A 144179-nucleotide genomic window follows, 5' to 3' on the forward strand; every position below is an offset into this window, starting at 1 on the left:
TGTTGATAGGGCATTACATCGGAGTTCCAGGGAACGTACAACACGAAGGCATTGGGTGCTGGGGTCCGAAGTACATACGGGCATCGCTTGTTTTGTCGTTCTTTGCTTTACTGCACTGCGTGGATACTGCATTAAAAAACAATTTTTTTTTTGAAGGTCTGTGGCAACCCTGCGTCAAGCAAGTCTGTTGGTGCTATTTTTCCAACAGCATTTGCTCACTTCCTGTTTCTGCGTCACATTTTGGCAATTCTCGCAATATTTCAAACTTGTTCACTATTATTACATTTGAACTGCTGCAATCTCATGATAACACTTGAATGGATGAAGAGTTGCTTCTCATGCACGAGCAAAGAAAGTGGTTTCTTGAGATGGACTCTACTCCCAGTGAAGACGCTGTGAAGACTGTCGAAATGACAACAAAGGATTGACAACCTCATACGCTTCGGTGATAAAGCAGCAGACCCCAAATTTGAAAGAAGTTCTACTGTGGGTAAAAGGTGTCAAACAGGATCGCATGCTACAGAGGAATCGTCTGTGAAAGGAAGAGTCGATCGGTGTGGCAAACTTCGCAGCTGTCGTATTTTCAGAAACGGGCACAGCCACCCCAGCCTTTAGCCACCAGCACCCCGAGCAGGCAGAAGCCAGCAACACCTAGGCAAGACCCTCCACTTAGGACTCCCTGAAAGGTCAGAGGATGCCTCGCATTTTTTAACAATAACATATATTTTTTAATATTTATTTTTGATAGAGTGCAAGCAGTGGGGGGGGGGGCGGTGGCAGAGGAAGGGAGACAGAGGGTCCAATGGGGGCTCTGCACTGACAGCAGGGAGCCTAATATGGGGCTCGAACTCAGGAACCTAGAGATCATGAGCTGAGCCAAAGTGGTACGCTCAACTGACTGAGCCACCCAGGTGTCCCACAATAAAATATTTTTTGATCAAACAGTTTTTGCAGACACAGTGCTGCTGCACCCTTAATAGACTACAGTATAGTGTCGTGTGGTTTAGGGGGACATATCCAATCCCTAACGGGAGGGGCACAGTTCACAGAGAAAAGGAATTCTCCTCTCTCCTTATTCCTGCTTCTGAGATTTTCTGTCCAAATATTTTGGCTGTCCTCTTGGGACCTCAGTCCCTTAAGGGTTTTAGGATTTTGGAAATCAAGGTAAAGACCTTCCTTCCATCCTGCTTCCTTGTCCTACAGCATCCTTTCCCTGAGGTGCTGGACAAACAACTTAGTCACGTGAACCCAAGCAAGAGCAAAAGGAAAACGACAACAACAACAACAACAACAACAATCGGTCAATATCTCAAAGATGCTGTTTGCTACGTAGGTGAGCATCCTTCTTCCCGGGGGAGTGGAGAGGAGCTAGTGGGAAAGGATTCAGGGCTCCGGGACTCCAGCTGTGTCCTCCTTGGAGATAAAAGTTGACCACCAGCAGTTCTTTCCCTTAGCAAGTAAGGAGAGAGGGATAAACTTTTTGAAAAACACGTTTATTTTAAAATTTTACATCATCTTTGGATAATTCATGATCGGATCAGGCACGGTGCAGACAGTTCTGAGATCGAGGTCTCCAGACCAACGTGAACAGTTTCTGCGACTGAAGAGCCAGGGGACCTCATGATATAGGATGGAGCGATGGCTACTGACGAAGACACGACCCCCTCAAGACGGGGACTTTCCAAACGCAGCGTGCAGTCACCATTTCTAAATTATCTGTCGCAAACATTAAACATCTCACCAGACCAACAATAATACCCCTATCTTATCTGCAGTTTACTAGTTTCCATAGACAACACAGAATTAAATTAATTTGATCCCTTAGATGAATAATAACAATTAAAGCTAGCATCTACCCAGTGTAGTCTCATTGTCCACACCAACACCTACCTCCTGCTGATGGAATGCCACCTGCCTCTCACTGTGATTCAGAGATTGCAGCAAGCACGTCAAATCAGAACATAAAGCAATGTTTTATGGGCCCGGGCCTGGGGGCCCGGAGAGGGGAAAGACTCCCCACACAGCAAGAAGCGGCCCAAGTGCGCTGCCTATCCCCAAGCAGAGAGGTCAGAACTGCAAGCAGGGAGGAAGAGGAGGAGGAGGGGGGAGGAGGAGAAGGAGGCGGGGGAGGGGGATGGGGGGGGACACCCTCTGCACGTTCCACTGCCTCAGATGGTTTCCTGGGCACTCCAGGCAGGTGTCCCAATAGGAGAGTTAATTCCCTGATGATAGGACCCCCTCTCCGGCCTCCCTCAAAGCAAGGTCTTGCCCAGGTGTGAGCACACAGCAGGTCCTTAGAAAAGGAAGGAAGGAAGGAAGGGAGGGAGGGAGGAAGGAAGCCACCATGCGCAGGGAACCTGCTAGGACAGAACCAGGATAGGTGTTTCATGTAACCCTTATAACAGCCCTGTGAGGTAGGCTCATCACCCCCCCATTTTAAAGACGTGGAAACAGAGTCTCGGAGAGAATTCACCAATGGTGGCATGGCTGGTAAACGGGACGGGGGGAGCATCAATTTGAAAACCCGGGGCTTCTTCCTCTGGGTTCCTTCTACTCTTCTATAAACCAAGGGTTTGGCAGCAAGTGAGCCAGCTCCAGCTCCCAGACAGCTGTTCTAGAGCTCGAGCTTGAGGGGCCGTTGAGCACATAAGGCCAGGAGTCCAAACGCCTGGGTCTAGGAACCCTGGCTCTACAGCATTACTTTGTAACCCTGAGCGAGCGCTCTGCCTTCTCCACAGGGCAGGGCTGGCCTAGCCCAGTATGCTTCTCCACCAGGGAACGGGGTAGCACAACTACCCAGGAAGCCTGTTGGCAGACCAGGGTGCGAGGGCCTCTGTCTGGAGACTCTGATGCTGCACCGTTGCTGGAGGGCCAGAGGGCATGGCCGTCTGATATACCTTGTGAGAATCGGTTGTGATCTCTAAGGTTCTGACTTCTGAGAGCAACTTTAAATGCTAGGGAACCACATCCCCACTCCCTGAGAGACGTCCCGCAAAAGGCCCGGGAAGGTCAAAGAAATCATCAGATCGGGATACTGTTGTAAAGCAGAAAATGTTGAAAAATAATTTGAGAGAGAGAGAGAAAAAAAAAAAAACCCACTGCTTTAAAGGGGAAAACAAGAGGGCAGTCAGCAGTGGGCGCGCGGTGTGCAAATCCCACCGCAGGGTAGGGTCAGGCCAGGCTGAGCATGGACAAATCAGGTTTTTGGCATCTGGCTTGCCTGGTGTCTGCCAGGGGGCTGCACTCCCTGCCTCAGACGGGTTGGGGGGGGGGGGGGGGTCCTCAAAAAAATCATCTGAGCCCCTAAGTTCAGGCAGACCTTAGAGAATAAATGTGGGCAATAAAGGCAGAAAGGAAAACGCAACTCAAATGAGTCAAGCGTCTGCTTGGCCTGTTTCTCCTCTTCCTCTAAAATCTCCACAGCCCAGCTCAGAGAAGCCCTCTCCGACCAGCAGACAGAGCAAGTGTGTGACCCCTCCCGAGCTCGCAAGCAGCTGGAGGATGGAGCCTGTGCCCTTCTGTGCCTCTCATCGCCCTGTGGAGAGGATGTGCGTTCGGCAAGACCCTTTGCCCACAAGCACCCAGGTTAAGGACCCGCCAAACCAGCTAGAGCGACAGGAATGCCACCTCTCCCGAGGGCATGGAGCTTGGCAGCAGCTTTGTTCTAGAGGAATCGAGGATGTGTCCTACACTCCCTACCACCTACTGGTCCCCAGAGCCACCTTATTTATACCGGGGCAAATCATCATTTAGGAGAATTTCTTTAAAACACGAAATCAGTATCTAGGAGCAGATTTCAAGCAACAGAGAGTGCTGGTTTGTGAGAATAACGCCACTCCCGTGGGGAAAACAGCCCAGCTTTGGCAGCCCTGGGGAGAAAGGTGGATCCCGCATTTGCCTGTGTGTGGGAAGAATGCTAGGTGTGTGTGCACATGTGTGTGGCAGGAGTCTTTGGGGGTCACACACACACCTCTGCAGCTATGGGGCAGGCTGGACCTGGATGCTTGCTCTTGGGACTCCTGCAGCCCGAGGCTCTTGCTGACAGAAGGCCCACGGTGCAGGCTGTGATTGTTCGGGAATGTGATCCACCCACGCTCGGTGGAGAAGGGTGAGGGGACCTGACCAGGAAGCCCACGCTCAGCAGCGAATTCTCCGGAAGCCAGGCAGCGTAGCTTTCCCAAGCAGGTAAATGTCCTCATCTGTGCCCTGGTTGAGGTGTTTCACCAGATTCTTCTCAAAGAGTAGGGGGTGGTAGGCGCCCATCGTGCAGGCGCTGTCAAAGAACTTCTGGTAGTAGTAACACACGTCAGTCTTGCGCTTGGACGGGAGGAACTCATAAATATCCACCTGGTCACACAGCGTCATCATGATGATGATGCCTGCAAAGGGGAGCGGAGGTAAGTCCTGCCCAGCGACCCACCCCAGCATCCTGAGCTCGTGCGCCATGAGCCGGGCAGCTCAGGGACCCAAATCTGGGGAGATGTCTATCCGGGGTTTCTGTTTATTGCTGTGATTCCCAACCTGAGCTCTGCCAGTAGGCCAATCCCGCAAGCTGTTCCTCGGGATGTTGTGTCCTGTGTGCCTTTGTATCCCTGGCACCTAGGTCAGAGGCTGGTACGTGACAGGTCCCCCCCCCAAGCACTAGAGGACTGAAGCGCTCCACCGGTCACCGACTTATCGGGGCGAATGAGCTATATGCAGAGAGGACAAGAGGACTGAGGTGACGGGACCATCACATGTAGATAGTACTTTCTAGCACTTTTACATCCCACAGGAGCCTGGTGGATGGTGCTGATTGGGAGAAGTTGCTTCTTACAGTGCTTAGGGAGACGGACCTTCCCCTGGGCCGGGAGGAGGGCAGTGGGAACAGGAGCACACACGGTCTGTATCGCTGGGCTCTGCTCCTTTGGGCAGGAGATGCAGCCAAAGCGGTGTGGCCAGGCCGGTGCTCCCAGAACACTGTGCCAACAAGAGGCTGGAGACTCCTGCTACCACCCTCCTGTCCCCACCTGGCTCAGGCATCGCCTGCAGGACACGTCCCTCACCATCTGCCCCAAGGGGTGATCCGCCCACTCCTCCTACCACACAGGCTGTTGCCAGGATACAATAAGTTGGTGGCTCTCAGACCCCTCTGTCAGCCATAAGTATGGGGAGCGTTTGCGATGAAGCAGTTCTCACTGATAGCAAAACTGTAAACTGCTTAGCAGCAACTTTGTTCCAGAGGAATCAGCTATGGGGAAAGCCCTCTCTTGCTACCTCTGGTCTAATGCGGGGAAAAAAGACAGCTCTGCAACAAACTGATGAAGGCACAACGGAAGTGCTTCTAGAAATTACGGGAGGAAGCACTTCCTATGGGAGAGGTCTTCCACAAACTTCCTGAAAGCACAGGTGTGGGGCCTGGCAGGGGCCACTAAGGATGGGCACGAAGGGGGATTGGTGGTACAGGGGACCGCGTGGGCAAAGGCAGGGCAGTGGTGACGGGAAAGTGCTTTTCCAACCATTCCTGTTCCAAAGGGCTCCTGGAAGAGCCCCAAATGCACACATCTAAACGTTGAAGAAAAAAGTATGAAGAAGGTGTGATACTGAAATGGCCCCCATCCCTTTCTATAAGGAGTGCCTCTGACATTCAACACTGACTTGTTCATTAACTTAGGGTACAGTTTCCACAGGGCTATCCTATGCCAGACCCAGAAGAATGCATCAAACTCAGTCCCCACCCTGAAGTGGTTTGCATTCCAGAAGGAGAGCAGGCAAATCATGCAATGGGGGGTGGCAGGGGCCAGCCATCCAACCATCCATCCATCTTTCTGTCCATCCATCCCCAGGGAAAGGGGTCCCCTGCGGGGGCTCAGAGGAGAGTTTCCCTTCCATGCATCCGAGAAGAAAGTATGAAGCCAGCATTCAGGACCGTCTGGACTCAGACCTCAGCCCACCCTCACCAGCTCCCTCAGCTCCATTCATGACGCCTAAACCAATAAAGCTGCACAGCTCATTCCTCTATCAGGAACATAACTGGGGCACTCACTGGATTAAACAAATTTTTGAAATCCAGAATAAAGTATTACTGAGTCTTGATTTTTCCTCGGATGCCAATATGGCTCAGCAGAACATTATTAGTGATCCTGTTTTTATTTAAAATGTTTGATATTTCACTCAGCACCAAATCTTGCATTCGTTGTGGTTTTGAAGAGAGTCTGTATTGATGTTATTTGTTACTGAAATTTTTTGGTGCTCCCTTAAACTGTACACCTGAGGCAAGTGTCTTCCTCGCCTCATCTTCCAAATCCCAGCCCTGCTCTTCTGCTTTCCTGCCCAGCCCCCACCACCAAATCTGCCCCTTGCCCAGGCCTGGGCTGACGCCACCCCTCCACAAAGCTCCCTCCTGGCACAACCGGGCAGCTGCTCCCTCCTGGCCTTGGACGCCTGACTGAACTCCACCACCAAAGACCCTAATGGAGAAGGATTCTATCTTCCGATCTCTGGATCTTAGCTAGAACTTGGCACAGTATACAAATACAACAAAAACCTAGCAGTTGTTTGGTGAGCAAAGAAACGAATGAACGAATGAGGTCCCAGAAGAGCGCTAACCGCTTCTAGAAACAAACACGAGAGGTCTTTCCCCAGATGCGGACTCACCAAGCATCCCAGAGGATGGGGGGTTGGGCTGAATCTCCTCCGGAGAGACTTCTTGAATGATGTCCCACAGCTCCCAAGGCATCTGGGGCCTGAGGATGTAAAAGGGCTGATCGGGATGAAGCTTGCGATAACTCTTGTAGTTCTCAAAGAAGCTGTAGTCAGGGCTCTGGTACCACTGAAAGAGAAGGAAATGGTCTTCTCAAGGAGAGGGATGTGCCTCGGCTCGGAGCAGATTCCAGACTCCTCCACATCACAGCACTCACTTGATAGCACAGGGGACCCAGCACATAGCCTATGCTCACAGGGGATTCTGAGCCTGGTGACCCTGGAACAGCCTCAGACTTCAGGATCATAATCTCTGGGAAAGCTTCCAGAGCTCAAAGGGGCCCTTGGCACCGTCTAACCCCACCTCTAAGGGGGCGAAAACTGGGGCACAGCTTGCCACATCTGGGGGTTCAAAGTCCCTGTCCTGACCCTGGCCAACTTCTGCTTTCAGGGAGATCAGTGCCAAACTGCGGGGGCTGAGGTGGTGAGGGTACCAGGGGTCACCAGAGCCTGTCGGCTACTGCCGGGTCTGACTCCAGAATCAAGTGTCCCCAGAGGGTCCCCAAGCACCCCGTCCTTCTGCCCTAAAGCCATTCTCCTGTGGCACTGAAGCCACATCAGGGAGAGGCCAACCGACGTGCAGGACAAACAGCGAGAGCGCCAATCTGGAGAGGCTGAGGAGCCAGCAGGCCCGAGACTTCTGTCGCCTTTCTGAAAGAGTGCCCCCTGCTTAGTAAACCAAGCCCTGGGACAGGCGACTTCCCCTCTCCACAGTCCAGTCTCCTCACCTGCAAAAGGGAAATAACCACGCTTCTACCTACTTCCCTGTGTTGTTACGAGAGTGAAATGAAGAATTCTGGAGACCGGAAGTAGGTCAAGCATGGTGATTCTGTCATAGGAGTAAGAGTAACCATTGTCTATTCCTGCTGATCTGCATCAGAAATAACTGAATTAGGGGCGCCTGGGTGGCTCAGTCAGTTGGGCATCCGACTTCGGCTCAGCTCAGAGCCTGCCTGCTTCGGATTCTGTGTCTCCCTCTCTCTCTGCCCCTCCCCTGCTCATGCTCTGTCTCTCTCTGTCTCAAAAATAAATAAAAAACATTAAAAAAATTAAAAATTTTTTGAATTAGATGAACACAACCCCACTCCAGTGAGAAATTCGGGCCCTGTTACTCCTGATCCATACCATAATTAAGAGATGAAAACACGGCACCATGGGGCAGGGCGCGGAGGGCACTGGTATAGGACGGGAATACTTCCGCGCTGCTATTCCGGATGAAGTGTGTTGTCCTCAAACTGAAAGAGCCAGTCCTCAGGGATGGCCCAGATGACTCTCAAACCCAGGAACTCAGGGACATCTACAGGCAAACAGAAGACTCATCCCTACCTCCCATGGATACCCACTTACCTTTGGGATATCTGAATGGTAAACAGATGGGTCCCACACAATTAGGATTCCCTCGTTGTACAAACTGTCTTTGAGGAAGCGCCCTTCAGTGGTGACCAACTGCAAGAAGAAGCAGCAAACTGTCACCTGGATGTCAACATGTAAACATTCTGCTTGTGGTAGTAACTGACAGGTCACAAGTACCACCTGAGGCCCCAGGGCCCGTGAGGCTTCTAAGTTTCGGTGCAGCACTTAAATTTCAATGCCATATGAGATCAGCTGTCAACACTCACCCTAAAAGGCACATGTTGCCCAGGTGGAAACTGAGACGAACAAATGGCGGAAATCAAATCAAGAATTGTTTGACAATAAAAGCCAGAATCACAATAATCCCTCCCCACCTCGACCACTCACCATCACGAGGGGGAGACCTAATCAGTGTCACTGCAATGTCTCAAGAGCAACTATGTGAAGTTGGGTGGTCTGTGTACAACCCAGGGAACACCAACTTGTCATTGGCCTCGGAGGTCATTCAGCCATCTCGTCGCCCCCAAACCTCCCCCAAAGGTAGGAAGGCCCTGGAAGCCTGAAGAATATAACCCCACTTCCTCAGCATATCTTTGAGACAAGAAATATTAGTGGTGGGGATTATGTAGTTGCACTGGGTGTCAAGGAGTCCCCAGACAGTCACAGGGGGCCAGGGTGAGTATGGCCATGAGGTGAGTGAGTGGTTAAGGGACAAATAATAGCAGGCCAAGCCAGGGAAGGGGGGTGTAGGGAGAGGGAAGGTGTCCCAGACAGAAAAAGCAATGTGTGCAAATCCCCAAATGTGAGATTATGTGAAAGAGACTGCTGGGCATCACCCAATATTCATCCCTTCTTTCTTCCTTGGAAACAAACATTTCTGCTTGCCTCAATACAGGGCTATCTAAAATAAAGACTACCTGAAATAAAAATGTCCCAGCTTCTCTTACAGCTAAGCATGGCCACGTGATAAAATTCTGGCCGAGGGTGTGGGAGCAAGTGTGACTTGCAGAAGTGTCCTTAGAGGCAAAGTCATGCCTTTCCTTGTTCATTCCTCTTTCCTGCTGGCCCAAAGTAGATGTGATGGCTGGAGCTTCAGCAGTCATCTTGGACTGTGGAGTTGAAGCCCCAGGACTGAAGGGCAAATACACAAGGTAGCAGGAGCCTGGGTTCCTGACACACTGGAACATCATAACGGCCCTGAAATGTCTACCCTTGGACTTCTTTTACATGAGACAGAAATACATTTTTATCTTGTTAACCTAGTGTTGAGGGGTGGGAAGAGTGTTCCTGGCACTTATAAACAAACTTAGTTCTACTTAGTACAGTGAGGAGCTTGTCTGGGAATTGCAGGTTGTCCAGTGCAGCTAGGATACAAAGGGAGAGCTGGAAGGTACTAGAAAAACGTAAGCAGGGACCATGCCAGGGAACTTAGGGTTTCTTCAGTAGATTATGGGACCCGTGAAGTCTTTTAAGTGAGAAGGATCTCAACAGACTAGTGTCCTGGAGTCTCTAGAGTTTCAGAGAAAGGAGACCAGGCAGAAGCTGCTGCTGAGGCCTAAGAAATGATGGAGAAGGAATGACGACAAAGAGTTACAACTGTCAGCTATAGACCTGCAGACTCGTTGGGTGTTGAAAGTGAAGGAAAGGGGGCTAAGGGTGACTTCCAGACCTCGGGTCATTTCCTAAAATGGTAACATGGAAAGAAAAGCAATGGGCATGTGCCACTGGGGGCGAGGCAGGGATGTGAAGTTCAAGGATGAGACAACTGGCCTTGAGTTCCACAGCTGAGGACCACAGGAACTAGGAACTGAACCCACATCTTCTGACTTAAGGGCGGTCCTCGGTCTGTGAGGAACATTGTTAAGTCCCGGCACAGATATTCAGTGCTGTGGTCCAAAGGCAGAGCAGGTGTCCCAACAAGCTGGTGGCAGGAAGGCCCAGGGAGCAGCGGCCAACCTCCCGCTGTTTTATACTTGTCTTCAGAATTCTACTGCTTCACTCCCTATTCCCATCCTTCTCCACCTCAAAGCAGCAGGTATATTGAGAGCATAAGTCTTTTCCTGAGCCATGCTTCTTTCTATGCAGAGTACTGACACCAGGTGATGTATGGGTACTCAGGAGGATTAGAGAGAACTGGAATTTTTAAGATGTCTCCAGCCCCTCTCCAGTAATCTTCTTAGTACACAAAGCAGGATGCAGGTGGAGCCAAGTTCTGGCACCCTAAGACTTTGCCACCATCTGTGGCTTCACTGTCCTCAGAAATCCCAAGCGAGCTGCTCAAAAGTCTTCTCCTTTACGATAAAGGAGAACAACAACGATAGCAGCAGATGCCCTTTAATGATGTTTACTACAAGCCAGGTACTTTCCATACAGTATCTCAGTTCATCTTCGCAAGAACCCCTGGAGGTAATTATTAATATGCTCATTTTATAAATAAGGAAATAGACACAGAGATGCTAAGAAACTCACCCAAGCCATCTTGCTAGTAAGCAAGGGGTCTGAACTAGAGCCCTTTTGTCTGGCTCCAGAGCCCATACTTCTGACCTACATACTGCACTGCCTCCCACAAAGAGGGCAGGGGTGGGTCACCCATGGGTCTTGGGAGGAGATGTCAAAGAAAGCATTTGATGAGGGACATAGACATGTCAATGGGAACGTTGCTTCTTGTGTGAGTTGTAGCAAGTCACAGCGGGAAGATCCTCGAGGGACGAGATCCAAATCTGTCATTTTCAGAGGAGTAAACTGAGTTCCGTAGAGAAAACAGACTTGTCCAAGGCTACCAAGTGAGCTTGGGACAGAGCCAGAACCAGAGTCTAGAGGCTGGCTCCTCCCCGAGTGTCTGTTTTTCCCCCACAAGGCTATATTCATAAACCACGAGGCCCTTAAATAAGTGAGCACACCAACAGGGGCCGGGCCACCCTCAGTTCTCACCACACATGGTGGGGAAATGGCCATTCACCCAAGCCACTTGATGAGGCAAATGACAAAGCAGGACAGTAAGTGCTAGTTTATCCAGAGGAGGAACAGAAAGTGAACACAGCCAGGACCTGTGTGGGGAGAGGGAAGAAACTAGCAAAGCACTCCTCAACCTTACATGGACCGGGCTCTGTACTTACCACATTAATTCTGCTGTGAGATTTAAAGATGTCCTCAAAGACAAGAGAGCCTCAAAACTGCTTGGGCAAGTGGGGCAATGCTTCATGTCTAATCCACTCTGTGGTCTTAGGAGGGCAGCTGCCCCTCTCCAGGCTAAGGTAGCTTATTTATAGGACATTATCACCCTGTAAGGCCCTGCATGACCAGCCATGCCTGGACAGCATCTCAATCTGTCATGTTTTCATTTGCAGCAGAAGGCACACGGGAGAGAATCAAAGTGTTTCCAAATGCTCCTGTACTTAACCTCATGCAGAGTCTGACCTGAGTTCAAGGGATCCCAGGAGCCTCATGATGAGGAAAATAAGTCACTGCCATAGCAACGGAGCCCCAAGGAACACCTGCCAGGAAAAGGTTACACCAGGGAGATGGAAACCTGTTTAAAATACTCTCTCCAGTCACAGAGTAAGAAATGGTCACTGCGGAAAGTTAGAAAAGACAAGAATATACACATATATCTATATATGGAAGAATAAAATAATAACCCCAATCATTGCATTCTGCAGATCTTACCTGAATGGTTTTTATTCTTCCCAAATCTTTCTTCCCTCAGTTATGGACTGAACTTTGTATGTTGAAACCCTGACCCCCAACTGGACTATATTGGAGATAGGGCCTTCAGGGCAGTAATTAAGGTTAAATGAGGTCACAAGGATAGATCCCTAATCTGAGAAGATTGATATTCTTACAAGAAAAGGAAAAGATGCCAAAGATCTCTTTCTCTCCACATGCACACAGGGGAAAGACCACATGAAGACATAGAGAGACGGTGGCCATCCACAGACCAGGAAGAGAGCCTTTATCAGAAACCAACCTTGATGGCACCTTGATCTTGTAGCTCTGGCCTCCAGAATTGTGAAAAAACAAATCTCCGTAGTTTAAGCCACCCTACCTGGTGGCTTGTTACCTGGTACTTTGTTATGGCAGGCCTAGGAAACTAATATACTGTGTGTGTGTGTGTGTGTGTGTGTGTGTGTGTGTGTGTGTACTGATATCTTAACTACAGAGTCTAGACTTAGTCATTTTGTTAAACTCACACAGCAATTAAAGTCAATGTCTTCTTATTTATCCCTCACAGTATTTCCCAGCCCCAAACAGAGTATGAAAAGGAAGCTCTTAGGTTCCATAACTAGCCCAAGATCACACAGCCAGGAACGGATGGAGCTTGGATGCAAATCAAGGCCTGTCTGATCTTTTCCCACTGCACTAGACAACCTTCATTCAAAATAATAAGGGATAACAAAAGAAAGAGTGTGTTCTAGCTGATTTGCGAATTTGCCAGAGTCACAAAGGGGGTTAGTGCTATAGGGAGACAAACAAAGGGTGGTCAGCGTCTTGAGTAGATATGAGAAATGAAGTCTTGACCATGGTAAACTGGACCTGGACAGGAGGTGCCCAGGGCACCTCAAATGGAAAGCCACCAAGTCAGAGGGGCCTGAATTCTACCAGGCATCCCAGGAAGTCATCAAAAGAACCATAAGTATGGGGCGCCTGGGTGGCTCAGTCAGTTAAGTGGCCAAATCTTGATTTCAGCTCAGGTCATGATCTCAGGGTCATGAGACTGAGCTTCAAGTCGGGCTCTGCATTGGGTGTGGAGCCTGCGTAAGAGTCTCTCTCTCTCCCTCTGTCCCTCTTCCCTGCTCGCTCTGTCTCTAAGGAAAAAAAAAAGCCCCTTTCTGGAAGGGTAGATGACAACCACTTCCTGCCTTTTATAAGTGGGGTATGAGGGGATCATTTATTTTTTGTCCTTTGCCTATGGGGTATCTGGCCAGTCACGCAAGAAAATTGATCTGGCTCTCGCTGCACTGCCCCAAAAGTAGGAGCTTGGGCAAAGATGGATCAATGCATTCATTATGTACTATGAAGTATTTAAATAAGAAATCTGTCTCTAATCCAGAACACCGTGTATGCATATATTCAGGATAAAACGAATAATGATCAAACATTTAAAATGCAACAGATAAGTCTAGAATGAACTGGAATATCTTGTTATGCCAGAAGATACAGAGTGATAAGAAAAATGATAAGAGCATGTATGTCATGGGGAAACAAGAGCTAGCTTGAAGGAACTCCCACTGGCCAAATCTGAAACCATGTGAATGCCAAAGTAATTCGGAACACTGATGAATTACAAACCATTGAAAAAAAAATACGGAATCCATGAGTTCTTACCAATAAAACATAGAGAAAGAAAGGAGAGGCGGGAGGGAGGAAATAAATGGGAGGAGGAGAAGTGAGGGTTACACTTACAGTAGAATTCTGAGTGCCAACCCAGTGATGCGGGGCAGGGAGAGCTATAGTTAGAAAGTACCATTTTGCAACCATCACAGTAAAGACTGGTTCAGGCAAAAGTGAGTCATGAATGCGAAATATAGGAGGAAATTTTGATGAGGAGCGAGACAGTGGCACAATATTCAAGTGTTCATCCACAGACCATAAAGGAAAAAGAATAAATGTTATGTGTATGTGTATCCCGATCCTGGACTGGCTCTTGTACTAAAAGAAAAAAAAAATGCCATAAAAGACATTATTAGGTCAATTAGGAAACAGATCTGTCTGGAATGCAGACAGATTAAAGTATGTTACCAGTGTAAATGTATGAAGTTCATAACTGTACTTTGGTTGAGTAAGACAATATTCTCATTCTTAGGAAATACAGACTGAAGTGTGTATTAACTTAGTCTGCTCAGGCTACTATAACAAAATACCAGAAACTGGATGCCTTGAACAGCAGACATTTATTTCTCACAGTTCTGGAGGATGGGTAGCCCAAGACTGAGGTACCAGCACATTTGGTTTCGCAGTGAGAACCCACCTTGTGGCTTGCAAATGGCTGCTTTTCTCCGTGTCCTCACCTGGTGGAATGAAAGTGAGCTCTGGTCTCTCTCTCTCTCTCTCTCTCTCTCTCTCTCTCTCTCTCTTTCTCTCCCTCCCTCCCTCTCTTTGTTCTTATAAGGCCACTAATCCCATCATAGAGACCCTACCCTCAAGACTTCATCTACATCCAGTCATCTCCCAAAAGCCCCACTGCCAAACACCATTGCACTGGAAGTCAGGGCTTCGACAGATGAATTCAGGAGAGACACATTCAGTTCATAACATTCTGTCCCTGGATCCTCCAAAATCACATCCTTCCAACATGCAAAATACATTAATTCCACCCAACATCACCGGATGCCTCAACTCACTCCAACATCAACTCTAAAAGTCTAAAGTCCTACGTCTCATGTAAATATCTAAATCACGTAAGGGTGAGGTAGTTCATCCTGAAGCAAAACTCTTTTCCAGCTGTGAACCCATGAAACCAGAAAAGTTATGTCCTTCCAAAATACAATGGTGGGACGGCATAGGATGGACATTCCCATTCCCAAAGGGGGAAATCCGAAGGAAGGAAGAAAGAGGTAACAGGTCCCAAGGAAGGCCAAAACCTAGCAAAGTAAATACCACTAGATGCAGAGGTTTGAGAAGAATCATCTTTGGGGCTGGGCCTGGGTGGTTCAGTGGGTTAAGTGTCCAAATCTTGGTTTCAGCTCAGGTCATGATCTCACAGTTCATGGGTTTGAGTCCCGCATTGGGCTCTGTGCTCACAGTGCAGAGCCTGCTTGGGATTCTGTCTCCCCCACTCTCTCTGCCCCTCCCTGCTCTCTCTCTCAAAAATAATTAAATAAACATTTTAAAAAATCCTCTTTGGTTCAATGTCATGCCTCATGGACCCACTGGGGCCAGTCAGGAGTCATACCCCCAAGGCTCTGAGTAGCTGTCATCTGGCCTAATAAAACCACAGCAATGCCCCCCTCCCACCTTTGAAACCAAGGACGCAGCCCTGATGATTTCTGAATCACATTTGGGATCATGCTTTTCCTGCTGTAAGGCACAATGACAGTTTGCAGCCAAAGAGCTCTGTGGTCTGGTCCTGTAGTATCTAAGAAGCCCAGGAGCCTTCCTTCACTTCGTCCTGTATCCGTTTCCTTCAGCTCAAGCTGGCAGTGTTTCTGCTGAGGTGGCTGATTAGCTCTGTGGTTCACACCCTTGCTGATCTCTTTATCAAGTGGTCTTGGGCCACCCCTTAGTTTCCTCTTCAGAACAAGCTTTCTCATTTTTTTGCAGTATAGATAAGCCAAGAATTTTCAAATCTTTAAGCTCTGTTTCCTTTTTGCTAAACAATTCCTTTTTAAATTCATTTTTGTCTACTCCTATCTCACTGAAAGCAGTCAGGAGAAACCAAGCTACTCCTTCAACATTTTGCTTAGAAATCACCTTAGATAAATATCCAACTTCTTTGCTCAAAAGTTCTACCTTCCACAAAACATTAGTACTCAGTCAAAATCTCTGCCACTTTATAATAAGGATCACTTTTTCTCCACTGTTCAATAACATGTTCCTCATTTCCACCTGAGATCTCACCAGAATGGCCTTTAATCATCCATATAACCTGCCAGCATTCTGTTCACGATTATTTCCATATTCTCTAGAAAGATAGAAGCTATCTCTCCAGCTCCCATCTTTTTTTAACTTTTAATGTTTATTTTTGAGAGAGAGAGAGAGAGCGCGCACATGTGCACAAGCAGGGGAGGGGCAGAGAGCGAAGGAGACAGAGGATCCGAAGCAGGCTCTTCACTGACGGCAGTGAGCCTCATGTGAGTCTCAAACTCAGGAACCATGAGATCAGAACCTGAGCCACAATCAGATGCTCAACCAGCTGAGCCACCCAGGCACCCTGGCTCTCCTCTTTTCGAGTCCTCACCAGAATGTCCCTTAGCATCTTTAGTTCAAGCATGCCCTCCAAATCTCCTCCAGCTTCTGTCAATTGCCCAGTTCTAAAGCCACTACACATTGTTAGGTTTTCTTATAGCTGCACCCCACTTCTCAGTACCAACAAATCTTAGCTCAGGCTGCTATGACACAATACCATAGACTGGATGGCTTAAGCGACAGGCATTTACTTCTCATGGTTCTAGAGGCTGGGGAAGTCCAAGGTCAAGGCGCCAGCAGATTTGGTTCCTGGTAGAGCTGCCCATCCTGGCTTGTAGACAGCCACCTTCCTCACATGGCAGATATATCACGGGGACCCACACTCAAGACCTCATCGAAATATATTTATCTCTGAAAGACCCCATCCCAAACACAATCACATTGAAGGTTAGAGCTTCAACAAATGAGTTGATATAGTGGGGGGGAGGGGTATAAACTTTCTGTCCTCAGGAATTAATGTCTACAATATATACAACTTACTCTCAAATGAAAACCTATTCTGAAGAATGAAAAGAGCAGATGATATAGCAATGGGGTAAAATGAAAAAGTAATAGGGTCCGGATAAAGGCTATACAGGCAATCTTGGTTTTGGTCATATTATTGCAACTTTGCTGAAAGTTTCAAGTATTTGCAAATACAAAGCTCAAAAAAATTTTTTTAAAGAATTTGGAGAAGTTTGGAGGCAGTCCACTGAAGGAGCAGAAGGTTCTCTGGACTATACTCAACAAATATTTATTGCACACCGACTACATAATGGGCACTGGTCCAGGCATTTGGGTTTAAGAGTGAACCAAACAGACAAACGCGCCTCCTCTTGGAGCCCATACGCCATGGTGGGAGAGCCAGGCAATAAATGAGATGGATAACCAGGATGATGGTAGAGATAGGCGTGGACTGGGAAGGCACCAGCAGGGAGCCAGGGAAGAGCCTGACCCAGCTGTGACGAGGCCTTCGTTCATCCTGCACGGGTCTGCCATTACCCTATGTGGGTTGTGCGGACCACCTTTTCTTCCTGGGCCTCGGTCATCCTGTTTGGAAAATGAAATGACCCCACAAGATCGTGGGCTCCACAAGCACAGGGAACATGTCTGTCTCTGTTTTACTGCTGTTGCGGGCTGCTGAATTCCAGCTCCCTTCACAGAGGCTGGCACGGAGCAGGTAATCAATGAGAATTTGTGGCATGAATTCGTGGCTAGTTGATCTCCAAAGTCCTTTTACGCCCTGTGAATTCCAATACAAAGGATGTCCTATCACATCAGACATCACACCGGATTCTGTAGACATTAAAAGGATAATGAGGGAATATTATGAACAACTTTAGGCCAATAAATTCAATAACTCAGAAGAAACGAACAAATGCCTTGAAAGACACAAACTACCAAAGCTCAGTCAAGAAGGAACAAGTAACACGATTAGCCCTAAGTCTATTAAAGAAATTGAATTTGTAGCTAAAAAAAACTTCCCACATGGTAAATTATAGGTCCAGATGGCTTTATTGGCAAAACCTACCAAAATTCAAGAAGAAAAAAAAAAAAAAAGAAAAAGAAGAATACTAGTTCTACACAAACTCTTCCAGAAAATTGGCAAATGAACCTTGATCCAAATCCCACCTCTAACGTTTCCTTTCTGCTCTCCCCTGAGCAACTCACTGAGACTCTTCGAGCCTTGGTGTCCCCACTGAAATGGCCTCACTGAAATGGTGCTCATACCAACCTGGGCCTGAAACAAGTATTGAACAACTGGCACAGGCTATGGTCTCAGGATAAGCCCCTGTATGTGATCAGAGAACGTCCCAGTTGAAATCCAATCAGCACACATTCTGGCCATGCACGCGATGTAGGCTTTCTCTCCCCAGCCTGGAAGAACTTCGTAGGCAAACCTACCATAGCCTTAAACTAAAATATTTACAGGATGGGGGTTTACGTCTTCACTAATCATCTGGAAGAGGTGCCTAAGAAGAGGGCAGCCTCCCAGATCCAAGAGACTTTGCAGGGCTCCTCCGTGCTCTCTCTTCTCGATCACTGCCGCCTACCAGTCTGGAGATCATACCTATTCTCTCCGAGGTCATACTCTCCAGCCCCAAAGTGCCCAGCATGGCCTGGAAATCCTGCTCTGTTCCTCTAGCTGGCCCCTTCCTCTGCTCTCCTCTTTGCTTTCTTTGCTTAAACTTCCTCTACAGAAATCCCTCTTCCCCTCAGCCTCCCTACAAAAAGCCTCCTTTTCTTTACATCCTCCTTTGCAGAGAAAAAAGAAGCCCTTTCATCCTTCCACTATAAACCACCTCCAGCTACACTTTTCCTAGGCTTCCCTTCTGACTCCGTCCCATGGGGCTTGATCCTCAACTGGGCTTTGGATCAACTCCCTCCTCCCCATGATTTACTTATTATCGCCTCTTTTTACTATATTCACTTCCTCCCTCTATTAACTGGTTTCTCCTCACTGACTTAAAACTTTTTTTTTATTGTGGTAAAATACAACATAAAATGATCCATTTTAACCATTTTTAAGCGTACAGCACAGTGACATGAAGTCAATTCATGCTGTTACACAACCGTTGCCACCCTCCATCTACACAACTTCCTCATCTTCCCAAACTGAAACTCTACACCCATTAAACAATAATTCCTCCTCCCCACCCCAGGATCCAGAAACCACCGTTCTACTTCCTGTCTCTATGAATTTGACTCCTCTAGGAACCTCATGTAAGCGTAACCACGTAGCACGTGCCCTCTTGTGACTCCCTTCCCACTGTCTTTTAAACGTACTCCATTCTCTCCAATCTAAAGAATGAGAAGAACAGAAACTGGTCCTGGAGCCTTCGACCCTCTACAGCTATCGTCCTACTTTGCTTCTGCCCTTCAGAGCCAGCCTTCGTGAAAGAACTGTCCACATTTGCCTTTCCCACTCACCCTTGACCCTATGCTCCAATGTGGTTTCTGGCTTCACCACTCTCCCCGACAGCTGCTGTTGAAGGTGCTGGGTGGCCTCGCTTTTGCCAATGAGAGAAGAGTGTTTTTCAATCTTTACCTCTGTTGGCCTCAGCAGAGACAGTGCTGATGACCTCCTCTTTCTATTTTTGTTACCCAAAGCCCTGCGTAGAACTTCTGCCTACACCCTGTCCCTCATGCTCTCATCCGGCCCCGCTGTTTCATCGCCTCACGGATAAAGATGACTCGCAAATTCCCACGTCGGGCCCAGAGCCCTCCACTGAACTCCAGCCCCCTCTGTACAGCTGCCTGCTTGACATCTCTTCACAGGTATCTACCAGGCAGCTCCGATCAACCCTATCCAGAGCCATGGTTTCTATCCTACCCTCCTCTCTGACCCTAGCCCTCACAACCCAAAACGTCTTCAAGTTACTTACAATCCCTGTGACTTCCGGCCGGCCAGCCACACAAGCCCGGTACCACCTGCTGCCCCTCTCCCTTCACCCCTCACTAACACCTGTGGACCACAGATGCCAAATAGCTCTTGAACCTGTTCTCTTCCCACCCTCCCCCTCATTTCTACTCTGCGGCAACTACCGGCATTTCATTAACTGTGGCGAACTGTGCCTCCTAACTGTGCCTCTCTCCACGCGCTGCAGGGCCTCTGCTCAGACGGATGCCGGCGATGTTTGCCAAGCGCAAGTCTGGTCATGCCGCCGAGGATACTCCTGACCACAGCGCCTTGGCTCGGAGCACCCTTACGTTTGTTCAGCCTCAGCGCTCACCACACCCCCATGCGCATTACTCCCTCCCCGGGCCCTCGCCTTCCCCTGTCCCCTTCCACACATGGCCTTACCCAGGCTGTTGCCTCTTCGTGAGAGGCCCCAGCCCTTCTCATCCTCTATGCCTACACAGCTGTGTCACCCCCTCGCAACTCCTGATATCCCTGATCAGGGAAAATTTCCCTCTGTGGGCCCTGGTAGCACTTTGATCCTGTCCTCTGCAGTTCTCTGTTGCAACTTTCTATGTCCCTGCATGACGATTGTATCTGTAGGCAGCACATGAAAGGGCCCACTGTATCCCCCAAGCCCATCTCAGTGTCTGCCCACGTAAACGTAAGAGTGGCCATCATCCATCGATGTATGTGCCGGGTACGAGGTGCTCGGCATGGTGTTCTGGCTTATTCTCCATAACGACCTTGTGCTGTGAGGAAGGTACTATTATCCTCCCCTCTCCACAGAGGAACAGACGGAGGAGGCTTAAGTAACTTCCACAAGATCATTTAGCCACTACGAAGCAGAGCGGGTTTCAACCCTAGGTGGCTCTACATACCGCCTCCTACCTTCCACTCAGTACTGCCCATAGTTGTGAAAGGGGATGATGGGAGGGAGAGAAGGAAGCAGAATAAACATCTCTCCTGGATATTCAGGAACCATCTTACATAGAAGTACAGGTTAAGCCTTAGCACTTCCTGAGGTGCCCTCCAGCTCCAGGATTTCTTGGACTGGGTTACAAGAAGGAAAAGGAGAAAGAAGGAAAATCTCATCCCAACTCCTCTGCCTGATTTCCTAGATTTGGCAGGGTCCAAGCAGCCAGGAAGTTCTAGCCTCATCTGCCTCTACAGGGCAACACAAATCCATACCCCACCCCCACGATAGCCAGATCTGTCTGAATGTCTCCTTCATTTCCTATCGGCATCTCTGTCCTGCCAAAACCACTTTTTAGAATGCCTCCCTATCACTATTTCTCCAAATCCTGCCCATCTTTCAAAGTCTAGCTCTGATGCCACGTGCTTCAGGAAGCCCCTTGCTGACCATTCTATCTTTTTTTTTAATCTGCCCTCTCATAGTTTATAACAAAAGTAGACTCGAACCCAAAGTATACGGTTAAATAATAAATAGGAACTGAAAGCACTTAGAGTCTACTGAGGATAGAACAGTGACAGAAAGTGACATCATCATCAAGGGATTTGAGTAAGAATGGAAAACAAGATGGCACCCACTTGCAAAGAAGTTCAGTTCATCAATCCTAGTTCCCTCATGAAAAGGTTCCTAGGAGTGTGGGCCTCAAATGGAAAGTGGGCCATGTAGGAGGCAGCTTCTGCCCACTGGGGAGTTCCTCAAGGGCAGGCAGTGAAGAGATCACTGTCTGAGAAAAACAGAAGTGGAGCCCTGGCAGAGGAGTGGAGAAATGCAGGCCTCCTGCAACACTGCAGAAAGGGCATGATGATCACCCCAGAATGCATTCCATGCCCACGGAGTCCCAGGCAACGGACAGAGTCTAAACACTGACGTAAAACAGCCAAAGTCTGTGTGTTTACTCAGAGAACAGACAACACTGACGGTCATGAGTGAGGTGAATGGGTGTCCAGACGTCTCATGCTAGTTTTGATACTCATGTCTTCCAGTTTTTGGGGTTTTTTTGAAACCACTAATTAAAATCTATTAACAGAACTCTGTGGCAAGAGTATGCTCCAGTTTCTATTCGTTTTGAGAAATAAGCATATGCTACCTGGAAATACTTCAGGAAGCCAATTATCTAGGGGAATTCATGAGGTAATACATGAATTCTAACGCCATATAACACATAATCATGTGGTGATGGTGTCTTTCAATATTTGCAGACTATTTTACAGCTTATGAAGCATGTCCACATTCTTGCTTCACTTACTTTTCACAGCAGCCCTCACTGTCTGATATTCTCTGCTATGTTGTCCCTCATGCAATACTCCGGACATAACCTGGCAGCTACGGGGACTGCATAACTCTGTTTTCTCCGGGCACTGGACAACTCCGTTAATACAAGCTAATGCCCCGGGAGCTTTTTCATGAACACATCACCAGGTTGGATCTTGGGATCACTGTCTTCTCCTTCTCCAGTGAGGAATCCAGGACTCAGGAAGGTCATGGGACTTAATTCATTTGGCATCTTGGATGTGCTCCTAGCAGATGGGTTCTACGTTAGAGCCCATCCTGTGGTCCTTCCCTCACTCCAGAGCTGCACAGAAGAAATTTTACCTGAGAATTCATCAGGCGAATAGTGGTTTTCGTGCCCACATCTTGTTGGAAATTGGCTGTGGGCGCCCCATTAAATCTCAGGACTGCGTCATGATCATCTATAAACCACAAGGAAACAGAAAAGAGGTGATGAGCACCAGCAACATGAAGAAACAGAGAATGGTCTGGAGGGAGAGAGGGCAGGAGGAAGGGGAGGGGTGAGAGAATAACACTTCCCAATCTTTATCCCATCAGGACACACAGGGGGAAAGGGTCACATGCGTACGGGGCAATCAGGTACCGTTTGCAGACAGAGAGGACCACCTGCCCGCCCGGCCACGGAGAAAGCTAAGGAGGCTCATACTGTGGCATCCCTGAAATCCACTCAATGGTTCCAGTGTGCCCGGGCGCAACAGAAAAGTGAACGGGGCCAGTGTGCTACCGAAAGTGCAATCACTGTTCCAGCTACCAAAGGAGCAAACCAAATAATCTTTTGGTATTACCAGTAGGTCATACTTCTCAATCCCTGTCAGAAAAACAAAGACTCTACCGTAGGCTCAGGGTAACCCACGCGTGCAAAGTCCCCGTAGCACTCTGAAAAGCTTGCAGTGCTCAGGGAATTGGAAGCATTTATTATGGCACCCAAGACACCTCCCTAAGTGTTCCATTAGGAACCTGAGGCCCAAAGAAGGGTCACAAACCCGGGTGGTGGCAGAGACGGAACAGCAGGTCGTAGATCTAAACTGAACCCCACATTTTCTACTTAAAAAGAAAACCTCTTGGGGTACCTGGGTGGCTCAGTCGGTTGAGCATCCAACCCTTAGTTTCGACTCAGGTCATGATCTCACGGTTCATGAGAGCGAGCCTCGTGTCTGAGATCGAGCTCTGTGTCATCGGGCTCTGTGCTCACAGCACAGAACCTGTTTGGGATTCTCTCTCTCCCTCTCTCTGCCCCTCCCCCATGCTCGCACATGCACTTGCTGTCTCTCTCTCTCTCAAAATAAACAAATAAACTTTAAAAATACTAAAATAAATGAAAAAAAAAAAGCCTCTTTGTCAGAAGCAATGTCTTAAATCCAGGCAAGATCAAACAGGCCATGTTTTTAAAAATCCATTCACTCCCTGTCTCTAGTTCCCCGTCCTTGTAGCTGTTTCAGCAGAGCTTGAAAGACCTGGAGAAGTTTCTCTACGTGGCACTGACCAATCTCATGGAGGAGAGAACTAACGACGTTTAAGATCTATCCCAACCCTGAGCCAACCTCCTATGAGCTCATCCCATTTTACTTGATCAAGCAAGTTTGGGGTTCACCCGTAAAATCTGCACAGGGTTTGGAGGTCAGCCCAATTCTCTGCTGTTGTATTTCCCTCCTTGTGGGAAATTTATTTGGGGTGGTTCGTCATCCACAGAGGTGGCATCAAAAGGTGGAGGGGGGCGGGACAATACAAGACGATCCGAAAAAAGAATACCCATAGAGTTAAGGGATGAAATCCTCCCTCTTTATTTCAATTCTAATCTAGGTCTTAAGCCTCAGGAGTCTAGACATCTCAGCCACAAAAACAACCTGATCTTAATCCTAGGACAAATTTTATCAAAATGGGCTCGGAAGTTACATGACGTGTCCATAGTCCGCACTTTATCAGCTTACAGGGCAGGCATACTGAACTGCAAATAGGGCAGAAGGCGTATCTTTACACAACTCAGATTGCAACACATTTGGCAGAACTGGTCACTGGCTTCAAAAGTGACCGGCGGTAATCACACCAGAAACGTAGATGCATCAGGAACTTGACTTAGTCAGCTCCCCCATTTCACAGGCGAGCAAACGACTAATCTGAGCACCCCAGTACCAAAAAAATGACAAACTCAGATGGAGTAACTGAGAATTGAATAAAAGGACTATTTCCAAAGTTGTAGGTAGAATTTACTTTTTTTTTTTTTTTAAGTTTCGTTATTTATTTTTGAGAGAGACAGAGACAGCACGAGTGGGAGAGGAGCAGAGAAAGAGAGGGAGACTGAGAATTCTGAGCAGGCTCCGTGCTGTCCGCACAGAGTCCGACAGGGGGCTCGAACTCACCAACCCATGAGATCATGACCGGAGCCCAAACCAAGAGTCAGATGCTTAACTGACTGAGCCACCCAGGCACCCGGCAGGTAGAAGTTAAAGAAATCAACAAGGAATGGGTGAAACCCCAGGGATGGCCACAGTGGGAGCCATTCCTACCCTTGCACCTAACGTGGCAAGCAGAGCAGAGGCCCTGAACTGAAGAAGGCCACCTGTCGGGACTGGTGGCTGTTAGGGGAATACAGCTACTGCTAATGTCTAGGCAGTGAGAAGGGAATCGATTCCTCAACCTCTCTCTCCTCCTTGCCTCTGATTTCTCGGCCTGAGGGTAAAGAGAGAGAGCAGGGCTCAGAGACAGAGAGGGCTGCTTGAAAGGAGCTGAACTTTTAGTCGGGGAGAGAAGCACCCTGTGGTTATTCTGCACGGAAAGAGCTGGGGGCAGGAGGCGGGGGGGACAGGCACTCCGACTTCACTCTCTCCCTTCTCAGTTTTACAGCAGCACTTGTATTGTCCAGTCCCAAATAAAAGCCAGAGGAGAAGGAAGCCCAGCTGACACGGTCCCAAATGTAAATTCCCAGGGCACAGAGTCAGACAGGAAAAGGAAGAGAGTGGGTCTGGAGGGCTAAATGGAGAACACCCAGCACCAGAGGCTTAGGATACATCCTTGGTATTGACCATCAGGAAACATGTTTTTGTTCATTCAACAAATACTGATTAAGCACCTATTTCTGTCGGGCACAGTTCTAGGTGGTAGAGACAATGGCCATGAGCAAGAAAGATAATAAGGTCCTTGCCCTTAGACCTTAGATCTTGTAATCTACTGCAAGGAGGAAACCAATAAATGAGCCCAGCAACCTCTACTCAAGATAATTACAGACTGTGATTAATACTATGGCACAGATAAAGTGAGCTGTGTAACAGGGGCCCTGAAGGGATCTCCTTTGTATGGAGTGATGATTTGGGACGTGCTGCTGCCATCCAAAGGGAGGCCAGGCACAAGAAGGGTTTAGGGAAGTATATTTCAGCCAGAGGGTGCAGTACTGTGGGGACCCTAAGGAGAGTAAGGAGACGAGTGAGGTGAGAGAAAGAAAAGATGTGTTAAAGAAGCTGGCAGGAACCCGGCCACACAGGCTGTGGAGGCCACAGGTATGAAGTCTGGATTTTATTCTAAGGAAGAAAAAAAAAAATCAATCAAAGAAGAAAACTTTAAAACAGGCCACTAAATTGGGCTCATAAAGAAAGAGGACAGCATCCTCGTTTGCCAAAACAGTGCTTTGCTAGTGAAGGCAAAGAAGTTCTGAAATCAAATAGGCCTCCGGGAAGTCGCCAGGAAAAATCCACAGCTACTGGGAGCCCAGCAAATGAGCCCTGCAAGGGAAGGCTGCAGAAAACAGGGGCCACCACTTCTGTTTAACTTAGAATGAGAGAGAGGGACACAAATTAGAAAATGAAGAAATAAATGCACCACCATATGCTCAGGATATAACTGCATGCCAAGAATATTCAACAGAATCAGCTCATTAGTAAATTCATCAATACACCAAAATCTACCGCCTCCAGGTATAGTAACTCTAAATAGCTGGAAATAATAATGAAAGAAATTTTATCATAGTTTAGACCAACCTCTTTGTGTATTTTCAAATGAGCTTAATAAATCATGTAAGCATATTTGGAAAGCTGAATTCTGGTTCTGGTCAGGAAAACTAGATATAATACACATCAGGGCGAGGAAATTATGGCCTGAAGGCCAAAACTGGCCCATTCTCTGTTTTGCAAATAAAGTTTTATTGGAACATAATGAGGTTCATTCATTTACTACTGTCTAGTTTGCTTTTCCACTACAACCGCAGAGTTGAGTAGCTGTGAGAGACACTCTATGGCCTCAAAACCAAAAATATTTGCTGCCCAGCCCTTCATGGGAAATGTCTGCCGATCCCTGATACAAACAATCATACCTTCTGAGCTACACAATCCAGGGATGTCTTCTCAGTCCTCATTCTGCACAAGAACTCCATCTGCCCAGAATCTGCCCAAACTCCACTCCCCTTGCCTTGCATATGACACACACCCAGTTCTCCCTGTTCCTTCTCACTGGCCTTCTGAATGTCTCCGCCTTCCCTGTTCTTTCTCCACCTCTTAATGTTTATTTATTTTTGAGAGCGAGAGAGACAGAGTGTGAGCAAGCGAGAGAGACAGAATGTGAGCAGGGGACGGGCAGAGAGAGAGGGAGACACAGAATCTGAAACAGGCTCCAGGCTCTGAGCTGTCAGCACAGAGCCCGACGCAGGGCTCGAACTCACAAACCACGAGATCATGACCTGAGCTGAAGTCGGACGCTCAACCGACTGAGCCACCCAGGTGCCCCTCTCCATCTCTTGAATGTATACTTTCTCTAGGTTTTCTCCTCAGCCCTCTCCTGGACTAAACTATCACCTCAGCACAAAGGACTCCTCAATCTGATCTCCCACCCTGACCCTGCCCCGGAATCAAATACCCAATCGCATAGATATCTACCCAGGAAATTGACAAACACATCAGACTCAGCATTTCCAAGACAGCACCTGTCTTCCTCTAGAAGCAGGCTCCCCTGTGATAGGAGACAGCCCGCTCCCAGGCTAGAAACTCTGGCACCTGCTGATCACTCAAGGTCATTTCTAGTTAGACACCAGTTTCTGCCTCTTCTCAAATCAGACCCACCAGCACGATCACTGCTCAGACAATCCTGGCACTTCTCCCCCGGAAGTTCTCAACTAGAATGCCCTTCTCCTATGGGAGAGCAAGTAAGTGAGAATATGAAGGGATTTTTTTTTAAGCTGATAAGGGATTCATCACATCAAAATTTTTATTTTATGTTTTATTTGAGAGAGAGAGAGAGAGAGTGAGTGAGCGGGAGAGGGGCAGAGAGAGAGAATCTCAAGCAGGTTCCATGTTGAGCATGGAGCCCGATGTGGGGCTCAATCCCACGACCCTGGAACCTGAGAGTTGGACACTCAACCGACTGAGCTATCCAGGCACCCCGCTGTCTCTGTTTAAAATATTGCTGTTCTGCAGAAGATCTTGTTAGAAAAGTGAGCTCTGTCACTACCAATAAGCACAACACTATAATGGATATTTAAAAATAATAGAAGCACTGATTCCTACTGTATCTTCAGGTCCTGAGATTCTGTAATTTTACTGATTACATGAGGACTAATTGTCTCTTTTGGCCTCACCTACCTGAATAATTTTCAGCCTTTCTGTTTGAAAACGATTACAGGAGTAGGCATTCTTAACCTGGGGACTGTGGACCAACTTCATGGGATTCATGAATCCCTAAAATCATGTGCAAAATACCTGTGGGTTAGGTGTGTATAAAGTGTGTGTGTGTGTGTGTGTGTGTATTAAATCAGTCTACGTGTTTTTCCAGAGAGAAAGTCCACAGCTTCCAGCCAATTATTCTTAGAGGTCTCTGTGACCCCACAAGGTTAAAAGTCAGAATCTATCAATTTGCTTTTTTAAGAAATCCTTCACAGTTAATAAAGATGGAAAGCCTGTCCATATTTATAAACATGTGTGCAACACAAAGAAATGCAGTTGCTTTAGGCTCCTTAGTTCCCTTATTGTGAGAGAATGTGTTTTCCATCCTTGTGAAATGAATCAGGCTAAAGAAAGCAAAGCACAGGAAGCCTTCCTCTTCTGTCAGGCTCTGGAAGGTCCTGGAGCAGGTGAGGTCATATGTCTCCTTTTTTATTCCCTGCACATAACTGCCAGGAAAAATGGTCTGAAAGGCTCTCAAAGGAAGAAAAGTAGACCCAAATGGGATTCTCTGCAGCAGAAAGAAGTGGTGAGATCACATTTTGTGCTTCCCCAAATAGTCAGTACTTCCTAATAAAAGCTGCCAAGGTGACTGGCCCCACCCCCACTTCTGCTTTTGCCTTTCTGGTTTCTTTGGGGCTGTGTTTTCTAAAAACTCAGTGTGGAGGTTTTTTGTTCATCCATAATGGATCCTTTCCTCCATCCTTTCTTTCTTCCTGATTTTTGCTCTGTAGTGGTCATGCTTAGAATATCCCAGGTGCTAGCTGATGCTCTTTTTCACGTGAAATCATCACTGTCTACCGGGGCAGAATTGCGTTGCGGTTTCAGGGACAGCCCGATACTTCTATGAACTAGAACCGCCATCTGTATTTTTATGCACCGCATACAAGTTTGGAGTGATTTGCACAAACGTTAGAATAACCTTTTTCTATAGACTAGAGTTATAGTTTCAACTGTGTATTTCCCTGGAAAAACTTTGATCTTGAGACGTAACAAAAATTGCACGTTGGACTTCAAATGTTCTGCTTTTTAATAGGGCATCTCCTCTGGGCATTTAGCCTAACAAATGTTTCAAGGAATTCATTCATTCTTTATAAACTTTTTTTTTAAGTTTATTTTTTTATCTTGAGAGAGAGAGCAGGAAGGCTGAGAGGGAAAGAGAGAGAATCCCAGGCAGGCTCAGCACTGTCAGCACCGACCCCGATGTGGGGCTCGATCTCAAGAACTGTGAGATCATGACCTGAGCCAAAATCAAGAGTCAGACGCTTGACTGAGCCACCCGGGCATCCCTCATTCATTCTTTTATTCCTTCACGGATCTATCAACAACACAGAGCAGGAGCTTAGAATACAGAGGGGAAAGAGAGGGGGTAGGCCTTTTGCTGAAGGCCTGGGAGCATCAGGCAGCATGCCTCTCCCATAGCCTTCCCACTCTACCTGGAACCTGTCCAGCTATGTCTCCACTATTGAACATATTGGATGGTTTCAAATGGTTTGCTCTTACACACTGCACCACTAACAGGGGTTTGGGGCAGATAACTTAAGTGACTAGAGGGGAAATATCCACCGCAGTGGGTCCAGAAGACCAAACAAAGTAAAGTTAGTTTCATGGCTCCTTTTGTGTCCCTTGTAAAACTGTTTGCCCGAGGGATTGTGATAATGTGCCGTGTCTCCAGCCTCAAACCAGCCAATGGTGGGCACAGTAATTTTCAAATATTTTTGATACACGTATATGTAAGGTCTCTTAGATTTGTTTGCATTTTCATTTGAAACAATAGCATACTTCTAAAACATTATAACCAACAGGGATAACGCTTACTGTGCACCTGCTGTGTGCCCAGCGTGCCTTGCTTTTTAATCCTCCCAGTAATCCCGTGACGTCGGGACAATTACTGTTCCCATTCAACTGATGAGCTAAGTATTGGGGCTCAGAGATTACACAACTGATAAACAATGCACTGTCACTACAAACCGGGTCCTTTGACTCAAAGGCCTGGACACTCATCCTCTCTGCTCTTGCACCTATAGTGGTCATAGCTTTACAATAAAATTTGGCAGGGGCACCTGGGTGCCTCAGTAGGTTGAGTGTTCGGCTCAGGTCATGATCCCAGGGTTGTGGGATCGAGCCCTGCATTGGGCTCAGCACTGAGCGCGGAGACTGCTTAAGATTTTCTCTCTTTCCCTCAGCCCCTCCCTCCCCTTGCTCATGCTCTCTCTCTAAAGTGAAATTAATCCATTAATTAGTAAAAAAGAGACAAGCAAAGCTGCTCTCGTTGATAAAGATGCTGGCAGCCTGGATCCCCACCCTTTCAGCTGCCCTATGGTACCTCTGACTCCTACACGAAGGCCTAAAAACACTGTCGTGGGCCCACTCTGCCAGTCCACGGAGCCGCACGTGGGCCCTTCCTCTCCAGTCCCACCCACATGCCCAGCTCCACGGGGGCACTGGCTGCTCAGCTCACCTTAACACCCCAGAACCCACCTATTTCTCGGCCGAGCTGGGAGGACTTCAGAGATCCTGCCGATGAGACCACAGCACACGTGCCCCACGGCCCAGCCTTGGTCCTAATGTTCTCCTTGGGCAGGAAGCCTTCCCACTCGGAGGTGTTGAAGGGAAAATCTGTGACCTCTACCATGGAGACGTTCACACGTTCCCGGAGGTGGCAGTGCAGGGCCTCGGCACTCAACTTGACCCCCGGCCCTGGCCCCTTATAGGACACTTTATACTTGTTCATATTCAGGTAATTCCTCCAGATCTTCTGCAGCCTGGGGATGAGGTTTTTGGAAGAGCTGTCCTTGTTCCACACCTGGAAGGAGGCCTCCGGCTTGGCCTTGGCTGGGCCCCGGGGGCTGCTGAGGGCCTGGCTGCCCCTGTGGGGGTCCTGGGTGCTGCTTGAAGTCTCAGCCTGTTTCTCCAGACCTCTCAACACCTGGAAATCCTTGCTTTGCAACTTAAGGGAATCATAGTAAGTCCCTTTCTTCTTCTCCTTCCACACACAGATGATTGCAAACAGCAGAAAGGCCAGCACACAGCAGCTGAACTTTTTCTTCAAGTTGGCGTGAATCATAATGAAAGATGTGCTCAAGGTAGCCACTCTGTTCTGAGCAGGAAATAGGCCTAAAAGAGGTAAGACGAGGCAAAAATTTTGTTTAGGTACACAAACCTTTGTTTAGGTAAACGAAACCTAAAAGTAGTGACAGGCAAGAGGTGGGACGATGAGCCAGGCAGCGGATTCAGGGTGAGGAGACTCACTTCCAACCTTGGTCCACTTCCCACCAGGCCCGCGGCCCACAGCAGCTTGAAGTCTGCATTCGGCCTCGGTTTGGGCTCTGAATGTAGACAAGCAGTCCTCAGACACCCCTTGTTCTTCTCTGAACCATAAACATGTCCTGTATTCTCTGACGACTCCTTCGTACGCCCTAAGTCTTGGTCTTGCATTGTCTTGGCCTAGCTCCCTGACTATACTCTCGAGCTAGGTGAGGTCAGGAACCATATCTTACACATCGTTGGGTTCCTAGGGCCTTGCGTGGTCTGTCAGGTGGAGGCACGCATGCTTGAAAAACTAGCAGAAAGAAGGAAGAGCAGGATAACTGGTCTACATCACAAGAGTCCGAACTCCCTGAAATCCTAAGGGGCCCAGCATCCTTTTTAAGATTGCCAGAAAGAGGGGCGCCTGGGTGGCTCAGTCAGTGAAGTGTCTGACTCCTCATTCGGGCTTAGGTCATGATCTCACAGTTTGTGAGTTCGAGCCCCAGGTCGGGCTCTGCACTGATGGTGCGGAGCCTGCTTGGGATTCTCCCTCTCTTTCTCTTTCTCCCTCTGCCTCTCTCTCTCTCAAAATAAATAAATAAACTTTAAAAACCAATTGCCAGAAAGAGACCTCGGTCCACAGACAGGGGCTGTGACAGACAGACCTGGGTGTGGCGCACCTCTCTAAGGGCTTGGGTGTTGGACTCCTACATGAGAAGACCACCGACGGTTAGCTCACAACATGACATCCAGTTTCGTGGCGTGCCCCGCAAGAGTACTATCCGGTGGCAGGATGCTGACCCCCCTCATGGTAAAGCAGAGGAAATCTTGGTAAGACAGCACACACGTGACCAACTCAGGAGATAAAAACAAAGACGCAGGAAGCACCTACGATGGCATTTCATCTAATTTCACCATAAACCAGGGCCCCTGTGATGCACAACCCTAGCCAGTACCACGTGCACAAGTGTCTAAAGGGAAGGGCGTCTCCTGAGCTGTGCAGAGACGCCCTGACCATCATTAGCCATGAAGGTGTTAGAGTCTCCATATTCATAGGTTAGCAACCCAAAGCTCTGAGAGGTTAAGAGAAGTGCCTAGGGTCACAAAGCTGAGTAAATGGTAGCATCGAAGTTCAAATCCAAGTGCACCGGGGTCCATAATCTGTGTCTCTTTCACTATAAACCTGCACTAAACTGTTGCAAGTTCTGGAATGTGGATTTTATGACACACATAGAGCCTAATATGCCCCCTTACATCTGGGTAAAGACCTACTTGGCTTTCCCGGAATTAATTGTGTAACTAGATGGCAAATGGAAGCACTTTGAACTCAAACAATGATCTGTATCTTTTGGAAAACATTAAATTCTCTCCTAAATAACTGGGTTTATTTACCATAATGAGTCTAAGCAATCACCTCTGGGGTTCTGCTAACCCACTAGAGACCCATAGTTCCTTCCCATGGAACCCACAGCTAAGGATATCTGGCCCAAGACATAGGAGTACTGGACTAGGTATTCACAAAACCTGGCTTCTCTCTCTGTTCTTGATGACTTTGGGCAAGTCACTAAACCTGTCGGCACCTAGGTTTACGTACAGTAATCCCTCTCTCATGCACAGACTACTAGGAGGACCAGAAAAAAATGGTGTTTGAACCAAGTCATTGTAAAGGCGTAGCAAGTGTTCTGAACAGACCAGAGAGCAGCCCCTTGGCTCAGGGCCATGTGGACGCCATGTGCGACAGGGAGAAATGGCAGAGTGGAACACTTGACTTTCAGGTCCTCATCTGAGACTTTTCAATGTAAGTGGCTTCCAGACCGTTCCTGGAACCCATGGGAAGTACCATAGGAACCAGTGGCTCTGGGGAGAATGGGCTCTCGCCTTGGGCTGCAGAAGTTTTGGAAGTGACGAAATGTACAAAGGGAGAAAAATGCAAACCTATGATCATGAAATCGGGGAGGGGCCTTGTTACATGTCAGAAAATTAAGGAATTCAATTTCCTCAGACACTCAGCCCAGCTAATCGCGTGACTACAATAGCTAAAGAACTCAGAAGAAGGGAAAGGAGCATTTAAAAAGTGCCTCCAGTATGGTATGGTAGGCTCTTTAGCTGCAATGACTAATTTATTTCTTTTAATGTTTATTTATTTTTGAGAGAGAGAGAAAGAGAGAGAGAGAGAGAGAGAGAGAGAGAAAGCGGGGGAGGGGCAGAGAGAGAGGGGGACAGAGGATCCGACGTGGGTCCTGCACTGACAGCAGTGAGCCCAATGCAGGGCTCAAACTCAAGAACCTTAAGATCATTACCTGAGCCAAAGTCAGACACTTAACTGATGGAGCCACCCAGGCACCCCTGCAATGTCTAATTTTATCTTTACTATAACACCATGAGATAGATATTCACAGCCCCATTTGAGAAAATGAAAACACTGATGCTTAGCAAAGTTACGGGGCTTCTCCAAAGTCAACCAGTAGTCAGTGCCTGAACCAGGATTCCAACCTAGGTCTATCTGACTCTAAAAGTTTATGGTCTTTGCACTAAAAGACATCTGTGTTGAAAAACAATGAAATGTCAGTGTTGACCAAACTCAGAAATCAGGGTCTCAGAAATCAGAACTCAGAAATCAGGGTCCCTAGAGGGACAACTTAACCCACAGACAATCATAGGAAAAAAACACCTTTGCCATCTGCAATGTCCCAGCCCTGACCAGTGTGCACTGTTTTACCCTCAGGCAGCCCCTTCACAAAAATTAGGCTTATAAGATCCACAATAACCCTGTCAGGTAAGCACAGGAAATCATATTAGCTCCATTTATAATTGAAAGAACTGATGTTATAGGAAGGAAGGGAGGGAGGGAGGGAGGGAGGGAGGGAAAGGGAAGGAAAGCGAAAGGGAAAGGGAAAGGGAAAGGGAAGGGAAGGAGGAAGGAAGGAAGGAAGGAAGGAAGGAAGGAAGGAAGGAAGGAAGAAGGGAGGGAGGGAGGGAAAGGGGAGGGAGGGAAAGGGAAGGGGAAGGTAAAGGGGAAGGGGAAGGGGAGAGAAGAGAAGGGAAGGGAAGGGAAGGAGGAAGGAAGGAAGAAGGAAGGAAGGAAGGAAGGAAGGAAGGAAGGAAGGAAGGAAGGAAGAAGGGAAAGGGAAGGCGAAGGGGAAAGGAGAAGGGGAAGGGGAAGGGAAGGGAAGGGAAGGAGGAAGGAAGGAAGGAAGCAGGGAGGGAGGGAGGGAATGGGAAGGGAAAGGGGAAGGAAGGAAGGAAGGAAGGAAGGAAGGAAGGAAGAAGGAAGGAAGGAAGAAGGAAGGAAGGAAGGAAGGAAGGAAGGAAGGAAGGAAGGAAGGAAGGAAGAAGGGAGGGGAAGGGGAGGAGAGGGGAGGGAAGGAAGAATTTCCAAAGTTGCATGTGTGACTAGAAAGCAGTGCAGTAAGTTGGGACTTAACTCTTCTATGTATGAGTGAAATGAAACAGGAGGTAGGGAGGTAGGACCTGATTCACTATCTAGAAGCTGAGGCTTGGAAGGAGCTGGTGGTCACCTTCTGGCCATCACCTACTGTCCCAAGGTTGAGGGTCTCAAAAAAGAAGACCTCCTCCAAAAAGCCCGGCACAACAGTCCTGCCACTTTAAGACAGCCTCAGCCTTTAGGGTCATGGCCCCAGTGCACTCATCGGAAAGCTTACCTCAGGGCTCCCCAGGTCTCCTAACACCACCCTCTGTTCAGGCTCCAAGTCCAAAAACTGGCTGGAGTTTCTGGTCATGAACACAGAGTATTTCAAGACCCTTTTTCCTCTCTCCTGCTGTTCTGAAGAGACAGGGACTAAAGCAGTTCCATCTAAGCAGCCCAAACTGAAGGAAAGGAGTAGTAAAATTTTCTCCCCTGTTTCTCTGGGGAAACACACCAAGCTTTGGATTTTCCAGACGTCTTAGCCCCTGGGCCTTTGCACTGCCATAGTCTCTCGCTTGTCCACTTGCCTGTCAACCAGACAGAGTTACCTTTCTGCTTCTGCCCTCCCGTGGAACCCCATCGGGTTTATATCAGGTGCTAAGCAATGCTCACTTTTCCTGCTGACCCCCTGCTAGAGGGGAACCCCTCCTGGCTCATTCCTGAAACCCCAGTGTCCCACACAGGACCTGAAACTGACTGGGTACTCAATAAAGGCTTACTGAACTGATGGGACTAAGTCAATAAATCTTTGCTACCCCCCACCAGGCTTCTAGAAGAACAGGAACAACCCACATTATCACCTACAAAGAACAAGCCAGGGGCCTCTGGGTGGCTCAGTTAGTTAAGCAGCCGACTTCTGCTCAGGTCATGATCTCGTGGTTCATGAGTTCGAGCCCCACATTGGGCTCTGTGCTGACAGCTCAGAACCTGGAGCCTGTGTCGGATTCTGTGTCTACCTCTCTCTGCCTCTCCTCTACTCGTTTTCTCTCTCTCTCTTTCTCTCTCTCTCTCTCTCTCTCTCTCTCCCTCCCTCTTTACACACACACACACACACACACACACACACACACACACATAAATAAATAAAACATTAAAAATTATTTTTCAATAATAAATAAAAAGAACAAGCCAACACTAAACCAACAGTAAGAAAACCCCGGTCAAAGTAAGGTTCCTGCCCTGGTTTGCTCATCACTACATGCCCGGTACCAAAGGAAGGACTTGGCACAAAGTAGGTTCTCAAAAAAGGTGGGCTGAATCACAGAATAATTTCAAGTCTCCCACTTCCCATTTATAAAAACAGGCAAACCACCTATTCCCACCACTCACCGAATCGGAACACATAATACATGAGGAAAACAGCGAAGCCGCAGTGAGACATCGAGACCCTGTGACTCCTGGCCCCATATTCTACCACCCCATTTCTTAATTAGCAATGTACCCCTTTGCTGCTCCATAGTCCAAGCTTCCAGGTCTCCTTACCTGCTCCCGGCTAATCCCCCTGGGGCTGCAGGCCCGGCAGGTCCTCAGGAACCAGCACTATTCTCCATAGGAGGAAGGTTGGCTTTATGGGGTCTGGAGGCCAAGGCTCATTTTTCTCAGGATGATCAAAACACATCTGCAAAGGCCAAAAAAGAAAAAGAAGCAAAAAAAAAAAAAAAAAAGAGGAGGTTAAGAGCTGGTTTCCAGGAGGGGCAGGGTTAAAGATTAACAAGGTGGTCAAGCACCTCTGAGAGTCTTTTGACTCAATCCAGGAAGCCCGGAGGGCTCAAAAAAAGAAACACAAAGAGACAAGAGCCCATTACAGGTGCTGAGCTCAGGGTTGGGAATAGCAGAGAAGTCCTGGAAACAGACCTATATTAGATAAGAACATGCTAGAAGGATAAAGCAGGCACCACAGAGCAACCTGGGAAAGAAAAGGATTGTTTAGTCACTGGTGTAGGGGTAAGTAGCAATTTGGGGAGAGAAGATTCAGCTCATCCCTAAATACACTCTAGACAGATTTTTCAAAGTTATTTCTTATCGGGGCACCTGGGTGGCTCAGTCGGTTAAGTGTCAGACTTCAGCTCCGGTCATGATCTTACAGTCTATGAGTTCGAACCCCACATCAGGTTCTGTGCTAACAATTCGGACCCTGGAGCCTGCTTCAGATTCTGTGTCTCCCTCTCTCTCTGCCCCTCCCCTGCTCATGCCCTGTCTCTCTCTGTCTCAAAATAAATAAAAACATTAAAAAATATATTTTTAAGTTATTTCTTATCAAAGAACACTTAGTGATATGTGAAATTTCTATCAGTATAATGCTAACTGGAAAAAATAGGTTGTAAAACTATATATAATATTCTAGTCAAATCCAAAAAATAAAAATTTTAATGTACATGTGAAAGGACTAGAAAAAAACAAAACAACACTGGATGGTAGAATAATGTTTTCAGCTTTTACAATTTTTTGTATGTTCCAAAATTTCTAAAACGTATATGCATTACTCTTAGAGTTGGAACACTATTACAAAAATAAATAAAATTTTAAAAAGCTACAAACAGAATTCGATATTCGAGCGTCTGACTCTTGACTTCAGCTCAGGTCATGATCTCACGGCTCATGAGTTTTTGAGCCCTGCAGCCCCATGTCAGGTTCTGTGCTGACCGTGCAGAGCCTGCTTGGGATTCTCTCTCCCTCTCCCCTCTGCCCCTTCCTCGCTCACTCTCTCTCTCTCTCTCTCTCAAAATAAATATATAAACTTTAAAAAAAAAAAGAAAGGAAATATACATATATAACACAATATTAATTAACTTAAAATATACAAGGTAATACGTAATAATATACAAAATGTATAGATAATTGTGTATGAATTTATGTAGCAACAGGGGGAAAATTCTTCAAACACTGTAACAAAAAAAAAGTGAAACAGAGAATGTTATCTGTGCATCCATCGTTGTGACTAAAAGTTACTCACGTCCAAATATCTAGGAAAAAAATGTACCTGACTGAGACCTGATGAGCAACTGGTGAGCAGAGAGAAGTTCTCATCTTTCAGTCTGACTTCATTACGCTTCTTATGCTACTGGCAAAACTGTTAGGGACAACACTGAAAGTACATTTCAACCTTGTTTATCAACCCCACGCACACTATTGGGCTGGCCTTGAAGCCTGTCCTGGAAGATGCAGCGTTAACAGAACTCAGAGGAAGCCAGAGTGGCCACAACTCCCTCCCTCCCTTGACCCAGGAGGAGACACCCGCCCGCCTTGCTTGCCTGGTGTTCATACCGGCAGGAGGACAGCTGTGGGCGGGCCCTGGGTATGTCACACAGGGCAAAAGCGAGAGGTGCCTTGTGGTGTTCCTTGTCAAAAACTCAGGGGGCTCCTTATCAGATCAAAGAACTGGCGCCCAGGCACTCCTGGTCAAGTCCTAAAATAGCTCTGAGACCTCTTCCTCTTTTCATGTCATGTATGTTTCCTTTGTGGCATAAGACTTTGTAATTACGCATGCGTTCGTATGATTATCTGATTACCAGCTGCCTCCTCTGCTAACAATGTAAACTCCTTAAGTAGGAGCCTTCTCAGACTTCTTCACTACCATCTTCAGTGCCTGGATGAGTGTCTGGCACCTGGGAAGCACTCGATAATTATTTGTTGAATGAGTGAAAGATTACCAGGCCTTCAGAGGTCTATGCTTCCCTCAGGCCACACTGATGGAAAGGTTCTTTCTCTTCTTTCTTGGCACCCTCATGAGGAACACTGAGGGTAGCCCCCTGCCCTCTAGGTGACGCCTCTTGCCTATGAGTGCTGATTCGCTGCCAACCCCCCCCCCCCCCCAAGCTGCTAGACCATGTGACTTGTTTGAATTCAGGGCACAAATAGTTAATGCAAATCTTCCTGTCCCTATCGATTGCACCTGTTCAGAACAACTCGCCCTCCTAGGATGTAACAACCACTCCCTGCCCGATTTCCAAAAACCAAGTAGCTGAAACAAAAGTGGCCCAATTGTTGATGTCCATCTACCATAGGTGAGGAGAGTCTTCCAGAAGTAGTCACTGCTGCTCGTAAGGCTGCAGTGGTGGTGAACCTCAACCAGCTGCAGGAATTAGAATCCTCAATTCTCTGGGTGAGAAACTTTGGCCATCAGCTACCATTTATTTGGTACTAGCCGTGTGCTCAGCATGCAGGGGTTGAGGTTAAGAGCTCTGGGATTACACAGATTGGGGGCAAGAGTCCAAACTCTCTCACCAGTTACGTGACCTCTGGCAAGCTACTCAACCCTCTAAGACTCAGCTTCTTTATCTGTAAAATGGGAGTAATAATAAAAGACCCTATCTCATAGGATTGTTTAAGTAATCAAGTAAGGTGATACGCCCATAGCGATTACGATAGGCTTGTGACAAAGACCATAGGCATCACTTCATTTACTCCTCACCATCCCCTCCGGTGCACCCCATGACTGTCCCAGATTACACATGGGTAAGCTGAAATAGGGAAGAGGAGTAATTTCTCAGAGTAACTCAATTGTGGCATTCCAAATGCCCTGTGCTCTTGCACCCTTTGTTGCCCTGCAAGTAAATTTCCTTCTGATGAAATGTCTTTTCCTCCCCTGTTCACACGGGGCCACACCCACTCAGTCCCCCACCATCCCCTGCACCAGTTTATGTGTCCCTGGACTCTGAAGACTTTCTTGACTCCCCCCACAGAGATCCATACAACTCCACTGTGCCTGTTCTGGCTCTCATCAGACTACGTGACATTTAGCTGTTTGCAGGTCTGTCCCACCCAGACGGAGCATTCCTTTAAGGTGTATTTCGGGCCACCCCACATCTAGCCAGGTTCGGAACCATAAGTGGGACGTGCTCAGTTGTGTCTGAATGAAACAGCGAAGCTAGCTCTGACACCACCCTTCCCCATTCCCCATGCCCTTCAACGATCAGATCCAAACTCATCCTCGCACCCGCCCGTCACCTTCAGTTGTGAGAATCCCCTTTGCAGCACTGTCACTGCAGAAGCTTATTTTGTCTGTTGGATACACAGAGTGAGAGGGAATTTACCACCTCCTGGGGGGCGCATATAGCTTTGTGAACAGCTCTGCCCCTTAGAAGGTCTTAAAATGAAGAGAAATCAGCTCCCCCATAAAAATAAACTAGGGGGTTAAGCTCTGCTTTTTGGAACCACATAGATTCAGAATGAGAACCACGATGACATGTGGCGCCTGTGCTCAGTGCTGAGAACTTCACGTGCACCAGCTCATTTCATCCTCACACAACCCCATGCAGACCTCACCACCTGCTACCAGCATCGGTGAAGTCATTTCGCCTCCACCGGGACACTCTTCTTCACCCCTTGAATATTTTTGCAGCTGGCTCACTGTAATTCTCCCCACGCTGTTTCTGTCCTGACTCGTGGTGATATCAACATCCACCTATAGAACGGTTCTAGTCCCTGGTCTCTCAGTGAATCTCTTCTACTCCAGTGATCGTGCCTTTAGCCACTCACCCCCAAGGTCATATCTCCGATCTTATCATTTTCATAAAAGACTCCACAGTCTTGATTTTCAGGACCACCACCCCCACACACCATTCCTATCTTTGTAGCTTTGTCCAACTAGTTCTGACCTCCAACTGTCTTCTGTGGTTCCTCCTACGACCTTCTCATGGTCTCGCACTTCCTTCACAGCCTCACTTCCCTTCCTTCCCAGATTAAACTCCACAGTCACTCATTAAATTGAGCTCCCCCATCACACAATATTGGATAAACCCCAATCCTGGTTAAAGCCAACTCTCTGTGCCCCTCCACACCTGCGAGCATACAGCTGCATATGTAAAGAAAATCAAAAAACGATACTTAGTGGAGTTTGCCTCAAGTTCATGATCATAAACTGCCTCCTTTATGCTTCCTAGTAATCACATGCTACTTTTCTAGTCAATTCACCTGCCACTCACCTAGAGGACTATGTGACTTCATCCCCATGAAAAGTCCCCTCATCTTCCCCTTTCCTTGGTGAACGTGCTACTTACTCATAGAGAGAAAGGAAGCTACCAGAATCGAATCACCACATGTGCACCTCTGTACCACAGCTATTCACCTTACCTGCATTTATGTCCAAATGATGTCTCGTTACTATGGATGAACTGGCTGCACCCAACACTTGCTGTACCCAACATTTGCTCCACTAGAACTCATATTTATTTTTTAAAATATTTTTTAACGTTGATTCATTTTTGAGAGACAGAGACAGAGTGCAAGGGGTGGGGGAGTGGCGAGAGCAGAGAGAGAGGGTGACACAGAATCCAAAGCAGGCTCCGGGCTCTGAGCCATCAGCATAGAGCCCGATGCGGGGCTCGAACCCACGAACCACGAGATCATGACCTGAGCCAAAGTCAGACACTTAATCAACTGAGCCACCCAGGCGCCCCAATGTGCCACTAGAACTTACATACTCTTCTCTGCTTAAGGATATTCTTCTATAAAATCTCCCCTTTTTCTTCTGCGTCATATGTATCCCTCTCTCAAAGACGATGCTTATCAGCACATAGACATGCTATTGTTTCTCCTATCTTAAACAAACATACAAACCCCTCTTGGTTGATGTGAGGCAACATGAAACACACAGCACCACCTACGAAAAACTCTCATCCAAAATGTTTCACCTGTTATATAATCAAGCCCTTACATGTCATTCCAGTTTTGAGAAAACACGGGCGAAAGAACAAGTTAAATGACACCACAGACAGAAGCCAGAAAGCAGGGCATTCTACAGAACTGAACTAGTTTCATCAACAGGTCAATGGGCATGAAAAACAAACGCCTTAAAAGGCAAAAATGTCATATGCAATATGCAGACTTTGCTTGAATTTTGATTTGAACAAAATACCACCAGGGACAAATGGGGTCCCATTATCAAATGGGGATATCTGAATATAGATCTGGTATTAAATGATATTAAGAAATCATTGTTGGGGTGCCTGGGTGGCTGAGCCAGTTAAGCGTCTGACTTCAGCTCAGGTCGTGATCTCATGGTTCGGTTCATGAGTCTGCACCCTGCATCGGGCTCCCTGCTGTCCGTGCAGAGTCCACCTCAGATCTTCTGTCTCCCTCTCTCTCTGTCCCTTCCCCCCTCATACTCTTACACTGTCTCTCTCAAAAATAAATTAAAAAAATTTTTTTTTAAAAAGAAATCATTGTTAATTCTGTTAGGTATGATTATATATGTGTTTTTTTTAAAACAGTCAGTCCTATGCATGTGAAGTAGAGATGAAATCTACAACACTTCAGCCACAAAACAGATGAAGCAAATATGAAAAACACGTAATGTCATTTTTTCAAGTGTGTTCAAACTAGGCTAGGTCAGAAATAAGAGAGACTTGCAGACTCTTCTTGGACAATATCGTTGGGTGGGAGTGGGCAGAGTTTAAGCTCGAACAAAAAAAAGCACGGGAGACAATTTTTTCTGTTTTGCTGAAGGAATTAGCTGAAAAAGACACATGACTTTCCAACGGTCACACATTTCGCCGTGGCGTACGTTCTACATTATAATCGCCATTTCCCTGTCCCTCCTGCGTAACTTCTTGACCTCATTTCACCTTCCAGCTGCTGCCCTCTTTCCTTCACAGTAAAACTCCTTGAAAGAACGTTGTACAGTCACGGTTTCTAATTTTCCTCTTCCCATCCTCACTTGAACCCACCCCAGCAGGCCTCCGCCATCTCCAGGAAACGGCTCTTGTCTACGTCACCAAAGACCTCCGTGACCTCCATGCTGCTAAGTAAATGGTCAGTGCTCAGTTTGCACTGTTTGGCTCCTCAGGAGTATTTTGCAAAGTTGGTCATTTCCTGCTTCTGGCTTCCAAAACCTACACGCTCTCCTGGTTTTTCTCCACCTTACTGGTCATTCCTCCGTAAATCTCCATTGCTAGTTCCTCCTCATCTCCCCCATCTCTGCACACGGAAGTGCCCCTGTGTTCTGCACTTGGCGTTGGCAACACTCGTTGTCTGCTTGTTGTGAGCACCTTGTGGTCGGGTCTATCCCTCCTCTACCCATTTTGCACTCAATCCATGCTTGCTGACATGCACCAGAATGAGATCAGAAAACAGGTTATGTCAGTGAGTTTCTGTGAAAAGGAAGTCCTTAAGAATTGAAAAAACACCAACAAAACAGCAGGGTCAGGATGGGGGTGTAGAATAAAATATTATACTCACTTGACCATTTCCCTATCACCTATTACCAGTGAGGGGAGGCAGCACTGCCCAGAGCACTGATGGTCAGACTTCGAGCATATCACAATTATCAATAACTGGGGTGCCTGGGTGGCTCAGTCGGTTAAGCGCCCCACTTCAGCTCAGGTCATGATCTCACGCCCCGTGAGTTCGAGCCCCGCATCGGGCTCTGTGCTGACAGCGCAGAGCCTGGAGCCTGCTTCGGATTCTGTGTCTCCCTCTTTCTCTGCCCCTTCCCTGCTCACACTCTATCTCTGTCTCTCTGTTTCTCTGTCACTCAAAAATGAATAAACATTAAAAAAAAAAAAAAGAACTATCAAATTACTTATTGAAATGCAGATTCCTGAATTCTCCCTCAGTCATTCTGATCCAAGTGGTCTGGGATGGGGCTCAGAGATGGGCATTTAGCAAGCACCCGTGTGATTCTGACTTAAGTGGTCCCACCCACACATCATGCTCTGAGAAAAGGGCAGCTGAGGGCACCATGACTCAAAGTGAGATCCGCAGTTAAGGCTAGTCTGAGAACGCTTTCGCAAGATCCGGGATGGATTCTAGGATAGGAATCTAATGTAATCAACTTTTATACTAATTTGAAGAAGTAATTTTATGCCTATTGATTCTAACAATAACTTTAAGAGTATTCCAATAATTCCTCTTCATTGCATTCTAGAAGCTATTGATGTGGGAGAGGTTGGCGGGAAAGAAAAGGATTCTTCACAGATGGTGCGAGAAGCCCTGGCTTGGGAGAAAGGGTTCACGCTCTGTCATCTCAAAAGCCCAGATTCAAATCCTGACCTTTCTACCTGTCAGTTATATGAGGTTAGACCAGTCTAATAAGCCTGTGTCTTCATCTGTAGAGGATGGATAATAATACTTTAAAAATTCACCCCTGCAGGGTTATAGCGACAACTTAATGATAGACTTCATCGCTTTGTTCCAGCTAATAATTGTTGAGCTTTTTCACCACGTGCTGAGTACTCTACACAAGGGCCAAGCTCCTGTAATCCAGCAAGCTCATTTAATTCCTGAAGAACAGTCCCTGAGGCAGGTACCGCTCACAGCAGCTTCCACAGTCCCCAGAGAGGTGGTCCAGGCTGCTGACTCATTCCCAGCCCCTGGCCACCAAGCTCTATTCATGGGAGCCAGCAGAGGTCAAAAACTTAATAGTTGTGTCAAAATATTTCTGACAAGTCACAAATCTGCTCAAGCTAGAAACATGTTAAGCCACAGGAAACCAACTTGCAGTTAGTAAATCTGCGAAGCGAGTGAAAGGAAGCCTCCAGAAAGATTCACAGGGGGGTCTGAGTAGCTGTGCTTTTGCAAGTGTTTACCTGAGGGCCAGAGCAGCTGCGGAGGAGCTCGTGGTGGGGAGGGGGAAATCCTGCCCGGATCAAAGCCCCAGAGATAAAGGGGCTTTCACTCCTGCTTGCCCCAAATGTTCCAGACCCAGGCTGCAAAAAGTGTCTCTTCATGGAGATAAGATCTTTTCCCATCCAGGCAGGCACTAACGGAGAAGGAACACCTGAGTACATTTCCCTGAGGTTTTTCCAAAAGCATGAGAACAGAGCTTTGTGGGTGGGTATCGAGTCCCCACCACAGACAGGTTGCCCTGTGGTTTCTGACCAGAGCCAGTCACCCTGAACGGGTAAGGAGAGCTCTAAACTCAGGATTCATGGAGCCACGGCAAAGGGAAATCACCGGCCTTTTGCTACTGTCTTCAACCTTGCGCCTTTCAACGGTGGATGTATATTTGTAGAAATGTTTGCCTTTCTATTTGACAGGTGCCAGGCTGAAAGGGGGCACATCACACCCCTTCAGCTCCCTCTCCCTATGATGCCCACTGCCCAGGACAAGCAATCAAAGCCCCAGCCCCAGCAGGCATCTTGCCCCATCTTACCACACTGAGAACCACCGTGCACTCCACTCCATCCGAGCTGAGCCAAGGAAGGAGCAAAAGGGCCTATAAGGAGGGTTAAATAAATACTGCACGCCTCCCAAGCGACAGGTCCACCCCTTTTTCCTCCACACTTCAACCCACACCCAACAGAGAAGCAGAGAGAAAAGAAAATGGGCCTACCTCCTCCTCAGGAAATGGAACTGTTTCATCTCCCCTTAATAGTTAAAAAAAAAAAGTAAGTTTATATCACAGAAGTCTCTACACCTACAAAAAGGTATAGGGAGTAACACAATGAACCTGTTTTCAGAACCCAGCTCCAAGGATTACCAACATTTTGCCAACTTCGTGTTATCTCTTTCCCCCTTTTTTTTCTCTGGAGAAATTTAAAGCGAATGCCAGCTCCCCTATCTTCTCCATTGGGGTTCCATAAGAAAATTAAGCCCTGATGTCCTACGTATGACATCCGTTTACGTAATGAGTTAACTTACCTCCCTGGCATCCAGAATGTTATCAGCTATGTGCCATCCTTGGGAGAAGTGGGACCATAGGCCCTCGAATAATTTTCCATGGAGCTTAATTCTCTATAATATAACTCACACTCACACACACACACACACACACACACACACACACACATCCATGCACACACACGCACTGGGTCTGTGAGAGGATATGTGAGGATATATATATAAAACCCCGATACCATTATCACTTAATATCCAATCCACTTTCAAATGTTTCCCAGTTCTCTCAAAAGTGTCTTTGACACTAAATTCCTTAAACGAGGATCCAAACGAGGTGGGCACATTTTGTTTGGATGATCTACCACTCTCAACTCCTTTTAATGTGAAATCGCTCCCCACTCCCGGATTTTTCCTTTTCAGGACATATATTTGTGGAAGAAACTAAGTCATTTGTCCCAGGAATGTGCCTAGAACGGAATCCTGTGGAGGACCTCCTTGCGGTATTGTTTAACTTACTCCTCTTTGTTCTGTGTTTCCTTCCTGTAAACGGAGTGTTGGATTTCAAGGCCTGTTGGGATTCAGTGGTTTCAAGTTGAATGGTTCTCCCAAGTTGTTTATATGTAGGAGGGCCTAAGTCCTGGTTGCCTGGGAGAGTGCAGGGTGAGGGACACGGGGAGAGGCCTGAGCTCCCCCACTTTGCAGAAGTTCCAGAGTTAGTGAGAACATCATACATAAGTGTTTACAGTCTATACTGTGATCCAGCCAGCGACACGGCAATGCAGACACCAGCCAAAAACCCCACACTCCCCAGAATGTGCCTTCCAGTGAGGGGATAAGTGAAGAGTAAAACAAAACAAATACGTATGTCATGTTTTGGAAGTGGATAACCACTGTGCAGAAAGTTAACGCAGGGGAGACGGATAGGGACCCCAGGGTGTATGGGAGAAGGATGGAGTTCAGTGTTCAACTGGATGGTCCAGTGTTCAACTGGATGGTGAGAAAGCCTCACTGAGAACACGGCGCTGGTGCAGACAGACTGGAGGGAGGTGAAAGGAGTGGGTCATGCAGATTTCTGAAGGAAGGGGATTTCAGGTGGACAGAACAGCAAAAATCCCTGGGCAGGGGCAGGCCTGACCTGTTTCAAGAACAACACGGAGGCCAGAAACAGAGCAGAGCGAGAAGGGGAGCAGAAGATGAGGTTGGGAGCGTAGGAGCCAGATCACCTAGGGCCTTAGACAGGTGTAGGATTCCAGCTTACATTCTGAGTAAGACCTGGCCGACCTATGTTTGCAAGGGATCATTTGGGCTGCTGAACTGAGAAGCAAATGTGGTAGGCAGCAGCCTGAAGGAGGTTTAAAAAAAAAAAAGAAGAAGAAGAAGAAGAAGAAGAAGAAGAAGAAGAAGAAGAAGAAGACTTTTCAAGAGTCCACTGTAACAACCCAGGTGCAAACAGCCCATGAACCACTTACTCTTTACTGGGTGCTAGCAATTTAGAGATATAACCAAATGTGATCCTCTTTTAGAAACAAGAAGGAAGTTCTGAGAGAGTTTAAGCCATTTGCTCAAGATGCCATTGTCAGTGGTCAAACTAGATTATTCTAACTGCCCAAACTGCTCTGCTGTCCAACAGATGTCTCTCAGGACCCTTTAAAGAGCTCCTAAGAGCCTGGCTGCTTTACCAGGTCAACTACTGGTGCTGGTCACCATCCTGGGCCCTCTGGTGACACCTCTTTACTCTGCCCTGATCTCCACTCCTTAACCCCTCAGTGTGCAAACCTCACCCTCATCTGTACCTTAGAACCTGAACTTCCTGTCCCTAGAGACCTTGAACCCCCAGAGGGTACTTCAGCCAGCCACAATACCTCCAAGAAGCAGTCCATGTGTCCCGGCTTCCAGAAACTTTCACCACAATGGGCGCCCCCACACCACTTTTGTGTGTGTGTGTGTGTGTGTGTGTGTGAGAGAGAGAGAGAGAGAGAGAGAGAGAGAACGAGTTGGGGAGGGGCAGAGAGAGTGGGAGAAAGGGGATCCAAAGCAAGCTCCGTGCTGAGGGCAGAGAGCCCGATGCGGGGCTCAAACTCACAACCATGAGTTCATGACCTGAGCCGGAGTCGGACGTTCAACCAACTGAGCCACCCAGGCGCCCCGAGGGCTCCCCTTTCTTGCTTTGTGCCAACTGTGCTGCCACTTAATCCTGTAATGACTCCTCTCCCTGCTTCTCATGTCAGGGATGGCTGGCTGCCCCACCAACATCCGGATCCTGCTGCCATTCAGAGTTGTTGAAAGTGGCGGCCCACCCAGGGGTTCCATTTTCCAGCAAGCGCACACGCACACTCATACACACTCTGTCCCGAGGTGGGACAGGTGGCCTACGAAATGGGATCCAAAATAACAGGTGCCTCTGCTAGGCCAAGATGACTAGGCAGTGTAGCTAGCATCACCCTAACCGAGCTTCTTGGTAGAGACCTCCCGCATCCTTATTCCTACTCCTCTGGGAGCATCAGCAGAGTTCTCTGCAGTAGATTCTTCCATCATCCCAGGACTTCCCCGAGCACAGTGGATTAACAGAAGCTCTCCTTAATGTATTAAAAGCCAGAGGTTCCTGAGTCCTCCATACCAAGTACCTTTCCGATTTGTTTCCCCCTGCTGTGATTCCCTGATGTGAAGGACAAAGGCAAAAGAAATGCAGACACAATTAAATTTCCTTATAACCTGCAGCCCACTGACAACTACTTGAGGCAGGCAGAGGATGCTTTCCTCCAGGAACTCCCGACTGTTTTAATGTTAATGCTCTCGTAGAGGCAAAAAACAACCTTAGCTTGACAGTAGCTAGGCCCCCAGGATCCTGTGAGTCTTCTGTAACATAGGAAAATCCTTCTGGAAACTTCCTTGGTTTCTACTGGCCCCCAACTTAAAAGTATATAATCACTTGCTCCTCAAAATCCCACTGCAGCTCTTTCTGCCCAAGGGTCCTATCCCCATGCTTTAATTAAACCACCTTTCTTGCACCAAAAAAAACGTCTCAAGATTTCTTTCTTGACCGTCCGCTCCCGGTCATCAAATCACATCAATCCCCAGGTTTTAAAAGATGCTATCAGCCACACTTAATTAAGAATGTGGGCTCTTACTTGTCAAATGAACAAAGATATTGCTGCCGGTAAGAGGTTCTGTTCAGCATGAGATTGCCATTGTTATCACAATCGGTTGGTAAAATTCCAGCATGATACAAAGAAATGGACGATTTCTTTGCCCTGGACAGGTTTGTTTTGTTTTGTTTTGTTTTGAATAAATGTGCTTCTGCCATCTGGCTTTTTGGAATCCTCCAAGAGTCTCGTGGGCGAGGAATGCTGGTTTGTGTGGCCTGAAACTTACCCCAATAAACTCATGACTTTCTGATCCCAGCTGGCCTCCTGAAAAACAGGTTTTATTGGTTGGCTAGATATGTAGGGTACTTAAAAAAAACTACCCACAACTGCCCTCAACTAGGCAGAATTAAGTCATTCTATGCTTATCTGGAAGAATCTGGCCCCCAAGTGCTTAAAAGTCAGGAGCCCAGCAATATAAAACCAGATTTTTATTGACTGCCAGATCAAACAGATACAGGTCTCTCACCCATCATCTCAGTGCTCAGCAGCTGAAGGCAGGCAGCCATTACATCAGAAAGACACCCTGCTCTGGGACAGAACAGAACTGTCACAGCTGAGCACAGTAACTAGGTGGCCCAGAATTCTCACTGAAGAGCAAAGGGGGACCAGATGGCAACAACACACGAGGGAAAGAGTTCTACTGAAAGACCAAAGATGAAGAATTTTCTCTTAAATCCTGATACCGAGGGTCTGATGACCCACATCTGTCTCTTCGAGCCCCAGTTTAACTGTCTTTAGTGAGAACAACGATGTCTGCTAATGTTGTCTTAAACATGATGGTCACCAGGAACTCCTCGGCTGGAGATCGTGCCAGGGGCTGTTTATTCTTCCCTTCCATTTTGGCTTTACCCAACCAGACAGGAGAATGGCAGGGCCAGAGTTGCTGACATTCCCCGGAGCCCAGAGTCACTGAAGGGAGCTGCTGTTCTTAGAGGCGGCCACCAAGGTGATGAAATGTTTACCTCTCTCACCTTGGCAAATTGATCTCTTTCCTAGGACCAGCCCAAGGCCAACTGGGCCACCATACAAAGAGAAAAGGGAAGAGAATGTAGAGGAACGAGGATTTGATCAAGTCTGTCCTCAGGGTATACCCTACCCCTAGTCCCACAGCCATAAGAGTCAGTGTAGGTGAAAGGAACCACTCAGGTACTACTTTTCCAAATTACCTGGGAATTAACATCACCTAGGATGCATCTAAAAATATGGATGGCAGGGGTGCCTGGGTGGCTCAGTCGGTTGAGCATCCAACTTCAGCTCAGGTCATGATCTCATGGCTCTGAGTTTGAGCCCCACATCAGGGTCTGTGCTGACACACACACAGAGCCTGGAGCCTGCTTTGGATTCAGTGTCTCCCTCCCTCCCTGCCCCTTCTCCGCTCACGCCCTTGCGCATGCGCGGGCGCATGCTCGCTCCCTCTCAAAAATAAATAAACAAAAAAATTAATAAAAATACAGATGTCCAATACTGTCCTCAGTAGATTCTGATCTAATTGGTCTAGACCAAAAGAGGCCTGGAAAATATGAACGTTCACAGGAGGGTGGTCTCAGGCAGAGTGGGAGGAAGCCATGCTAGTTTAGGCTAAGCGTGAAGTCGGGGGATGAGCCAAAACCATGGCCTCAAGCGTGTGCAGTCCCTGCTTAGCAGAGGCTCCTCCACAACCCGAGGAGTCTGCTGTCCCTTTGTGGCCCGGAGTTACTGAGAAGGGGGCGGGGCTTCAGTCCAGGGTTTTAGGAATCTCAGGCCAATCTGTTGTCAATTCTGGGCTCCCCGCCCCAACGGGAAATATGAACAATTCAGGTCTGTCCTGAGGTCAGAGGCGGGGAGTCACGACTACCAGAGAGAGTGCTAATTGCCCTGGCATCAAGGTGTGTGTTTCTTTCACCTTCTCTCCTCCCAGCTGTGAACCTGACTTAGGTCACCAGATCACACAGGTAGCAATGTAGCTAAAGTATAATCTAACGGGCAAAGGAGTGTGCTCCATTCTGGGCAATCATAGACAAGGGCTCACACTCAACTTCTACTCCTCACGAATGGTCATTTTCTCCTAGAGGGGAAGGGCTGGTATTCTGGAGTTTTCTACATTCACTTCCCTCCCCACCACACATACACAGAGACCAGTTTATAGCTGCACCTATTTGGTGCTTAATGGAGCAAGCAGACGGTGGACAGTTTGGATATTTTTCTTTCGGGGCCAGATCCACAAATCTCAGCCCTAATTAATCTCACCCCCATACCTCCCTACTTGGTCATTCCCTCCCTTCGTTTCCGGGATCCAAGGGCATGCCCATAACCAGCCCATCTCCATAGAGGAAGCTTCCCAGACTCTCCAGGCTGGAGCCCTCGCCGTGTAGACTCCTACCACACTCCCGACCTAGGTGAATGCTCTCTTACAGGCATTCCAGGTGCTGGGAGTAAGGGGTGGGTGGGGGGGAGCTGCTAATCTTATTCTCCTTCCAATCAGAGATAGGGCTCTATGGGGATTCTGCTGCTTCGGTACCGCTAAGCACAAGGCGTACAAACAGTACTCAGTATCCCGACCAGGGCTCACCGCCCGGGCTTGTAAATGTGTTGTGTTGAGGGTGGAAGGTGGTTAATTTTTACATAAGAAAATGATTTCAGACTTGAACCAAAATCACCAGTGAACACGAAGCAACTACTGGGCGTGCATCCCTATACAGAGAGAGAGGAAGACAGAGAAGTCACCATGACTGCTGTTGGTGGCTCCCTATGTGCCAGGCACTGTGCTAAACCTGCACGCAGAACCGTTCATTCAGCCCCAACGGCCACCCTCCGAGGTTGGCACGGTTATCTTTTCCATTTCGCAGAGAGGGAAGCTGATTTTTCAAGAAGCGGGAAGGCTTTGACTGATAAATGGCACTGCCAAAACGACAATCCAGGACTGTCTGAATGCAAAGGCCATGCTCTCAGTACCTCTTCACCAGTGACCATCTCCTTGGACCTGTGATTCTCTCAGCCACAGCTGTGCCCGCCTAACCCCAGAAGCAAATGGTTTCAGTTAATAAGGAAACCAGCAGTATTGAGTTCTAAGCCCAGGGCACGCTTAGGATGCTACACACTTTATATGTCGAACTGGATCTTTCAGCAGCCCTGGATGGCTGCTGTTCTCACAGTTGACCTTTGGCATTTACAGGGTCAACATTTGAAATTTTGACTATTAGAGAACAACCCCATGGTCCTAGACATAAAATAGGCTGATTTTGCTCATGAATGAATATGAAGTATGTGCAACAGAAAGTTGGCAGGGGCCAGTCCCTTAGTATGTGAAAGGGCTCATCCCCGGGCCATGACCCAGTGCACAGGGGGCTCTCTGCCCTCCATGCACTAGGAAGTGATGCAGATAACTGCCTGTGAACTACAGATCCCACAGAAATAAGATTGCTAGTCCGTGTTAAGCAAAGTTTATACTCGATGATGAATTTCTGCTAACAGATTTATAAATGCCCACAGCTCTATATTCACGAAATCAATCAGAGACAAAAATCACTTAAATGGTTCAGTTATGCACGGCCGCATGTACGGGGGAGCCTCTGTGCCCTGGTAGCACGTGCACAAGTCCTTATCTTAAAATTCTCAAAGATCAAGGGTACCTGGGTGGCTCAGTCATGAGCCAAGTTAAGCGTCCAACTTCAACTCAGGTCATGATTTCGCAGTTCGTGAGTTCAAGCCCCGCGTCGGGCTCTGTGCTGACAGCTCAGAGCCTGGAGCCTACTTCAGATTCAGTGTCTCCCTCTCTCTCTGCTCCTCCCTTGCTCATACACTGTCTCTCTCTCTCCCTTAAAAATAAATAAATATTAAAAAAAAAAAAAAAAAAGAATTCTCAAAGGTCTCAAGAGAACACTCTCATGAATGTTGAGCCTCCTGATCCAACTTTTTATAGATGAGGAACATGAGGCTTGGGGGAGTCCTGTAACCTGCCTGGGAAAGTCTGGCCCTGAAGCCAGTGAGCTTTCCCCCCTAAAGCCCAATAGCAAGTCAGCAAAAGGTTGTCAAATCCTGCATGCTGACCCAACCAAGGAATGTGACTTAAGAGGATGGAAAAAAAAGCAGCACCATGGAAGGAAGACAGCTGCCCCCTGGGCCGCCACAGTCCCTCCCGCCCCCAACCAGTGCTGGCCTAGGAATGGCTGTGAACTTACCTTGTGACCACATCCATTCGGATCAATCAGTTCAACCAAGATGGAGGTAACTCTGGGCTCAGGCCCGATAACAGTAGGCCCAGAGGTAACGGCCATGCCGCTGCTCTCAAGATGCCCACAGTCTCAAGTACCATGAGAAATCAGACAAGCGCCCAAATACCTAATGCACTATTTACTCTGTCTGTTTCCACACCCCTCCCCAGCCCAGAACGTGAGCGCCTGAACCAGTGAGTTACCTCGATGCTCCCAGAGACAAGGTCAGGGCCTGTGGCTCGGCTTCATGTGCCAAATAAGTGAGCGTTTTCTTCTTGCAAACAAGGTGTTCAAGAATCTTAGCCCAGGAGTAGGAGCCCACATCCAGCCCGGGATCAAAGCCTTCATGGACGGGGAAGACCTGGAGGACAGGAGAGAAACAGCACAGAGGTGGGCAAAGGGCAGGGCACCAGGGCACAGAGAGAGGTTCAGGTCAGCCCAAACAGGGGCCCAAAGCTGAGCAGCGGGAGGTGACACTGAAAGGGAGTCTCGGGCCTCACCCCGTGGCACCATGAGTAGCCTGGGTCTGGCGATGATCGGACACGTAGTGGAGAGCAGATAAAAAGCTTCAGAGGAAAGCAAAGAGCCAGCGGGAACTGTGCAAGGTCAGCAGGAATGGGGGGGTGGCGGGGTGGGTGCCATGGCTCACAACACCCCCTCCACTCCCTGAAGGTAAGCAGCCAACAAACGAGTACCAGCAGCTGCTCCTCCACCATCTACTTCGTGCCACGTGTGGGGCCAAGTAGCTGCCGAATCTTCACCATAACCCCACCATCAGGCAAGTAATTGCTGAACCCATGAACTGAGACTCAGAGAGGTTACAGGACTTGCCTACAATCAACCTACTGTTAAGAGGCACAGCCAGGATCTCAACGCAGATTTGACTCAAGGCCCAGAGGCCAGGAAAACCCTGGGTGCAGCTTCCTGCGTGGGGCAGAACGAGGAGCAAGCCTGAGGCGAGGAAGACGTTCAGACTAGGCCCAGTCTGCAAGGGTGGTGCGAAACTTCACGGGAACCCAGCTTTGCAGCCAGACGAATCCAGACTTGGATCCCCGCTTCATTACTCATCCCTGTGATCCCAGGCAAATGAGATACGAGTACTCAGGGTCTCAGTTTCCTCCTTTGCAAAATGTGTGCAGAACCACCTACGTGACGGGACTGCTGTGAGGGTTAGAAGTAAGGAGCCTGCAGTGCCTGGCATGGGGCAGGTGCTTACGACACAGTGATTGGTAAACTTGGACCTGGCTTAGCTGCTATGGGTGGGGGAAGTCCTCATTTCTGAGAGGAGATGAATTTTCTGGGAGTGTCATGAGTCAATATTTCTCTTTGGCTACGTACAGGACCTTGATGTTCATCTCAACAAAACTAATGTCTGCTGCTTTCGGTGTTAACCCTTTCAGACACTGCTCCCCAGTCAAGAGAATCAGAATTTGGGACCCTCGATGAAGTGAGAGCCCAGGGGATGGTAGAGGGAAGGCTGGACTCCTGGAAAAGTCTGAAACCAGGTCCCAGTCGAGAGGTCCCTAGCTGTCCACCCAAATCACCGTGTGTCCTTGAAAGTCACTTATCCCCTGGAGCCTCTGTTTCCTCACAAGAAAAGTGACACTATTGTCATTTTCAATTTCTCCAAGACAGTGGTGTAACTTCATCACCTCTGCAACGCCATGGAAGTACAGCTCATGGGTAGAGGACCTTCCCATTTCAGAGAGAAAAAAAAGAAACACTGTTGAAGGAACACCTACTTAAGACACTGAAGATTTCTTCTATTCAAGGGTCATTCTTATGAATTGAGGTGACTTGTGTTAGAAGAATCATGTCTCTGTGATTATCAGCATGAAAGCATAAACCTGTTCAATTCCCTCAAGAGCTGGTACCCCCAGAGCCCCTGCAGACGCAGGGGCAGGGGAGGGCTCTCTTCTCACCTCCAAGGAGCGGAGGGAGGGCTCACAGCCTGCACAGGAAAGGCCGGTACACCTAAATTCTCACAAGAAAGCCTACTACTGCCTTTTCTCTGGATTTTCCCTCAATTTAGAGAATAGTCCAAACTCACTCCCCTTCCCAGCCTCACCCTTAGGTCTCTTGCCGCTACTACGTGACCTGAGAAGAAAACAGGAAGTCAGTGAAGTGGTCCCAGGACAAAAAAACAGGGTAGGCAGAGAGCTCTGAGGTCCGGGAACCCAATGTTGATTTCTTTGCTCAGTCAACTGCACCTGTGCTCTGAGCTGCATGTTGTAGGGTTTTCTGGCCTTCTTGCTTGGTGTTGAAATAACCTCAAGGGTACTCACCACCCCCACCTCCCACCAATCAAAAGCAGTAAAAAGAGAAAAAATACTTTGGGTTCTCTCTTGGTCTGTGAACAAACAGGTTATTTAGAGCCACAGCCCTCTTTTAAAAAATATATTTATTTTGAGAGAGAGAGAGAGCATGCACATGCATGGGCACAAGCAGGGGAGGGGCAGAGAGAGAGGGAGAGAAAATCCCAAGCAGGTTCCACACTCAGTGCGGAGCCCAACGCAGGGTTCAATCCCATGAACCGTGAGACCGTGACCTGAGCCAAAATCAAGAGTTGGACGCTCAACCAACTGAGCCACCCGGGCACTCCCTGTCCCTTTTTATATTGAGTAAATTTGGAGTGTATCCTGGACTTTTGAATAATATATTATGAGACGCTGAATCCTGCTAAAATTCTCTGGGGAAAAAAACGTTGATATTTTTCTTTATTTATTTAACAGACAACTAACCCACTTAGGTTCAGATTGAAAGTTCTGTCTCATCTCTTGCGACTGATCGCTTCAATGCCAGTTTGGTTTTCAAAGCCTTCACTGGGCTAATTGGGTCTGCCTGTCACGTAGGCAACTCTGGGTTTATCTGGGACCTGGTTGGTGTCACTGTTATAGTTAAGCTCTCAAAACCTTTGCTGTGCCTCTTTGGGTCTATTCCATGCCCACACACCTTGCAGCATGCCCGTGACTTAGATCAGTCCATGCGCAGAGTGAGTGGGGGCCCTTTTTCCAGTTCTCTCCTCTCAGGGATTTCCTCACACCCTCTGGTGGCTCCATTGCTGGGATCCTCTGGCTGGAAAGATGGGGCTATCCCAGAGTGGTAGCTTCCCACACCGTCATGCAATTCCATGTGACAAAGGCCATGATGGTCATCATCCAAGTTTCGGGTCCAGTATCCTACACCTGCCTCTCAGGGCTCCCATGTTGTTTTTGCATTCTGTCCAGTTTTTTAGTTGTAAACACAGGGAGGTTATAGTTGGATTCCTTCATCTTGGCTGCCTTTTCTTCTCAGCAATTTTTACTTCTTAAAATTCCACTCATATCTCAAAGCTCCATTAAAATACCACTCCCTGGGACACCTAGGTTGCTCAGTTGGTTAAGTGTCTGACTACCTGATTTCAGGTCAGTTCATGATCTCGTGGTCATAAGATCAAGCCCTGTGTCAGGCTCCACACTGAGCAGGGAGTCTGTTTACGATTCTGTCTCTCCTTCTGTCCCTCCTGTGTGCACACACATTCTCTCCCTGTCTCTCTCTCTCTCTCTCTCTCTCTCTCTCACGCACTCTATCTCTCTTAAAAAAAAAAAAAAAAAGGCACTTCCTTCCAAGAAGCCATCCTTCTTCTCCCAGCTAGAAAAACTTTCTTCTTCCTCTGTATTAGGGAAGATTCAGATTTGGCAATATCGAGAGTCAAAGTCAAATCTTTTCATGATTACCTTTGTTCAAAGATCTAGGTTCAAGGACATGGCTGGAATGAAATCAAATGCAACCAAGAAGCATGACGGTGGTTAGGAGAACAGATTTTGCCTAAACCCCAGCTTTGCTAATTGCTGGATGTGTGACTTTAGGTGAGCCGCTTACATCCATGTACCTCAGTTTCCTCATCTATAAAATGGAAATAATAATACTACAGACAATTGTGAAGATGAAACGAGTTAATAGTTATAAAGCGCCTAGAATAATGCCATGTTGTTGGTGTTATGAGATTCACCATTTCTCACAGGTTACCTCAACTTTGCTCTGCAGATGAGGAAACCCTACAGAGGGAAGAAGAAACAACAGACAGAATGAACTCTATCTCCGCCTTTTACTAAGCCCTAAAAGGGACTATAATATTTATTTTGACAAATACTTAAAAGAGTACAATTTGGGTGTCTGTGGGGACCCTCTGAGAAGCCACGTGGCAGATGGAAGGCTAATGGTATAAGGTGGGTTAGATCTGCCTTCCACAACTGGGTCTCCTCTGCGTCTGGCTTTCCTGTTCTAAATCATGACTCTACAGGGTAGACTGGTCTACCTGCACATTGCTCACAGAGTGAACCTCTGTGGAAAGCAAACGGAATTGGGCCCTTTCTCAGTTTACCCTCCAATGCCTTCCTGATACACACATAATAAAATCCAAATTTTTTTAGGCTATTACATCAGAGTTCTTGTGATTTTTTTTCCTGCTGTCATTGCTATCTGTAACCTCATCTTCTGCCACTCCCTCACAGCCCTCACATTCCAGCTGGACGGAGCTAACTAAAGTTCACCCATCCCACCTCATCATTTCCCAAGAGCACCACTGCCCTCGTCCTTGAGCTCAAATACCCCTCCCTGCCCTCCTGTCAAATGTGTAAATGCCTCCTCTCCTACGCCAACTCTTCAAGGACTTCCGAGAGGCTTTCCCAGACTCCCCGGGACCCATTTGGTTTGGCCCTCACTCCCTCCCTTGTTCCCAGAGCTCTCTGCAGTAGACAACCTGGTAGCACTTTCTGGTAGATGGTAATCACTTATTTTACAGGTTCCTCTCTCCTTCACCGCACCGGTGTTTTTCAAAATATGTGTCTTATGTTAGCTGGTCTCCAAATCAATGCAGAGCAACACTACCAGCTTTTTAAAAACAGAATAAACTTGGGGCGCCTGGGTGGCTTGGTCGGTTAAGCGTCCGACTTCGGCTCAGGTCATGATCTCACGGTCCGTGAGTTCGAGCCCCGCGTCGGGCTCTGTGCTGACAGCTCGGAGCCTGGAGCCTGTTTCAGATTCTGTGTCTCCCTCTCTCTCTGCTCCTCCCCTGTTCATGCTCTGTCTCTCTCTGTCTCAAAAATACATCAACGTTAAAAAAAAAATTTTTTTTAATAAAAATAAAAATAAATAAAAACAGAATAAACTCTGTGTGAGGGAGGGGAAAGGAAGGGAGAGAGGGAAAGAGAAAATAAGTTATGTTTCTCTGGAGAACTCTAACACATGGATGCATTCTTAGCCAAAATCCCCAGTGTTATGCTGTAGACATTGACAAGCTAACTCTAAAATTTATAAGGAAATACAAAGGACCTAGAATAGCAAAAGCAACCTTAAAAGAACAAAGTTAAAGGACTTGCATTCACAAACGTGCTATAAAACCTCAGTAATGAAGACAATTTGTTGTTGGTGTTAGTTAGGACAGACAACTAGATCGGGGCGGGGGGGAAACCAAAATCCCTAAAGAGGCCCAGACATACACAGTAACAATTCTTTACAGTGGTACCAATGAAATTCAACGGAGAAAGGAAAGTCTTCTTAGTGAATTATTTTGAAATAGCTAGAGATCCATGCCAGAAAGAAATACGACTTTTGACCTCTACTTCACTTTATCCATACAATTAATTTCAGACGGATCTTAGAGCTGTATGTGAAAGTTGAAACAATAACACTTCTGGAAGTAAATACAGAAGAGTTTCTTCGTGAACTTGGAGCAGACAAAGATGTCTTAGGACACAAAAGGTACTAATCACAAAAGGGAAAAAAAAAACGTTTAAGGAGAAGTTCATCCCATTTCAAGTCCGATTTATGCGAAAGTGGCCCTGATAATCTCAGTTCTTAATGTGAGCAAGACTGAAGATCAAGGCCCAGAAACAACCATCTCAGGACAACTTGTACCCAAGATGTTTCAGGGCCCCACACCAGGGTAACTGCCTCATATTTCACCAACGTGTAGGCCCGGAGTTAAGAAGCGTTTAAGAGAACAAGATAAGGTCTTTGTCACTGGAAGATCAGAGAATTGCTGGGAGATAAGACTCACTCAGAACTTACAGTGCTACTAAACTATGTAATTCTGACCTGCGGTCCAAAATAACTCAGGCAAAGAAGAGAGCAGGTTGGGTTGGAGTGAACACATTGAGGATATGAAACAGAAGGGAAGTGAGAAAGCATCGAAGTGTATCCCCCCTCCCCCATCCCATTTGTATAGATGAGAAAACAGGCCCACTGGCATAGAGAAGGCCACGTCACTGGTTTGCGACAGAGCCAGACTGGAATCCTGATTTCTTGGCTCCCTGTCAAATTTTCCTTCCAACCCTGTCATGCTGCTGACTTTACAGAAGATGTAGGGGATTCGCGTTGGTCCTTAAACATATTTGAGACAATACTTGTGAGGTTCCCAGTATACTGTCCAGCATACAACAGGTGTTTGGCAGAGAACATGACGGTTATGCTAGATTGGACTTCCCAGATGAGCAGCGACAAAGCAGAAGGCCCCAACGCCAGCATTTCTATGGCAAAGCTCATGCCACACCAGGATTATTCCTACACCTGTCCGGCGCCCCATTCTACCAGCTACTACCACTCAAGGAAAGCCACAGAAGTCCACTGTGGCTCTTCCCTAACTCACAAGGCATGAGGATTGAAGAAGGAAACACCCATCCTTTCCGTGATGTGCCCAGAGTTCAGATTTTGCCCAAGAAACAGGAAGGCTCGCAAGTTGGACGTGAACACACCACAGAACTCTCCTCACCTGAAATCCTTGGCTGTGCTGTCCAGGCCCAGTGGTAGGTAATAAGGATACAGGGGTGCCTAAGGCAGGTCTCTGCCTCGGGAGGAAGACAGGTAAGAGAGAATCACAGCCGCCCAGTATGCCACCATGAGGAGGGTCCAGTCAACCAGTCTGGATGGTTCAGGGAGGCGAGCTGGAGGAGACATCTCAAATAGGAAGATGAGAAGGAGTTGGACAGATAGAAGTAGGGGATGGGCGGGCTGTGTTCAACTGTGTCTCCAATCATTTCTTTGCGTTTCCTAAGGAATGTGCCTTATACCTTTCCATTCAGACAAATTTCATCTGTGTCACTGAGCACCATCAAACACTCGATACCTTCCATTCCTTGTGACACCAACTGTAGGGGGAAAGCCGCTAAATTAATGAGCATATGAAGTATCACCCTCTCTCTGCGAAATTATACACTTGCTAACCTTAAAACCAAGATTTCGTTAAAACCCGTTCAAAGCTTCAGGGACACGAGAATGTCGCTTTGCTCCCCCTTTGTTTCAGGATGGCCCCAAACCTACAACGTAGACATAAAAATGCACCATAACAACAAATACGGTCAAAATCTGGGAGTCATTACAACAGAAGTTAGACCAATGCAAGAGGGCTAAGCTCTCCCTTCTGCAGGGTACAGAATAAAAATTAAAACACAGTGCTTTTCTTTTGGCTCCATTTATGCAGGGGCTTTGATGTGTGAGGCTCTGTGCTATATATCACCTCACTAACACCCCCTAACACTTCTGTGAGGCAGGTGCCATATTCCCACTTTACAGATGAGGAGACTCAAGAACAGAAGGGTTAAGTGAATTGTCCAAAGAAGGCATCTAGACTCAAACCCACATTTACAAGCTTCGTTGAGTCCTAATTACGTGCCAGGCCCCGCTTAGTACTTTGCAAGAGTTAATACACTACACCCTCCTGGCAACCTTATAGGGATAATGCCACTGTTCCCATTTTAGATGAAAAACGAGTCAACAAGAGATTAAATAACATGCCCAACACCACACATCTCTCAGACTCCAACGCCTGTGACAGATCCATGTGCAATAGTAGGTATGGAAGGAAACAGGAAGGTCATTCCTCTTCCTCAGGCCACAGCCAGTTCTGGAGGAAGCTCCATTGTGCTTTTGTGCTGCTGTGGGGAACGGAGGCTGAATGTCGGGGAGTGCCGTGTCCAGACTTGGAGGCTGTGGGTATTTGGGCTTGGCCCTCACCATCAGTCTGCAAAGGAAACTATTTAACCAACCCGCCTCGAGGAAGGCGTCCCAACACTGATGGTGGCCTCACCTGTCCCTCAGTGACATCAGTGGTGTTCTAAAAGCGAAGTACAAACAAACACTTGGCATATTTTTACCTTTGTTAATTTAGCAAAACTCTGACTATCACACCCAGTATCACACCTAAATCTGGTGATTTAGGGGCAAGAATGGTGAACTTACATAATCACTTGTTACTGGGAGACTAGAATCGTATGCTGTCCATCTTAAACTTACACCAGGCTGTTATGTCAATTCTATCTCGGTAAAACTGTCAGAGAAAGAAAACCCAGAAGCAACACCTCGAGAAAACAGAAGCAATAATCTCAAACCACCAACACATTTTAAAATGTTTGTCGCCTTCTGGCCTAGAATTCAAAGGCTGGGGTGTTTATTATAAAGAAATAGCTTTAAATTTATAATTATATATTATTTATAAATACAATTATATTTAATTATATTACATTTAAATGTAATTAAATTATGCTTAAACATAATTAACTTATATATGTATAAATCTCAGTGGTCTAATTTTATCATCTAATTATAAAAGATAGAAAAGAGACGTACGCATGAGGCTACAGGCTGGAGCATTAAATATGTCAATTTTGAAACAATCTAAATACCCAGCCATAGAAACAAGCAAGTTATATAGAGGATTCAGTGTTATCCTCTGAGGCCATTAACATACCACATGCACTATAAAGATAGAAAAATGTTTATGGTACAGAAAGAAACAAACTCCATCCACACTAAAATTATAATTATAGTAAAAACCTTTTTTTTTTCCCCGCAAATGGATGATGATTGTACGAGAACACTGTATGATGAACACTATTGTGTCGGAACACCAGGAGTTAAAAAGCGTATCTTTCCTACTACTGCAATGTTTGTGAATGAAACAGACTTAGAACTCGCTCAGTTGCCCACAGGCAGGCACATAGCCCTCCTAATCCCGTTTCCCCTCCATCAGGATATCTTCGTCTTCCAGGAAGGGATAAAACTCAGATGAAACACAGGACCTCCAGCCTTAGCACAGGGAGGTCAAACACATCTAACTTGGCGCTTCACAAGCCGGCCTTGGCCAAGCGCTCTCTGCGTGTTAGAACCTGAATCTTCACACAACTTCTAAAAGGAAAGTATTGTCCGTGTGAGACAGGCTCACCCCATAGTGAAAGGGCTCCCTTAACTTCCACTCTTGCATTTGAAGACAACGGTTCCCCTTTACTAGCCTGTGACCCCTCGGCCACCTCCTTATTAGAAGCAGGTCTAACAATGGTTTGGAAATTACCTACACCTACTCTGCCCCCGGCCCCCCTTGCCCACTGCACACAACACTGTCAACACCAGCAGCAAATCAAACCCTCAGAGGTAATACCACCACATCAGGGCCACTGCTCCTTTCCACCTATTCAATTCCACCATCCTTCCAGGCCCAGATCAAGCCCCAGGAAGAGGAAGGACAGACCTGGGTCACAACCCAGCTCTAACTTTCCAGCTTCACGACCCCCGGCAAGTTATATGACCCCCCAGGGCTCCGTTTCCTCAGCTATTAGGCGGTACTGTAATAAATGCTTCATGTGACTGTGGCAATACATGAAATATGTAAAACACACCTTCGCCCAATACAGGAGTCACTAGCCACATGTGGATATGGAGCCTTAGCAGTGTGGCTAATCCATATGGAGATTGTGTTGCAAATGGAAAATATACACTGGAGTTGGAAAATTTCATATGGAAGAAAAGAACGTAAGAATGTTGGATTCATAACTTTTATGCTGATGACGTGATAAAGTACACACTATTTACATGTGTTGGGCTAAATTAAATATATTAAAGTTAATTTCATCTTTTATTTTTACTTGTTTAATGTGACTATTATAAAATTTAAAATTCCATACGTGGCCCACATTTGCGGCTTGCTTTCTATTTCCACTGAACACGGTCACCGTTCGACGTTCGTCCTTTCTCTGTTTTGCCCTCCCCATTCGCTGGCCGCATAGAAGCTCATGCTCAGTATTGTCTGAAGTCTTTAATCGCATCTGTGGTTCCTTCCAGGTGCGCCCTTTCTCCGTCCCAGGCCCCAGGTTACCAACCTGAGCCAGGTGACAAAAAGTAGAAAGGAAACTAGCTTCTTAGAATCAGGAAACCGAGCTGCCGTCCTGGCTCTACCATTACTAATCAAGTAGCCCCTTAGCATGCCATTTCACTCCCCTGAGCCACGGTTTTGTCACTTACAAAACAGGGTTAATGATATCATGTCCATGGCGTGAGAGAAGGCAGGTGAAGGTGCTTGGTAAACTGTCAAGGACTGCAGAGGTCAGGATTAAGTAGTATAATTTGCACGGCGAGGAGGTGGGGCACTCTTGCCTGCCTCCTCTGAGACACTCTGCCTTCCATTTTGTACCGTTACAACTATTTTCCACGTCTCGTGTCTCTAAAACCAAGTCTCCCCGAGAACACGCCTCCTCCCTCTCACAAGCCCCCAACGAAAGCAGAATGCTACAGGCAGACCCCCTCAAACCACCACACAAACGCAGTGTGTCCTGTGCCCCAGGCATTAGGCTCGGTGATGGGGATGGCTTTGCAGGAAACCTGGCAACACAGCATAGAACACGGTTGTAAGGGAGGAATCAAGTGAGTGTAAGCGCGCCAGGGACCAAGAGTAAGGTGCTCCTCACCTGGGAGAAGCAGAGAAGCGTGGTGGTGGGGAAATGTAGGAAATGGCCAACGGGAAGGACTCATTTTGATATGTGCAGAACAGAAGGGTATAAAAGCATGAATGAGCAAGAAATGCTATACCAGTCCATCGAAAGTAAACATCGGCATTATGATGCCCAATGGGCCGCCTAACAATAAATATGTATCTTATCATGAGAGGCCCCTGATTAAGAGGTCCTTCCTGCGGACGGAGCAATACTGCCTTTCTGCCTTGGCTTCTTCGCGGTCCACTCAGGGATGTGTGCAATACGCTGTTAGGAGCTGAAGTAACACCTGTGGCGACAGCATCAACTTCAGCTTTGTGCACAGAGCCTTATGAAAGCAAAAGCCCCTGTCTGAAAACATCCTGTTCCTATTTTTAGCCAGCATATATCTCCTTACCATCTACACTCTACCGCCTCCGAAGGCCAACAGGCGTGCAAAGCACAAACCTACACCACTACGTGGGTGGCAGGGTGGGCTTCACCACGTCATAATGTTTCTTCCTAGTTCCTGAATAAGACCCAGATTATTTCTAGTACAGCTGAGCTGCAACCTCTACCAAAACCACAATGTTAAAGCAAATACCTAAAGTTTCCGGGTTGAAGATCTGGGGCTGAAATTTCTGAAGCTGAACTTGTCCTTCAGACTGGTGTTCAAATACTTAAAGGAGTAAAGAATCTCAAAAGATCGTATTTTCATTTAAGAACAAAAAGACAAAAGATCAGGAAGTGGGCGATTCTAAGAGGGACAGTTGAGCAATAAAAGTAGATAAGCATCATGCGGAGGTGGCCTCGGTGGCATCAGTGTCCATCCCTGTGGACAGTGGGACCATGAGCCACACCTTACCGATGGCCAGATACAAAATCAGTGCCTGGACCCCAAATCCCCCTCTTTGGGGAAACTACTGATTACAAGAATTTTAAGAATGTTAAGTCCTATCAACCTATTGCAATGTAAGGACTGTATTTAGATCCTGATTTGAATGTTAAAAATGCTTTAAGCATTTACTAAGTAAGCTTTACTCCCGACATGGGGCTCAAACTCGTGATCCTGAGATCAAGAGTCGCATGTTCCACTAACCGGGCCAGCCAGGAGCCCCAAACAAACTGCTTTCAAAATTACATACACACATAGCCACATGCACATATATTAAAATTGGTGATATTTGACTATTAACTCCCTATCTGATGGTATGAAGGAACTGTTCATTATTTAAACATAGTGGTATATTGTGGTTTTATTTTTAAAGGGTCCCTGTCTTGGGACGCCTGGGTGGCTCAGTCGGTTAAGCGGCTGACTTCGGCTCAGGTCACGATCTCGCAGTCCGTGAGTTCGAGCCCCGCGTCGGGCTCTGTGCTGACAGCTCAGAGCCTGGAGCCTGTTTCAGATTCTGTGTCTCCCTCTCTCTCTGCCCCTCCCCTGTTCATGCTCTGTCTCTCTCTGTCTCAAAAATAAATAAATGTTTAAAAAAATAAATAAATAAATAAAAATAAAGGGTCCCCGTCTTTTATTTTTTTAAGGATTTTATAATTGTGTTGGCGGCCACTGCCGCACGGCCTCTAGCTCGCTAAGCTCGGCCGAAGGAGAAGGGGGGTAAGTGAGGAGGCCTCAGTACCATGGCTCATACAAAGCAGGCTGCCCGCGAATCGACGGCGCGGGGCGGGGTAAAGCACCGAGGAAGCAACTGGCTACCAAAAGCTGCTCACGAGAGTGCGCCCTCTACTGGAGGGGTGAAGAAACCTCATCGTTAACAGGCCTGGTACCGCGGCACTGCGCGAAATTAGACAAACTTCCCATCCGCAAACTTCCTTTCCAGCGTCTGGTGTGAGAAATTGCTCAGGACTTCAAAACAGACCTGCGCTTCCAGAGCGTGGCTATCGGTGCTTGGCAGGAGGCAAGCGAGGCCTACCTGGTGGGCCTCATTGGAAACACCAACCTATGTGCTATCCATGCCAAACGTGTAACAATTATGCCAAAAGACGTCCAGCTAGAGTGCCGCATACGTGGAGAATGTGCTTCAGAATCCGCTCTGATGGAAAACATTTCATTCTATTAAAAAAAAAAATTTTTTTTTTCTCTTCTTTCTGTTATTGGTAGTTCTGAACGTCACATATTTTTTTCCCAGGGGGGTCAAAAGGTACCGAAGTATATGATTGCAAACGGAAAAATCGGGGACAGAAATCAGGTATTGGCAGTTTTTCCATTTTCATTTGTGTGTGAATGTTTAATATAAATGCGGGGACATAAAGCATTAATGCAAGTCAAAATGTTTCAGTGAACACGTTTCAGCAGTTCACCTTTATAACAATTATAAATAAATTTGTTAAATTTTTCTGGACAATGCCAGCATTTGGATTTTTTTAAAACAAGTAAACTTCTTATTGACCGCAACAATGGTGTTTGTAGCATTTTAATTATACAGTAGATTCCATCCATTCACTATACTTTTCTAACTGAGTTGTCCTACATGCAAGTACATTTTTAATGTTGTCTGTCTTCTGTGCTGTTCCTGTAAATTTGCTATTAAAACACATTAAACTATAAAAATAAAGAAATAAAGAAATAAAGATTTTAGTTTTTTAAGTAATCTCTGCATGCAATGTGCGGCTTGAACTCACCACCCAAGATTAAGAGTCACATGCTCTACTGACTAAGCTAGCCAGGTACCCCTAAACAGTCCCTGTCTTTTAAACATATACCAAAATATTTATTTATACAGACAAAATGAAAAAATAAAGAGCTGAATTAGAAGTCAGTTAAAATAAGATCTTATTTTGTATGGATATTCACGTGCAGTAAACGAAAGCTAAATGAAAAGTCCTCCTACCTTAAATCACCCATAAAATAGAACACATAGTCTGTTTATACAACCCTGAATGCTCGCACAGAAGTTCATCCAGTGAACCTAACACAGCTGGGTTATCATCCTACCCTGGAGCAAATTACAACTTTTTTCTCTGGGTAACAGAAGAAGTAATTAATTATATTGAGCTTAGTTCCACGTAGCACGAAAAAGACAAACATTGGGATCACACCCTGCACAAAAATGTTCATCCTACATCCTACAAAAAAAACAGAAAGAGAGTGAGGGAAACTCAGATTCATTGCTCCCAACCTGCTCTTGTGCAGGCCTTTGATTAATTTGGCTGAGTGGCTATCAGAACAGTGGACACTATCTCAATTATTCTTCCTTTTTGAATCTCTCCCCTTTTAAAAATGTGCTGAGTGGATACGGTTACATTGACATGCCAGTCTGTATGCTCATGTTGCTTCTAGTGTTAGAGTTGCTATTTAAGAAAAAAGATAACCACATCTGAACCCGTAGAAATTTATGGACAATAAGGAGCATGCAGTGTTCAGGTGACAAAGATAATCCTTGGTAAGGAAGCATCGCCGTGTTTTCCCATATTGCAGCAACACGGCAAGCACAGGACCTAGTGTTCAATTATTATCATTCTCGTGTCAATATCATCATTGTAAGTATCACTGAAGCCTTATTCTGTGCTAGATGCTTCCTATTTTATCTTAAATCTTCCGAATAACTCTGTGGGTTGATTATTTTACAGGTGAGGAAACTGAAGATCAGAGTAAGTGAGTGATTTCCCAAAGGCCATACAGTTAGAGGGGGACATAACCAAGATTCAAGTCCTGCTCCCAAGCCTAGCCCTTTCTAGCACAGTGCTACCCTGCACACACATGAGGCCTGAGCACAGTTACTTAACCAGACCCCTTTATTTTCTAAAACATTCTAAAACATTTCTAAAAGAACAAAAACAAAAACAAAACCCTATTGAGTTGTCAACTGAAAAGCAGAGAAAACCCCACTCTGTGATCCATGGGAGGACTTCTACATGTTTATGGCCCTGTTTAGTCTCACTTCCAGTTTCTTTGGCCGCCATTATGTCTGCCCTTAACATCCATCTGACACACTTAAGAGAACAAGAAATGATTCTTTGGTTTGGAATGATAGAAACTCAGATGATCCCAGGATACCCCGACCCCAAAAAAGAGGTCCCTTACAACATTTTTTTCTTTAAACTTCAAATCCATTGGGTTGTCATGGCAACTTAATAATTGAGTCAGAGTGGCCATTTATGAAAGTGAACTGACAAAGGACACGCTCTGTCCAAAGGCCAGCCAAGCAGTGACTTGGGCACCCCACAGGAAGTTTGACCCTGAAATAGATCCCTTTATGAACTTGCTACTGCAATTCCTCATGCAGGGGATTATCGAGTGCCTGCAAAGGGAGGTGCCCATCCCAGGCTAAGGATTGTGGGGTAAAAGTGAAGTCAGAGTCTCAGCCCATAGGTAGCTCCAGGCATCATGGGGAGTGGGTGTGGGGTAAAACAGCCATCTGCTGTCACAGGAAACTATCCTTTGCCATCTCCAGGAGATTAGAGGAGATGGACAGTTTTGGAGGGATTAGTAAAGGATTTGTCTCACAAGTGCTGACCAGCAGTGGAACCATCTGACAGAGAAAAATAGTGGACTGCATGTTGTGGACAAGGACCATGTCTAATTTGCCTTTGAATACTGAAACTGTTCTCAGGTGCCACAACAGAAATCTGAAGGGCTCAGCTTGAGGAACTAGGTGTCTGCCCTCAGAATCGATTTGGCCATATCAGGGATTGACTGGAGATGAGGGAGATGATAGAATGATACCCACAAGGCCTCTCAAAGGCTGGGAACCACTGATATCCTAAAAGATCATGGGCAGACTACCCTCTGTCCTCAGAAAGGAGGGGAGGTGGCCGGGAATGGAAGCCCCCTCTGGCTTCTGTTGTGAGCAGTGGCCAAACTCGGTGACTCGGGAGAATTCATTTCTGCCCATAAGCTCAATGCCCCCCAACCGTGGAAGCAGTGGAATCATGGAAGCAAAGGCAGCAAGATGAATATGGGTCATCTCAGAAGGCACCAGGGCAGCTCATACACCTTCCCAGTAGGGATGAGGCATTCAGGCAAGTAACCCATGGTTCCAAAGGACCCAGGTCACAAGAACACACGTCTTCAGAGGTGAGACCTGGGGAGGCCAGAGGAGGTAATCCTCGGTCTCTAGCAGGCCACCCAGGGAGGAGTCACAAGTGTTCTTTGACTTAATGTGTGGGAAAAACCAGTGCGTCTGATGTAAAGAACGTATTGAGTATGAGGCGATTTAGTACAGGAACCAAAGTCTCTCTGACCCCAAGTCTGAGTTAGGAGTCCTCCCCTTCTGTCCCACAGCACCCCTCTTAGAGTTTCCATGTCCACCTCCTCTGCTAGGGTGTGACCTTCCAGAACACAGGAACCATTCGAGACCTTTCTGAGGCCCAGGCACCTACCACACCACTAGGTCCAGACCAGATCCTAGGCAATGACTCCTGCATACCCCGAATGCACGCACCGTGAATGAGGTACTATTCCACATTCCACACTCTACCCAAGAGAAAATAAAGGCCTGGCCCAATTGAAAAGCCAAATCAAAGCAAGTCCAGGAGAGGGCAACTGACTAGATCCTACCTGCGTCTCCCATATTATAAACTGTAAGTTTCATTGGAAAGGTCTAAAGTCGCCTGAGAAAAAAAGAGAATTAGTCAGTTACCAACAGGTGCACAGGGTAGAAGCCTGGGGTGGAGGTTCATGCCAACACTGTGCAACCCTGACCAGCTCTTTGTAGATGACCTAAAAGCAGGGGCGGAAAAGGTGGGAAGTCAGGCAACCATGACAGGTAGTGATGGAGAACTCACTGCGTCAAGTACATGAGCCAGCTGGTTCCAGATAAAGCCAGGACCTGGTTTGTATTCTTAATTGGAATTTTTACAGGAAATCAAGAAAGACCGAGCCATGGGAAAGGACAGCAATGGTTTAAGAGAGAGGGACTTGGTTCTTCATTCCAGGTAGCCACTCACAGGGTAGTTAAATACAGTGGTCAATCCTGATGCCTATCAATACATCATCTTAAATGTCAATACCCCTGACTGAACATGAACTATGTATGTATCAGGTGCTGTGCTGGGCAGTTTCTCTCTCTCCAATTATCATAATGACCCTGCAAGGTAAATGCACGTCACCTGCATTTTATAGATGAGCATCTTTACGGGAAGAGCTAAGCCCCTTGCCCAAGGTCACGCGTGCAGGTAGAACAAGGCTAGAATTCAAAGCCAACTCCAAAGCCCATGTTTACAGCACACAGAGGAAAGACTACCCCTACGAGTCAGGGCAGGGAAGGGAAGGCTTCCTGTGAAGAAATAAGGTCAGAGCTGGAAGGATGTGTAGGATGTGGACAGCTGGAACAGTGCTAGAAAGATATCCAGGAGGTCCTGATGGTCCCTGGGATCCTGTGACAGAAGACACTCAAATTCAAGTGCCTTGCAGTTATACCATTTTTCAAAGAGTAAATGCTACCTGATGGGCACTTTAGGATTCTAATTTTTTATTCATCTCCTCCCCACACCTCTTACCGTCCACCTGCTGGTTCTAATTCTACTCTCTAGAGGAAAACACATGTCTCTTCTTTTGCCAAGAGGGCAATCCTTCAGGACTATTACACTCCCCTGAACCTTCTCTTCTTCAGGCTAAAGATTCTCCTTCTTTGAACCATTCCTTCAATGGCATGGCCTCTGAACCCCTAACAGTTCTCCTCACTCAACTCTGGGCCTGCTCTCATTTGTCCACATCACCCTGAATAGAACTAAACAGTTTCCAGATGTGGCCCAACTAGTATGCAACAGGAAACTGACTACACCTCTACAATGCAAATATAAAGAGTTTCTGGGTAGTTTTTAGCAGTCTCGTGTGAGTGACTCTCTCAGTTGAGCGACCACTGAAGTAGAGTTCATTAGCCTTTTTTCCAAGTCCTCCTCTATCTAGTCCCATCCCCAGGTGGCCTGCCTTACTTATGCCACTGGTATTCGGACCTCACATTTCATCCTCCACTTAGCCCGGTGCATTCTTTCTTTCTACACTTAGCCCCTCTCCTAGCCTGTGAAGCTTATACCGAACCTTGACGCTGGCACATACCACATTTGCTAGGACAAATGATAGCTGTGCATCATCCATAAATCAGCAAGTCCTCCCGATGTATTCCTCTAAATCACGGACGGGCACTAGCCTCCCAACACAAAAGCATTCTTCGGTGACAGCCACAGAAACAGTACGTGTGAGCCAATGGAAACACCATCCAGGCCACATTTTCCACAGTGTTCCCGAGAACAGAAACCCCCAGTTATTGAGACAAAGATGCTCAGTGTCTGACACAAGAGTTTTAAGTTACTCTATCATCATAACCGACACGTATTTTGATGCGACATCACATGTCTGCCCTCGAGGGAACACCTGGGATGGTCTTTAAAATATAGGTTATGGGACCATACACAAGTCTCACGGTGCAGACACCACAAAGAGCAACTCAACTAGGGTACAAGGGGCTGGGCTGGACCGCCAACTCGGAAAGAGATTATCTTTCATAAAAAAATATTATGGATAGAGAGAGGCTATGGTGCTTTCCCATATGAGCCCCAAATTGAAAAGTCTCAAGTCATGGAATTCTATGCCTCACGTCCCAGGGTGAGGAGAAGCAATAGGATGGACTTATATAATATATATAATAAATAGTTCCCTTAGTATCATAGTTATCACTTACTAAGTATTGCCACATGCTATGCATTTTACACAGGACATTTCAGTTATTGCCTCATACTCATGGTTTGTAATTATGCCTCTTGAAAATTTAAATTATATTTCTCCCTCCCTTGGGTTTTCCCATTCTCTAGAAGACAATGAAGACCTCCCAACAGCATTTCAACAAAAATATTTACAAGTTTTCTCCAGACCCTGGCAATTCATTTGGCCAACTAACCACCTCTTTCGTAAGTATTTCTCAAGATTTTCCTGAGAATAAGGCACTGGGCTGGGCACTACGGATATTTCTTTTTTTTATGTTTATTTATTTTAGAGAGAGAGAGAGAGACAGAGACAGAGCGTGAGCAGGAGAGAAGCAGAGAGAGAGGGAGACACAGAATCGGAAGCAGGCTCCAAGCTGTCAGCACAGAGCTCGACACGGGGCTTGAACTCACAAGCCATGAAATCATGACCTAAGCCAAAGTTGGACGCTTAACCAACTGAGCCGTCCAGGTGCTCCCAGGCAGCTACATTTCTTACATTGATCTCTCTTTAGCCACAGTCTTCAATTTTCTTTCCCCGGGGCTTGTTCTAGGCTCTCTCCCCTTTGTCGGCTGTGAGCCCTCAGGTAGGTTATGGAAAATACTGATACAATGCCCTTCACCTAAAGAGGACGGATGTAACATGCACGCGGGAGCTAGCTTATCTCCAGGCACATAGGATACTTAATAAATATTAGGGATTTTTCTTTCTTTCATTCTTTCCTATGCAGCCAGCCAATCTGTGTCTTTTCAGAGAAGATGGGAGTAAAAAAGGAGTCCAATGATTCTGTTCTCTCCCAGGACATCTCTGAACTTTATGTCATTTGCCACCACCAGGGAATTAAGCCTGCCTGCTCTGCATACCACATTTAAAAAAAAATGTTTTTAATGTGTATTTACTTGAGAGAGAGAGAGAGAGAGAGAGAGAGAGAATGCAAGTGGGGGAGGGGCAGAGAGAGAGGGAGACAGAATCCAAATCAGGGTCCAGGCTCTGAGCTGTCAGCACAGAGCCCGATGCGGGGCTCAAACCCATGAACCATGAGTTCATGACCTGAGCCGAAGTCAGACACTCAACCTACCGAGACACCCAGGCGCCCCTGCATATCACATTTTTAAAAAGGGGGGGGGAAAAGACTTCAGTTCTGGATATATTTCAAATCATGGTTCTTTTTATATTTTTCCTTTCCCAACACTATTCTTTTTATAAAATCCAAAGAAAGCAAACTGAGATCATTGAAATCCAACTCCCAGAGAGTCGGGGTGAGATGAAGCTGGTTCAATGCCAGGCTCTGACCAACAGTTCAGAGATCTGTCTGCCACCCTTGGCCAACTCTTTTCTTCCTCTGGTTTCCTGGGACTTATCATCAGCTTGGGTCTGGAAGTTTGTGTCCGCCTCCCCCCGGCACTCAAATTCATATGTTGAAATCCTAACCCCCGGAGGTGAAAGTATTGGGACATGATTAGGTCATGAGGGTGGAACCTTCATGAATGGGATTAGTGCTCTTAGAAAAGAGGCCCCACTGCCCATTCAGCTCTATGAGGGTACAGTGAGAAGGCACCAGCTATGAACCAGGAAACGAGGTCTGATTTCAGACTTCCAGCCCCCAGAACCGTGAAAAATAATTTCTCCTGTTTAAGTCACCCGATCTGGTCTTTTGTTATAGCAGCCTGAATGGACGAAGACACCAATCACATCCTTTACATCCATGTGGAACTGTTTACTAACTTGTCACTGAAATGAGTCATCTGAAGATATACCTCTTAAACACATAACCACTGTGCAGTAAAGAAAACCAAAGTATAACCACATACAGCTGCTCAAAGTGCTAAAGAATATATAGCTTAGGGGAGAGAAATGCCACTAACCAACAGTCAGTGGGTCAAAGAGCAATCTCTCTACATTAGACATTCTTGTCGTCTTGTTGTTGCTGCTGATACAATGACTGATCACTAAGGTCCACAGGATTTTATTGGATTCAGTAAATACTAACTGTGGACCCACTATGTGCCAGGCATGGTGCTAGGGGGCTGGACCAGGCAAGGACAAGATGTAATTTGCACTAGGTTCCGTCTGTCAATCTGGATGTTATTACCTTACTGTCAGTCACTTCCCCACTCACTCACCCACCCACACCCAAAAGACGGTTTTTTAATAGCTAAAAACAAATCCTTCAAACAAATCACTTCCTCAAGCCACCGCCTGATCTCTCCTTCCTCATAGCAGAGCTTCTCGAGTCACTTCCCCACTTTCCACTTGTTCCTCAAATAATTGAAGTCAGCCCCCATCATTCCACTGAAATTGCATTTCTAATTGCAAAATCTGAAGAGCCCTCTCCAGTACTTCTTTGTGAGTCCTCCCCAGGTCTCCGTCTTCAAACTCCCTCCTTCTAAAGTCTGACAGGCATACTTTGAGGTTTCCCTCCTCCCTCCCCATTTTAGCCTCCTCTGGGGACCAGCTTCCAGAGCAGCCCAGAAATGCCCACGTCCCCAGGGGTCCAGCCTCAGCAGGACCTCTGTTAACACACAGACAACGCCTGCCTCCGTGTGGCCAGCCACCTCTGGCATCTCCCTCAGACTCTACACCACATCTTTTAAGAAACATTTTTAAACTCAACATCTGTACAGAAACTTTGCACTCCACATTTACTCGTTTTCTTAAGTGCATGAGCCACCACGTGCTCGACAAGAATCTTCGTGCTTAGGATGCAACAGGGAATAAACCAGATGAAGATCACTGCCCTTAAAAAGGGCAGAGTGAAACACAAAAGCCCCACAAATGTAATAAATTATGTAGGATCTTAGAGGATACTAAGTGCTATGGGAAACAGAGCGGAGCGGAATGTGGAAAGGGAAGGATCAGAAGTGCCGGGGTGAGCCAAGTTTCCATTTTAAAAAGGTCAGAGAAGGGCTTATTGGGAAGGGAACATTCGAGCAAAGAAGTACAGGTAGTGAAGAGTGAGCCCCAGCGATATCTCAGGAAGAGCGCGGGCAGGAGTACACAGGTGAGCACTGGCCCGGATGCAAGGCACAAAGGGAAAGGGACAGAGGGAGGGGATCCCAGAGGAACAGAGACAGCCAGGTGGGAGGTGGAAGAGATCAGGTAGCACCTTACAGGTCATGGTGAGGACTCTGGCTGTCGTTCTAACTAAAAGTGAGAGCCACTCCAAGGGTTTGGCAAAAAAGAGCAACTTTGACCTGACTCAGTGTTGCCAGGATAGCTCAGGCTGCAGTGTGTGGGGAGAGGGGTCAAGGGTAAAAGCAAGCAGACCACTGGAGAGATCCGAGTGTGAGAGCAGGAGGCTGCAGTGGAGGTGGTGAGAAGGAATGTATTTCAGGGTGCTTTGAAACTCAAGTTTGATGGATTTGATTTGGGTGTGAGAGAAAGGTCAAGGGCGATTCCAAGGCTTGGGGCCCAAGCAGCTGGAAGACAGGAGACCAGAGGTCAGGAGAAAGGTCCAGGCTGGAGGTATAAATGGGAGGTTCTGGATCCTGTGGTCGAGTTGTTCTAGTGCAGCTGCATGGGTGTTTGCTCGCCAGCAAGAGTTCCTGGGTTTAAGCCGGCCTCTGGCACTGTTCAGCTGCGTGATCTCAAACAAGCTACCCAACTGCTCTGAGCGTGCCTCCTCACCTGTACAGTGGAGAAAACCAAAGTACCTACCGCTTTGGGGTTCATGGGGCGGGGAGGGGGGTTGGAGAAGAGGCAATTCACGTTAACTACCCTGCACGCAGAAATCAGCCTTCAGTGTATGTTAGCAATTGTAACCCTCTCCCTCCCTCTCTGCCTTTCTTACTATCTTGCTAAGCCTGGTATCTTTGACTTTCCCTTCTTTCTTACCCCAAATTCAACGCATTCCACTCCCCAAGTGCTCCTGGATCACTTGTTCGTCCTGGTACCTCACTATCCCCACGACAAGCCAATCAAACTAAATAGGAAACAAAGTTCCATTTCTACTCTCAAAACATGTCTTAAATCTGTCGCCATCTCTCTTTTCTCATTATTTCTCCTCTGAGCTCCCAATAAATGTTACGAACCCTCAACCTCAATGACTGCTCAAAGCAAATTAAAATACAATTTTAATTTGCTTGCATGTCCCTCTTCCCTTAAAACCGCAGGAATTTCAACCACCAAGTAATAATTAGCTCCATAGCCCTGGAGCCTTGTGTTCAGTGCCCAGACCATGATAGGTATCCAATCAACATGTTGACCAAAAGAAAAAACAATTTTATTGGCTACTGTTACCCGCTAGACACTGAAATTAAGACACAATCACCACTACCTCCAACATAAACTACAGTCCCTGCCTTTCAGGAGTTTTGAGAAACAAACTAAGTACACCCGAGGCAGAAAATAAACCAGCTGAATAAATGTAATGAGACCATTATAATGAAAGGGCAAGCTGTATAATATTGACTTGATTTACATAAGGAACGCCAAGAAAAAGATACCATCTGGGCTAGATTAGAAATGAAGACAGATGGGCCGCCTGGGTGGCTCAGTCGGGTGAGCGTCCAACTTCGGCTCAGGTAACAATCTCACAGTTTGTGGGTTCGAGCCCCCCATCCGGCTCTGTGCTGACAGCTCGGAGCCTGAGAGCCTGCTTCAGATTCTGTGTCTTCCTCTCTCTCCACCCCTCCCTCGCTCACACCCTGTCTCTGTCTCTCAAAAAGGAAACAAAGAAAAAAGAAATGAAGACTGAGACTATTATTGGAACGGCTGGCTATAACCAGAAGCCTTCAGGACAGAAAGATGGGAGCAGAGCTTTCAAATAGAAGGTGGGGAAGTGAGACAGGCCACTGGGGCCTTCGCCAGTGGTCAGGGAGAGAAAGGACAATAAAGTGGAGAGCGCCCACTTCTAGACGGAGGCCAAAAAAGCTGCTGCAGGGAAAGATGGCTGATAGGTAGTCAAAAAGGGGAGTGTGACAGAGGACCCTCCATCTTACCATGAGTGTGCGCATAACGTAGAGCCAAAAAGTAAAATCTGTTCAAGGAAAACAGGGCTTGAGCTGGAGAAAGTCCTCAGATTCCTTCACCTCTCCTGGGGGATTTTTATTTCTCTAACACGGCAGATCTATCTACTAGAAGATGCGATCTCCTTGTGTTCGGCACACAGAGGTGGGGGCTCAGACGGTCTCCCTATACAAGTGAATACACACAGGTATCCCGTGGTCCCAAGCCCCAGGTTGATGAAATGACACACAGCTCACGCTCTCTTCTTCTCATTTCATCTTCCCAGCTGTCATCACTCAAGGGCAGTCAGACTCCTGGACCTCAACATCCTTGCCCCAGAGCCCAGCAGTGTGCACACATCTTTCAACATTCTTAGCCGGAATAGAGCCTCCCCGAGAGTCATGAGTGACAGGAAATCTCTCTCTGCTGCAATCACCAAGACATGACTTGAGGAAGGTCATGGTTATCCACATTCATAAACGTTAGGGATGACTTCAAACATGAATACAGGGATCAGCCATCCCTTTGAAGCACTCTGAACAAAGCTTTACGCTCTGTCACCAGTCAGGGTAACCAATCCCTAACTTTCCTCCTCATCGAGAGAAGCAAAACTTCATATTATCCCAATGAGACACAGTAGCGTAGGCATAATAAGTTCTAATGTGTGATTCACACAGACACAGGTCTGAAGTCCAAGTCCGTTGCTTACTAGCTCTGTCACCAAGGGCAACTTAGCTGAATTCCCTGAGCCTCAGTTTATTCATCTGTAAAACAAGGATAGTGTTCCCTATATCACACGGCTGCTGAAAGTATTAAATGAGAAAAGATACATAAAGCACCAACACACAATCGGTGTTCAGAGTGGCAGCTATTATCATGGATCTTAGAAATCAAAGTGTCCAAGGCAGTTATTCAGTAGGCTTCCATCAGTTTTAGCAGGGTCTTAGAGATGCTCTTGGTCTCTAGGAAAGCCGGTGCTGAGTTTTGTCATCAATGCTGCGGTTAAAAACAGGACAGGGGTCAAGCTTTCCTCCAGGCTCTGATGAGACAATGTTCCCTATGGTCTATGATTTATATGCCCCCAAGATGGGCCTTAAGAACTTCAAAACAAAGGCACGACCCAGACATATAGAGAAGAGACAGACATCTGCCCACCATCAGTCCCCAAGGAAAATGAAGTATTCTGTGCCCTCATGGTAGGACCGAGAGTCTGGAGACTCAGCTACAGAGGAAACTGCAGAAGTTTCCCAGGGCCCAAAGCAGGGAGTGATGGCCCAGAGACAGCTTCTCACTTCGGCCTCTGCCATCCCTTCCTTCCTGCGTTCCCTCCCAGAGTTGGGATCCTTCCTGACTTTTGCACAGCTGCTCCACTCCACCTCCGCTGATATATTAGCATGAAGGACTCCTGGTGCGTGCATGCCCAGGGCAGACGCTGAGCGGCCACCGGGTCCTCGAGGAACTGACCAGCCCACCCGACACATGGTGTCACCACCGACCGCTCGATCACAAACAACAGGACCTCTGAAGGCAGCTCATTCCGTGTGCAGATCGTTCTCCGAGTCTAGAGGTTTAGAATGTAGACTCACTGATCCAGAATCTACTTCCCTTAACTTCTGTCTTCAAGAGCTAGCTGTAGGACTAAGGAGCTTTTAAAAGATGAAAATCTTTTCACGGCAAGCTATCCTCTGAGTCAGTTCATGTCACAATACTCACAGCCACCATTTGTAGGGGGCCAACCGTGAGCCACACCTAACAGGCAGGAGAGCACAACACCGTTTCCTAAACTTGCCAGATCCTAATATCATCCTGGGTACCTGTTTCATCCTCTGCTCCCGGAGCCCCACGCTAAGCAAGCCGAATCAACAGCTGACACAGAGCCTGGGAACTGCTCCTTCACCAAGAGCCCCAGGTGGTTCTTAGGATCACGCAGATTGGAGACGGGTGACCTAGTGGACCCAGCTGTGCCACCACTATCGTTGACTCACTACGGGAGCTTGGGCAGCTTGTAGAACCTCTCTGAACCCCAGTTAAGGATCTGTGATTTCAGAATGATAACAGCACGTGCCTGTAGCGTATTCCGAGGAATAAACTAGATGTCTCAGCCCACAGCCTCTCAGCAGTGATGCCATTCCTGGTCCTAATGACCCTATGAAATTGCAACCCTAATGGAGCTTGAGTGCATTACGCTAAGTGAAAGAAGTCGGTCAGAGAAAGACAAATACCATACGACTTCACCCATATGCCCATGAAACAAAACAAATGAACGAGGGAAAAAGAGACAAACCAAGAAACGGGCTCTTTACTGTAGAGAACTGATGGTTACCAGAGGGAGGTGGGTGGGGGGACTGGGTGAAATAGGTGAAGGGTGGGGGGAGCGCCTGGGTGGCTCAGTCGGTTGAGCGTCCGACTTCGGCCCAGGTCATCATCTCGCGGTCCGTGGGTTCGAGCCCCGCATTGGGCTCTGTGCTGACAGCTCGGAGCCTGGAGCCTGTTTCAGATTCTGTGTCTCCCTCTCTCTCTGACCCTTCCCTGTTCATGCTTTGTCTCTCTCTGTCTCAAAAATAAATAAACATTAAAAAAAAATTAAAAAAAAAAGAAATAGGTGAAGGGGATTTAGAGGGGGCACCTGGGTGTCTCAGTCAGTTAAGCAGCCGACTTCAGCTCAGGTCATGATCTCACGGTCTGTGGGTTCGAGCCCCGCGTCGGGCTCTGTGCTGACAGAACCTGGAGCCTGCTTGTGATTCTGTGTCTCCCTCTCTCTCTGCCCCTCCCTTGATTGCTCTCTCTCTCTCTCCCTCTCAAAAATAATAAACACTGAAGGGGATTAAGAGTACACTTGTCATGATGAGCACCAGGTAACGTACGGAATTGTTAATTCACTATATTGTACACACGAAACTAATATAACACTGTTAACGATACCAAAAGTAAATTTTTAAAAAGGGAAAAATAAAAAATTAAATAAATACATAAAAATAGCCACCCTAGTAGTTTTACTCAGTGCTACACAAGTCGCAGTTCAAGTGTCTGAGGGACCAGGATCTGAACTCAGATCTTACTGTCTTTAAAGCCTACGTGCCTACACCCAGCAGTAGGGGGAGGCGGAATTAAACAGGCAGGGGCACAAAAGGACCTGCATATCCAGGTCTGGCTCCAAATTCTTGCCTGGCCCCAGCTCATATTTCAGCCTCAGCAGCGGCCGGCCGGCAGGAGCTCTGGCCAGCAAGATGCCCCCAGTATCACAGTAAGGAAAGAAAAGTTTGCCTCGTACTTCCTGCTGCCCCGGCTTCTACTCCTCTTCTGAGTACCACCCCGTCCCCTTCCTTTTGGGACCACCCAGAATCTGCACTCTTTCTCCAGGTCTGCACCCAGCCTTAAGGAGCTCCCCTCTTGGGAGGCAGGCTGGGTGGAGAGTTTGAGAGGCTGGCCTGGGGACCAGGGCACGCTGTGCCTCACTCTACAATTTCGAAGCTTTTGCAACGTTACTTCACCCCGTGCCACCCCCTCTCGGCTGCAGGGCTCGCCTGCAGTAATGACCTTGGCACAGTACCTGGCTCAATTAATCAATAGCACCACAGACTCAGCCTATCACCTCTCAAGGTCCTTGGACCTTGTACTTAATTAAAGTGGAGTCCACCTATGACTCACACATTAGCAAATAATTCATTCATGAGCCCCCATTCATTTTGTTCAAGTACAGGTGATACAGAAATAAACAGGGTCCAGCCCCTGCCCCTGAGGCCTCGGAGGAAGAGAAAGACCCATAAGATGATGGGTGTAAGCGCATGTAAGGCATTCAGAAATAAAGGCTGGGGTGCCACCAACTCCACTAGAGGAAGTCAGGAATGGTAATGTTCCTCCTGGGCTCTGAAGGATGAATAGGAGTTTACCAGGCAGAAAAAGGCATATCCAGAGAGAATGGTAGTCCAAAGGCTTAGCTATGAAAGAAGGCCCATAGTAGTCACAGAATGGTGAGAAGCTATGAGGGGTGAGGGTATGAGAGCTGCAGTGATGGAAATGGGGTTCAGAATTATCTGCTCCAGACAGAAGTGTTTCTCGTCCCAATTTACCCAAGAAACTGGGACTGGCAGAGGTTTTCTAAGCAAGCAAGTGACATTATTATTTTCTCTAAGCTCAGTGTTGAGTTCCTGACACCAAAAAGGGGCTCTGATGGGGCAGGAGAGGTGAAGAGAAGCCATTTCAGTTGATAGAGGAGAAGGTGCCAGAGACTACCTTTCCTCACCCCTGGTCTGACCTGCAGCCCCACCAACCACCGACCTGGCAGATCCTGAACTTGAGTCAAGTCCCCACCGGAATAAGAAGCTCCAGAAATGGGATATCCGTGTTCACAGAGTGATGGCAAGAGAGGAAGGTGAGAGCCACAGCTGGCACCGGCTGCAGAGGTAACCTACAGGTGAGTCGGGAAAATGTCCTTTTGTGTCTGGTGGCTCACGGCATCCCGAAAGGAGGAGGACAGACCTCGGGTACTTCGCTGTTCTCTCCAAGGCTACTTTCTCATCCATTAAATGGAGATAAACCCCACATCAAAAACTCATTCTAAGGGTCTGTTTGTTTCTAGTGGCTAAGGGTCCATTTGTTTAATCTTGTGGAGGAGGGAGACGTCAGACTAAAAGACCTCAAATATAATGGGGCCCCTGGGGCACATGGGTGGCTCCGTTGGTTGAGCGTCCGACTCTTGATTTCGGCTCAGGCCATGATCCCAGGGTTGTGGGATCAAGCCCTGAGTCGGGTTCCACACAGAGCATGGAGCCTCCTTAAGATTCTTTCTCTCCCTTTCCACCTCCGCTCCCCTTCCCCACTCGTGTGCACTCTCTGTCTCTAAAACAAAGAAAATAAAATTGTCAAATACGATGGGCTCCACTAAAGCACAGGATGGAATCAGCCCCCCCGAGACACACGCTGGGCTGTGGTCGATTCCTAGGAGAGGAATCTGATCAGTCCCTTCCAAGTTGCTTTCTGCCCTGCTGGGCTGTTTGCAGTTTCTGTCAGATCGGATCACATTTCCCACCTGAGCCAGGGGGCCCAGGAGAGCTGTGGGCCTTGCAGCCGGGAGTCTCAGAGGGCTCACATGACAGGCTGGCAGGGCGCAGCTGTTCCTGGCAAGGGCATCAATAATACAGGCCTTTTTCCGCAAACTCTGGCAAACAGTCTAACGTGACAAGTGAAAACATTGTGTCCAAATTCTCACTGGGGCTGAGGGCAGCAGAGGCCAAAATAACTCGCCTTTATCAGGGCTAAATCACCAAGTGAATCAGAGCTCTGCTGGGCTGGGGTGGCAGCCAGAGGAAGCTGCTGGTGATAAGTGCCAAGAAACATAGGGGGAACGGTGGAGGAGGGAGCAGCAGGCAAGGTCCTTGCAGAGAACAAAATGCCTGTATTGCGTGAGTGCCTGTCCACGGAATGTTGCAGAAACCCAGGGGCACCCAGAAAGGAACCCGTGTGACTTGTTGGCTGGGGAGTGAACTGGGCCATGGATTTCATCTCAGCAACAGCCAAAAATCACTGCGACCACCACAGGCAGCCCAGAGACGACTGCAACAGGAGGCCTTACGAAGAGCGGGCCAACCGCCCTTCGTGAGCAGAGGGACTAGTGGGGTAGGGTTCAGCAGGATTTTGTCTCCTTTATGCTGTATCAGCACCAAAAACAGGGCCTGGCATCAGCGCACTCCGTATGAATGACTGAAGAAAGGCGTGGTGTGGACAAAGAACACAGGCTTTGGGCACAGGAGCACCGTCAGTAACCGAAAATTTAAGCAAGCCACTTGTTCTCTCTGAGCCTCGGTCTCCTCATTGGGTAAATGGGATAATGCGCCTGGAAAGATGCCTATAAGAATTAAAATAATGAATGTAAAAGCCCCTAAAATGATGCCTGGTAGGTAGCAGGCACTCAATAAACGGACTTCTCAGAATTAGACCGCAGTCTTCAAATACTTGGAGACCTGCAGTATCAGCTGTTTCCAATCCTTGTGGGGGGGGGGGGCGGGGGGAGATTAGAAGAGATAATAAAAAGAATATAAAACAACAGAAGATGATGAATCAAAGGGAAGTACAGGGAGACCTCTAAGGTCACGCTGCCTGGGTGGCCTTGGTAAGTCAAATTTTCCGTGGGTCTCAGGACTCCCTATGGTTAGATGGGGATTGGGGTTGATCGGTATTCTTCAAACCATGCTCCAGGAACCACAGAGTCCGTGGAGACCCTGAGGGGCTGTCTTGGGGTAAGGAGGTGGGAGACAGTGGGCCCTAACACAGCTTCAGGAAGCTCCCCACTGAAGGCTTCCTTCTGAAGAAACTTCCACACTCTGCCCTGAGTCCTTTAAAAGTCAGTGCTTTGGGGGTTCCTGGGTGGCTCAGTTGGTTAAGCATCCAGCTCTTGGCGTTGGCTCAGGTCATGATCTCACAATTCGTGGGATCGGGGCCCCTCTTCTGGCTCTGTGCTGGCAGTGTGGAGCCTGCTTGAGAGTCTCTCTCTCTCTGCCCCTGCCCACCCTCCCCCGACTCTCTCTCTCTCTCTAAGTGAACTTAAAAAAAAAAAATTAAAAGTCAGTGCTTTGTCCAAAGTCACCAGGGTCCTCCCAAAGACCAGTTCTCTCCAGGAACCTAGTCCAGCACTAGAGGAAGGCGAGGAAGGCACCTGGAGTGCAAAATCTCAGGGGCATGTGAGTCCGGGGTTGGCATCTGAGCATGAGTGCCTCTTTAAATCTTGCACCTGAAGCATCTGGCTTGCCTGGCTACTACCAGACCTAAGTCCCCAGCCCTTCTTCAACTCCCCTGTTCGGCATTGGGCATTTCCCACTCTGGAAATCTCTCACCACTACCTTCCATGGCACTGCCTTCCGTGGTAGCGTTTTGCTTTCTGGCTCCCCTCCTTCCTCCTGGGCAAGAAGAGTGGAATAGAGAACTGGAGGGGAGGAGAGCATGGCAGGCGAGGGGAGGGCACGCTGTGGGGAGGGGCCGGTGAAGCTGGTATTGAACACGCGGAGCGTGAGGGATTGGCCGAAGTGCATGAGGCAGGTCTGGACCCCAGGAGAAGAAGCTGGAACAGGGAGATTTTCTCCCCGCACTTGAGAGAATCTTCTCTCGCATCCACTTCTTCCTGCCTCACCCTACTGGCACAGCTAAAGTCAGGTCCACATCACCTAATATCAGGGCCCTCGCAGTAGCCTCCCAAACCATGCCTGCCTCCCACCTCTCTCCAAGTACAAGACTGTGCTCCACATCCGGCTCCGGACAATTACGCCCCTCCTTAGAGACAAAATGGCGTCTTCCAAGTTTGCTCCACTAGGTCCAAATTCCTCACCCCCACCTCACCCGCAAGCCTCCGAGCCACACCCCACCACATGCAAATGTGCCCCTAAGCTGTAGGTGACCTAAGGCACCACTACTCCCTGAATTCCTCCAAGCCCCCTGCTCTGACTGCTCCTGCGTTCTTCCCCCAGCGCATCCTCACCGCGCACCCTGATCCCACCTATGGAATCTTTGCACTGTGAACAGCACACCCACTCTCCTCTCTTCCCAGATCCTGCATCCAGGCCTGTCAAAGTCTAGAGCCGTATGCAGATGTTGGAGAGTACGCTTCCCTCTCTCTGCTCGGCCAGTATTTTCAGTACGTCACTATTGCACAAGCAAGGCCCTTGCCTTGTCCTCAGCAAAGAGCTACAGGGTGAAAGGAGCACCTTGCTCTGTAACCACCATGAGACCCACACCTGCAGACAGGAGACACTGAACAGTGAAGCTTCAGTGGGAACATTGTGAGCCACAGAGAAACTGCCCTCTCCACAGTTTCTCTCTTTATTCCCCTTTGCACCTAGCCCAGCTGTGGCTCCAGCGGGCACTCCATAAATGCTAATTGAATTCATTAATTAGATCCTCCTGCTGGGAGAACGGAACTAGCCCCAGAATGATTATGGAACATTTCCATAAAAAATAATTTTCTTGGGGCGCCTGCGTGGCTCAGTCGGTTGAGTGTCTGACTTCGGCTCAGGTCATGATCTCACAGTTTGTGAGTTCAAGCCTCACATCAGGCTCTGTGCTGACAGCTCGGAGCCTGGAGCCTGCTTCGGAATCTGTGTCTCCCTCTCTCTCTGCTCCTCCCCTGTTCACACTCTGTCTCTCTCTCAAAAATAAATAAAGATTAAAAAAACATTTAAAAAAATAATTTTCTTGGGGCGCCTGGGTGGCTTAGTCAGTTGGGCATCCGACTTCGGCTCAGGTCATATTCTCATGGCACACGGGTTCGAGCCCTGCATCGGGCTCTGTGCTGACAGCTCAGAGCCTGGAGCCTGCTTCGGATTCTGGGTCTCCCTCGCTCTCTCTCTGCCCCTGCCCCATTTGTGCTCTGTCTCTCGAAAATAAATACACATTAAAAATAATAATAATTTTCTTGCCTTTTCCATGTAAAGATGAATGACCCCTCCAATGATGAACATGTTCTAAAACTGGATGGTTGCACAACTCAGTACATTTACTAGAAGTCATCGAATTTACACTTAAAGGAAGTTAATTTCATGGAACATAAATTACACCTCAGTAAAAGTGTTTTTAAAATATCTGTGTGATGATCAAAACCACTGCGTTCAGATAAGTAATAAGCTGAGTAATGAGCACACTTAAAAACAAACAACAACAAAAACATAACCAGGCCCTCCCTGTAAGGTGTGGCTCTGAGCTCAGCCTTGGCCCCCATGGGCCAGCAGCAGCTGTCAGTGGTTGGGTCCGGGGAACCTCCCAGGACAGTGTGGCTGGTTGGGGTGGGGAGAACACCAGGGCGGCCAGGCATCGGGTCAGCCTACAGTCAGGACAAGTGAACTGATCCTACAGAACATTCCACATGGGCCTCTTCGGTGGATCAAGGCTAAAGAATCAGACCCAGGTCAGAAGCAGCACCCTGAGGAAGTGTCCTCTGGCCTCAGACCGTGGCTCACTTACACGGCACCACTGAACTTCCTCCAGAGCAATTCCACAATCTACGATGTCACGCTCAGTTGTGTTATTATCTAATTAATATCTGTCTCTCTCTGTAGACCCTACGCTACGTGAGGTCAAGGATGTGGCTCTTGTGCTCACAGGGCCTATTACAGAAGCAGGCACATGGTAGAGGGTCATTAAAAAGTTGCTTGAGTGCTAAGTAAGTGAATGGACACTCTTCACTGATGGAATCAGGACAAGGTACACACACACCCACACACACACACACACACCCATTTTCTTTCAGCACAGCCCTGCCATTCAGCTGGATGGTTGGAAAGGGCCCCACAAAGAGGAGAGAGAACCAACGTGCTCTAGGGCAATTCACTACACCTGCCCCCACTGAGCCTCACAACGATCTAGATACTAGATATCGTCAATGCCCTATTGATAGCAGAAACTGGGGTTTTGCAATCAAAACCCAGATCTGTCAGGCCAGAAAGCCCCAGCTCTTTCCCAGTCATCTCTGAGGAGGGAGTGGGGGCAGGCAAGCTCAAGGTTATGACTGCACAGGCAGGTGGTTGAGAGTCTGAGGACCAGTGAGGATGGGTGCTTTCCCCAGGGTCAGGGCCTCCCACATCCTCCCCCGCCAGCGTCTGCCCACAGTGTGTGTGAGCCAGTCCTGAGTGCACAGCAGGCTCGTAGAACAGAATCATGTCTCCACAAGACTGTGGCTCGGAGCCTGAGCCTCACTCACACCTGGACAGCAGCCTATGGCCAGTGCAGGCCTCCAAGAAACTCTCCTTTCTGCCTAGGAAAGCACTTCCCCCGCTATTCCATTTCCCACCGCAGCATCACAAAGTGCTGACGCCCCAGAAACACCCACAGCATGCCCCCCGCCTCCCAAATGCTCCCAAAGGCACGGCCTGAGGCCCACAGTTTCACACAGTAAGGTGTGCATCACACAAGGTGCCGCCCACCCTTACTCCCAGATAGCAGAGCGCGAAGACTAGAAGGACGGACTTGTGCACTGTACGTTCACGAACTATAACTGAAATAAACATTTGAAAACAAGAAGACTTGGGTGTCAGGCCATCTGGGTTCAAGTCCCAACTGAGTCACCACTTACTAGCTATGAGACCTCCCATGCCTTCGTTTCCTCATGTGTCAAATGCGGTATTAACAGCACCAAACTCTTAGGGTTGTTGGGATGAATGAGGTAATGCATAGAAAGCACTTAGTACCTGGTACATAATAAATGCTATAGGATTGTTAGCTACCATTATTATTTTTCCCAGCATAGTAACGCTGCCTGTCCGTCTAGAAGTGAAAGAACAACATCAGGAGATGCTGAGCACAGGGAAGGCCTGAGGCCATGCAAGATTCCCTTGGCATTTCAGACCTCCAAACACTGAGAAAATAGCCATCCTGGCCTAACTCCAGACGCTTCTTTATCTCAGCTGCCAGTAAGTACAGATGTTGGCATACCGGCACCAGGGAGGGACAGGGTGGAGAGAGAGCTTACCCCACAGCACAGTAAAAAAATCAACACTTACAGGCTGTTTGCTCATCTGCGGAAGGGGGCGGAGGGAACCTCCCTGGAAAAATATGCAGCTCTAGAAAATACCACTTTCCTGGAGCCACCCAGAATAATGAAGAAGGATCTCCGATAACTGGCTAACTAGGTCAAAGGACAAAGAAGTCAGGCTTCGGGGCAACTCCAGAAATGTGGGAGGGGGCTTGTCAGCACTAGGTCCTCTTGCTTCTCACAATTAAAGTTTATTTATTTATTTTGAAGGGAGTGGCAGAGAGAGAGAGAGAGAGAGAGAGAGAGAGAGAGAATCCCAAGCAGGCACCATGCTGTCAGCACAAAGCCCAGTAAGGGCTCGATCTCATGAACCATGAGATCATGACCTAGGTGGAAATCAAGAGTCCCAAGCTTAACCGACTGAGCCACCCAGGCGCCCCTCCTTCCTACATTTAAAAAGTATAGCCTGGGGTCTAAATTCACACAGCCAGACCTAAGGAGCAGAAAGGGTAAGAGACATACAACTAGCCATCAGAGAAATGCAAATTAAGACCATAATGAGACACCGTCCCCTATCTATCAGAAGAGCTAAAATAAAAATATGACCCTACCAAACACCAACAAGGAGGTGGAGAAAGTGGATCTCTCCCACACTGCTGGTGGGAATGTTAAATGGTACAGTCACAGTTTGGCAGTTTCTTAAATAAATAAATAAATAAAATACACTTACCATACAACTCAGCAATTGCACTGCTGGGCACTTATCCCAGAAAAACAAAAATTTATGCCTACACGAAAACCTACACAAAATTGTTCACAGCAGCTTTATTTGTAATAGTCAAAAACTGGAAACAACCAAAATGTCCTTCCAAAGGTCGATAGTGAAACTGGTACATCCATACTATGGAATACCAGTCAGAAAAAAAAAAAAAAAAAAAAAAAAAAAGAGCAAATTACTGATACATTCAACTACCTGGATGGGCCTGAAATGTATTATGATGACTGAAAACAAGCCAGTCTCAGAAGTTTGCATACTGTCCATCTCTGTTTACAGAACATTCTCAGAATGACAAAATTATAGAGAGGAAGCACAGAGGGGAGGGGGCCAAGGCAGTGGGACAGTGAAAGGGTGGCATGAGGGAGATCTTTCTGGTGAGAGAACAGCCCATCTCTTGGTCGAAAGAGCGGCTCTGCTAATCCACCCATGCGAGAAAATGACACACATTGTCCCAATCTCACATTCCTGGTTTTGATATCGTGCTATAATCATGTAAGATGAAGCCACTGGAATAAACTAAATGAAGGATGCACTGGACCTCTCTGTACTATCTTTGCAACTCCTAGTGAATCTACAATTGTTTCAAAACAAAACATTAAAAAAAAAAAAAAAAAAAATAGAAGCGCGCAGGCCATAAGCCCCGGCAACTGGGAGTCTAGCCCACATCCTTCTCCAAAATCCCAGTCGTCCAATCAAATTACTTACAATTTTGCATGCAGCATGACATTCAATACGGCCATGCCTTTGCATGTACAAACTTCCACCCAGACTGCCCTCCCTCCACCTAGCTAACTTTTAATTTCCTTTACAAACCAATTCACATACATTCACCTTCTAGAAGCTTCCCTGACTTCCTGTCCTAAGATTGCTCATCTTCCTTTGCACTTCCCTGTACAGACTCAACTGAATTGTAATTATTAGTTTACATGTCATAGTCTCTCACGACATGCAAGCCTGGGAATTGGAAAAGACATTTCCAAACATCTCCAATAAAGGATTTGTTTGTAGAGCGGACAAAGGGCTCGATTCAATCGTAAGAAGACAAAGAAACAAATTCTATTTTTTTTTTAAGTGAACAAAAGATTCTGCACAGACATTGCACCAAAGGAAACAGGCAGATGGCAAATAAGCACACGAAAAGATGATCAGCACCATTGATCTTTAAGGAAATGCGAATAAAATGACAAGATATCACCGCAAACCTAGCAGGATAGCTAAAATTAAAAAGGCTGCCCATACCAAGTGTTGGCAAGGAAATGGAGCACCTTGCCGAAGATAGTACAGCGAGGGTCCAGTGCCTCCTTCATTTAGTTTATTCCAGGTATTCTCAGGTAGTGCTGGGGGGGGGGGGGGCAATGTAAAATGGCACTGCCACTCTAGGGAACAATTTGGCAGCTTCTTAAAAGGTTCAACATACACCCGCCATGTGGCCCAGCCATCGCACTCTTAGGTACTGATGCAAGAAAAAGAATCCAGAGGTCCCCACGACATTTTTTCACAAATGCTTACAGGGGCTTTATTTTAATGGCCCCAAATTGGCAACAACCCAAATGTCTGTTAATGGATAAAAGGATAAACAGACAGTGGTCTTTCCGTACAGCAGGACACTATTCGGCAATAAAGGCATGAACCACTTCCGCACACGACGCGGACGAATGTCAAAATGATTAAGGAGGGCACTGACTGTGATGAGCACCGGGTGGCGTATGGAGGTCAGGAATCACTATATTCTACACCTGAAACTAACATTACACTGTATGTTTACTAACTGGAGTTGAGATAAAAACTTAAAACAAATTAAAACTTAAAAGCGATCATGCTGAGTGTAAGAAGAACACATTCTGTATGATGCTATTTACTTAAAGTTCTAGAAAACGCAGGCGAATCTGCAGTGATAGAATGCAGATTAGGGGCTGCGTGGGGCTGGGAGGCAGGACAGAGAGAGGGGGAAGAGGGAAGGATAAGGTGAAGGAGGAAACTTTGAGTGCTAATGATTATGCTCATTAACTTGACTGTGCAGAGAATTTCATGAGTGTAAACGTGTCAAAACTCATCAAGTTGTGCAGTTTATTTTTTTTTTATTTTTTTTTTATGTTTTATTTATTTTTGAGAGAGAGACAGAGCATGAACGGGGGAGGGTCAGAGAGAGAGGGAGACACAGAATCTGAAACAGGCTCCAGGCTCTGAGCTGTCAGCACAGAGCCCGATGCAGGGCTCGAACTCACGGACTGCGAGATCATGACCTGAGCCGAAGTCGGTCGCCCAACCGACTGAGCCACCCAGGCGCCCCCAAGTTGTGCAGTTTAAATAAGTGCACGTTGTTGTTAGGATTCAATAGAGCTGCAGGGAGAAAATCACAGGTACCATTTAACAGGCATCTGCTTTGTGGGAAGAGCAGGACATAAATAATTATTAATCTTCACTCGTTTTACAGATGAGGAAACTGAGTCAGAAAGGCCAGGTAGTCGTGCAGCTATGGTCAAGCGAGGTTTACACCCAGTTCAAATGGCCTCAAAGCTGGGGCACTTTTCTCTGTATGGTGAGGTGTTCCGACAGTGGGGGAGCTTCCAGCAAGAAGCCAGAAATGATACACCTCGGCCTCAACAAGACCTCTAGGAAGGTTGACAACAGAGGAGGATGAAGAGCTGGCATCACAGAGATGCCAGAGGATCCTTGACATCATTGAGAGGACACCCTCTGCCTTCTGGGTGGCCACTGCCACAAATTCCTCCACTAGCCAAACCCCGCCCATCACAGGTTTGGGGCCAGACAAGCCAAGGCAGGAAATGGGCTGTACCTGCCTCTGGGAACATTCTTCTCTGTGCAGCCAGAGTGGTTTGGTGTGAAAGACCCTGGCCAGACATTCAGCACAGACTCCAGCTCTACCTGTGTCACCGACAAGGCTCTTCCCCTTTCTGGGCCTCCGTTTCCTCAAATGGAAGATGTGAAGGCCCACCGACCAGCTTTCCAAGGACCTCTTTCAGCCCTGACTCGTGTTCTGAGCGCCCTGCTGAAGTGAGTTTTTCCTGCCTCTGGAACTGATCAGGTGCCACAAAGGAAAAAGATTCTTGATTATCTACAGAACTATACACGCCACGCCTCCCTCAACCCCAGCCCCACAAAGACGCCTGTCCCACTCAGCAGTGCCTTCCCAGATCTCCCCCTCTGGCCACTCTGCCTCCTCCCCTCAGCGCTACCCTTCTGCAGGAATCTTCCCAAGACTCTGGCCCACCATTTGCTGCTTTGCTCCGCAGTTAGCAGGGGGAGCACCAAAGACTCAATTTTGGGGGGGTCTGGGAGCCCTGGGACACGCAGACCCTTGAGACAATTTCTCCCTTTAGAATTCTTGGAAATGGTGTATGGCTGTGGGCTAACAGACGTCGGGTACCGTGTCGATGTAGGAGGGCTCCTCCCCTGGTGCCTTGCCATACCAGTGCGCTCAAGGCCCAGCCAGGATCTCCCGACCGAACGGGCCATAAGATGTGGCTAGGCACCCAATCGGCTTTAGGTAACTACCTATGACACTGAAGTAAATCCCTCTTGCCAGAGGAATAATCACTTACCCAAACATGGAGGAAAACCGAGCACATCCACCTCAGTATGTTCGCCTGGCAAAAGCGCATGGAGCCCAGAGGCTGAGAGGGCCTCTGCTTCCAAATGACTCAGAGACCTGGGGCCACCACATGAGTGAGGGGACGAGGCTAAAGAATTCTATGGATGCTCCCAGCTCTGATGCTATCTTGCTGTAGAATGAAGAGTCCTTGGTATCTGAAAGGAACAGTGTGGCCTTTTGTCAAGCCCCAAGCACGCAGCTGCAGCTGCTCACATAGCCTCAGAGATGGAATGATGTACCCCGAGGGAAGGGACCCTGCCTGTTGGAACCTCATCAGCATCATCCAGAAACGCCCTCTCCTGGAGGCGAGCACTTGCTGTGAAAAGCATCCGCTAGAGCTGTGGATTCAAAGCAGGCTGAGTTTACATCTCTGTTGCCTGTGGGCTGTGAAATCTTGGGCAAGTCTCTTTATCTCCACAAGAGACTCCATTTCCACGTCTGCCTCGTGGGAATGAAAAAACCTATTATCCTGTTAGGCCACTGCAGAACTAAATGAGATTCCGCAGACAAGAGTACAAGCACAGTGCCTAGAGCCGTCACGGACCCTTTCCTGCCCTCCCTCGTACACACGGGTAAGCCCCCAGACTAGCATCTGCCCAGGTGGTTTCAGTGGAAAACCAAACCCTGATGAGGAAGGGGACTTAACTCCAAGCACACCAGAGAAGCCCCACATGCACGAAGGCTATGGCAGCAGACGCACGGGAAGGGGTCTGAGAAAGGTGGAGGCAGGGACGGCCCCTGAGACCATCCACCACGTCCCCTTAGCCTTGGCACACAAGGGCTCAGTGATCAGGAGGCCTCCAGAGCCGTGCCCCATCCCACCAGCCTGGTTCCCCGCCTCCCCAGGAGGAGCATGTACCTTCCCATTGGCCACCCACCGCCAGTCACCAGCTGTGCGACCTGGCTTCTTAAACTGAGGGCTTCGGACCAAATGGCCTCTCCAGTCCTTCCCACCTTTCTAATTCTCTGAACTACGATTCTACAAAGTGAACTGGTGCCTAATTGATGCCCCACCTTCTCCCTATCCCCTTCCCCAGAATACACAGGGTGCGGGCAGGGAGTCAGGGAGCCCAAAGGTTCCAGGAAAGTAGAGGGAGAAGGGCAGAGGCTGGGGCTCCATTATGCTAATTTAATTAGCTCTAATCTGCCCACAGCAGGGCCTTGAAGAAAGAGGCTTTTGTTTCAATTTTACATTTGGCAGGAAGTGCTCCTCCTCCTCCTCCTCCCCCCTCATACCCTCCTGTAGAATTTAAGAGTCAAAAGCTCTAATTTCAGTCCTGGCTCTCACATGTAGCCGTGCTGGGCCTTCCTTTTCACACTTCTTTGACCGACTCCTTGATTTTTCCAGGAAGGAAATATGCCCCAGATGTCCATGAGTAAATGGAGAGTTTTTATCTGCCCTTACAAAAGGGTGTCAGTAATTCACAGATTTCCCAAGAAGCGAGAGCCAAGGCGTGGGGAAAGGCCAGCAGACTTCTCTCCACTGAGAAACCAAAGGTTTACCAATCACCTAAGCCCCCTCCCACGGGCAGGGAGCCTCACGACCGCCTCATGGGATGATTAGAACAGAAATCTCATCCGTTCATCCATTCTGCTAATGCTCATTGAGCAGTACTCTCCGCAGGAGAGGAAGGACAAGGAAGATGCACAGGACAGTGACTTGCTTCATGCCTCCCAGCCTGCGGGGGTAGAACGAGCAAGTAACCTGAATCTCCAAAACCAAAAAGCCCTGGTTTATAAAACTGGCTAACTTCGGCAGTGTAAACTTCCCCACCATGGCCAATCTCTAGCTGTCAACAGTTTTTAACAAGCAGTTTGCAAAACTCCTAAATATTTAAAAATCGGCTCTCTGAGAGTGCCCAAACTAGCAGCAAATTCTCCGGGCTCCTAATTAAGGGTTCTTTCGGCCTCACCTCTCTACTTCCGTGCAGGGGGCGGCAACATGCCGTGGGGACTGAAGGACTGAAGGAGTAACCTTAATGAAAATTATCTGAAGGACTGTCAGCAGGGGTAGGATTTCAGGCCTGTTTTATTCTCTTCCATGTCAGTATTTCTCCAGATGTCCTATGAGCACATATTACCTTTACAATCAGAACATATCTAGGTAATTAGTCATTTTTTAGTGAGCTTAGTGGAATGCTTTGTAATAACCTCCTCACATCATTTTGGTCATTCTGTCTCCCTTGGGTGTGAGACAGAAAGAAAGTATCCTAAGAGCTCAAGCTCCCTCGCAGAACAGAGCAGGTGCCCCCTAAGTTAAGTCATTCACGTGAATCCCATGCAGTCTTACCTGGAGGATAAATTCATCCCCTCTGGAGTTCAAATTTCACCAGCAACTGAGAAAAACACAACTCCCCGTTAAGATTCCAAAAGCCCTCCTTGGAAAAATCAAAGCCTCTATAGCCACCAAGTGACCTTGCTCCGCAACGGGCTAAGGTAGAAGCAGGTGGTTTATACTAGAAACAACTGCTCCTTCTCCCTTGAGCTTTAGAGGGAGAGGTTTCCAGCACCTCCAAAGAGGAGACCTCGTTCTGCCCTCTCTGTCCCCAAGCTGGGATTCAAGGGGTCTTACCTCACTGCTGCGACAGAGGCTGGGCACCAGGGCGTGGGCACGCTCAAGGAGGCCAATTCATTTCAGCTGGGGCTCACTGCTTCTCTGTGGGCTGCTGGCCGCAGAGCTCTGCACAATTGGCTCTCCCTCACCTACAGAGGAAACACACACACACACACACACACACGCACACAGGCACACACACACACACACACACACAGAAAAGTTGCCGACAAAGCACCAGAAGCGCATATGTTAACACATGCAGGAGGGCTAGCCCCCTTCCTCCTCCCACTCCTGGCCCTGGTCACTCGTGACACCTCAGAGCCCCTTCCAGAACTACAGCCCCACCTGAAACAGCCAGGTACCTTTCCAGGACCCAAACTCCCCATCTATTCACCCAGACCTACCCCTTCGGGGGCTGTGCAATTTCACTGAGCTCTAGATGAAGCAAAGCAAATTCTACCACAGTCACTTAATCCTGTGCTACTTGCTATTATTAGTAAGAAAAGCAAGAAAAAGAAAAGTACAGTTCTGGCCCCAAGTCTCATGTTTAGATAAGGCTTATGGATACCTGATTTCAATCAACGAACACATCCAACTTGCTCACAGTCTCCCTTTGACCCACAGTATGTTGTTTGGAATGTTACGAATGTGAATTCAATTCCCGATTTATTTCGAGACCATTTTTAACGGAAACTAAATTTTCAGTCCATATATTATTGTAGCTGTCTGGGTGAACAGCATGTTTTTAAAGTAATTGTTTTTTTTCCCAGGATCAAAGAAAGTTATGTTTAATCTAGAAACTTCAGAAAATATAATTAAGTCAACAGAAGGAAAAAAATTACCTATTCCTCTCCACCCAAGATAACTACAGATAACACACTCTTCCTGGTTTTATTTGGTTATCCAGATCTTTCACAAAGCTGCAATAAAGCTAGGCATGACTTGGTTCTGTGTCATCAGCGTTCTCCTGCAGCCCCATTGTAACAGTGATATAACTTGCACCTATGTGGCTATAAATGTTACCCCACCCCCAAAGGCTGGCCATCTCCAATGTTTTTATGGTAATTACAAAGAGTGCTTAAAAGTAAATCTTTGGGGAAATCCAAGGTTATTTCCTTAAAGGCCCGGTCAAAGAGTTTCCAAATGTCTCATCTTGGAATGCTGCCTCCAGGACTTCTGTGCCATATAAGCTGCTCTCAGCCATGGAGAAGGGTGCCCATTCCTCCGCTGCTCCTTCCCCAGGGCCGCCTGGCCCCTCCCTCACCCACATCCTGGCTCACCACGGGTAACACTGGCAGTGGAAATGAGAGTGGAGTGCCAGCCGTGTGGATTCTCACTTTTCATGTTCACATTCAGCTTAGCCCAAATAGAAGATAAGACCTACTGATTAAATGCACTCCCCTAATCAAGCCTGGGGAGGGGGTACCTGAGTGAGAACGGTAAGGAGCAAAAGGTGGGAAACCCCCTGAGGGACAGAGACGAGTGGTAACACACAAGCATGGTGTCCAGGGGGAAGAGACCCTGAGATGCCATGAGAAACAACAGTCATCCCCATGAGACTTCAGACACTGATAGGAAGTTTCATCATCAGATGAAAGTGAAGATGAAATGAGCCATTGAGGGGGTGGAAATGTCAAGGTCCCACAAAGGTTCAGGGCAGAGCAGAGCAAAGGACAAAGGCATCAGCTGACATGGAAAAAGAAAAAGTCACTTGCAGCAGTTGGGCACTTTGCTGCTGTCTGTAATTAATGCTGACAAAACAGCAGGAGCCAAAGTCTCCGTGGGGAGACTGGGTCAGGCTGGGACGAGATCTCTACCTGCAAACCGCAGCTGAGCTGGTGGCCACCTGGGAGCCTGCTGGTAATGAGCCTTCCCCAGGGAACAAAAGCAAGGTGCTCCCAGGGCTGGTGGACTCTGGGGCTGCTGACTCACCTGCCCTCTTCCCAGGAGGGAGGCCCCCCTCCCCATCTCTAGCTAGACTCCCTTACCCTGCCTTTTGCTCCAGGCCAAACCTTCACCGAGACAGGGATAGTTCACCCCATCATCTGTCCAAACAGACTTCCTGGATTTCTGTGGCCCTGTGACCTAGGCAAAGACCCTGAGAAGCCTAGTCTCGTGCCCCTTCCCAGCTGATCAGTACCCCCTGCCTCTCCACCCCATGCACCTGCACCCAAGTCACGGCAATCTGCCGACTGATGAGGGAATGTGGGGCTCCACTAATGCTACTGAAATCTTTTGTCAGATGGCTTGCAGACCTCCAGTACTATTCAAATGCTCAAGTCATTCTGCCAGGTCTTCCTGCTACCCAACCCACACTCACACCTGGGCAGTCTCCGGATGGACACAGGGTAGAACTTTGACTCAAAAGCAACTCACCCATAAGGGTGCTGGACCAATCAGTACTTTCAAAGTTGCAACGGTGACCAAAGACTACAGTCAGCTCATGGTGGATCGCAGGGCTAGAAGAAGTGAATGCCATGCACAAGACCAAGTGATGGGGCTGTGGGGCCCTGCAGAAGGAGAGGAAGCTGGCCCACAAAGAGAGCAGGGCAGAGGCCCAGAGAGAGGCAGACAAGAAACTGTGCAGGTCCAGAGAGAGCAGACGCTTGGTGACGTTCAAGAGACTGCAAAGCTCATCTATACTTCCTACTTTTTCTTCCTATAAGCATCCCCCGAATCCCCTCCATAAACCCCTGAAGAGCTAGGTTTAGATAGGCTCTGGGGTCCCAGCTGACTCCGGCTCACTGAAGTCTTTCAGGGCCATGACTGAGAGCAGAGGGGCTCTCCCAGCATCACCCAGTGCATGGCTTTGTAGTCGGGCTTTGGCCATCCATTGTGGCTACTCAAAGCCTTTTTTTTTCCCCAACTTCCTTCCCAAGTTTACGACTAGGTTTCTGATAGATGAGGCAACTAGATGGGCCAGTCTTAGACTGCAAGTACAACTTGTTCTTAGTAGAAACATGAGAAATAAACAATTACAACAGTAATAACAAGAGCTTTTTCTATTTGAAGCCTTTTCTATTAAGTGGCTCATACTAACTCCTATCACCCTACCAGTGTGATCCATTCAGCTGGCCAGAGTCCCCATGTCCCTCGAGCCACCTGTATACGCCTGTGCTTCCTCACAGTGTTAATACATTGAATTCATGCCCCACTGTAATCTGTGTGTCTTCCGCTCCCTGCTCCCTGCTCAAATCCCACATGAATCACTGGCTTAATATCTAGATTTGGTTTCACTGCTTTTGTCCCTCGGCCTAACCAGCCAAAGTTTGCCTCCAAAACTTCCTCGTGCTAGAGGCCTCTTCTCTGCTCTATCGCTCCCTGCCCTCACTCCTGCCTGCGCTGTTCCCCGACCTTACAGCCCCTAGCACCTCCTCAGCCAAGGCCCTCGGTCAGCCCGGAAGCCTCAGAAGATAATTCTAAGGAAGAAAGCAGAGAAATGAGACGCTGCCTTGGCCTCGCTGACTCCCTTATGCCGCATGCAGGTGTTTCCTTTCAGACGTACAACGTGTGGGCGCTGACCACAGACCATAAACCAGGATTTAGAGAGCCCACCAAGAACCAAAGAAGTTCATAAAATGAGCCAAGAACATACATCTTAAGAATTTCATGGCCCAGCATCCTCCAGGCAAGGATCGTTACTAATGGGCTTGGTTCTGAGTCAGAGAATGGGTCAGCCTGTCCCAGGGGTAAGCCGGGCCCAAGTCCCTGGCTTAAATGCATGATCATCATAAGGCACACAGGAGCCCTGGAGTAAAAGATAACCCTGTGAACCCTCCATCCATTATTCCACATTATCTGGAAGGCGAGCGACCGAGCGACCGTTCCAATTGTTTGGATATGGAAGCTAAATTAGCTAAGAGCTTTGATTGATCCACACACATAAAACTTTCCAGGATCTGGGTCTCGACCCATTTGCTGAGCTCTGCGGTCAGATCAGAAGACACAGCACCCAAAACGCAAGAAGACTTTCTGCTAAAATCAGAAGACTTCCTGGTGTATTTCTGCCTCCTCCTTCCCTCCTGAGCTCTTGTTTCTTCTGGATGGTTCATCTGTGGGGCCCGGACCCGACATTATAGGGCTCCTGTACTAGACCAAGGGTTAACCACAATAGTCCTCTATTTTTTTTTTTTTTTTTACTTAAATGTTTTTAGCAACTGCTACGTGCCAAGCACTTAATATACTAATTTATTCATTTATTCCTCACACAACCCTGAGGCAAGGAGTGTTTTCTCCATTTTATTTTATTTTTTTAATGTTCTTATTTATTTTGGAGAGAGAGAAGGAGAGAGAGACAGAGAGTAAGTGGGGGAGGGGCAGAGAGAGAGGGAGACAGAGAAACCGAAGCAGGCTCCAGGCTCCGAGCTGTCAGCACAGAGCCCGACGCGGGGGCTTGAACCCGTGAGCCACAAAATCATGACCTGAACTGAAGTCGGATGCTCAACTGACGGAGTGCCCCAGATGCCCGTTTTCTCCATTTTCAGAGGAGGAAAAGGGCTGAAGGAACTAGGCCGGGCCCAAAGCTGGTAAGTGACCAAGACAGAATTCCACACGCCGGCCTGCCTCCCCAAGCTCTCTCATCAAAAGCTGAAATTAAACGTGAGTTGAGCACTGAATACACGGGTTCTGACAAGAAAAGAAAATGCGTAAAGAATTCCTTTTCAAAGAATCAGAAAAAGGAAGGTCCTCTGCCACTGCCATGTGCAAAACACCCATTCATTCTTGTTGTTAACACGCCGACAGCAAACAATCCCTCAGTTCTGACCGTGCCTATTTGAGCTGCCGGTGTGGATATACATGGAGACGCTTGAGCCTATTTTAGTGTCAGAGCGATACCCATACATGATTTCAGGCCCTCCCCCAGCCCCCCAGCCCCGTAATCTTTGCCACCCAAACACTATGACTTTCAGCTCTTTTACCTAATTCTAGAGTGAGCTCAGTATATATCTAAATAGCATGCTTATATGGCATTTTCTGTCAATGCTAGATATTATTCATTACTTCCGACTACAAAAAATGAGAATTTAGCTTGCTTTTACCACCATCCCATGTACCTCGTCTACCTCTTCTAATACAGTTATACCATTTTTTATTAAGTCGACACTAGGAGATATATTATCATGGCCAGATAAATGACTGTTCACAACCAGGCTCTGTGGTGTGTTATGATTCATTTCTTTCGTGTACACTCCTCAGCTGTCATTTCTGGAGGCCATTATTGTCTGTTTATTTGTTTAATCTTCTGTGTACCTATCACTAATTCAGTCCTCAACTTTCCAACTTCTTTGTTTTTTTTTTTTCTTGATGCTCTCCCTTCTGGAATCTTCTGTCCTCCTACTCCAACTTGAACCGGTTGCTCTCTGAGCTTAAAGGAAGATTCCATTTCTCCTGTCTTAAATACCTCCTAATCTTGAAGGAACACATCTAGAGTAGCTTCCTCAGAAAGGATGTATGGGAGGTAAAAGAATTGAGTTTTCTCACATCTGAAATGCCATTATTCCTCCCTCACATTTGATTAATAATTTGCCTGACTATAAATGCTCAGTAGGATATAAATCCCTCTCAGAACCTTAAAGGTACAGCTCCATTCATTGCCTTCCAGCTTCTAGTGTTGCCGTAGAATCTATTTCTTATATGTATTCTTATTCTTATTTTTATTCTATTTCTTATTCTTATTTGTAAGATTTCTATTCTTATATGTAATTACTTTGGGATTTTTTTTTTGCTTGTGTCTTCAAGCTTTGCTTCTGGTTTATGTGGGGTTTTTTTTTCCACAATGACGTGCTTTGATGCATGTCTTTTTTCATTCACAGCACTAGGCTCTCAAGCGAGTTTTTTCATCTAGAAGCCTATGTTCCTCAGGTCTCAGAGTTTTCCTTGTATTATTTCTTCCATAACTCTTTCTCTCTGTTGTCTCTATTCTCCTTTTTATGTCCTCCTATTCAGATGTTGAACTTCTCCGAATGATCCTTTCTTACTTTTCATTCCATAGCCCTTTTTAATTTTTTTTTTTTTTTTTTTTTTTTTGGTTTCTAGCCTTTCTCCAAGATCTCTTCAACTTTGTATTCCAAATAGTCTACTGACTCATTGATTTCTGTCATACTTTTAATTTCCAAGAGTTCTTTGTTAGTCTCTGAATATTCCTTTTGTTGCACACCTGTCTTTATGTTATCACTGTGCTATCTTCACGGACACCAGTACTTAACGGTTTTGGTAAAATCTGCTTCTCTTCCTGCTCTGTCTCTATGTCTTGCGAGTTTCTTTTTATGTGGTCGTTGTTCGTCTCTTTTGGTTTCTGTGATTTAGGTTTTGAGCTTTTCTCAATGTCTGGTGATCCTCAGTGGTCTTTTTAAATTTACAAGTGAGACACTAAAGGGACCGGAAGCTCCACTTACATAGACAGAACTCTTACCACCGGAGGGCTGAGAGTAAGAACGCTAAATATCATTATCTATAGGTCTTTTCTCTTGGGCTGTTAAGTTTATGCAGAGAGGTCTTGTGACCAAGGAAAAGGAGGTCTACTCCTAGCTTGCCAGCACTGTGAGAACCAGCAACAACAAAAATGTTGGGGAGGGGTGGTCTCACTCTTCAGTAGGTAGACTTTTATTCATTCCCTCTGTTTCAGGAAGGCATCTCACGCATGCCCGACTCGGCTTGGCCTGCTGTGCCTGATCTTAATTAGGTCTTAAAACTGAGCTTGTTCTTGGAAAGATCCTTAAAAGAAATCTTAGTTACCAGGGAAAGAAAGAAAAAAACAACAACAAACTTGTTTTCCACAGAGTTTCCAAGGCCAGACATTTAGGAAAGCATTAACTATGGTTCACAATCACTTATCAGGAATCTTTGGAGGCCAGATAAGTGTTGGAATTCGGAATGCTTCATATTTTGGAAAAGTGCTGCGTTCCCTAAACTATATACTGCGTAACACCCACAGCAAGGGCAGGGCAGCTCCTCATAATAATGCGGATTCATGTTTCTGCAGCAAAACAAATGAATGCTTATTCTAAGTAGGTTAAATAAAGATTTATGAATAGCCTCACATTAGTCCAGATAGGTTTCGCCACCAAATGGGTTAAACTTGGTTTTCCCAGACGTTTGGATTTGGAAATTGCAGATAAGAGACTGTAGGTGCATTTCCTATGCACCTCCCACACCTCCAGTCACACATGGGGCATTTTCACAGGGATTTTGTCAGGCTGTGGGGCTGCCCTCTTGCAATGAGATATGAAAAAAATGAGGCAAGGTGGAATGTGGGGTGGGGGGAGGCCAGGTTCAACAGGGAGAGCATCTGAGGGCACAGTCACTTAGAAAGCGTGAGTCCCAGTTCTGTGCTAGCAAGCTCTGTTACTTTGAAAATGTTACTTAACCGCTCTGAGCCTCAATTTCCTCATCTATAAATTGTGGGTTATTCCAACTAATTTTGAAGTGGTGTTGTGAAGATGAAGTTAAATTCACCTAACACCTATGTATTGTGCCCATTATTCCTGAGGCATTGCTCTGGGTCCTAGAAAAATAATTATGGACAAAAGAGACAAAGTCCCTGCCCTCGTAGAAACAACTTCCTAGTGAGAAGAGACACGGTAAATAAATCAGATGGCCATATGTACCACTAAAGAACAGCAAGGCAGGATAAAGGGGAGGGAACCAGGGGGGAGGAGAGAGGAGGCTGGTATCAGATTAATTTATATACGGTGGTCAGAGTGGCCTTTCAAATAAGGTGACATCTAATTAGAAACCTGAAGGAAAAGAAGGGGAACTCAATGACAGTGTATGAAGGAAGGGTGTTCCAACGGAGCAGAAGAGCAGTGCAAAGGCTCTGAGGAAAAAAGGGGCTTTCTGTTTAAGGGACATGAAGTAAGACAGAATGGAGGGGCAGAAAATTATAGGAGCTGAAGTCTGTGAGGACCTGAGGACCAGATCATGCAGAACCCTGTTGACCCTTCTAAGAACTCTGGCTCTGAGTGAAACGAGAAGCCCTTGTTGGTTTCTGAGCAGAAAATGACATGATGCCTTTTAACATCATCACTCTAGTTGACATTTGGAGGAGACCACAGGAGCAAAAATGTAAGAAGGAGGCCCAGTTGAGAAGCTCTTTTAATAATTAGAGATTGATGGGGCGCCTGGGTGGCTCAGTCGGTGGAGCGTCCGACTTCGGCTCAGGTCATGATCTCACAGTTTGTGGGTTCAAGCCCCGCGTCAGGCTCTGTGCTGTCTGCTTGCTCAGAGCCTGGAGCCTGCTTCAGATTCTGTGTCTCCTTCTCTCTCTGCCCCTCCCCCGCTCACGTTTTGTCTCACTGTTTCTCAAAAATAAATAAAATGTAAAAAAAAAAAATTTTTTTTTTTTTAATTAGAGATTGATCGGTCTCGGACCAGGGTGAATTTAGTAGATCAAGCAAGGAGTTGGTTTCTTGATTTACTTTGCAAGGGCAGCTGACGTGGTTTGCTGATAGCCTGGATCCAGCATGAGAAAATCAGAATCAAGAGTGACTCCACAGTTTGAAACCCTAGCAACTGGAAGATGAAGCTGTCACCCCCTGAAGTGGGGATGGCTGCTTTGGAGGGAAAAGTTCAGTCTTGAACGTGTCATCATTGAGATGTCTATTAGACATCCCAGGAAATGTGGTGAATAGGTGACTGAAGACAGGAGTACAGTGTTTGGGGGTCAAGGTCTGAGATGGAGCTACAAAGAGGGTTGTTGACATATGGATGGTAGGAGGGCACCAGGGAGTAAGGAGACAGAGAAGTCAAGTCCAAGGGCTGCTCCCTGACACGTTCCAAAGAGAACAAGTGAAGATGAGCCAACAAAAGAGACTGAGCAGAAGCCAGTGACAGAAGAGGGGAACCAAAGGGTGTGGTGTTCCAGAAGCCCAGAGAAAGTACTTTTTTAAGGGAAATGGAATAACCAACCATACCAAATGCTGCTGATAAATCAAGGTAAGGGCTGAGACTTGACCACTGGGATGGACAATGTGGAGGTCACTGGTGAACCTGACAGGTGTGGTTTTTGTGGAGTGATGGAGGCAAAACATGGATTTGACTGGGCTTACATCACGAGAGCAGAGGAACTACAGGGAGCAAGCGCAGATGATTCCTTCAAGGAACAAAAAAGGAGACAGCAGCGGGAGGAGTAGATGAGGTTAAGGGAAGAAGCACGTGTGCAATATGCACGTGAGTGGGTTTCAGTGGGAGGAACAACAGCCAGGGATAGACAGATGGGGCGGGCAGATGGGAATGGTCCAGCAGAAAGAGAGAAACATTGGGAAGAGAAGGGAATATTGCTGGAGTCATGTCCTTAATTAAGTAAAGGGAACAGGATGCAGCACACAAGTGGAGGGGTTGGTCTTATGTAGGAGCAGAAACAAGTCATTCTCCAAGGTAACGGGCAGAAAGAGGAATTTGGTGGTGGGAAGGTGTGAAAGTTCTCTGATTGCCATTAGTTTCTCAGGTAAGTGGAAACCAAGGTTCTGACTAAGAGTAAGGATGGGAGAAGAGGTGTTAAAGGTTTGAAGACAGAGAAAAAGCTGTGAACAGTCACCTAGAGAATCGCAGTGGTTCTCAGCCAAGGCTGCCCATTGGAATCAACAACAGAGCTTTTAAAAAATTTTTTAATGTTTATTTATTTCTGAGACAGAGCACGAGTGGGGAAGGGGCAGAGAAAGAGAGGGAGACACAGAATCCGAAACAGATTCCAGGCTCTGAGCTGTCAGCACAGAGCCCGACACAGGGCTCGAACTCACACACTGTGAGATCATGACCTGAGCCGAAGTCGGTCACTGAACTGACTGAGCCACCCAGGGACCCCAACCACAGAGCTTTTAAAAAGGATACTGATGCCCAGGTCATCTCCATAAAGACTTGGATTTCATTCTTTCTGGGTGGAATTACCCAAGAAAATAAAAGCAATACCTTTTATGATCTCCCCCAGGTAATGCTAACGGAAGCCAGAGTTGAGAATCACTGGACGAAGGGAACGGAGAAAGATGACCTGACAATGCCCAAGTCCACTGAAGGATCATGGTCACGAATGAGAGAGGGACCAGTCAGGAAGTGATCTGCTTCTCCAGTGTCACATTCAGCTGGGGGGGGGAGGTGGGGGGTGCAGGCATGCTGGGGAGAATGAGCTGGAGTTAACAAGGGTTCCATGTGATACCTGTTAAGTATCACATACCTGTAAAAGTACACGTGGGAAGAGTCCAGTGAATGAAAGCTGCTGTGTTTATTTTTATCACCAGCTAGGTGGCATATACTATCCTTGTAGCAAATATAATTTTCCTTTTATGTCATCCTATGATTCACCCAATTTGTATGTGTCACAGCGTTTTCAAGTCATTTGCAAAAAAACTAAAATCACAAACGTGTATCCTTAAATATTAAGGGGGTGTCCTGTGGTTCTTTTTTTGTCACATTTAGCACTACATATGGGATCACTGGAATTCACAGGTCACCTCTCCCACCCAACCTCCCTGGGTTCCGATTTGATAACAACAGTTCACTGCCAAAGTTTTGTGAAGCCCCCTCCAGTCCACACCCCCTCAGAGCCTGCATGTTAGGGGTTCCTTATTTGCAATTCCCGTCTGGTGATCCGTCCTTCTCCCTCTGGGAAGTTCCCCCCTTGATCCTGGCCCTGAGTCTGGAGAGATCTCTGTAGCGATAAGTGCCATCTCAACACTCCCTCCCTGAGCCAAGCCTGGCTAGGTCCCTGTCCGTGTCCACCAACTGCTGGAAAAAGACTGCAGACTTCATCCTGAGCCTCAACTGTGTTGCACTTGAATGCCAGTGGAAGGCAGAAGCCCTGTGAGCTCCCCTGCTCATCCCCCAGTGTCCCTTACTATCAGCTCCTGACCTCCCTTATCAATGGATACCATGCCAATTCTTAGTTGTGAACTTCCTTCTACTCCACCCTAAGTGCGCAGGCAAACCGCTCCCCGGGGGTCTCACCTCTTCTTCTCTGACCCCGCCCCTCTCTGTCTCTTGCTCCTGTTCATCTGTGCCCTGAATCCACATGCCCGCCTCTTCTCCTAGACAGAAGCTCCTCCAGGGAGAGGCTGGAACACACGTAGCCTCATATCCACAGCAGAGTGTCAGGCCCATCGGGTGGCCAATAACTGAAAATAACTATCACATTAAATAGCTACCAATTTTTTATCACTAATCGTGTGCCAGCACTAGGTTAAGCACTACACAGGACTCGTACCCATGCTACGAGGTAGCACTGATTAATACCCACTGCAGATAAGGGGTGCCTGGGTGGCTCAGCCGGTTGAGCGCCTGGCTTTGGCTCAGGTCATGATCTTGTGGTTTGTGAGTTCAAGCCCCGCATCAGGCTCTGTGCTGACAGCTCAGAGCCTGGAACCTGTTTTGAATTGTGTCTCTCTGCTCCTCCCCCGCTCGTGCGTGCTCTCTCTCTCTCTCTCTCTGTCTCTCTCTGTCTCTCTCTGTCTCTCTCTCTCTCTCAAAAATAAATAAACATTAAAAAAAAATTTTTTTAAATACCCACTGCAGATGAGAAACTGAGGGTCAGAGGGGCACCTGGGTGGCTCAGTCGGTTAAACTCAGGTCATGATCTCGCGGTCTGTGAGTTCGAGCCCCACATCGGATTCCGTGCTGACAGCTCGGAGCCTGGAGCCTGCTTCGGATTCTGTGTCTCCCTCTCTCTCTGCCCCTCTCCTGCTTGCACTGTCTCTCTCTCTCACTCTCTCTCTCAAAACAAAAAAATTTTTTTTTAATTTAAAAACAAAACAAAACAAAACTGAGGGTCAGAGAAGTTGAGTTCTCAAGTTTGCGCAACGAAGATGTGGCACATCTGGAATTAAACCCGCGTCCATCTGCCTGCAAAACATGCGGGGTTTTTTTTTCTCCCCACAGTATGATAAGGGCTTTCTGAGAAAGGTGACACTGCAGATAGTAATGGGGAAGCCAGTGAGTTGCCTTCCAGCACGCCCCCATCCCCCCACCCCGGGGCGTTACCTGGACTGTCTGGGAGACAAGGGTAGGACTCTCCCAAGTGCAGAAGCATGTCCCTGGGAGGTGCCTTTCATCTGTCTCCTGCCTACCTGATCTTTCCTCTCCTCTTGATTTATAAGCCAGAATAAAATGTTCATTGTCTAGAGCAAAAAAGGAACCGCCACAAGCCCTCTGGCAGGAAGCATCTTCTAGGGATTTATTCCCAACGCTGTCATTAACCACCCCCAGCTCAGGCCCGGGGCCAGCATCCTCCCGTTGACAAAGGCTGTGCGGACAGTCTGGATAAATGGAGGTCCAGCCCAGCTGCTTTTGTCAGAGCTCCCTCACTGCCTGCTCTCCCTCTCACCTGGGACAAACTCCCGGGACCCTGGTTCTCCGTGGGATAAGAGAAGAGCGAGGTCCTAAACCTGACCCCTCCCCACCACCAGGGCTCAGCTCCCACAGGTCAGCCCAGAGAACATTCCCTGTTTCATCTTGCGGCTTGTGTCTCACGTCTAAGGCCAGAAGTGAGGGGGAAAGGACCATCCAGTGGAGCAGAAGGGTCCACCAGAGCCCGGAGTGCTCCCCACCCCGGGCTCCTGAATCTCCCACTGTGCTCCACACTGTGACCTGACCTAGGGGGCACCTGCTCACGCTCACTGGTGGCTGAGCGCATCTGTATCCTGGTCTCGGAGGGCAGACGGTGAGCGTGGGGAGGGACTGGGTGCTGGGCTGGGCCCGGGGCTGTGCCACGAAGCCAGTCAGCCTGCTGCCATCCAGGGGTCCACTGTCTAACCCAGCTAACTCCACAGAACACAGGACAGCATACGAGATGAAAGGTCTTCTCTTTCCTGTGGGTGCCAGCAGTCTGAGGGGCCCGTCCTGAGCTAATGCTGGACTCAAAGGCCTGTCTCGGCTCAGCAGAGAGACCAGTAGGAAAAGGAAGGAACTGGTTTCTTTAGCAGTAAGGAGCAGCTTAGCTCCCTCTAAAACCACCCATCACCCCCACACACAACACACAAGACGGGGCTTTCGGATGCCTGGTGAGTGGCAAGCCAGGCCCCACCCCAGACCCCGGAACAACCGCAACACTTCCTGGGGCAGATGTAAGTCACCTCAGGCCACCTTAGGTCGGTGCTCAGGCACTTCCTCGTGGGTAGTGTGAGAGACCAATTTCCCCAAGGCCTTGTCCTCATCAGCACTCCCGAAAAGTAAAGACTGCTCCCCCCAGAGGTCCCTGATGTCTCTGTCCCTCCGGTCCATTTTCCAGACCACAAGCCTCTACCAGACGGACATGGCAGGGGCCTGCTCACCTGGCCACTCCAACATTCCTTCCGGTAGCCTGGCGCGTCTGGAACACCCTCCTGGGCCCTGTGTAACTCACCAAGCTGTTCACAGCTGTCCCGACTCAACTCTGGCCCAGACTTTGCCAGCAACCAGGAAGGCAGGCAGGAGCCTCCCCTCACCCGGCAGTGAGAGAGACCCAGAGGACCGGCCTGCCCCCCTCTCCACTACCTCCCATCAGAGTCCCCAGCCGGTAGTCTGAGTCAGGAGAGCACAGCTTCTCGCCTGTTGACCAAGTTGTTGCAAGTCTGCAGGGAGCACGGCCACGACTGGGGGAGTTTTTATGAACACCTGTGGGTGCCCTAACAGACGTCTGTACGTTCTCACAGGGGCAAGGGGTGTGCCAGCAGTAACAAACCCTTCTGTGTGGCTCTTTCACACTTTGCCATCTTTTCACATCTATGATCTAATCTGAACATAAAGACCAATCTGGGGATAGGCAGCCCCACAATGATTATCCCCTTTTATGGATTAGGTAGCCTGAGGCTACACAGCTGCCAGATGGCAGAGTCTGGACCACAGTTTAGGCTTTTTTCTTCACCTGTTTTACCTGTGAGATAGATTTGTATTTCATAAGTCTAGATGTATGCAAATACATGAAGTATAGTTACCTGGCGAGTCTTGACCTATCAAAATATTGTTTCCATCTGCTTGTCTTTTTATAATTTATGTCTCACAACGGTGGCCACTCGGGTCTTCTGTGCACTACAAATCCCAGCACCGTGGAAAAATCGTGGGCTCTGGAGCCCAGGCAGCACGGGGGTCCAAGCCACCGTCTCGCACTGTGCAACTTTCGGCCAATAAATCTCTTAACCTCAGTTTCCTCATCCGTACGGTAGGGGTAATTATAACCATCCTATAGGGTTGCTGGGAAACTGGGAGATGCTGTGTGTCACACATGGCACGCCGTGCACGCTTCATGAACAGTGGCTACTCTTCCGTCCATCCTTTGTTCCCCAACCACCACAAATGCCTCACAGCTACCCAGACATGGCCTGCCTTCACTCCTCCAAGCCTGTGCCCCCGCCCCTGCTAGGCATGCCCTTCGCCCATCCTTGACCTATCAGAACTCTTGTCATTCTTCCACCGTCCAGTTCAAACTCCGTCTCCTTCGTGAAACCTTCCCCTTCGTCCTCTGGGCCCCACCGCCCCGTGGGTCATCCGGTTTACAGTGTCTCATTCTGCTCAGAGTTCAGCATTCATGCAACTGACTCACCAGCTTCCCCATGAAAAGACAATGTCTGATTCACCTATTGTGTCTCCCACCTGCTCTCCACACCCTGAGCATCAGCATCTAACAATACCTTTTTTAGGGGGTACCTGGGTGGCTTAGTTGGTTAGACATCTGACTCTCGATTTCGGCTCAGGTCATGATCTCATGGTTCATGACATAGAGCCCTGCACCTGGTTCTGCACTGACAAAAATAAATAAATAAACTTAAGGGGCGCCTGGGTGGCTCAACTGGTTAAGTGTCCGACTTTGGCTCAGGTCATGATCTGACAGCTGACAGCTCAGAGCCTGAAGCCTGCTTCGGATTCTGTGTCTCCCTCTCTCTCTGTCCCTACCCTGCTCTCACTCTGTCTCTCTCTCTCTCTTAAAAATAAACATTAAAAAAAAATTTAAGAAACTTAAAAAAAATACCTTTTAATAACCTAACACAAAATTATAAAGAGCTAAAAGCCACCCAAGATCCCTCCATCCAGAAAAAAAAAAAAAAAGATTAATATCATTCTTCACCTGTCTCTACCTTTACATGTAGATGGACGTGTGGAGGATGAAAGAAGGCATGGATGAAACAAGGATGGGTGGAACTACTTAATAAAGCAGCTGTTTTTTATTTTTCTTTTCTTTTCTTCCCATTCCACCGAAAAGTAAAATTTCCTAAATGCCAGACTTTTAATAAATGTTTCTCCCCCCCAAATAGATATTATTTCCCCAAAGATTCCTCCAAGTTTGGGGCGCCTGGGTGGCTCCGTCGGTTGCGTGTCTGACCCTTGATTTCAGCTCAGGTCACGATCTCAGGGTCAGGGGTTGGAGTGCTGTGTCCGGCTCTGTGCTGACAGCAAGAAGGCTGCTTGGGATTCTCTCTCCATCACCCTCGCAAAGTGGCCTCCCTCACTCGCTTTCTCTCCCTTCTCTCTCTCTCTCTCTCTCTCAGAATAAATAAATAAACAAAAAAAAGATCCCTCCAAGTTTAAGAAAACAATGAGTTGACTGGTTAGAGTCATGACTTTTTTATTATTATTATTTGAGAGAGAGAGAGAGAGAGAGAGAGAGAGAGAGTGGGGAGGGGCAGAGAGGGAGAGAGGTAGGGGCGGGAGAATTGCAACCTTCTCAGCCTGGAGCCTGACAAGGGGCTCAATCCCACAACCCTGGGATCATGACCTGAGCCAAAATCAAGAGTCAGCCGCTCAACCGGCTAAGCCATCCAGGTGTCCCACCCATAACTTTTTCTCTTTAGACAGTATGAGAGCGGGAAAGCTAGCACATACACTTTCCTCTTCACTTACATTCCTGTTACTTCTCACATTCTTGCTTAGCTTCTATTTGAGTAGGTTAAGAGCTCACCAAATGACCCTTAACCATGCCTTCCTAAGCCCACTTTTGATTCATCCTTCTCATGATCAGGTAGGTTTTCCCGAGAAGAGCTCACGTAGGCCCTATTCCCTTTGTTCTTGCATGCATGAAAATGGCTACCTGCCTTATCCTTGTAGAGTGATGTACGTCAGTGCAAAAGTCTTCAGTCATGCTGCCTTTCCCTCAGAACCCTGTAAATATTTCTTCTTCTCCATGTTCTCTTCTCCTGCTGATCGAGCCTGAGGCCAACAGGTCTTTTGCTCTGTGGCATAGGCGAATTGCTCCCAATATCCATTTTCCTCCTCTTCCTGAGTTTTTGGGTTTTTTCTTTCTTTTTTTTTTTTTTTAAAGTAGGCTCTACGTCCAACATGGGGCTTGAACACAGCCCTGAGATCAAGAGTCACATGCTCTACCGACTGAGCCAGCCAAGCACCCCGCCCCCGACCTGAGTTTTAAGAGGGTGCCCCGCTCCCCCGCTGGAGACGTTCTTCCAGCCTCCTTTGCAGCCAGGCATGGTTGCCACGTTTTGGTCAATGGAACGTGAACAGAAGTGACGTGTATCTTTCAGATGCCTCAGTCACCATTCTGAGGGATCGCCTCTGTGTGACCTTTAGAGCTCTGACTTTTGTCTGATTAATTTCCTTATCGTTTTTCTCAGCATGCACTGTGATCCTCCTTCAGCCTTCCCTCTCTAACAATTCAGTTTTCCGTGTATACTACTTTGTTCCTTTATTAACTTTTCCACGATGATGTCTGCATCCTCGTGTTTCCTTAGCTCTGGAACTGCCCCCTTCTAATTCATTCTTGTCTCTGAGCTCTCCATTGATTACTTTTCAATAAACTTTATTTGAATGCTTGAATGGATACTGCCTTCGACCCAAGAGCCAAGCCCAAGCCAGAAACTAATTAGCTTGGGAGATGGGAAGAATAGGACAAAGGTGTCCCTTTCTTCATGGGGAGAGACACAATAGTCTTAGAGGTCATCTATGAGTCATCCACCTTCCTGATCATACTCATTCTTAAAGGAACAGCTCAAGACCCACCTGTTCCAGATTCTTCCAGCCCAGATTGATTTTGCTCCCTCTCCAATACCCAAGGGTTTCTCCAGACTAAACATTCACAGGTAATGCTTAGGCTGCTAAGTGAACCTGGAACTTGTGAGAAGGGGCATGAAGGTTCTTCACCTCCCTTGCCACAAAGTTCGGCACACAAAGGTTTCCTTTGAAGATTTCTGGACTAATGAGTCTCTGAATGAAAGGGAGGGCAAAAACCAGAACAACCCTTAGAAGAGGCCTTCAACACAGACCTACATGATGCATGTAGAAGGAAGAAGATTCAACAGGGTATTACCCTTGAAAGATCAATGGAGAAGGAACAAGCCTCTTAGCCAGCAAGCCTGGCCTTCCCAACCTGCCCCTGCAGGCACCTGATTAGGCCTACATTCAAGTACAAAAGCACCTTAAGTCACTCTCTGGCTGACTGTGAGCATGTCACCCAACCTTCTTCAGCCTCTGTTTCCTCACCTACTAAACAGAGATAACAGAATATGCCACAGAGGGAAGTTGTGAAAATTATAGATAATGCATGCAACGGCTCCAGCCTCATCCCCACTCCTGCCTTGTCGTGCTCCTCTGCAGGAACACCAATCTCCTAGGGGCTCTCCAGCACATGCAAACGGGCCATTCTTCACCCCACACCTTTCCTCCTGCAGCCCCTTCTCCTGCAAATGCCCTTTCCCTGGAGGCTAACAGCTACTGCCCTCCAAAACCCAGCTTAGGCATCACCTGCTCCAGAAAGCTTTCCCAAACTCGCTACACCTTCTTCCCGGCTTCATAAGGTTTATCACACAAGATCGTAATTAACATCTAAGTGTCTACCTCCAACTAAGAACAAAACTGTGGGAGTATCTGGGTGTCTATTCTAAAATGCACGCTGTGCATCGGCTATAACGGGCATTCGATGTTTGTTGAATGAATGAACAAAGCAAGGACTCTGAGAAGAAGAGGGTGACACAAGAAGTCTGTCTGCCACTAACTCCCAAGGCCTTGCTAGTTACACTGAATATGTGTATATATTACCTACAACATGTGTAAATATTCCAATGCCTAGCGCAATGACTAGCACATAATAGGTCCTCAATAAATACTTGATGAATCAATTAACGTTGAATAAACTTTACAAGAGAAGAAACTGTTTAAGAGCCTAAAACCACAGGTGCAAGATAAGCCCATAACAATGCCTATACTGAGTTCTATTTACAAGCCAAAGGCATTTAAGGTAGCCAAGCAGCGGTACCCACTAATCTGTGGCCATACTCACCACCGGTATGTGTGTTCCTAGTCATAACCAGATAATGAGTCAGGTGGATATCCTAGCGTTAAAGGGCAAGCAAAAAACAAAAACAAAAAAACGCAAACCAGGCTTGACGCAAACAACTCGTAACCAAAACGAATGACAGATAATGCTATCCACACATGAATGTCCCATGAATTCTTCCTTTCATATGTTCTCAGGGGAATGTCAGAAAATTTCCATCAGCCCCTGTACGGAGAAATTGAGCCAAGCCCCCTGTAAAACTAAGGACGAAGCCCTTCTCAGACTCAAAGGACTTGGAATTATTAGCAGTGGATAAACCTGTAACATAACATAGAGAAAGAGCTTTGCCCCAGGCCAGCTTCAGTAGTCAGCAGCAGTGAATCTTCGGGGGAGTCTCTACCCCTCTCTGAAGCTCAGTTTTCTCATCTGCAAAACGGAGCTAATGACCCCAAGACACAGTGTCACTATGAGGACTGAATGAGAGAACATACATAGTGCTTCATCAGGGCCAGGGGCACAGCAAAAGCCCAGAACCTGGTAAGCTTGCCATGCTGCCCGCACCAAGACGCAACTAACCCTTAGGTCCAAGAGGCTCCTCTTAAACCACAGAAAAGAAAGGCACAAGCATTAAGTATGGCGGGTGCTATCGGAGGACATTCAAGAGGTTGCAAAGGGTACAGTGTTGCTAAAATTAAAGTTGACTGACATCTCAGCACTGGGCTAGGGAAACCAGGAGATGGATGCAAATTTAGAAAGACCGTAATCAAAAAAAAATTTAGAATCATCCTCCTGGGACACGTAGTTCTTTTCTGGTTGCCAGATTTCCTGGTCATCTAAAGTGTATGTGATATATTTATTACTATGGAAATAATTTATGAATAAAAAGTCAAGTAGAGCTGAAGCCAAGGACAGAACAGGAGGAAGGTTGCCAAGATCCAGGGGAAACAATGTTTCAGCCTCCTTTGAAGGCTTCCATTGTATTCCACCTTTACAAAGCTCCAGTTACGCCCTCCCTAACCTGTCCTGACCCTGCAGTCCTAGTTTGCCTCTTTCTGCTTCTGGTCCCACAGGCTCTTGTCCCATAGGCTCCCAAGGCCGGAAGGGGCCTTAGCAGGCACTTCAGTCAACCACTCCACAACCAAACTGCAAAGTTCACACGCAACGTCGGCTTGAATACTCCCCCCAGGGAGTTTGCGGCCCTGTGACACAGTTTGTTCCACAGTCGGGAAGTTCTGCCGAATAAGTTCTTCCTTATCTCCCATCCTCCTGTGCTTTTCTTCCAACCTATGCTGGTTCTCCCCTCCACAGCAGCCACTCAGTGCTCCTCCCATCCTTCTTCCACATGAAGCAGGTGCCACTTACGATGCCCTGCAGGCTGGAAAGTCCAATGCCCACACTTATCCCACCTCCAACACGGTGTCCTAAACTTCTGTCTTCCAAGGAGCCCATCTCTGGATTCGCTTCCTTTTCCCATGATCTGTATCAGAGCCAGGGAAACAAAACACTCCAGATGGGTCTGATCAACCAGACAGAGCAGAGTGGCACGGGTGCACTCCCTCCTCCAAGCCTGAGATCAAATACTCCTCTTCTTCCCTCTCTCCCTTCCGTCCCTGTTCCAGGCCTCCCACTGGGTCCCCTCAGGTCCTGGGAACAGAAACAAACCTGACAGTGCCAGGGAACGTGCGAGGAGGAGGAGAAGGTGATGACGCAGCTCAGTGCCTTGCACTTGCAGCCAAGGGCACCCAAGCCGGCAGGCTATCTCCAAAAATAACCCTGTCCAAACAGTCAGCCTCTTAGTAATTCCCCAGGAGCCCTTCGTTCCAGCTTTCCAGGGTGCGGTCCTCAGCGTCCCTGTGCCTGGTCCCTCGCCACCCTTTCCAGAGCCTAATGGACTGGCTCCATTTAACCACTGACATTTACAGCCATTGTTCCTTATGTCCAAGGTCTAAATATACTTAGAAATATATTTTTATGGAAAATTTTTACAGTTAAGCAAACATCATAATATAGACTGTAATGCAACTACAAAAAAAGCATCTGCATGCACGGAGAGGGAAAGATCTCTAACACATATAGTCAGGTGGAAAAGGCAGTCTTGTAAAGTGGCAGTTATTATGGGATCCATTTACTGAGCTTTAAAAATGTATCTGTGAAGGGGCACCTGGGTGGCTCAGTCGGTTAAGTGTCCGACTTCAGCTTAGGTCATGACCTCACAGTCTGTGGTTCAAGCCCTACATCAGGCTCTGAGCTGACAGCTCGGAGCCTGGAGTCTGCTTCGGATTCTGTGTCTCCCTCTCTCTCTGCTCCTCCCCTGCTCATGCTGTGTCTCAAAAATAAATGAACTTAAAAAAAAAATTTTTTAACATATCTGTGTAGAACCATGAATACACAAGTCAATGTATACAAAAGGGGCAGAAAGACCCACAAAAGTGCAAACAGTAGTCACTTTGGAGAGAAGTGGGATTGGGGAAAATGGCAAAAGGTGAGGGGGGTAATTTTTTACTCTGAATATCATAAAAGGAAACAGATTTCACTTACTACTTGTATGAAGAAGCCACCTGGCCTTAGGTGTACCTTTCCCCCATTGTCATCGATCATCTCAGAGCTGGAAGGGGCCCTGGGGACTAAGACACAGGTCCTTGAGGTAGGGTACCCATGGTGGCATGCCTTTTGCCTAAGGTCACACAGCCAGCTAGCAAAAGCCAAAGACCACAAGTCATAGTACAGGCCCTGACATCGTGGAACCCCCAGAGGATTAAAAAGAAGGCTTTGACTTAATTACTAAATCAAACCAACTTTATTCTTTCAGTTGAGTCAGAAATACCTACTTTGGTGAACAGCCAGATGGAAGAGACCAAGGTCATCAAACCTGGAGGGAAACGGGTCTCAGGCAGGACCTATCACTCAGGCATGGCTGGCAGGCCCTACCTTCTCTGGGCTTCCTGGCCCTCATCCATAAATCAGAGGGACGGGCTAAGTGACAGGGGACAAGGGAAAAGACAGATTGGCGGGCACGGAGTGCCGTGGGTGCCAGGTGTTCGTCTGAGCGACCTCCGCATCCTCAGAATGAGACTGGCAGGAGCACTCCCTGAGTGCATCCTGGCCGAGGCGCCGGCAGTCCGTGACCTTAATTCCATATGGAAGCCCTGCCTCTCAGGAGGGGAAGGCTGGGTTCAAGTCTGACTCAGCTCCCCACCCCCACCCCAGCACCAAGCTGCTTGGGCTGCTGCATGGATTACCTCATTCGATATTCGCCAAACTTTCAAATGCGCTCAAAGAAATTCAGAAGTCACTTGCCAAAACCATACAACTGGGAAAGGGTGGGGACCTTCTGCAAAATTAGGTCTCCTGACTCTACATTCAGTGCTCCTTCTATCCTGCCAGTTTGGCATGCAGTGGGGTCTCCTCACTTGAGCGATAAAACTTAAGTTCTTGGGTTGGCTCCCCACCAGCCCCTGTCTCTCTCTCTCTCTCTCTCTCTCTCTCTCTCTCTCTCTCTCTCTCACACACACACACACACACACACACACACAGTCCCCTAACAGTGACAGCAGAGACAGGCTCCAGGAGCAGCACGACTCAGATATGCATCATGCTGATAAGATGTCTGGGATGTGCTTCAAAGTCATCTGGGGTGGCCTGTGGGGATATACGTCAGCTATGAGTTGTGATAATTGTTGAAGATAAGTGATTGTTTACAGGGGTTCATTACACCATTCTTTCTACTTTTGTACATTTGAAATTACCCAAGATCAGACTTTTTTATACTGCATCATGCAAGTGATCAATTTGTCACCTGGTAGGTGGTTCCATTGTGATCAACTTGCTGCTTCCCTCGGCACACAAAGCCACACAATGGCCTGCTGTCATGTTAAGAAAAAATATCAGGGCCAAAGTTTCTGCAGGGTGTGAAAATCCCAATTATAGCAATAATAGCCATCGCTTACTGAGTGCTTCCTGTTTACTTGTCACTGCAGTGGACCGTTTAGCTATGATTTCATTTAATCCTCACAATGGCCCGGTAAAGGTGGAGCTGTTAAGCCCATTTTATAGAGAAGGAAATTGAAGTTCAGAGAGCTTAACTAGCTTGTCCAGGTCTCCACCTGTGATGAATGATGAGCAAGAATTCAAATCCTTCATCATAAGAAAAAAAAGTCTGTAACTACACGTGGTGATGGATTTTAACTAGATCTATCGTGGTGATCATTTCACAGTATATACAAATATCAAATCACTAAGTTCTACACCTAAAACTAATGCAATGTTGCATGTCAATTATACCTCAGTAAAAAAAAAAAAAAAAATCAAATACTGAATTACATGTGCTTTTAACTTCTACTGCTCCCACAATATGTAATACTTTGGTACGTTAGGACTTTCTATGTAATTGGGACTAAATCTATGAAATTTTTCAAATGATCATATCCTTCACAGTGTAACCCAGTCATTTTAACCTTAGGATTCTACACGATGCAAACTATCTTGGAATGTAGACAGGGATTAATTCACAAACGCATTATTCACAGTGTCAATCACCACAGGGCAAATGAGAAGTACCTGGGCTATCCCACAGTGGCCTTCATCCCAGAAGCCTTACTCATGGATGCTCCAGTCTCGGGTGCTTGCCCCTCCTCTGTGGTCCCACAGCACCCTGTACCAGTCTCTTGTTTCCTGGTCCCCTCCACCGGATCATAAGCTTCTTTAAAGCTAAGCTCTTCTCACACATCTTTGGTTTAGAGTGGGCACTCGAATACGTGAGGACTGAATTAGTAAATGACCATGGAGTTGAGGATTTAACATCTACAGAAACTGCTTAAGCTGCTGGAGGACAAAGGATAGTACCAGAACCCAAGGTCACATGCAGTGCCCTTCCCCCTCCACCTTAGACTTTAAACTTTTTCTACAATAAAAAGTAACAAAAATGACTGGAGTTTGAATGCTTGAGGCAGGGTGGGAGAGGGGGAGGAAGCTGGAGGTGCCTTCCTCTATAGGCCCTCATTGAAATTCCACTGAAGTGACCAGATCCCATGGGCCATGTGACCTTGGAGGTGCTGAGCAGCTGATATGGGTGATGAATGAAAGACGCAGCTTTAATGTGGACTTAAATTATGTCAAGTACATCTGAGAAGGTTAAGCAAGAAAGGCAAGAGATGACTGCACATACAGGATGTTCTCAACCATTTAAAGAAAATACATCCATTTGGGAAAAAAAAAAAAAAAAAAAGACCAGAGGGAAAACTGCCAAATGTTAATAGTGGTTACCTTTGAATAACGTAATCTTTGTCTGTGTCTCTATACTTTTTTATACTTTCCAAATTGTTCCCAATGGGCATACTTGATTTTTATAATCAGAACAATAAATAAAATTTAAATCACGAAACTGATTCTGAAGGCTAGTAATGATTTCGAAAACCTCTCCAGTGTTTTAATGCGGTGAAACTGCATTGCTTACTATGTTACTGTTACAGATAAGACTATAAAAAGTACATCTACTGGAATCAGAATGCCATCAGGTAGTTTGAGTACACACGCACACAAGCAAGAAAATGTATTTTTCCCCAATTCAGTTTTTAGTGAATAAATCACTGATACCAGGTCTGAGCAAATTCTCAGTATTCTAATGTTCCATAAGGTACTGTGAATTTCATTAATGAACTATTCCTGTCATTTTTTAATGTTTATTTATTTTTGAGAGCTAGAGACACAGAGCAGGAGCAGGGAGGGGCAGAGAGAGAGAGAGACAGAATCTGAAGCAGGCTCCAGGCTCTGAGCTGTCAGCACAGAGCCCAACACGGGGCTCGAACCACAAACTGCAAGATCATGAGCTGAGCCAAAGTTGGATGCTTAACTGACTGAGCCACCCAGGCGCCCCGCCTGCCATTTTTTTAATGCAACCACATCCTCACAACTTTAGAGAGCTACATTCTCTTTGAAGCCTTCCTCTTCCACTCACTCGTTTACCATCATTGGTTTGATTCCCGGAGAAAAAGGGAACACCCCTCTCCATGCCCCCTCCCCAGTCAATATTGAGATAAATTAGATCTACTTTCTGTGGGTTCCTGAGGACAATTTCTTATTGCAGTGATTTTTTTTAAGTGTATTTATTTATTTTTGAGAGAAAGAGAGAACGAGAGCGTGTACCTGGGAGCATGACCAGGGAAGGGGGAGAGAGAGAAGGAGAGAGAGAATCCCAAGCAGGCTCAGCACTGTCAGCACACAGAGCACAACACAGGGCTTGATCCCAGGAACCCTGAGATCATGACCTGAGCCGAAATCAAGAGTCGGACGCTTAACCGACTGAGCCACCCAGGTGCCCCTCTGAAGACAGTTTCTGAGGGGAGATCCAAATGTGTTCTGCATCCATTTAAAAAAAAAGGGTGGGAGGGCTTCTCTGTAACACCAGGTCAACACCAAACCCCAGCCTTAGCCTGCCTGTTTGTCAGTAACACAGAATGAATGAATGCCATCACTTTAGACTGCACAGCTTTGGTTTTTATTTGTTTCTTACTAGGTTTAATTACCTTAGAATCACACAAACTTTACAACTCTCCAAAGGCCCCCTTTACAATGTGGCAGGCATTCACCCCTCTTTGTTAACTAGGTAGGGTCTCCTAATTTGAGTAGAGGGCTTACTCTATGGGGTTATTCTCCCACCAACATCCTCTGCCACTTAAAAAGCTGGTGAGCACCGGAGCCTGCCAAGAGGTCTGAGCAGGCATAAGCACGTGTCACATCGCTGGATACCCACAACAACACCAGGATATACATACCCATCCTTCCCTTCACATTAAACAATCATATTCTCAAGGAACACAGGACACAGAAGAGCTGACCCAAACTCCTCTGATCCTAAGGCCTAAGCATCTTCCACTCCCCTGGAACAGCCTGTGCAGAGACTGGGCAGGAAGGACTTTCACTGTCCAAGGAAGTGAGCAACTGGAGCCCAGGAAGGTTAATAGCACAGAAAGCTAAGTGGGGTCTCTGGCTTCTGGCTTCTTGCTGCCTTTTGCTTTACGATTATGTTCAAAGCAGGTCCCCACTGGGGAAGCAAGCAATAGCAGGAGAACATGTAGGAGGCCAGGGCAAGGGTGGAGTGAACCACTTAGTAAACACTACAGAAAAGTGATCCCCAATGATAACTGCAATACTCCTCACCATATCTACCATAGGGATCCATGGCTCTGTACCATAACCAACACCTATTTAATTCCTTCAGGAATTCATTCTCAGACTTAAAGAGTGTTGTTATAACAACCATCATAACTTTGACTTTACTCTGGGGTACCAACAACAACTCATTTGATGCAACGGTTTTCCTTTTACGCACAAAGAGAAATTAAAAGCAGACACCTTGCTGCATGTCCTTAGGCAAGTGATTTCTCCTCTCTGGGCCTCAGTTTTCCCATTTGGAAAATAAAAGGGTCTGGCGGGATGATTCCCAAGGTTCCTTATAAGGCAAGCATCCCGATAAGAAAGCTATACTCAAGTGCCCAGTGGAATTACCACAAAAATGAAACACTCTAGAAACCCTAAGAAAAGAAACAAGTGTAGCTAGGAGATAACAGGGACAGGACAAAACAGCACATTAGCTTTGGGGAAACCCAGACTCCAAGTATCTGTTGTTGGGTTTTTAAATTTTTATTTTTTTGGTTTTTTGTTTGTTTTGGTTTTTTGGTTTGTTTTTTTTGTTGTTGGTTTTTTTTTTTTGTTTTGTTTTGTTTTTCCAACTTTTCCTCTGCCAAATACAAAAATAGGCAGCTACTTCCGGGGAACTCTCAAAAAGAATTTAATTAAATAAAATCAATGAAAACAATGCCTTGTTCTCCCACAAGTGGCTCAGGAGTAGCTTGCTAAGAGACACTTTCTTCCCTGTGGGTCTGATGTCAACAGCCTAATGCTTAGGCCCAAACAAAGGCTTCCTGGCATAGAGATGAGAGGCAAATATCTAAGTCCCCATATCTGGCCCTATTCCAAATTGAGGGGAAAGGGACAGTGAGAAGAGAAAAATACCAAAGTTTATGAAAGGCTAGCAGAAGAGTAAAGAATTACTAAAGCTATCTTTTCCCAAATGAATAAGAACTCTTAAAAGAGATAATGGAAGGGTGCAGCTTTCAATCTGAATTACTTTCTTTGTTTAACTCTGTTCTAAGGCCACTGATTTTTAGACTAACCTGGTTGTGCCTTTGGGGGCTGTCAAGGCCAGGGGCAGTGTGGGAATTGGGAGACCCATACTCAAATTCTCTTTCCCATTTCACTGGTTTAAACTCCCGCAAGGCATTTTCCAGGCCAACATTACCCGCTTGTAAAATAAGAGGGTTCCCTAGATCCCCTTTAGATCCTCAGTAACAGTGGTTTGGAGCTGAAGGCCCTCCAGTTCTCCCCAGGGACAGGTTTAAGCTCCAGAGGGACTGGCGGCCAGTGAGCTCAGCAATTGCACTCTAGCAGCGGTGCCTCCGTGCCTGCACACCCCACCCCCCACCCCCCCACTCCCACAACCTTAGGGTCTTACTTCTGCACCAGCACCATTCCCTAACAAGCCAGTGCACCCACCCACCCACTTCCCGGCTGCCCGAGCAGGTCTGATGAACCAAAACCTGCCAAGGTGAGCAGAGCACATGTAAGCAAAGCAAAAACAAAACAAACAAGAGCCCTCTTATCTGGACCTCGGAATTTCTCTCAAACTGATCTCACTGAAGATAAGAGCGTCCCTACCCAGAACCAGAGGCCGCGGCTGGCCTCGCCTGTAAAAACTAAAAACGCAAAGCGAGTCTCAAGCCAAAAGAGGCCAGGGCCAGACGCAAGGACCTACAAGGCAAAGCTCAAGCAAAGGGTCGAGAAGACCAAGACCGCGCTGGGCGCTGTTTAAATTGGACTATTGTTTCTGCAGGCTGGGGAGGCGCTCGCCATCTCCCAGCAGGGGCAGTCGCCTGAGTGCAGGGACAATGGTGCACTAGGCACGGTCTTTTTTTGGAGAGGGACCCATGGGCCCTTAATTCAACCCCGGTGCGCTGGAAGTGAGGGGCTGCCCTGGTCCCATCCAGTAATGCACCACGGCCGGGACAGGCTCTCGGCCTGGGGCAAAGCTTTTTGTAGCTGCTTTCGTGTTTTGTTTTCCCCTTTTGGCAGACTGGCAGTTTGGCCTGAGGGCCAAGTGGTACCTTTTCAATGTGTCTGTCGTCCTCCTCTGGCCAGCGGCGCCCCTAGCGCCTCTCCCTCCCCCGCGGCTTGAGACAATGGCCGGGTTCCGCAAGGCGGCAGTTCCAGGGCCAGCCTGGCGCCGGGATCCCCGCGCAGAGCGCACGTGCGTTTGTTATGGTGCCTGAGCCCCCACCCCCGCCGCAGGCCTCAGTTTCCCGGTCCTTAAATCTAGCAGCGGGAATGAGCAGGAACCCGGAACGCGCGGGGCGTCCCGCACCTGACCCGTGGCGCGGTGCGGGAAGCGGGGCTCCCGGGGGCCGAGCGCACGTGGGTTTGTTGTGGGTCCGCAGACTCGCGGAGCCCCGGGGGAAAGCCAAGGCGGTCCCCGGGCCGGGAGAAAGCCAGAGACACCCCGGCCCCACGGTGGCCAGCCGGCCGGCGAGACTGCCGAGGCGGCGCTGGGCACCGGCTCCGCGCGCCCCGCAGCCCCGCTCCCCTCCCGTGCCCCTTCGCACACGCCTCCGCCCGGGCCCCGGGCCGCGCCGCCGCCCTGCGCACCCCTACTCACTCGCTGCGCGCTCGGCCGCCGGGGCTGCGGCCCCTCCGCCCGCTCCGCGCCCTCGCCGGCCCGCAGCCGCTCCCTTTGTTAGCGCCCGGCAGTGCCCCAGATGTCTTCCCCGGCCCGGCCCGGCCCCGCACTCCCCTCCCCCAGGTGCCGCCCGTCTCCGCGCGCCGCGGCCACAGGGGAGCCCGGCAGCTGGGAGCCCGGCGCCAGGTCCCGGCAGGAGGGTCTGCTGGGGAGGAGCGGGGGACTGGGGCTGAGGGGTGGAGGGGACGGCGAAGGAGGGAAGAAGAGCGCGGCGGAGGGGCGGGGGAAGCGAAGGTCTCCGTTATGCAAATAGTCGGGCCGACGGGGTGGGTCCCCGGTCGCACGGCGCCCCAGACACCCTGGCCTGGCCCTCCGGGGGTCGCCCGCGGGCGGGCCTCCGGGTTAGGGGTGCCGGGTTAGGGCACCTCGTGATGCGGGGACCCCGCTTCCACCACCCCCCACCGCCACCGCCACCGAGGAAGGCGGAAGGAGGAACAAGGGGAGGGGCGACGCGGAGGGCCGGGATCCCCAAATGCCGGCTCTCCCCACCACGCCCCAGGTCCCGGAGGGTTGAATGCTACACTCACAGGCTTTCCGTCCTCACAAGCGGGAACTGTTAATCCTGGCTCCGCTACCGACTGCCTGTGTGACTGAGCAAGTCACTTAACGTCTCCGAACTCTTCTTAGGTAGGATATAAAACGGCAAAATCTCTTTCACGGGGTTTGACCCGATCCTGCCCAACACCGGGCGTAGCATGTGCTAGGTGCTCACAAACACTGCAGATACAAGAGGAGTGTGGGCCCCAAGCTGCCTGCAGGCTGGGGGGACGGGAGGCCTCAGGTGCGGTGTTGAAGGGAGCGAAGTTCCTTCCTTTCACTGGGGCTGAACTGGGGCTGCTAGGGGAAGGCGTGCACCGCCTGTGGAGCAGGTGTCACCGCTGTATACTGACCATCCCCGGTGCCCGGGGGGGGGGGGGGGGGGGGGGCGCTGAGACAGAAAACCGCCCCACAGGAGGGCCAGAAGCAGCCTTGGGCCACCACTCCAGTTCCCATAGAGAGAATGGAACTACCGGTGGCAACAATCATCACCCAACTGAGTTTTGAGCACCCACTTGGCACGAGGCTATCTACGTACTTGGAGGGAAAGGGGGAGTGGAAGTCATTTGGGCCCTCTGGGAACACACAGTGTGGGGAACACTCCCAGCGCCTGAAGCCCTGACACAGAACTCTGTCTCCAAATTGAGGTGACCACTCCCCACCACCAACTCAACTTGGGGAAGGGGAGGTCACATCCTCCTCTCATCCCTCAACACCCTTCTTCCAGGTATTGCTACCTCCCTTCCCCTCCTGCTAGGCTGCTGGCTGGCCGGCTGCTGAGGAAGTGTCGCTGCTGGGTGTACGGAGCTCCAGTTCCAGGAGGTGCCGCAGAGTGAATTCAGATGTCTACCACCAGCTAGCTGAGTATTGGTTTGGGTCCCTCAGCCTCTCTGAGCCTCTTTTTTTTAATGTTTATTTATTTTTGAGAGAGTAGGGGAGGGGCAGAGAGAGAAGGGGACAGAGGGTCCAAAGCAGGCTCCCCACCGTCATTGCAGAGTGCCATGCCATGCTCGGTTGGAACCCAGGAACAGTGAGATGATAACCTGAGCCAAAGTCTGACGCTTAACCAACTGAGCCACCCAGGCGCTCCTCTCCGAGCCTCTTTTGAGCCTCTTTCCTCTTCTGTATCATGGAGATATTAATGATGGTGTTGTCTTCAAGATTATGTGAAATGACCTGTATGAAGCCTTTGGCTTAGTATCTGGCATTTGAAAGGTGCTCCTAACGGTAACCGTAACGTGAGTGAGTGAAAGTAGACAAACTCATGAGACTACTTCTGGGAGGATGCCATATTGGAGATTTCAGACTTTATTCCGAGAAAATTGGAAGCTCTTAAAAGATTTCATCCAGGGGCATGGCATGCATCCTTGTGTTTTACACTGATTTTTCTGCCAGCTTCCTGGAAAGTGGATGGCAGGAGCAGAGACTGTGAGCATGGGGCACAGAGACCAGTTTGCAAACTGCCATCAGTGGAGATATAATAGGAGCTGGGGGGGGGGGGGGGGGGGATGGGGCGCCTGGCTGGCTCAGTCCGTTAAGCTTCCGACTTCGGCTCAGGTCATGATCTCAGGTCATGATCTCACGATCCGTGGGTTCGAGCCCCATGTCGGGCTCTGTGCTGACAGCTCAGAGCCTGGAGCCTGTTTCGGATTCTGTCCCTCTCTCTCTCTCTGACCCTCCCCCATCCATGCTCTGTCTCTCTCTGTCTCAAAAATAAATAAACATTAAAAAAAAAATTTTTTTTTAAATAATAGGAGCTGGGGCAATGACAGCAGGAATGAAAAAAGAGGACACGCAAATAATACCTACCATTTGGGGAGCAAAAGCAATTTGCTTATTATATTGCCTCTCCTTTTCATACCATATGTGGGGGCCTTACCCTATCGTATGAATAAGAAAATTGAAGTCACCGAGGAAATGAAAGAGCTGGAATTTGAACCCTTTTCCACATGCGTGGAGAGCCTTAATCATTTCCTTCCTCAGTATCACTTTTATGTCAACACTGCTTAAGACTCAAGAACAAGGAGACGCGGGGCTGGCTCCATCAGAAGAGCATGCCACTCTTGATCTGGAGGTGCTAAGTTCGAGCCCCACAAGTATAGAGTAGAGAGATTACTATGAATAAATAAATAAGTAAATAAGTAAGTAAATAAATAAAAAACAAACAAACTTTAAGAAAAGAGAAGAATGGGGCGCCTGGGTGGCTCAGTAGGTTAAGTGGCCGACTTCGGCTCAGGTCATGATCTCACGGTCCAGTGAGTTCACTCTCACGGGTGAGTTCGAGCCCCGCGTCGGGCTCTGTGCTGACAGCTCAGAGCCTAGAGCCTGTTTCAGATTCTGTGTCTCCCTCTCTCTCTGACCCTCCCCCGTTCATGCTCTGTCTCTCCCTGTCTCAAAAATAAATAAAACATTAAAAAAAAAGAGAGAGAGAAGAATGAAGAACAAGAAACAGAGGAGAGACTTTTTTAGCTCCCTTCCCACTCCATATGACTCTTTATAAGAAGAACTACAGCCAGATTACAGAGAAAACAAAGCAAGAGGCTCACTCCGTATTCTTGGCTTACAGGGCCAAAGTGACCACAGATGACATGAAAAGCCCAAGAAGTTTCTTTTTTTTTTTTTTTTTTTTTTTTTACTTTATTTATTTTGGGAGACAGAGAGAGCACAAGCAGGGGAGGGTCAGAGAGAGAGGGAGAGAGTGAATCTCAAGCAGGCTCTGAGCTGTCATCACAGAGCCCAACACGGGGCTCCATCTCAGGAACCATGAGACCATGACCTGAACTAAAACCAAGAGTCAGACCCTTAACCAACTGAGCCACCCAGGTGCCCCCAAGAAGTTTCCGGGGCTGTGAGGCAGATGTGTGGACGGGTAGGGAAGATCTCCCTGGAAGATGTCCAGGGAAGGAGCAGCTGTGGAGTTATTCCCTTTGGGGGCCCCTCCCCCAAGGTTGCAGTTGGGGTCTTCTGACCTATAGATGAGAGGCAGGAGAGGGATGGACCTGTCCTCTCCAGCCTATGAGCCTTCCTCATGTATTGTCTCTAGGGCCCCTGACTTGACAGGTTATTTTTCTTAGAAATATAAATACCTAATTTCCCTCTGGACACTACCTCAGCTCCCCACCCCCATGACCTCAGTCTTTGCCCATGAATAATATTTTAAGTAATGCCTTTCTTAGTCATCACTTTAGGCGGTTTACTGGCTAATACAAATAATGCCCTACTTTATAATGTTCACTTACAGTGAGCCGCTCACAGACATGCTGTTTCTAGCACTCTTAAATTGGAGATGGTGGTATTGCACAGTCTTATAAGGAATAAGGAAAGCACCGGAGGCTGAAAATATCTTCCCAAACCCTTCTGCCTCATCTCTCTCCAGATGCTCATGTCGAACCTTCGATGGCGTCCACAGTTCTCTGCACGCTTTCAACACCCACAGTCCAGTAAAAGGGCGGACTGAGGGCTAAAGGAACTGCCGTGTGGTCTACCTGCGCCCCCTACCTTAGACTTCAGTGCTCTCAGCTTCAAGGATAAAGATACCTATGCTCAGCGAAGTCTAAGGAACCCAAGTCACAAAACAGAAATAGAGGAACAGCATCTCTGGGAGAACAACACTAGGGACAGAGGCTGGACACTAGAGATGGGCCCCTTGGAAGGACTACAGCCACAAGACAGGGAAATGGCTGGGCCGACCGTGCCTCGTACAGCAGGCAGTGGCCTTGCAGCCTCAAGACCTCAGCATTAGATATGGGCATTGGGTAAGCAGGTGTGGCCTTGGAAATGGGCATGTCATGGTGGACAAGCTTTCATTGGACTGCACTTCACCCAGTCAGCTTCAGTGTCCAGCCTTGTCCCAGGAGATACGAGGAGAAACCAAGTCCCAATTCTCAAATTACTTGTGTTTTAGCAAAATATCTTTTGGTCCAAATAATTAACACAAATTGCTATGGATTGAACATCTACTGGGTGCAAGGCAGCCTATGTGCATGTTCTCACTTAATCCTCATCTGGGGAAGGGGTATCATTCTAGAACCCTGGTGTACCTAAGTCTTCTTAGGCTACTCTTCCTGTTGTCGCCTGAAGGCCAATCCTAGCATGAAATTAATGTATAGGAGGCAAGGGTATGGTTATAAATCTCACGCTAGGAACATTAAAAAGCAAGAGAGGTCTTTCCTGCAGGTTTCTTAAGGAGACAAAGTGGTGTCACAACAAACATCAAGATGCAAGGCTTCCTAGGTATCCACTTACAACATCCCTTTTTCTGAATTCCACTCCAGACATCACCTTCACACATTTCTACAGAGGCCTCCTCAGCATCTCTCTCCCTCCTATGATACTCCTCCAGCTCCCCCCACCCCCACTTCCCAAGTCCTTCCCTCTAGGGGTCTCCCTTAATTTTAACTAGCCATCTCTCAGTGACCCCAAAAGATGTGAGGAAAAGAGTAGGAAGCTGCAAAAAAAAAAAAAAAAAAAAGACAATGCCCATGAATATAGATCTTTACGTTTACAAATGGCTTGCATATACATTATCCCACCTGAGCCCTTTTCAGACTCAGAATAACCTGAGAAAACTGAGACTCAGAGATAAAGTGAGTTGCTTAAAGTCCACTAGTGAGTGTTGAGCTGCACCTTGAAACCTAGGCCTCTTTCCTTCAGACTACATCTGGCCCAGGGCTGCAAATGCCTGGACAAGCCCATCAAACTGTCAATAACACTTCCCCAGCTACAGCTGCCAGAACTGTCGCCCTGGTGCCCCAGGGCAAGACTCAAGCCATGCCCAGGAGACCGAGTCACCAGCAATGGAAGGAAGTACAGAGACGAAAGGACTCAGAAATCAAAGATACTTGTAATAAATGCCTTCAAAAAGATCCAGGAAATTGGCTTCTCTCAAGTGACTTCTATCAAAACCAAGGTGCAAAGTCCTGTGTATTTATTACCTGAGGATGACCTTCTGAATAACCCACAAATAATGGTCAGGCTTCTTGCAAGAGAGTGTGTGGGTCAAGGAAATGTTTTTGAAATTAACAAATGTTTTGAGGGGAAAAAGAAACTATCCCATGCCTGTTGGTGATTTCTCCCAAACCTGTCTCTGTTTTGTTTTGTTTTTTTTTTTTCCTAATTGTATAGATCAAATTTGCTTTAGGAAATTTAGAAAATTCAGACAAGTACAAAGAAGCAAAGGGGAGGAAGATATTGTCAGCCCATCAGCCACAGGCAGAATTAACCTTTTGGCCTATTTTCTTCCAGTTATTTGCCATGCATTTTTCTACAACTTTTCATAGTTGAGATCATGATATATAAAAATGATATCCAGCTTTTGTCCCCCACTTAAAGCATAACAAACATTTCCTGTATGTATATAATAATACATGTATTCATTCCCTTTAGCCCTTATTAGATGCAAGGCAGACATTCTTAGGCAAGTTGTTAGTGGTTTTTTGCACTATTTGTTGGCTGTATGAGAGACAGTTTAGGGGCTAAACTGACTCACTGACTCTGGAGTCGGGCTGCCTGGGTTTGAATCCTGACTCTGCCACCTCCTGGTTACATGACCTTGGGCAAGTTAATTTACCCCTCTGGCTCCATTTCCCTACATATAAAATGAGGATCGTAGTATCTGCCTCACAGAGTAGTTCTAAAGATTAAATGAGTTAATTACATGAAAAGTGCTTAGAATAATAAATGGCATGGTAAGCGCTAAGTAGTAGCTATTAGCAATCTATGGTATATGTGGTCACATCATAAATTATTCAGCTATTCTCTTGCAGCTGGACAGTAAGATTGTTTTCAATTTTTCCACTATTATAGATAGTCCTATAAACCATTTACTGCATGCATTAGTGGAGGAAAGGCAGATTGAAACTCTGCTGTGGAAAAATTCAAATGCCAAGATAAGGTATTGAGAAATTCAGGATAAATGACCCAGGAGAAAAACTCTCCTTAGAAGGAGGTATCCAGTCACCTTGAAGAGATGACATTTAATTCTATGGCAAACATTTGTTGAGCTCTGTGCACCAGGAAAGGGTCTTGGCTAGATCAGGGAACACAGAGACGAAAAGGGGACACCAAGACAAACAAGAGACAAGACTGAATCTCAAGGAGCTTTATTCAGTTACAAAAATATCACATTTGTTATGTCCAGGAGTGAATTTTCACCATGACATATCTCTATGGTTCACTTATGTGGACAGGGATTACAAAACGCCTGATTTCAAAGGACCAATGCAGTAGGAAATACAGAGACAGCCAGTCTTCCTTCACGCCCTTATGGAGAGGACTTGATCAAAAACGCCTATTTCACAGAAGAGAGGCGCCTGGGTGGCTCAGTCGGTTGAGTGTCCAACTTCAGCTCAGGTCATGATCTCACAGTTTGTAAGTTCGAGCCCAGTGTCGGGCTCTGTGCTGACAGCTCAGAGCCTGAAGCCTGCTTCAGATTCTGTGTCTCCCTCTCTCTCTCTGCCCCTCCCCAGCTCCTGCTCGCACTCTGTCTCTGTCAAAAATAAATAAACTTAAAAAAAATTTTTAAAAAGCCACCAACCATGCCTAAGTATAGCAGTGCTGCATGGCCAGGGGAGCCCTCTCTCCCGATATTGTCCTGAGTGAGGGACTCTTTGCCAAGCAATTGTGAGGTTCAGATGGCTCAGACAGGGCTGCAGCCTCAGCCACATTCTTGCTGACTCTCATCACCTATAGTTAATGGGCTACAAACAGCTGGACAATAACCTTTTGGGAAAGGCCACATTTCCCATCACTGAGATAGTTCCTAAAGTTCAAATGTCTCCTGCAAAGCTGCATCAACTTTCCAGCCCCTCTTTGTATAGGGTACAACGCAAAACCTTTTATACCATGAGAAACCTGGGTATACAGTTGCAACCTTACCCTGCCAGGAGAGGGTGTGGGGATTGGTGATTTGAATTAATCCATAACCAGCCCTGCTAAGGGCTAAATGTGTGGACAATCAGATAGGCATTTGAGGAAGCACCGATGAGGTTCGGTGCAGGAAGTAGCCTCTGAACAATGTCACATTATCCATTACAGTCCTTCTTCAATGACATCATAAAGCACTCAACTGTCAAGTTCAATTAGCAAGTAGGTGGTCTATAATGATAATTACAGTCTGTACCTCTCAACCTAAATGGCTCAGAGCACCACAAAGTCATGACTTGAAGGCCTTAGAATGACTCCATCCAGGAGGCAGGGACACCAGGGTAGGCCCGCTTACGTGGAAAATGTGTGTGTGTTTCTAGAGTTTGGAGGAGGTGAGGTACAGACACTTGTACTAAATATATACCATTGTGTTTAAAGTGTTGTATCACATTGGCTTGGGGGTCCTTTCAAACAAGCTGTAATTACAGGGAGCACGAGATACCTTCTATCATACCTCTTTGGCCAATTCCTCTGTGAGGCCTTTCTCGAACTCACAGGAAGGATGGATAGTTAGGAAACTCATTTCCTTGCCCAAAATAGACACAAAGTTCCTAAGTTCACATTCAGAGTGAACTACACAGGAGAGATTTTTATTTGTAGAATCTGGGACTCATGGTTGGGTTAAGAAGAAAGGGGCACAGTGTACCTGCTTGATTTTAATCTACTCCCTTTAAAATGTGTTCCTCACATAGAGGACTCCCAAGGCACTTTCCTATACACCTTTCAGTTGAGGTCTAATTTACAGATAAATCAACTGAGGCTTAGAGACTCAAATGGCCTGCCAAAAATGAGCCAGCTAATAAGTGGCAAAGTTTGGACTAGCGCTGACATCTTCTGCCTCTGTTATAGATGCTAATAAGAGGCCACAGGCAGCCCAGAAAATAGAGAGAGAACCAAAGACTTAAAAAGCAGAAACTTCTATGGTCCAGCCTCCCATAATGAGGCGCCTGAGAGAAATCAGGCCTTGCTCATTATTTTCCGACTTTTCATAGTGGTCAGGGATCATTAGGCTGGGTTTTCAGCCTGTCTCTTCAAAGGGCTAAGAAAAACATATCAGGTGATAAATGGAGGTGGTAAAGAATGGCCAGAAGCCTCGTGGAATGTTCTTGTTTCTGCTGGGAAGAAGGAAGTCACTCATCTGAGGTAGCTTTGTGTGACCATAGACCCCTGACAATACATTTCCTTCACTTCAGCGTTTTTGGCACAGAGGGTAAGGAGGCATTACTGCTTCCGAGATCTCATGAGCTAAAAGAAATGATAGTTCTCAGTTATTGATTACTGAGGTGAAATGGAACATGTTAAGATTAGGATCTGGATATTCCCAGATGATCTGAGAGATAATAACGACCTCCTCAAACCACAGAACGGGGAACCGAGCTCTGCCACAGCTAATCCGCACAAAGACCCTGTGCGTGCACGTCATTAGCAGCATTTGGCAACGAGATAACTGAGGCTTAAGGAGTTTGAATAATTGGCCAAAGGCCACATATCTTGTAAGTGGCAGAGCTGGGGACTGAACCAACACGTACGTGACTTCAAAGCCACTCTTTAACCACTGTGCACATCAGTTTTTCCTTGGAAGTGGAGTGATGTGAGGTTGGTCTGACTCATCTCTCCATTATCCCTGACTTGTTTATACTTTTTCGTTTCTCTGAAATGTCCTCTTCATCTCGCTCTGCCTGAGTGAACACGACCCCTCCCCTAAGGTCTAACTCCAGCCTGAGCTTCTGCAGGAAGGCTTGAGTCCCAAACCATCTCTTTCTTCTCTAAAGTCTTAGAAACACTTGTAGAATTTCCCAGGACTGTGGTTTTTTGTTGTTGTTGTTCATTAAATATACAACTATATGAGGTCGTTTTTAAGTCTATTTATTTATTTTGAGAAAGAGACTGGGAGAGGGGCAGACAGAGAGGGAGAGAGAATTCCAAGCAGGCCCCACACTGTTAGCGCAAAGCTCGACACAGGACCCGAACCATGAGATCATGACCTGAGCTGAAACTGAGTGTTGGATGTTTAATCGACTGAGCCACCCAGGCACCCCGAGATTTGTTTTTCTTTTTTTAAGTTTATTTATTTATTTTGAGAGAGACAGAGACAGTGTGAGTAGTGGAGGGGCAGAGAGAGAGGGAGAGAGAGAATCCCGAGCAGGCCCTACACTGTCAGCACAGAGCCCACTGCAGGGCTGGAACTCATGAACCTTTGAGATCATGCCCTGAGCTAAAACTGAGAGTCAGACTTGACTGACTGAGCCACCCAGGTGCCCCAAAATTTGTTTTTTATTAATATGCTTTCAAATAAATAAACATTTGATATCTCATAGAAACACTGTTTTATATCAACAAATCCACAAATCAGGACACATCATCCTTTAACAGATTCAGAGGTGTGAATTGATTCAGTTCAGGATCTTCTTTCTCCGCCATTCCCCAAATGTGGACCGAGAATCACAGGGGTATGGAAGTGGGGGTCCCTCCTGGCTTTATCTATGGAAACAGGAAACAGGAAACAGGAAACAGACCATGTGGCAGTGGCTCTTCAGCAGGCTTTGGGACCAAGCAAAATGGAGAATGATCTCTACAGTGCTTCTTACTAGCCAGGTGGCTTCAAGAAAGACCCTTAACGGGGCGCCTGGGTGGCGCAGTCGGTTAAGCGTCCGACTTCAGCCAGGTCACGATCTTGCGGTCCGTGAGTCCGTGAGTTCGAGCCCCGCGTCGGGCTCTGGGCTGATGGCTCGGAGCCTGGAGCCTGTTTCCGATTCTGTGTCTCCCTCTGTCTCTGCCCCTCCCCCGCTCATGCTGTGTCTCTCTCTGTCCCAAAAATAAATAAAAAACGTTGAAAAAAAAAATTTTTTTTTAAAAAAAAGAAAGACCCTTAACCCCTCCGAGCCTATGAAGTATAGCGTGTGAAAGATTGCAGGAAGGATCAGCAATAATGCTGTTATGTGCACCAAATAGCTACTCAAAATACGGTAGCTATTACGTTTATTAGACCTGACCCCAATCAAAAGGAGGTAAACAACTAACTTCCCTAGGGTCAATTCAGAAAAGAACATGAAACGCTTTTGGTCTTACTTAAAAATTCAGAAAAGAACATGAAACGCTTTTGGTCTTACTTAAAATGCCTCCTTCTTCTCTCTTCTTCTAATCCCTTGTAAAAATTCAACATTGTAACTGCAATTACCTACTGTTAGTGTCCCTTCAAAATTCACATGTTGAAAACCTAATGACCGAGGTGATGGTATTCCAGTGGAGGTGGGCCTTTGGGAGGTGATTAGGTTGTGAGACTGAAGCTGTCATGAATGGGATTTGTGTCCTTATAAAAGCTCCCTGAGAAAGCTCCATGCCCCTTCTGCCTCACGAGGACACAGCAAAAAAGAGGACCATCTATCAACCAGGAAGCTGGCCCTTGCTAGATACTGAATCTGCTGGTGCTTTGAGTGTGGACGTCTCAGCCTCCAGAACTGTGACAAATAAATTTCTGTTCCTTACAAGCCACCCAGCCTATGGTATTTTAGTTATAGTGGCCTGAACAGATTAAGACAACTACTTTATGAAATAAACTCATGTCCATGAGAAAAGTAGCACTGCTCCTTAGTTTTCGAAAGATTCCTGCTCATACCTGACATACCGAAGAAGAAGCAACAGAGAGAAAACTTTCTTCAGCCTTGGACTGAATCAGAAGGCTAGAGGCAACGGGAAGGTCTTGTACGAGGGGTTGCTCATCACCATGTGAGAGAAACGTAAGGTATTACTGGGAGATTTTACCACATTCACGGAATGTCAAAGGTTATCTCATTTCCCTCATGAGGAAACACAGTGGTAGAGAAACCTCCCCTGTGGTGCACAGTGACAGCGCCCAAAGCAGAATCTGGTCTCTCGGTGCTCAGATTTCTTTCACCCTTCCAACCATCAGTTTAGAAGCATTACCGAGTACTCCCAGCACACTGGCTCTCAGGGGTGTAAGGCAGGGGGGCGAGGGCCCCAGCCCTGCAGGACTTCACAGGATGGAGAAGCCATGCCTTACAGGAGGCACAGCCATGTGGGAACAGCTCAAGACTTTCATGATCCAGAGCTAAGTGGGGCACCCAGGCCTAGGCAGCCCCCACCATACAGGAAGTATACTTGCTTCATTCATTGTTCCATCTCCGGTCCCTAGAAGAGTTCAACTAAGGCAACGCCTATAACTGTGAATGCAGTTCATGGACTCTGGAGCCAAAGGGGCTGGGATTGAATCCCAGGTCACTCAAGGAATAGCTGAGCAATCTTGGGCAAGTGACCTAATTTCTCTGTGCCTCAACTTTCCCATAGTAAAAGATGGATAGTACTATACAGAGGAAATGAGCTAATCCATGTAATGTACTTTAAGAAGTGCCAGCACAGGGTAAATACTCAAAGGACATGACCATAGCTATTATTCTTAGCAACCACATTATTAGAGAAGAAATTAGTATTTGATGAGTGTGTGTGTGTATATGTGTGTGTATATGTGTGTGTATATATATATATATATATATATATATATATATATACTTAATATGCCATCAAATGATATTAAATGAATAAATGAATGAATGATAGAACGAAATTGAATGAATGCAGTCGGAATCAGAGAAGGAAGGGATTTTGGCAGGCTGAAGTGCTCAGGGAAGGTGTCCTAGCAGGGGCCAGACCTGAGCCAGGCATGTAAGGAAGTGTGAGATAGGGGCCACCGGGGTGGGTCAGTCGGTTAAACGTCTGATTCTTGGTTTCAGCCCAGGTCATGATCTCACAGTTCATGGGTTAGAGCCCCGAGTCAGGGTCCACAGCTAGTAGCACGGAGGCTGCTTGAGATTCTCTCTTTCCCCTCTCTCTCTCTGCTCCTCCGCTGCTTGCACTGTCTCTCTCTCAAAATAAATAAATAAACATTAAAAAAAAAAAAAAAGGCGGGGGGGGGGGAGGAAGTGTGAGATCTACGCAGGATGAAACCGGAAGAGAAGAAAAATATTTACACTTTCAGAAGCTCTCTTCGACAAAGACTTAATATCTAAAGATGTTTATTGAAGCAGTTCTTTTTTCTTTAAAATATTGAAAAAAGCCCAAACGGCCAGTGAGACAGTCAAACACAATTTGATAAATCTATAAAATAAATTACTTGTAATCCATTAAAGTATTTTCAAACAAGAGTGAATAACAAATATGCTCAGATTATAAGAGTCCAGGAACACCTGGGTGGCTCAGACGGTTAAGCGTCTGACTTCGGCTCATGTTTGTGAGTTCGAGCCCCGTGTCGGGCTCTGGGCTGACAGCTCAGAGCCTGGAGCCTGCTTCAGATTCTGTGTCTCCCCCTCTCTCTGCCCCTCCCCCACTTGTGCTCTGTCTCTCTCTATCAAAAATAAAGCAATGTTAAAAAAAATGTATAAGAGTCCAATCTCTTATACACAGTACAATCTCAGCTGAGTAAAAATTCCATTTGCATATAAAAAGAAAGGAAATTACCAAAATGTTGGAAGGAAGGAATGTGGATACTTATGTTCCTTTAAATCTTTCTTAGGTTTTCAAATTGTCTACAGTGGGTATGCATTATTTTAATAATTGTGTTCGTTTTTAGTTATGGTAAAATATAAAATTTGCCATTTTAACTGTTAGGGTGGCCGGTGATGCGGACAGCAAAGAACTGCACAGAGTAGAGTAACAAGTGTGACAGAGTTTATTCACTCTCGAAGGAAGGAGAGGGACCAGACATCAAGAGAGATGTTGGCTCCCAGTCTCTGTTAGGCTGGGCCTCTTAAGTGGTTTGTAGGATGTGGGAGGGTTGTAGCTGTGGTCTTGGGGGAGGCTGTGTGGGAAGGGGGTTGACACTTGGTCAGATGGAGAAGGAGGTGACAAGTTATTGGGGCAGGAGGGGGCTGGCGGTGAGTCTGTCTGGGGCTCATCCAGGATGTGAGTTGTGGTCGGGCCAGAGAAGAATATGTTCTGGAGTGGTAGCTTATTTTCTGAGAATGAGTGGCACCATGACCTAGAAAAACAAAGAGTTAGGGCCAAGTACAGACACCTGTGAGTTTTGTCTGTAAGCTTGGCTGGGGAAGGGGCTTTGAATAGAACCCTTTTATGAACCGTGTTTACGTGCCCAGTACAACTAATAGTATTATTTTTTAAGTCTTGTATATTTCTCAGGTGAACAAGGTGCCCAGGCCCGGGGCCTTGTTCACACTGCTGTCCTGTTACGATGGTCCCACAGAAGCTGAGGGGAAGCATGACCGCTGCCCGTGCCCGAACACCCCGACCGACCCCTTTGCCCTGGGAAGCACCATTATGATTTTGGAGCATGTTCCTGCCTGCTGAGGGCTGGCACTTCGGCCCTCCAGTGTGGAGAATCACTCCTCCCTAAAGTCAGGGTGTTAACACGCTTGTCATGTCTGGACAACGAGCGGCCTCCCCCGTCCCCAGGCCTCTTCATTTTGTCTCTGATATTGCTCCACACAAATGCAACATTCAGCCATTTCTTCCAATGCTCACAAACCGGGGGAGGGCAGGGGATTCCCTCAGGCTCCAGAATCCCAAAAAAGTCCCTTGTGCCTCCTGGAAAGTACAAAAAGTGGGGATACGGAGACTCTTCACCTACTTCTGAAGGCTTGGCCTCGTGCTGCGGCTTGTACAGTGAATCACCACAGAGTTAGAGAGAACACCTTGTGAAATAGAAGCCTGGCCAGAGGGAAGAGCTACCTGGCCACAGGCCTGTGTGTCTGCTACATGCCCACATTCAAGGAGAAAATGCCCGTCTTGGGCTTATCCTCAGTTTCCCTCTAATTCCACCATGTCTTATATCCATTCTCTTCCATTTTCATGAGTCTCATTCATTTACTCAGCAATCATTATTTACCCCTTTCATATGCCAGGGACTAAGTTAGGGATGAGATACTGACACCTAAGATAATGGCAATGATCTTTTTCTTTTAATTCTTTTTAGTGTTTATTTATTTTTGAGAGAGACAGAGTGCGAGCAGACGAGGGGCAGAGGGAGAGGGAGACACAGAATCTGAAGCAGGCTCCGGGCTCTGAGCCATCATCACAGAGCCTGACGCGGGGCTCAAACCCACAAACTGTGAGATCATGGCCTGAGCCAAAGTCGGATGCGTAACAGACTGAACCACTCAGGCGCCCTGATAATGGCAATAATCTTATACACTGCCAAGCACTGGGCTGCAAAGCTTTATCTGCCCTACCCCATTTCACCCTTACAACAACTTCACAAAGAAGGGACTGTTCCCCCATTTTACAGATAAAGACCTGAGGCTCAGGAAAGACAAGACATTTGTGCAGAAGAACTTCTGGGTAAAGATGGTAAAATAACTCGAGCTTAGAACATCTCTCTTCCCACATTTAACACAATGAACAGCAAAAGTGAAAACCACAGAACAGTGAAAGAAATTATCAGTAAATTCTAACAAGCACCTACCAGACCATGCTTTTCCCACAGATAATGGCTATACACTCAGGATCAAATACAATTAGCAACAATCTGAAGGCACAAGAGACTAAACAGAAGCAAACAGAACCTGGACGGGAGTCAAATCTTGCTAGAAAGACATGGAAGGAGTTACCTATGCTTGTAGTTTTCAGCCTGTGAACAGGCTGAAGTCGTCGCCATGAGGGGTGCCTCAAGCTTTAATTTCAAAAAAAATCCAGAGTTTTTCTGGCCTAAAGAACCAGAGGACAGAATATGCTGGAGAACAAGGAGAAAGGGGAAATATTGGGAAGGAATGGTCCAAAGAGAGAAAGCCCCAAATTCTGTGTGTAAACTCTGACCAGATCCCAAACCACTTGAGGATAAAGCAGACTCCAAGTAACCAAGCCAAAGACAGGGGAAATTAGCTGAGTTCGGTCGCTCCCCAAAGGGCAGTTTTGCAGTTTGGATCTGCCTAAGTTAATTTCCTTCCTAAACCAAAAATCTCAACATTCTCAGAGCACTCCAACAGGATCTAGAATCTCCATAATGTGAAATTCATATGCCTATGATATAATGCAAAATGAGTCAATATACAAAGAACCTGAGAATATAATTTCCGGCTTAAAAGAAAAGACAATCAACTGACACCAACCCCAATATAATCCAGATGTTAGGATTAGAAAAGGATTGTCAAGCAGCTATTATAATTCTGCTCCGTGAAGTCAAGGAAAATATACTTTCAATGGATGAAAGTCAGGAAATCACCGATGAGAAAAAGAAACTATACCTTAAAAGAACCCATGAAAATTCTAGAACTGAAAAACACAATATGTGAAATCATAAATTTCTGGAAGAACTTAACGAAAAGAGTTGAAGAAGCTGAAGCTAGATCAATAGAAACTTTCTAATCTGAAGAACGGAAAGGAAAAACATGGGAAAATATGAACAGAGTGCCAGGGGCCTGTAGAATAATGTAAAAAATGTCTGCATATGTGTAATTTGATTTCTAAAAGTGGAAGAAAGAGAGAATGGGTCCAGAAAAACATATTTGAAGAAATAATGGCTTCAACATTTCCCAATTTATAGAAAGACATACATTTATAGATTCAAGAAGTTCAGTGAATCCCAAGCAGCATTAAGTGTAAACAAAGACACACATGGGCAAACCCAGTCAAACTGCTGGAAACAAAAGTAAGGAGAAGCTTTTGAAAGCATCCGGGTGCGGGGGTGGGGGGAGGTGTTGGGGAAGATACATCACATAGTGGGAGAGTCTTATGAGTCACTGCTGAATTCTTATTAGAAATAATGGGCACCAGAAGACAGTGGAACATCTAGGGGAAGGGTAGAAGAGGCCCTTAGCAACCAAGAATTCTATATTCCTTGAAATTATCCTTTCAAAAGGAGGACAAAGTAAAAACATCTTTAAAAATCCACCAGCAGTAACAAGGAAAGAAGTTCAACTTTATGCCAGGAACGTTGAAAAAAAAAAAACAAAGGAAGACAGGAGCAAAGAATTCTGAGGCAGTGCCAGAGCATCATAAGTAATCTCATCATTCCTTCCCTAGAAGTGGTATGGAGGAAACCGGGTGAAATGGCAAAATCCTGATAACATTCAGGAGCTGGCCCACCCCATTCCCATTTGGAGAGAATATGACCGAGTAAATGAAAAGGCATCTTGGAGAAAAGTCACAAAAAAAACACTTGGGAGCAGAAACCCCTATACACCACCGCAGAACCATGACCATGACCATGACCATGACCTTGACCATGACCTTGACCTTGACCATGAACATGACCATGACGGAATGAAGAAGGGCACCAGCACTTGACAGTTTCCACATCACTGTGCTAGGTTGGGGGCACGCCCACGGGAGTGGTATACACACCCAGCTGGGTGGCATGGGTACTGAAACTGGATGTTTTCATGGTTCTCAGAAAAAGCTCAATTGCACACAGTCCCACCCACCCCTCTCCCATGTCCTAAAACTATGGAGAAGTAGACAGCAGGCACCCCACCGCAGCCCTCCAGCTATGGTTCTGATGGGAAGGTAACTGAGTTTTAAATAACATACAAAGGTTTTCAAAAAGAAGTCACCCATATTTTATATCAAGCCAAATAATCCATGTTAGTCGCAGGCTAAATAAAAAAGAAATAGGACAGAAACTCTGAAAACATTCCACATAGAGAAAAAAAAAAAATCAATCCAGTCTGGAAGAACACCTAGCCCAAACCAAGCAACAGAGGTACACTGTGTGAATTCATCACTTTTCAGACATATATATTCTAATAAAGAATATGACTTTATGGGGCGCCTGGGTGGCTCAGTTGGTTGAGCATCCAACTCTTGCTCTCAGCTCAGGTCATGATCTCTCTCTCTCTCAAATAAATATGTTTAAAAAAGAATGTGACTTTAATAAAATAAAAACACAAAGACAAAAGTACTAAATTACAGCATGAGATTAAAAGGGAGATTAAAATGTTAAAGACAAAGTGTCAGGCAAAATCTTCATTCAGATCTAGCAAATCACTTTCAAAAATAAACATGTAACATAACAGATGTGGCTAAACATCAAATTACTTTAATGGATGCAAAACTTTATATAGTCATAATGAATATTGAAGGAAAGAACATTAAATTTAAAGCAATTAAAGAATAGATGATGAAGACAATCTAACACGAAAATTATTGATGTCCTAGGAGTGAAAAGTTGCAATAATTAAGGAAAGAAACTGTAATACAGGAAAATATGATAGAGAAAAACTTCTCCAAAGTGTGAGAATTCAACCTTTTAATCAAAAAGATGTACTGTTTTCCAATAACATTGATAGAAAAAGATATTTCAATTTATGCTTTGCTAACTTACGTGGAAGAATTAAAAAAAATAGAGTTCTTTGGCTATCCAGGAAAAAAATCCAATCATCTATAAGGATGAGAAATCAGATTTTCCACTGCAATGATCAATGGAAGAGGACAGTAGAGTAATATCTGCAAAGTTCCAAGGGAGAGAAAGAAGTGACCTCAAAATATTACATCCCATCAAAATGTCATTCAAAGGCAGACATTCTCAAATATGCAAGAACTCAAGGACCATAGCATGCATGCACTAGCCCGTCTTGAAAACACAAACTCTACTTGCTCAAGAGTTAAATCAGAATAAAGCAAGTCAGAAACAAAAACACTGGCCAAAACCCTGGTGGTGAGCATCCAACCCATTTAAATATAAAAGCAAAGTTAAATAATAGAAAAGTGACGGCATGGAATGGAACGGAACAGAATGGTCATAACCTTTACTAAGAAATGACACTGACCAGCAAAGACTGGTAAGAGGGGAGAAAGAGGGAGAGAGAAGTGCATGGCATTAGTCTCATATCTTCTAGCAGGCCATCAGTTGCTGGTATTTAAACTTAAGATGTGATGGTCCAACTTTTCATGGTTTTTATCAGCCTTTTTCCCCCCTTAATCTTAGCATAGGAGGCAGATACCAAGGAATAGTTGCAAACATTTATAGATGTTTACCATATGCTTACTGCTCTAGACTCTTTACAGATTAATTTATTTAATCCCATCCATAACCCCATAAAGTATAGTCTATTACTAGCCTCATTTTACAAAAGAGGAAATAAAACACAGAGAAGTTAACTAACCAACCCACAGCTAACAAGTCATGGAATCAGAATTGAAACCCCGATAATCTGACTCCCCAGTCCATGTACTTATTGCTCAGTGAGCATGTGAAGTGGCCAGAGTGAGACATTCAGCTTCTGTTTGTCTAAATAAACTGTGTGTATCCAAGCACGGCATCCACGTGGGTCAGTACACAGCCTGCTGGGCCCAGGTGAGGGTCCTGCTCTAAGAGAGGTTTAGGGATGCCTGGGTGGCTCAGTCGGTTAAGCGTCCGACTTCAGCTCAGGTCATGATCTCACAGTCCGTGAGTTCAAGTCCCACACCCGGCTCTGTGCTGACAGCTCAGAGCCTGGAGCCTGCTTTCGATTCTGTCTCCCTGTCTCTCTGCTCTTCCCCTACTCACGCTCTTTCTCTCTCTCTCAAAAATAAATAAACACTAAAAAATATATAATAATAAAAAAATAAAAGCTTTCAAAAAAATTAGACTTTTGGAAAAATTTTGCTCACCAATGTACTTACCAATTCTTTTTTTTTTTTTAAGCTCTGTACCCAATATGGGACTTGAACTTACAGCCCTGAGATCAAGAGTCATATGCCCTACTGACTGAGCAAGCCAGGTGCCCCTGTATTTACCAGTTCTTAAAGATTTTCCAGATGAGGTGGTAGCTGTGGGTTGAATTGTAGCTCCCCAAAAGACATATTTATGTCCTGACCCCCCGTATCTATAAATGTGACCTTATTTGAAAATAGGCTCTTTGCAAATGTAATCAATTTTAAAAGAGACCGTACGGGATCAGGGTGGCCCTATAAGTAAAAAGAGATTTGTAAACATAAACACAAGCACACACAGGCAATGAGGCTGTGTAAAGATGAGGTAGAGACTGAGGTCAAGGTCAAATCAAGCCAAGAAATGTTAAGGATTTCCAGCAATGATCAAAGCTGGGAGATGGACGTGAAACAGATTCTCCCTCGGTGCCTTGAGAAAAATCCAACGCTGCCAACACCTTAACTTCAGACTCCTACCCTCCAGAGATGTGAGAGAAAAAGTTTCTGTCATTTTAAGCCACCCAGTGTGTGGTACTTTGTTACACCAGCCCTAGGAAACGAATACAAGGATGATAACACCAAATGTGACTATTTGATAGTGTGAAGTGTGGCATGGGAAAGATGTGCATGACTCATTGAACTGGTATTTCCAAAAACCCCGTGTATAATGTCACAAAATCATGCACGTAAAGGAGCCATTCAAAGTGTAAAATGGCCTGATACATTGCAGTATAACAGGGTACAAAAAGTTCTCTGTAAGGTTTCAGAATTCACATTGCAGCTGTAACCTTTAAGAAACTATCACTCATCCTTTGATCAAAGGAAACTATCCACAATTAGCTGAAAAGGCTGCTAAAACCCCCTTCCCTTGTCCAACTATTTATCAGTCTAAGGCTGGGTTTTCTCCGTATATTTCAACCCAAATAATGTATTGCAACAGATTGAATGCAGAAGCAGATATGATAACCCATCTGTCTTCTATTAACCTAGCCATTAAAGAGATTTGCAAAAAGATGTAAAACGATGCAACTCTTCCCAAGAATTTTTTTTTTTTTTTGCTTTGAAAATGGAGTTACTTTCATGAATGGAGTTACTCATGTTAATGTGTGATGGGTCTATTATTATTTTAAATCACTATCTCAAAATTTCTCATTTAATTTCTAATACAATCAACATCTTTTTTTAAATTTTTTTTAGTGTTTATTTTTGAGAGAGGGAGAGACAGAGTGTGAGCAAGGGAGGAGCAGAGAGAGAGGGAGACACAGGATCCAGAGCAGGCTCCAGGCTCTGAGCTGTCAGCACAGAGCCCGATGCGGGGCTCGAACCCACAAACCGTGAGATCATGACCTGAGCCGAAGTCAGATGCTCAAGCAACTGAGCCACTCAGGCGCCCCTCTAGTATGGTAAACATCTTTAAATATGGCTCATTGCCAAAGCATAAGAGACTCTTAAAAACTGAGAACAAACTGAGGGTTGATGGGGGGTGGGAGGGAGAGGAGGGTGGGTGATGGGTATTGAGGAGGGCACCTTTTGGGATGAGCATTGGGTATTGTATGGAAACCAATTTGACAATAAACTTCATATATTAAATAAATAAATAAATAAATAAATAAATAAATAAATAAATATGGCTCATGTATATAGGAGCTTTGGGGGGATCCTGGATGATTTTTAAGCCTAAAAGAATCCAGAGACCCAAAATTTTACTAGGTTACAAGGTAAAAACAATAAGATTTGGCAAATGTTTGGTGGAGATGGAGAGAGAGAGAGAGCAGTCTTATTCTACTCTCCTGATGGGGATTATGTCAAGAACAGGCTTTCAAGGAGAGATGATGTTTCACTGGGAGAGCAGGTTAGAAACCAGTCTATGAATCAGAAAAAGATTATGGGGGTTGGGGGGAGAAGAACCTTTGCAGGAAAGAATGTCACAGAAACCAAGCAAGGTAGAATTCTCATGAAGGGAAGTGTTCAATAGAAGCAAAAACTCTAAAGATATTCAACGGGGTCATTACTGACCAGCTGGCAGCAGTTCTAGAGGAGGAGAAGTCAAAGAGGCAGCTGGTCTGCTCTGCTCTTAAGTAACTAGCTGGAGGTCAGGCAGAAGTGAGAAGAGTGGTGTTTAATGGTGGGTGAGAACAAGGCCAGAGGAGAAGCAGAAATTCAAAATTCAGAAAAGGGAAGCATAAACAACAGCACCAGGTTCCCCAAGAAGCCCAGAGGATAGGATTTTCTAGAGCTCAGAAGACCGTGGGGCATAGAAGGCAAGCCCTGAAGGGCTTTTGAACCCAACTATGTGATTCAAGTCTTGCTGGTGTCATTTGCTTTAAGTGCTAGGGACTGAATATTTATGTCCTCCCAAAAGTCGTACCTGGAAACTCCAACCTCCTCCAAATCCCCAGAGTGATGGTATTTAGGGATGAGACTTTGGGAGATAATTAGGTCAGATCAAGAGTGAGCCCTCTTGGGGCACCTGGGTGGTGCAGTCGGTTAAGCGTCCGACTTCAGCCAGGTCACGATCTCGTGGTGCGTGAGTTCGAGCCCCGTGTCAGGCTCTGGGCTGATGGCTTGGAGCCTGGAGCCTGTTTCCAATTCTGTGTCTCCCTCTCTCTCTGCCCCTCCCCCGTTCATGCTCTGTCTCTCTCTGTCCCAAAAATAAATAAAAAACGTTGAAAAAAAAAAATTTAAAAAAGAGTGAGCCCTCTTGAATGGGATTAGTGCCTTTTTTTTTTTTTTAAGTTTATTTATTTTGAGAGAGAGAGAGAGCATGAGCAGGGGAGGGCAGAGAGAGAGGGAGACAGAGAGGATACCCAGCAGGCTCTGCGCTGCCAGCCTGGAGCCCAATGCTGGGCTCAAATTAACGAATTGTGAGATCATGACCTGAGCTGAAATCAAGAGTTGGAAGCTTAACTGACTGAGCCAGCCAGGCGCCCCTGCCTTTGAAAAAAGAGACCGGGGAGTTTGCTTCTGTCTCTCCTTATCCCTGTCCCCCCTTCCACCATGTGAAGATACAACGAGAAGACAGTTCTCTGCACACCAAGAAGCAGGTTCTCACCAGATACCAAATCTTCCAACACCTTCATCCTGGACCTCCTAGCCTTGGAACTAGGAGGAATAAATATTGTTGTTTCGGCCACCCAGCGTATGGCATTTTGTTCTAGCAGCGGGAGCTGAGACACTAAATAAGAGATTGACAAGCTACCTAAGCTCTCTGCGCCTTAATTTCCCCTGCTAGGAACAGAGAGAGCGATAGTATACACCTTCAAGGGGTTTCATAAAGGCCGCATGAATTAACACGCATCAAGAATTTAAAATTCTGCCTGCCAGTTGGAACATACGTGACCAATTGCTGTCACTGCTAAGATGGAAAGGAAGGGAAAATGGTGGTGTCTACCGTCTGTCGTCAAAGTCGGTAGGTGGGAGAGACGAGCAGAGATGGCTCCTGCCTGATATCCCTACTCTTTTCTGGAGTACTTAGGAGGAAGCAGGTGGTCTAGTCGGAGTTTAAGGAAGGTGGCATGATTCTAAAATACGACTCAGTGGGACGTAAACAAAATTGTTCTCTTTTTCGACTACTGTCTTCAACCACACTCTCAAATCCTCCTTTCTGGTTTATAAAAAGGCAGGTTAAAATTTCAAACTCACCCCCCACCCCCCCCCACCCCACCCCCACCCCCCCACCCCCCCGGCTGGAGCTGGGATTCCGATGATGGACAACACTTCCAGTTGAGGGGCGGGCAGGAGGGAGAGGGGGAAGAGCAAAAGTCGAGCTCCCTAACCCCGCCTTGTCCTACCCCTCTCCGTGGAGGCAGCTGCCTCTCTGGCTAACGCTGGCCGGGCCCGCTTGTCCTCTGTGTGGCAGGTGTCCAAGAGCTGAGTCACCCTCTGGTGAGGGACCCCAGGTGGGAGCTTGCCCCACTCCTCTACCCCCCAGTGCTCACACCCAGCAACCTGCCCCAACCTTATTAGGGATCGATACCTATGAAAGGAAGACTGAGGAGGTCGGATCCGGCCCGGAACAAGGTGAACCCTGACGCAAAAGCTCCAAGAACCTGGTGGGTGGCTCTGCAGTGAGGACGTCTGTCGTGCCTCCAATGGGGCACAGAGGTCCAGGGCTTTGTACCCGCACTTCACTCGGTCACTAGTCACGGGCTCCCCAGGAAGGGTGTGACCACCCAGGAGGCCACTGTGTAACTGTGGCCGAGTCTGACAGGGCTGTCCACTGACGCCTGCCTGCTGACCAGTCCCTGCAGCTGGTCAGCAAGGGTTCCCTTGGAAGGAGTCTAGACAGCCCATCTCTGTGACAGCCACCCCACACTCCCCTCCGGCTTTGAGGCTTGCCTGCCTCTCCCACCTCTACAGAATCTGAGAGCCCAGGAAGTTTGCCAGCAAGTCTTTGGAGAAGGAAGCAGGAAGAAGTGTAAATTTTGGAAATGCTCTTTATCTGTAATTGTAGCCCCGAGCACCCATAATTAGAAAGGCAAATTTACTTCTAAAGAAATTGCACAGCAATTCCCTGGTAAGAGACATTTTGGGGATTTTTCTGCTGTGCTAAGTCTTAACTGACTCCCACCCCCACTTGAAAT

The 144179-nt window shown here is 47.2% G+C and overlaps 1 protein-coding gene across 5 annotated transcripts; it reads right to left on the reverse strand.

The window, feature by feature from the left end:
* Positions 1–1474: 1474 nt before the first annotated feature.
* Positions 1475–120919, reverse strand: ST6GAL1 (ST6 beta-galactoside alpha-2,6-sialyltransferase 1). 5 transcript variants are annotated; one of them, XM_019463460.2, is made up of 9 exons: positions 120460–120919; positions 92588–92718; positions 52053–52210; positions 35439–35574; positions 29762–30397; positions 21945–22042; positions 8089–8187; positions 6637–6811; positions 1475–4379 (listed from the first exon to the last, which is right to left on the reverse strand). In XM_019463460.2, exons 5-9 carry the CDS (start codon positions 30345–30347, stop codon positions 4138–4140), a joined length of 1200 nt encoding a protein of 399 aa, XP_019319005.1. In that variant the 5' UTR covers positions 30348–30397; positions 35439–35574; positions 52053–52210; positions 92588–92718; positions 120460–120919; the 3' UTR covers positions 1475–4137. The 5 variants fall into 5 exon arrangements, with proteins under 5 accessions (XP_019319005.1, XP_019319006.1, XP_019319007.1 ...); XM_019463461.2 differs by lacking the exon at positions 92588–92718; XM_019463462.2 differs by lacking the exon at positions 52053–52210.
* Between the last annotated feature and the right edge of the window lie 23260 nt (positions 120920–144179).

This window comes from Panthera pardus, unplaced genomic scaffold (assembly GCF_024362965.1).
Source record: "Panthera pardus isolate Hobbes unplaced genomic scaffold, ASM2436296v1 HiC_scaffold_16, whole genome shotgun sequence".
NCBI classification, from domain to species: Eukaryota; Metazoa; Chordata; class Mammalia; order Carnivora; family Felidae; genus Panthera; species Panthera pardus.

Bases quoted from the DNA above. Each gene is read 5' to 3' on its own strand.
- ST6GAL1 (XM_019463464.2), bottom strand. From the start codon at position 30,347: ATGATTCACGCCAACTTGAAGAAAAAGTTCAGCTGCTGTGTGCTGGCC. The intron at 6,812-8,088 runs GTAAGTGGGTAT...CTTCTCTTTCAG, and splicing joins ACCATTCAGATATCCCAAAG to TGGTACCAGAGCCCTGACTA. The intron at 4,380-6,636 runs GTGAGTCCGCAT...TCCCCTTTGCAG, and splicing joins CCCATCCTCTGGGATGCTTG to GCATCATCATCATGATGACG.